General features: G+C 46.3%; 7 protein-coding genes and 1 long non-coding RNA gene across 30 annotated transcripts in view; 5 read left to right on the forward strand and 3 right to left on the reverse strand.

Moving 5' to 3' along the window:
• Positions 1–7,041, forward strand: part of LOC146355147 (uncharacterized) — a 22,214-nt gene extending 15,173 nt beyond the window's left edge. For all 10 annotated transcript variants that reach the window (XM_084840714.1, XM_084840712.1, XM_084840713.1 and 7 more), the window contains 2 exons: positions 1–241; positions 2,489–7,041. The exon at positions 1–241 is cut by the window's left edge. In XM_084840714.1, the coding sequence (XP_084696840.1) occupies positions 1–241; positions 2,489–3,441 (1,194 nt within the window). In that variant the 3' untranslated portion in view covers positions 3,442–7,041. The remainder of the gene's footprint in view (positions 242–2,488) is intronic.
• Positions 7,042–20,838: 13,797 nt separating this feature from the next.
• Positions 20,839–29,813, reverse strand: LOC146355148 (uncharacterized). Of its 7 annotated transcripts, none has more exons than XR_014788602.1 (3): positions 29,632–29,723; positions 21,064–22,481; positions 20,839–20,934 (listed from the first exon to the last, which is right to left on the reverse strand). XR_014788602.1 is itself a non-coding variant. In XM_084840744.1 (2 exons), the coding sequence occupies exon 2, from the start codon at positions 22,468–22,470 to the stop codon at positions 21,304–21,306; it is 1,167 nt and encodes a 388-aa protein (XP_084696870.1). In that variant the 5' UTR covers positions 22,471–22,481; positions 29,632–29,813; the 3' UTR covers positions 20,839–21,303. The 7 variants fall into 7 exon arrangements, 4 of the variants coding, with proteins under 4 accessions (XP_084696870.1, XP_084696867.1, XP_084696868.1 ...); XR_014788601.1 differs by lacking the exon at positions 29,632–29,723 and adding an exon at positions 24,324–24,785; XR_014788600.1 differs by lacking the exon at positions 29,632–29,723 and having other exon boundaries at positions 21,064–24,785.
• On the forward strand, positions 29,799–37,231 carry LOC146355149 (uncharacterized). 6 transcript variants are annotated; one of them, XM_084840760.1, is made up of 3 exons: positions 29,816–29,875; positions 31,166–31,258; positions 32,109–37,231. In XM_084840760.1, exon 3 carries the CDS (start codon positions 32,459–32,461, stop codon positions 33,317–33,319), a length of 861 nt encoding a protein of 286 aa, XP_084696886.1. In that variant the 5' UTR covers positions 29,816–29,875; positions 31,166–31,258; positions 32,109–32,458; the 3' UTR covers positions 33,320–37,231. The 6 variants fall into 6 exon arrangements, with proteins under 6 accessions (XP_084696890.1, XP_084696886.1, XP_084696887.1 ...); XM_084840761.1 differs by having other exon boundaries at positions 29,852–30,143; XM_084840758.1 differs by having other exon boundaries at positions 29,852–30,098.
• A 5,266-nt stretch (positions 37,232–42,497) lies between these two features.
• LOC146355150 (uncharacterized) lies at positions 42,498–59,554 on the forward strand. 2 transcript variants are annotated; one of them, XR_014788598.1, is made up of 7 exons: positions 42,498–42,692; positions 44,863–46,202; positions 47,645–47,758; positions 48,666–49,279; positions 50,219–50,287; positions 54,530–55,766; positions 59,543–59,554. XR_014788598.1 is itself a non-coding variant. In XM_084840735.1 (6 exons), exons 2-5 carry the CDS (start codon positions 45,668–45,670, stop codon positions 50,282–50,284), a joined length of 1,329 nt encoding a protein of 442 aa, XP_084696861.1. In that variant the 5' UTR covers positions 42,498–42,692; positions 44,863–45,667; the 3' UTR covers positions 50,285–50,287; positions 54,530–59,487. The 2 variants fall into 2 exon arrangements, 1 of the variants encoding a protein (XP_084696861.1); XM_084840735.1 differs by lacking the exon at positions 59,543–59,554 and having other exon boundaries at positions 54,530–59,487.
• On the reverse strand, positions 54,284–64,552 carry LOC146355151 (uncharacterized). Its single transcript, XR_014788604.1, has 3 exons — positions 64,476–64,552; positions 62,215–62,360; positions 54,284–55,412 (listed from the first exon to the last, which is right to left on the reverse strand). It is a non-coding gene; the product is annotated as an uncharacterized LOC146355151 (long non-coding RNA).
• On the forward strand, positions 64,010–72,423 carry LOC146355152 (uncharacterized). Of its 2 annotated transcripts, XM_084840756.1 has the most exons (3): positions 64,010–64,207; positions 66,953–67,050; positions 68,535–72,423. In XM_084840756.1, exon 3 carries the CDS (start codon positions 68,549–68,551, stop codon positions 69,464–69,466), a length of 918 nt encoding a protein of 305 aa, XP_084696882.1. In that variant the 5' UTR covers positions 64,010–64,207; positions 66,953–67,050; positions 68,535–68,548; the 3' UTR covers positions 69,467–72,423. The 2 variants fall into 2 exon arrangements, with proteins under 2 accessions (XP_084696882.1, XP_084696881.1); XM_084840755.1 differs by lacking the exon at positions 66,953–67,050.
• A 1,613-nt stretch (positions 72,424–74,036) lies between these two features.
• Positions 74,037–101,227, forward strand: LOC146355153 (uncharacterized). Its single transcript, XM_084840774.1, has 4 exons — positions 74,037–74,185; positions 76,015–77,109; positions 92,168–92,176; positions 97,286–101,227. Exons 2-4 carry the CDS (start codon positions 76,045–76,047, stop codon positions 97,946–97,948), a joined length of 1,737 nt encoding a protein of 578 aa, XP_084696900.1. The 5' UTR covers positions 74,037–74,185; positions 76,015–76,044; the 3' UTR covers positions 97,949–101,227.
• A 1,526-nt stretch (positions 101,228–102,753) lies between these two features.
• LOC146355154 (uncharacterized) lies at positions 102,754–116,675 on the reverse strand. Its single transcript, XM_084840745.1, has 2 exons — positions 115,358–116,675; positions 102,754–110,117 (listed from the first exon to the last, which is right to left on the reverse strand). The coding sequence occupies exons 1-2, from the start codon at positions 116,001–116,003 to the stop codon at positions 109,606–109,608; spliced, it is 1,158 nt and encodes a 385-aa protein (XP_084696871.1). The 5' UTR covers positions 116,004–116,675; the 3' UTR covers positions 102,754–109,605.
• Between the last annotated feature and the right edge of the window lie 1,831 nt (positions 116,676–118,506).

Genomic DNA, 118,506 nt, shown 5'->3' on the forward strand with positions numbered 1-118,506 from the left:
TATGTCTGCCTCAGTTGTGAGAAAAGGTTCAGTCAAAGTTCAGCGCTTACTCAGCATCAGAGAATCCATACCGGGGAGAGGGCTTACGCGTGCCTTGACTGTGGGAAAAGCTTCATCTACCAGTCGGCTCTGATTCGGCACCGGAGAATCCACAGTGGAGAGAAATGCTATAAGTGCCCTGACTGTGGGAAAGGCTTCAACCAAAGCTCCAACCTTATTACGCACCGGAAAATTCATAGCGGTAAGGAAGCGTCATTAACTGTCCTGGTTAGGTCTGTTCTTTGACCTTTGGTTATAAGAAGTTAAATTAACGGACGGGCACTTGATAGATTGCTTTAGAGCAGCCTTCCCCTGCCTGGTGCCCTTCAGATGTGTTGGATGGAACTCCCATCATCCCCAACTGCTCTGGCCATAGTGGCTGGGAATGATGGGTCTTGTAGTCCAACACATTTGGGAGGCGGAGGGTTGGGGAAGCCTGCTTTAGTATACTCATATTGCAGATGAGAGACTGTGATTGAGAAGATCGTTCATAGCTTGTGGGCTCTCCTGGAGCCATCCTTGCCGCTTGAGACTCAGGTGGCCTCAGAAGCACAGAGTCCCTTCTACCAACTTTGGCTGGTGCCCCAGCTATGCCCCTATCTGGACAGGGATACCCTGGCTTCAGTTACCTATGTTCTGGTCACCTCCAAGTTAGATTAGTGCAATGTGCTCTGCGAGGGACTGCCTTTGAAGACAGTCAGAAGCTGCAGCTTGTGCAAAATGCGGCAACCAGATTGATAACAGGAACAAGAAGGTCTGAACACACAACACTGATTCTGGCCCGCTTGCACTGGCTGCCTCTGTGTTTCTGATCCTGATTCAAGGTGCTGGTTTTGACCTATTAAGCCTTACATGGCTCAGGATTGCAATACCTGCTGGAGCGCCTTTCCCAGCAGGAACCTACCTGCACACTACATTAATCATCTAAGACCCTCCTCCTAGATGCTTGGAAAGAGGCAACAAGGGAGAGGGCCTTCTTGGTGGTGGCCCCACAATTACGGAATGATCTCCCTGATGAGGCCCACCTTGCACCAACATTGTTATCTTTTCAGCACCAGGTTAAGATCTTCCTCTTCTCTCAGGCATTTGGCAGCATATGATGAAATTTTAATCAGGTCCTGGCTTTTTCTTATTGTTTGTTTAAAATTGTTTAGATGTGTGTCTCTGCATGTGCTGTCTGTTTATATGTTTGTATGTAAATGGTTTTTATACTATGTATAATGTATTTTTAATGTTTTTAATCTTTGTAAACCACCCAGAGAGCTTTGGCTATGGGGGGGATAGAAATGTAATAAAGGAAATGAAGGAAATGAAATAGTGGTTTGCCTAAGACCATCCATTGAGTTCATGGCTGCATAGAGATTTTGAACCAGCTCACATTCTACATACCCTCTTTTATTGACATCTGATTGTTCAGTAATTTTCCACTTTCACTCTAGTGTTGAAGGCTCTGGCTAACTCCTCGTTGATCAACGGATCTGCAGAATTTGATTCATTTGCTTCTTACTGTAGCAAATAATAATTTACAAGCCAATAAATAATAATAATAATAATAATAATGGGGGGGAAGGAGGGAGGAGGAAGGAAGAAATAATCGGCATTTACATACAGTGCTTTCAGGTATTCAGAGCACTATTATCTCATTTTTTTTCTTTGCTTGCCAGTCTTATAAGGTGGTTGTATTATTTGTAGCAAGTGCTTAGGTCCCCTAAGGCTATGCAGTGGGTTTACTTTAGTGGTGAGATTTGCAGTGGGGATTTCCTGGCTCATATACTTGGCTACACTGTTCTGTCTATCTGTCAAGTACTCCAGAGCAGAGCTGGGCAGAAAGTAGATCTCCAGATGTCTTGGACGTCAACTCCTAGCATTCCTGACTATTGGCTATGCTGGCAGGGGCTTCTGGGAGCTGAAGTCCAAAACATCTGGAGATCTATCTTCTGCCCATCCCTGCTCCTGAAGAATGTGGAAGGTCCCCTCTCACATGACTAATCTTTTCCCAGTGGTTGCATGTTAGTGTAAAATAACCATGGTCAGGTCCTATGGAACTATAGATATTTGCTCATTGGAAGGTATGTACGAAGCTGCCTTATACCAGTCTAGGCTATTTGTCTATTCATCCCAGTATCATCTACTCCAGAAACACTCCAGGGTTTCAGGCAGAGGCCTTTGTCACCACCTAGCTCAGTTCCCTTAACTGGAGGTGCCGGGGATTGAACCTGGGGCCTTCTGCATGCAAAGCAGGGGCTCTACCACTGAGCTATGGCCCCTCCTGTAGTTGATCAGTGGACCAAGTGGTGATTCTCCACAGGCTGTATTTGGCACACAGATCGCTAGATGCCTACCATTAGTTTAGGGATCTGTGGTTTCTAGTTTCTACATTTTACATTCTCTCCCTTCCCTTTTCTCTCTTTGTCTCTGTCTCTCTGTCTCTCTCTCTCTCATCCTGCAGGTAATGGGACAGTTTGTGGGAGTGAGAAGAAGAATCTACAGCAAGAAGCTCATGAGCAATCAAAACCCCATGGAATAGTTTGCAGGACATTTCAACAAATTTGTCCTCGCAATCCTCAACTGGAAAAAGATCTTCAGAATGGGGGACAGTTGGAGAGAAATCCTTCAGAAAAGGCTCAGGATCAAACTGTTGCTAGCATAGGAAGTTTCATATCTCAGAAGGACACTGCAATAAAGATAGGAGTCCGTAGGCTTAAAAGACCACTCATCTGTGATGACTGTGGAAAGAACTTCAGATACAGCTCCCATCTGGTTAACCACCGGAGGATCCACACAGGAGAGAAACCCTATAACTGCACTGACTGTGGGAAAAGCTTCATCCAGAGCTCGGCCCTCAAGAGGCACCAGAGGAGCCACAGTGGTGACAGGCCCTATCAGTGTGCAGATTGTGGGAAAAGCTTTAGTCGGAACTCGCACCTAGCCAAACACCGGGGGATTCACACGGGGGAAAAACCTTATGAGTGCCTTGACTGTGGGAAAAAATTCAGTGTTAAAATGACCCTGGTGATTCACCAGCGTATCCACTCGGGAGAGAAGCCGTATGCATGCTTGGAGTGTGGGAAATGCTTCAGTCAGCGGCCCCACTTTATTATCCACCGGAGAATTCACACAGGTGAGAAACCTTATCAATGCCCTGACTGTGGAAAAAGCTTTCGTGTGAGCTCACACCTTGTGTCACATCAGAGAATCCACATGGGGAAGACTTCCTTCATATGTCCTGATTGTGGGAAAAGCTTTAATGGTAACGAACAGTTTATTCAACATAAGAGGTTCCATACCACTCGAGAGAGCTGTCAGCTGCCCAGTGCAGGAATACCTATTAAGACTGAACCATCTGCTTCTGCTTCTATCGGTCCAGAAGGCAGTAACTACAGCCCTGAAATGAATAAGTGAACTTCTGGCTGCATCTGGCTAAGGCAGGCATCCCCCACCTTTTTGGGTCAATAGGCACATGTAGAGTTTTGAGAGGGTGCTGTGGATGCTCTCACAAAATGGTTGCCATGGTGGGCATGGCCAGTCACAAAACACCTAGCAGGCAAACTAGTGTGACTAAATGAAAAATAACTAGCTTGAGAACCTAACTATAAGGCAGAGGTTGGGGCTGCACTCCAAAACACAAAAACACTCTTTTGAGCCTACAGTTTTCTGCTCCAGCACCCATTTCTTAGAAGGCAAACTGATGAGGCTTAGAAACAAGTAATTTGGCCAAAAATGGAATACAAGACAGAGGTGGGGTCTGGGCCCCAAATGCCAAATCACATATCTGCCCCATCAAAAGATAATAAAGTATCAATTTCACAGAAGGCAAACTGATGATACTCAGAGAAACACACACACACACTTAAAACACTCACCTACACCAAAAAAACACCAACCCAGGCAAAACACATCACATACAAAGTCCAGACAAAACACACACCACACCAAAACAAACCCTCACTCACTCACATGCATGCATGCACGCAAACCACCTCTCTTGCTTCCCACCCCATCTAGTCCTCCACAACACACTCTATAACCCCCAGCTTCCCCTTTTCTTTTTTCTGGCCAGCTGGGCATGGTAGGCTGCAGTCTAGATTTTAAAGGTTAATGTCTCCAGAATTAATTTGGCCAGTGGGAGAGCTGTTGTTTTAAGCCTCCATCACCATCCGGTGATGTCACACCTCCCCCACCCTACCCCCCACCCCAGATTTTTTCCTTTTCCAAGAATGTCCCTGGGGCCCGTTCTTCGAAAGAAAGGTGGTGGTGGAAGCCAGCATATCATTTTGCAGTGTGCCAGCCTCCCAGTCTTTAAAAAGTAATTTAAAAATCAAAAATAAACAGGAGGGGAAGGGGCCTGATGGGTGCCAAGAGAGGTGTCCATGGGCACATTGGTGCCCACAGGCACCATGTTGGAGACCCCAGGGCTAAGGCAAAGAAGCCTTTACCAGCTCTCTGTTGTTATTGGAGGCACAGTTGTGCCTCCATTAGATAAGGTGATCAGTCAAAAAAGGATTCCGCCATGTTAAATGAAAATCAGGGGGGGTGGGTTATTCTAACCTTAATAAAATTGAAAGAGTTTCACCAATCTTCCTGAAAATCGCATGTGCCAGACAGAAAAGTCTATTTTACATAACCTGGAAATTTCAGGAAGATTGGTTAAAGACTGAGGGAGAAAGGAAAGTTAACAGAAAAAATAAATACTTGGTCATGCAGTTTTGGCACTGAAAACGTGTTGGTGACTGTTCGTGACCATCATTTGCCAAAAAGCTGGCAACAATATATGAAAACCATTTATGTTTTCCTATTCTATTTCTATTGTAGTTGGTGGAATGGAATTTATTTATTTTTTATTCAATTTACTTATTTTTTAAATAATTTTTATTGGTATCATGAGTCCCTGTGAAATTCATAAGCCATCACTTGGAATGTTGAGGTGGGGGAGGGGGAATAGCTGCGGTGTAGAGAAAAGGCAGCAGCAACAGCAGCTGAGTTTCTGAGTCCTCTGTGTGTATGTATGCAGACAAGCAATCCCCTGAGCGTGACCAGACCCCACTGCTCTGTTTACTGGTCTGCACTCCCAGCTGTTCCCATTCTTTCTCTCCTCCCCCTTTTCCCTTAATCATGTGTGTTACTAAGGTCCCTTTCTGGATTAAGTGCTGCAAACAAAGGGGCTTAGAAGGGAGCTATGGCATGGAATGGGAGTGAAGCTTTGCTTCATAAGCAGGCCTGGCTTTCCTTGAGGTCAGAAAGTTTTGCTGTCTGGAGTATGAGAAGCAGGCAATTGTGCTGACAAAGCTGTGGTCAAGCCATTGAATAATTGTGCAGAATGAGAAAAGGTTACGTTTGTTACTCCCTACAGCTAGCAGCTCCATGAATCTGGAGTTTTCCCATGTACCCTGATAAGGCCTAGAGTAACATCTGCTGCCTAAAACAATGACAAACTGCCCCTGCAGGTTTCTGCCCCCACCCCCCACCTCTATATGTCATTCAGAACCAAAATTGTCCAGTTGGCAACTACAGAAAAGAGCCAATCAAAGGCAGAAAATTGAGGACTGTCAGGGGATTTTAAAAAGCAACAGCGCCCTGTGAAAAAGACAAGAACCACGTTTGTTCCAATCTGGCTTTCTTGATTTTTACCTTTTGCTTAACTCTGAACTTTATTAGCAGATTTTGATTTGTTTTGAGAGATTCTTTGGTGCTTGCTTCCCTTTTGGGAGAAGAGTCCTCTTTTCTTTTTTTGAACATGTTTTCTCTTGGCTTTGAGACTGTTTGGGGCTGTCTTTCCCCAAGCCAGTTTCTCTGAGCAAGGCACCTGATGCCTGAACAGCTTGGTGTAGTTTTTGCCCGCTATTTTATTTCGTCACTGGTGAAGCATGGGCTTCACAACACTTTTCAATTTAAAATATTGTGTTCGCTCTCTACCTGGATTAATTTTCCCTACCTGGACTTTGCTGAGTTCTACACTGTAGATTCTAGGAGAGGTCTCTTTCAACCTTCCTCTGGGTCCACAAAAGCCTGGTCTTCAGATCTCTGCTTTGGATATACATTCCTTTTAATTCCCCCCCGCCTCCTTTTCTCTAAAAGTTTGGACCATACTGCTATATAGCTGAAAGCTTCAAACACTGCATTTAATTACTTTGGATTGGTGGAAGTTTAAGTACAGCTAAGTACAATTGAAATTGCTGCTAGGCTTACTTGGGCCTAACTAACCTTGTTTTGGGCCTAATAACATTGGGCCTACTGGGCCTACTAACATTGTTTAAAAAAAAAAAAAAAAGGCCTTAGCAAGAGTTAAACTGTAGTGTATTTTGCATACTGTACACATGTATTTTCTTTGTAATCATTGCATGTTTCATATTTTACTTCCATATATTATGTTCTGCATTTAATTTTCTTTATAAACCATTCATATCTTAAGAATTCTTGTGTGGCATGATGTCATTTGTTTAATAACTTAAAAGCGCATTCACTGTTTTCCTGCTTAAGTTTTAAAATATATTTTCAAACATATTGAACTTTTAGAAAGCTTTTTAGACAGCAGGGATCTGTATTGGGACCAATGCTTTTCAGCTTGTTCATAAAGACAGTGTGGTGTAGTAGAGTGTTGGACTGGAACCTGGGAGATCTGGGTTCTAGTCCCCACTCAGCCATGAAGCTCACCAGATGGCTTTGGGCCACAAACTTGACTCCGAACCTAACCTACCTCACACAATTGTTGTGAGGATGAAATGGAGGAGGAAGGTGCCCATGGAAGCTGCCTTGGGTTATTTGCAAGAGCAAAAAGGGCAGGAGATAAATGTAATAATAACAAATGTAATAATAGTAGTAATAGTAATAATGATAGTAATAATAATAAATGATCTGGAACTAGGACTAAGCAGCGAGGTGGCCATGTTTGCTGATTACACCAAATTATTTAGGGGACTTCATGGATCACTGCCTTGTTGTGGCGAAGGGGCTTGCGTAACTCAGTGAAGCCATAAGCTATGCCGTGCAGGGCCACCCAAGATGGACAGGTCATGGCGGAGAGTTCTGACAAAATGTGGTCCACTGGAGAAGGAAATGGCAACCCACTCCAGTATTCTTGCCAAGAAAACCCCATGGAACGTATCACAAGGCTAAAAGAGATGACGCCGGAAGATGAGCCCCTCAGGTCGGAAGGTGTCCAATATACTACTGGGGAAGAGCAGAGGGAATTTCTAAGTAGCGCCACAAAGAGTGAAGTGGCTGGGCCAAAGCCGAAAGGACAGTCAGCTGTGGATGTGTCTGGTGGTGAAAAGAAAGTCCGATGCTGTAAAGAACAATATTGTTTAGGAACCTGGAATGTAAGATCAATGAATCAAGGTAAGCTGGAGGTGGTCAAACATGAGATGGCAAGATTGAACATCGACATCTTGGGAATCAGCGAACTAAAATGGACAAGCATGGGCGAATTTAATTCAGGTGACCATTATATCTACTACTGTGGGCAAGAATCCCTTAGAAGAAATGCAGTAGCACTCATAGTCAACAAAAGGGTGGGAAAAGCAGTACTGGGGTACAATCTCAAAAACGATAGAATGATCTCAGTATGAATCCAAGGCAAACCATTCAACCTCACAGTAATTCAAGTCTATGCCCCAACCACTGAGGCCGAAGAAGCTGAGGTTGATCGGTTCTATGAAGACCTACAACACCTTCTAGAACTAACACCAAAAAAAGATGTCCTCTTCATCATAGGGGATTGGAATGCTAAAGTAGGAAGTCAAGAAATCACCGGGATAACAGGCAAGCATGGCCTTGGTGTACAAAATGAAGCAGGACAAAGGCTAATAGAGTTTTGCCAAGAGAACACGCTGATCATAGCAAACACTCTTTTCCAACAGCACAAGAGGCGACTCTACACATGGACATCACCAGATGGTCAACATCGAAATCAGATTGATTACGTCCTTTGCAGCCAAAGATGGAGAAGCTCTATACAGTCAGTAAAAACAAGACCTGAGCTGACTGTGGCTCAGATCATGAGCTGCTTCTTGCAAAATTTCGGCTGAAATTGAAGAACGTAGGGAAAGCCACTAAACCATTCAGGTATGACCTAAATCATATCCCTTATGAATATACAGTGGAGATGAGGAATAGATTTAAGGGATTAGACCTGATAGAGTGCCTGAGGAACTATGGATAGAGGTCTGTAACATTGTTCAGGAGGCAGCAACGAAATCCATCCCAAAGAAAAAGAAATGCAAGAAAGCCAAGTGGCTGTCTGAGGAGGCTTTACAAGTAGCTGAGGAAAGAAGGGAAGCGAAAAGCAAGGGAGAAAGAGGAAGATATATCCAACTGAATGCAGAATTCCAGAGAATAGCAAGGAGAGACAAGAAGGCCATCTTAAATGAACAATGCAATGAAATTGAAGAAAACAATAGAATGGGAAAGACTAGAGATCTTTTCAAGAAAATCGGAGATCTCAAGGGAATGTTTTGTGCAAAGACGGGCATGATAAAGGACAAAGAAGGCAGGGACCTAACAGAAGCAGATGAGATTAAGAAGAGGTGGCAAGAATACACAGAAGAACTATACAGGAAAGATCTTAATGTCCCTGATAGCCATGATAGTGCGGTCACTGAACTTGAGCCGGACATCCTCGAGAGTGAAGTCAAGTGGGCCTTAGGAAGCATTACTAACAACAAAGCTAGCGGAGATGACAGTATTCCAGCTGAGCTATTTAAAATCCTACAAGATGATGCTGGTAAAGTGCTGCACTCAATTTGCCAACAAATTTGGAACACTTAACGGTGGCCACAAGACTGGAAAGGTCAGTTTACATTCCAATTCCAAAGAAGGGCAATGCCAAAGAGTGTTCAAATTACCGTACAGTTGCGCTCATTTCACATGCCAGCAAGGTTATGCTCAAAATCCTACAAGCTAGGCTTCAGCAGTATGTGAACCGAGAACTACCGGAAGTCCAAGCTGAGTTTTGAAGAGGCAGAGGAACTAGAGATCAAATTGGCAACATTCGCTGGATCATGGAGAAAGCAAGAGAATTCCAGAAAAACATCTATTTCTGCTTCATTGACTATGCTAAAGCCTTTGATTGTGTGGATCACAACAAACTGTGGCAAATTCTTAAAGAGATGGGAGTACCAGACCACCTTACCTGTCTCCTGAGAAACCTGTACGAGGGTCAAGAAGCAACAGTAAGAACCAGACATGGAACAACCGATTGGTTCAAAATTGGGAAAGGAGTACAACAAGGCTGCATATTGTCACCCTGCTTATTTAACTTATATGCAGAGTACATCATGAGAAATGCAGGGTTGGATGAATCAGAGGTCGGAATTAAGATTGCAGGGAGAATTATCAACAACCTCCGATATGCAGACGATACCACCCTAATGGCAGAAAGCGAAGAGGATCTAAAGAGCCTCTTGTTGAGGGTGAAAGAGGAGAGTGCAAAAGCTGGTTTGAAACTCAACATTAAAAAAACGAAGATCATGGCATCTGGCCCCATCACTTCCTGGCATATAGAAGGGGAAGAAATGGAAGCTGTGACAAATTTTATTTTCTTGGGCTCCAAGATCACCGCAGACGGTGACTGTAGCCATGAAATTAAAAGACGCTTGCTCCTTGGGAGGAAAGCTATGGCAAACCTAGACAGCATAGTAAGAAGCAGAGACATCACCTTGCCAACAAAGGTCCGTCTAATCAAAGCTATGGTTTTCCCAGTAGTAATGTATGGCTGTGAGAGCTGGACTATAAGGAAGGCTGAGTGCCAAAGAATTGATGCTTTCGAACTGTGGTGCTGGAGAAGACTCTTACGAGTCCCCTGGACTGCAAGGAGGTCAAATCAGTCAACCCTAAAGGAAATCAACCCTGAGTGCTCATTGGAAGGACAGATACTGAAGCTGAAGCTCAAATATTTTGGCCACCTAATGCGAAGAGAAAACTCCCTGGAAAAGACCCTGATGCTGGGAAAGATTGAAGGCAAAAGGAGAAGGGGACGGCAGAGGATGAGATGGCTAGATAGCATCACCGACACAATGAATATGGACTTGAGCACACTCCGGGAGAGAGCGCAGGACAGGAAGGCCTGGCATGCTATGGTCCATGGGGTCATGAAGAGTCGGACACGACTTAACGACTGAACAACAACAACAAAACAGAGGGATTGTGAAGTGCTCCAAAAGGATCACTCCATGGTGGGAAAATGGACATCAAAATGGCAAATGCAATTCTATGTAGGCGAGTATAAAGTGATGCACATTGCGGGGCGGGGGGGAATCCCAACTTCACTTGTATGCTCGTGACTGACTAAGACGGAGATCTTGGGCTTATGATTGACAGTTTGATGACAATGTCAACCCAGTGTGCAGCTTCTGTGAAAAAAGGCACATTCCATGTATTCCACAGCATAATTAGGAAAGGAATCAACTTGGCTGAGGGTATGGGAAAATGCTGCAAGGCAGTGATATTTCAACATGCTCTTAAAGTCTCCCCACCCCCTGATTCATGACTTTTTGGTTCAAGTCAGGCAAATACTGTATAAGGACAGTAATGTCACATCTTCTCAGGGCAATATCTGCAGATTCAAACAAAAATAAAAGTGCAGACTTCCCAGTTACACAGGATTCTTTGTACAACAGAATCAGAAGTATGCCATATCATGGGCTCAGATATTTGCATTAATTTTTATCATAGAAGCTTCCACACTGCCAGTCACTTTTGCAAAACCATTTGTGGGTGAGAGATAGAGATTGAAATTGTATGCAAGCCTATTTATTTATTTATTGCATTTTATTCTTCCTTTTAGCTCAAATGTCTCCCAAGGTGACTTACAAAGATAGGAAATAAGACAGCCCCTGTCCACAGGCTTACATTCTAAAAGACATAATACAAAAGGAACTGGGACTGGGAGGGAGGAGGAAACACAGAGCCAAGATGGAGAAGCCATGTGGCATAGCTGTTTCTCATTACACATTGCACAGTGCGAACAAGAACACAATGCAAAAGGAGGATTATCAAATCAAACATTCTATAAAGGCTTTGGACAAGTCAAGTTTACAACCCAACAAACCACATGCATGCTGAACTCAAACAGTAAGTGAAGACAATTCCTGCCTGCAGGCTTACAAACTAAAAAGACATGACACACAAGGAAAAAAGAATAGGGAGGGATGGGGGGGGGGAAATAGGATGCAGTCCTAGGCATGTTTAGGCACAAATAAGTTCTGCAACTCCCAGCATTCCCCAGCCAGCCTTTCAGCAGGAATGGTGCTGCTGCTCACTCTCATCAACCTCAGCACAGCCTGCTGGAATAGAATGTTTAGGCTGCCTTTAAGGGTAGACCTTATAAGGGTAGAACTTGCAGGATAAAAAAAATTACAAAACTATAAAAATGGACAATTAAAAAAAATACTATTTTTGAAATAGATTATCTTTTTCTACAAGAAAATGGTGCTGATACTGAAGTAAATATGTTCAGCATCAGGATATCAGAAGCAAGCTCCATTTTATTTCTGCAGTCATAGTTAAAATATAAAACTACACATGATCAGAGTACTATTATTTGTTCATCAGGGTTGGCAAACAATTGTACACCATGGATTGTTGAGGCAGGGGTGTGAACTTGTTTCTGTATTCCAAAGGCTGCTTTCCTGTGTGATTTTGAGAATATCACGTGTTATTTTAATTATGATCATTACCATTAATGTTATGGTTGGGGTGTTTTTGTATATGTGTGAAAGGTGGTGGGGGGTTGCAAAGGGTTCCTGCTGGTTCCAAGGGATATAATCATTATCATCATTACATACAGAGGGATGTTTATATTTTCTCCTGAACAGTCCAGGCCTTACTTCTTACAAGTAAGATATGCATAACCTGGAGAGCTTCGGCTATTGGGCGGTACAGAAATAAATACATACATTTGTACTGTGCTGCTTCTGAGAAGGCCTCCTCTGTTGGATGCTTTGTGATGGATTTTTGGATGCCTTCAGAACAAAAGTATGGATGTTGGGAGGCTTTCAGAACTTGTTCCTATGTTCCAAAGGCTGCTTTTCTGTGTGGCTCTGAGAGTATCACATCTTATTTAATTATTATCATTTTTATTATGGCCTCTCATGACCCCTTGGGTATGCCTCTGCTGACTTGCCCTCCGTCCCACTATTCAGACTGGCCACTGGCCTCCACTGTATGATAGTGGTGTCTAAAATTATGCATGGTTACAGAAAGTGGATAGGGAGACATTTTTCTCCCTTTCTCATAATACTAGAACCCAGGGTTATCCCATGAAGCTGATTGGTGGAGACTTCACACAGCGTGTAGTTAAACTATGGAATTCGCTGCCACAAGATGTAGTGATGGCCACTAATTTGGATGGCTTTAAAGGGGCATTGGACAAATTAATGGAGGATAAGGATATCAAGGGCTACTAGTCATGATGGCTATAGCTATCTCCAGGCAGTATCAGAGTCAGTATGCCTATTTACACCAGTTGCTGGGGAACATGGGCAGGAGGGTACTGTTGCACTCATGTCCCGCTTGTGAGTTCGTCGTGGGCAGCTGGTTGGCCACCATGTGAACACAATGCTAGATCCATGGTCTTATCCAGCATGCTCTTCTTATATTCATATTAGAGATAGGACCTCAGTGTTCAGAAGCGCTGTACCTCTGATTGCAAAGACAGAAAGAAAAACAGAGACAGAGTGGTGTGTGTGTGTGTGTGTGTATGTGTGTGTACACATATATATGTATATGCGCTCTTGCATGCACGCACACATGCACGCACACACCCACACACACACATACACCTTGGGGAGACATTTGCTTTTCAAAAATCAAGGAAATTCAATCATCAAAAAACCTGCTGGTTTTAAAGATGAGATGATAAGGCTATCTCACGTTGGTCCAAACTCCACAAAGCCAGGAAATTAGAAGCTAAGGCTGATGCCTTATCTGACATGCCCTGTGATCAATCATGATGTGCAATGTCACATTGTGCTTGCTTACACCTTACCCTCCATGCACCCACACTTTTCCTGGGTCTTTGTCTCAAATCCAGATTTGGGAGGATGGAGTGCCTGGATCCAGCAAAGATGCTCCACATTGTCCTGGTCCAGTATTGCCTTACGAAGCATCTGAGCCTTACTATATTGCTAGAGGAATCCTACTGTGAAATGATTCATACCTTTATTCTGTGAGTCGACCAATGTGGGTGGCTTTATAGTGAGAGATCGGTGTCTCCTTTAACATAGCTGGGCTGAGAGCAGTACTACTGCTAATAATGCTGTGTGCTACATGTAGTTGTATTTCCTTGCAGCAGTATGACTGATGTTTCCAGGAATGGTGAGAAATATCAAAGCAGGTTGGGATGTGGGGTAGGGGAAATTGTTTCAAAGCTTATTAGGAGGCGCCAAGAAAAAGTGGAACTTGGTAGTGTGGGGGTGGGGAACATAATTTTGAGCATAAATCGGTTGCTATATTTATTAAATTGAAGTATGTTTGTAGAACGGGGCTTTCTCTGTACTAAAAGGTATGCACAGAGACTTAATAGAATGTGAAGTTAAGACAATTGAACTCACAAACCTGAACCCATACATCTTTCCTGGGTTGAAGTGATACTGGGAAGATGTTGTCTGAAACAAATCACTAGTGTGCTCGAAGAGGGTGTTTAAGCCTTCCACTAATCTATTGTTTTAATCTACAACACCATACCACCACATTGTTTTATCTTCACCAAGCATCTCAAGATCCAAAGAAAGCATGGGTAGGTCCTGCAGTATGCGTGCTAGTGGAAATCTCAATATAGTAGAGAATGAATATTTTCCTTTCAGACTCCAAACATATTCTGTCGCAACCAAACATCTCATATTAGAAAGCAACCCCCAAAATCTTGCAGCATGCTTGCTGATGAAAATCTTGGTGTGGTGTTGAATGATTTTTTGTCTCATCCCTGTTGGTGCAATAGAAAAAACAGAATAAAAATCTTGAATTACAATGTAATACAGGTTTATGTTGTAGTGACACACAAAAATAATATAGGGATGGTGAAGGGTGCAAGAAGAGGGCTCCCTTTCACTGCTCAACCCATCTTGCAAGCTACTGGTGTAAGCAACAAACACGCATGGGTCACCTCACAGTAGGATTCCTCTAGCAATACAGCGAGGCTCAGATGCTTCATAAGGCAATGCAGGACCAGGACAACATGGCACATCTTTGCTGTTCCCAGGCACTCCATCCTCCCAATCTGGATTTGGGACTGAAATACCCAGGAAAAGTGTGGGTGCATGGAGGGTAATGTGCAAGCAAGCACAATTTGTGACATTGCACACTATCATGACTAATCACAGGGCACGTCAGATAAGGCATCAGCCTTAGCTTCTAATTTCCTGGCTTTGTGGAGTTTGGACCAACGTGAGATAGCCTTATCATCTCATCTTTTAAACCGGCAGGTTTTTTGATGATTGAATTTCCTTGGTTTTTGAAAAGCAAATGTCTCCCCAAGGAGTGTGTGTGTGTGTGTATATATATATATGTGTGTACACCCCCCACACACACTCTGTCTATCTCTGTCTTTCTGTTTTGGCAATCAGAGGTACAGTGCTTCTGAACATTGAGGTCCTATCTCTAATATGAATATAAGAAGAGCCATGCTGGATAAGAGCATGGTTTTTTTATGATTGAACCAAGCATAACTGCCAATTGTGAGATCCTTTCTGTGCTTACAGCTGAAATTTTACTCCTATTTCAAATCTTTGTGGCACAGTTGAGAGCCAAATGTAGTAGGTTGGGTGCTCAGTAGACGAGCTAGTTTCATATTCTGCTCTGCTCTCGCTGGTGACTTTGGGCCAATCACGTCAGCCTAACCTACCTCACAGGGTTGTATTTGTTAGGATGAAATCAAGAAAAAACTGTTATATACCACCCTGAATTCCTTGGAGGAAGGATGCAATAGCAACAAACTAGATGCTGTACTATTCCCCGAGGCACACTGTCAGGCGGAATCATCCGATGATCCCTCCCCGACCTGTGAGTGCCATCTAGAGAGGTGACAAAAGCAAATGGGAACCACTAAACCAGAAGCTGGCTTCCTCAGTGGGCGATCGTGACTGCTGCTCTCTCTGCAAGAGGCAGAGAGTATAAGGATGACGGCGGCGGCGACCAAAGGCAGTGCTGGTAGCGCATGCAAAAGAGCCCTTCGAATGGGATTGAAGGAGGTGGTAGGTAGACTTGTGGGGTTTTCCCTGAGAACAGTGCGAGGGCTGACACAAGACATTTTGCTGCCTAACAAGATCGTCTTTGCTTCCTTCCATGTACACAATCCAACTGGATTGACAGTTGAATCTTCCTTAGGGCAGCAGCTCCCACCACAGCTGAGGGTGTCGGACTAAGGGGCTCGAGGGAGAGGCGGGGGCGAGAGGAGGCTGCCTGAGGTGGCGCTCTCACTCTGCCTAATGGTAGGGCTGGCCTTGCCTAGTAGTGAACTTTTTCCCCTTCTTTTTTGATTGGCTACCTTTTGTGTTTGCTCCCTGCTATTGAAACAATAAATCAAGTTACCTTCTCTCACTCATAAATTGGATTCAGAAACTATTCATTTAATACTCCAGAAAGGAGCTATGTTATCTCTCTCTCTCCTTAATCTGAGTTTACACTTTGTGTTTGGTCTCTGCCATCGCAACAAGATGGAAGTAATAATTCTAAAACTGTGGAAAAACAATTAGTTTCGTGGTCCTGTTTAGTTTGATTCAGGGATTTTGTATTCTCTCAGTAATCTAGAGAATGCAATTTTAGCAGAAGAGGTTTTGAGAGACGAAGGTTCAGAAGGAGATTCTGTTTAGATTCTAATAAGTTAGTTCTGGTTCTCTTGGCTTTTTTAGGGTGCAATCCTACTGGGATAGGCGGCTGCCTCCGAACTCAGAGGCAACCACCTATCCAATGCAGCGCAGGAGAAGCGCAGAGGGGATCGTCCCCTCCGCACTTCAGCCGCCCTGCATTCGCGGCTAGACAGCCGATTTCGGCTGTCTAGCTGCAGGAAGTCGGAGTGGGGCGGGTGGACGCCAGATGACACATAGGAAGCATTGGAACAACACTTCCGCCTGGCCCAGCATACCCCCAGGAATGCCCCGTTTTCACCGCTCTGCGCTCCTCTTCCGAGTGTGGAGCATGGGGCTGTTCCACGCTGCTGAGGCGGTGCAGGAGGGGGTGGAGGTCGGTTCTCAGGGAACCGACCTCGGAGCGCGGGCTCTGAGGTCGGTTCCCGGGAACTGACCTATCCTATAGCTGTCTAGCCGAGAAGAAGAGGATCATGTAAGCTGCCTTGGGTTCCTTGCAAGAGGAAAAAAGGTGGGCTATAAACCTAATAATAAAATAGAAGTTATGAATAAATGTGACCCTTGGCTGCTCCCTATATGGCCTGCGGAGCCCCAGGGTGTCCCACCCACTTTTCCCCACCTCTCAAATGATCAGGCATCAACTGGGCAGTGGGGAACAGATCAGACTGGCTTTAGGTTGGGATGGAAATTTTCAAACAATATTCACAGAATGCTGAACTCAACAAATGGGGTGGTAGGCCTGTACTTACTTACAGACAGACGCCCAACCTAAAAGGGTATCTGACCAGCAACAACAGACCTTGCAGCCGAAGTACAGACAAAGGAACCACACCCTGTGGCAGACACAGGTGCTTGCCAACTCTGGGCCCATATCTACACTGGCAACACGATTGCAGAACCTAATAACACCATCCACAACATCCGGGGTTCATACACCTGCTCATCCTCCAATGTGATATGGGCCACCATTTGCCAGCAGTGCCCTACTGCAGGGGCACAGAACCTCTTTGGCCCCGAGGGCTGCATCCGGTGTCGGCAGGAGGGCTGGAGGTTGCCCAAGCGCATGCACACACACATTCAGGGCAGCATCCCATGCTGCCGCAGCACCTCTGCAGGTTGCGTTTTTTTGCGGAACGGGCTGCTAGCGCAACAGGAACCTAAAAGAAGCACGGAAATGAGCGGAAGGTTTGGTTTCCAGAATGGGGCAAGTCCCTTCTGGTGAGCTCCTGAGCTGCCCTTTTCTGGAAACGACCACTGCAGCTTGCTTCTGTTTTCTCCAGGAACTGCTCATCCCTGTTGCGCAAAAACTCCGTTCCGCCCGCTTGGGGGCAGTGTAGGACATTGCCCATATACATGAAATTGCTGGAGTGGCGGAGGGTGGGGTGGGAGGGCTGTTTCAGACTAGCTGGAAAGGTTCTTCCTGTGCAAGCACCGGGTCATTACTGACTCCTAGAGGGAGGCTGCGTTCGCTGGCGTTTTCACAGCAGACTATATAGCGGGGTGGTTTGCCATTGCCTTCCCCAGTTGTGACTACCTTTCCCCCAGCAAGCTGGGTCCTCATTTTACCAACCTTGGGAAGATGGAAGGCTGAGTCGACCTGAGCCGGCTACCCAAAACCCGGCTTCCACTGGGATCGAACTCAGGTCGTGGGGAGAGTTTCGGTTGCAATACTGCCGCCTACCACCCTGCGCCACATGAAGCTCTCAGACTAGCTGAGGAAGGTGCTAAAGCATCCCCTTTTCACAGCACCCCCAATGGGCACTGGTGCCTTGGTGGCACCATGACCAGCACGGGGGCAGAAATGCTGGTGGCGGCAAAGGGGCTGGAGCTCAGCAGCAGAGTCTCTGCTTTGCATGCAGAAGGCCCCGGTTCCATCTCCAGGTAGGGCAGGAAGAACTCCTGTCTGAAACCCTGGACAGCCACTGCCAGTCAGTGCTGAAAATACTGGGCTGGATGGACCAGTGGACTGATGCAAGTATAAGGCAGCGTCCTGCTCTCCTAATCCTGGCTGCTTCTCGGTTGCTGCAGGGAGGCGGTGGCTAAGCTCCCAGTGAACCAGACCATCACTGCTGCTGCGAGCAGCGTGGAGGCAGCAATGCTGATCGGGGGAGGGAGGGGCGCGAGGGCAATTCGGTGGCGTTGGGGTGCTGGGGGCCGCACAAGGCACATCCAGGTGCTGGATGTGGTCTGTGGATCATGCACCCCCAGCCTGCTGTATTCTACATAGGAGAAACTGGCCAGTCTCTGTGAAAAGTAATAAATGGACACAAATCAGAAATGGTGATGTTCAAAAACCAGTGCGGGAACACGAGACACTCTGTCAGCGATGCTGAGATGGCCATTCCTGAGCAAAGGAACTTCAAAGATACATGATACCAATGTAAAACTGCCAAAGTCCTGCTTGTGGGTTTCCTGTGGGCAGCTGGTTGGCCACTATGGGGCTGCTCACACATCACGCAACCCATGGTAGGTGACTGGCCACACAGGGTGGGTTGCTTTGCGAACAACCCGCCACGGGTGGCCAGCGCACCCACATGATCGTGCAAACAACCTACCATGGATCAGTTGTTTGCCTGATTGTTCCCCTCTGCCCCTCATCCTCCAGCACGCATCCCAGGCACTCGGCGGCAGACCTGTCTTGTCTGCTGCAAGTCTCCCTTTTCTTCCCCGCCACTTTCATTTATTTATTGCATTTATATCCCGCCTTTTTTCCTCTTGCAAGGAACCCAAGGCGGCTTACACCATCCTCCTCTCCATTTTATCCTCACAACAACCCTATGAGGTAGGTTGGGCTGAGGGTCTGTGACTGGCCCAAAGTCACCCCAGTGAGCTTCCATGGCCAAGTGGCGACTAGAACCTGGATCGCCCAGCTCTCAGTCCAACACTCTCATCACTACACCACACTGGCTCACACAGACTTTCATGGGGATTTAAAGCAACCTGTGGGCAAAAGACAAACCTCTTTTTTATGGCAAGGAGGGTGTGCCAAGGGGAGTGGAGGGGCTATGTGGGGGGACCCCCGAAGACCCCCCGATCACGAATGGGAAATACATGGAGAAGTGGGTAACTGTAACCCTCCCCCCCACCCACACACCCTTTAAAATCACCCACTTCCCTGTGGGTTTCCCAGCTGTGCTGTGGGGGGGGACATGGACGACTACTCCCTGCCCTGGCACCCCCCTCCTTGCCTTTTGTGTGCAGGACTTTAAATCCCACTGCCTTGCATGGGGATTTAAAGGTGCCCCATGCAGAAAATCAGGTGTGGGGTGGGGGAAAATCCAACCCCCCCCCGAACTGCATTGCCCCCATAGTCCTTTGGGGGGGTTGGATTCCCAATTTTCGCCTTTATTTCTGTAGCCCCGTTTTGCGCAAAATGGAATGGGGGGGAATTTAAGTGCCCATCATCAGGGGGGGGGGGAATGTCACACCCACATGGGTCCTGTTGCCCCAAGGACCCATGGCGGGGGGTTGGGTTTCCCCCATCCGATTTTTGCGAGGGACACCTTGAAAATCCAATGGAAGCCTATGAGCAACGATCTCCATAGGCTTCCATTGGCTTCTCAAAGTGCCCATGTGGAAAAATGGGGGTGGGCCCCCCAAATCCAAGCCCCCCCAGGACTGTTGGGGCAACACAGTCCTTGGGAGGGCTTCGATTCCCCTCACCCCATTTTCTGCATGGGGCATCTTTAAAAAATAAAAAGAACGTCCATTTGCACACATTCCTGGTTATGGGGAAACAAGGGAAATGTTTCCTGGTCCCGTTTTTGCGCAAAAACAAGACTGGGAAAATGAGTGGATGGATAACCCAGAACATCCCTGACTTCTTAACTCTCCGAAATGGCTAGCACCTGAGTGAGGGACTGCCTACGCCCATGTACAGGATATTTAATCTGATGCCTTCAGAAATGCCCCATTTCCCCTTCTGTGTTCCTCTCAACGTTTTTTCCACCACTGTGTATTCGTGGGGCCAAGAATGCTGAAAACTCTGCTACTGAACAAAGAAGGGTGGGGCTGCGGGGGCGGTCCAAGCAAACAGAGAAGCAGCGCTCTGCTCCAGGACAGGGAGGTGCATCACCTCCAGTCTGCTCTGACTCAAAGATTCAGGGAAGAAGGCAGAGGCACGTGGAGCCTGGTTGTCAATCATCCCTCAAAAGGCTTCTGAGCACCGAAACAGCATTGCTTTTCCAGGTGTACAAACACCTCCAGTTTCCTTGCCACAGCACTGTTACACCTGGCAAGTTTCTGCAAGGCCTTGAGAAGGTAAGTGTCATCATTAGCAGCATACTGTTTGCTTTATTCTTCCTAGGCCAATGAAAAAAATGAGCAAGTCCCTCCCTAGTCACAGGACATTCTATGCGAGACTGAATATTCCGCACATCCCCAAATGGGCCGCACAAGTGCAAAATGAGATATCTAGCGCCAAAATCAGCATCCTGAAAAGCTCCTATTAAAGACTGATTCAAATTTGTAGTCCTCAAGACTGCAGAGAAGGAAACAAAACCTGATCATGTTGGCTGCATCTGCTGAAGGAACAGAAATTAAACCAAGATGTTCAGGGGGTGGGTGGTGATGGGGACGGTGTTGCTGTTTTAGCTTTGCACACTTCCATCCCCCTCAATTACCCAGAGACAAAAAAACATCTTAAGAGTCACATACCATCATGCGCTTCTGGTTATCAACTGAAACCTGCCACATGAGGGAGGCAGGAGCACAACATAAATAGAAAGAGTTGTTCTACTCTTTTATCTCTGCCCCATTTGCCTGACATGGATTGCCCCATACATGGGTGTATTCAATTGATGACCAGCCTAGAGCACTGGAATCCCACTGTGTGACTTTAGCTTTGGGGTGTGGGAGACACACAAAATCTCTGTGTATTACCTCTCCTGCTGCCAGTCTCCATGCCTTTTTCTATCATCGCCTTTCTTTTTTTGCCCTCTGCTGCCGCAATATTTTGAAGATGTTAACCCTGGATGTTAAAAAAGCAGGCAATACAAAGGAAGCATATGCAAATATATTTTATTTGTATAACTTCTTTTAAGAAGGAAAAAACAGCTAGATTTCCTTGGTGTAGAGCAGGGGTGGGCAATTTGTGGCCCTCCAAATGTTTTGGCGTACAACTCTCATGGTTCCTCACCACTGGGTATGCTGGGTAGGGCTGATGGGAGCTGGAGACCAAAACAGCTGGAAGGCCACAAGTTGCCCACCCCTGGTGCAGAATTTGAACTCGCTGTGTATTTCCAACCCCATCCTACCCCTTACAGAAAAAAAAATTAATTGGGATTTCCCACAACTAAATTCTTCTACACTAGACATGGTATACATTTCTTGCTACTCTAAGTCCACTTCAATTTGGCAGCCCTGAACTGCAAAAAAATGTTTTGATGTTCTACCACAGCTTTCACAGTGCAACTCCTCTTTATGAACTTTTCTGGAAGCTCATCAGAACTTCATCAGTGACCATTTCCTACTCAGAACATTTTAAAGATGGCTCTCTTTCATGGATTTTCCGATGTTTTCTAAGATTGGAACTTACACTAAAACCCCTCCCACACTCAGGGCATTCATAAGGTTTCTCTCCTGAGTGCACTCTCTGGTGGGTGATTAGGTGTGAATTGTTACGGAAGGTTTTCCCACACTCAAGACACACATAAGGTTTTTCTCCAGTGTGAACTCTCTGGTGGCCAACAAGTACTGAGCTATAAGAGAAGCTTTTCCCACACTCAGGACATTTGTACGGTTTTTCTCCTGTGTGAATCCTCTGATGTGTAACAAGGTGTGAGTTTGTATTGAATTTCTTGCCGCAGTCATTGCACTGATATGGTTTTTCTCCCGTGTGAATCCTCTGGTGAATAATGAGGTCTGCACTTCGACAGAAGTTTTTGCCACATTCTAGGCATAGATAGGGTTTCTCTGTCATGTGGATTCGCTGATGACTTAGAAGGCCAGATTTAACAGTAAACGTTTCTGGGCAGTCGGGACATTTATAAGGCTTCTCCCCTGTGTGAGTTCTCTGGTGCATCACAAGGGTTGAGCGCCTCCCAAAGCTTTTCCAGCAGTCCTGGCATTTATATGGTTTCTCACCGGTGTGAGTTCTCTGATGTGTAATGAGAGTTGAACTCCTACTGAAGCTATTTCCACAGTCAAAACATTTATAGGGCCGCTCCCCTGTGTGTGTCCTTTGGTGCATAATAAGGTTAGAGCTGCGGCTGAAGGTTTTGCCGCAGTCGCAACATTTGAAAGGCGGTTCCTTAGAGTGGGTTCTCTGATGTCTATTGAAGTTTAAGATCTGGTTGAAGCTCCTCCCACAGTGAGGACAGAAGTAGGGCTTCTCTCTTGTATGGCTTTTCTGATGTGCAATGAGGTGGGTGCTCTGAACAAAGCCTTTCCCGCACTTAGTACAGGTGTACGGTCTGTCTCCCGAATGGAGTTTCTGGTGTCGAACAAGGTCAGAACGGCGGCAAAACTTTTTCGCACAATCAGGGCACGTGTGTTTCTTCTTTAGTATACGTTCCCCTGGCATCACCGTTTTATCTACTTCTACAGTGTCCTTCAAACGGGGAGCCTGCCGAGCCCCATCCTCCTCCAAGAGGCTTTCCTGGTTAATGTTCACCCCTTTGGCCTTGGTCAACATTTCATCAGCAGCTGAAGAAAAAGAAGAAAGAGAAAGAGAATACAGATACAACAGTGGAGACTGTTGGTTCCGATGTCACTGGGGCAGTGGATCCACTCCGGGTTTCAGTCAGAACACTAAAGAAGCTATCCGCATCTTGGATAGCTCATTTAGAGTTCTGCCTGAAACCCAGACTGCCCCACTGACATCGGCACCACTAGCCTCCACTGAAATACAAGACATTATTTAGTGCTGGGAACACAAAAATGTTATGTGGCCAATCCCCAAAGTGAGCGTGGTGGTCACAAGCCCATCTCCACATTTTCTGATTGCACAGGCCAGTCTTGCAGGTACCTTATTTATACGAATGTTTCAGGGTGCGATCCTATGCAAGTTTAGACAGGAAAAAGTCCTACAACCCCCAGCATGCTGGCTGGGAAATGCTGGGAATTGTAGGACTTTTTCTGTCTGAACATGCATAGGATTGCACCCTTGGTGTTCTTGCTTTTTGATGGTGCTTTTAGTCTGGTAACTGTGTTTTCAGCTGCTTTGAGCAACTCCTTTTTGGAAGGGAAAAGTAGGGCATAACGTTTTGTATTCTTAAAAAAGAGGTAAATTCTACTTGGCCAGAAAATTCATGGGGCGGCCCTCTGACCAGATATGGGGCATCTGGAGACTCCACGGTAGCTGATGCAGCTCAACTGGGAGATGATGTGTAGTGGCTGGAATAGAAATGAATAAATACTGCCCTGTTAATGACACCAGCCTCACTCACAACATGTGTATGCCTTGGGGCAGGGCTCATGTCCATAACAGGGCACCACCAGCCAGTAGTGGGGAGCCTCAGGCCCAAGTGCCAAATCCAGCCCTCCTGGGGGCCAAATGTGGCTGTCCTGTGTTCCCCAGAAAGCTCCACCCCCTTTCCCCTGAACACCATTTGTTTGGAGATTTCCCAGCTTTTGTGCAGCTTTTCCCTCATTCTAAAAGGTTGCAACACCTCTCCTAAGGCTTATTTACTGGCAGGAAGAGCTTTAAGCCAAAATATGCTGATAGTTTTTTCCTTGCAAGAGGAAAAAAGGCAGGATATAAATGCAATAAATAAATAAATAGATAGTTTTTTTAAAAACTCTGCCCCCACCCCTTTTGCCTTTAGCCCCACCCACCACTGAAATGTGGCCCCAGAGAGCTTCTCTGAAATGGAATTCAGCCCTCGGCCTGAAAGACTGCAGTACCCGAAAGCCAAGTGGGCCTGGAACTCTGCTCACTGCTCAGTTACCTCATCCACGATTAAGCGGTTGTGGGTGACTGCAAGCCATTTGCTCAGGCCTCCTCTAAACCTGGAATTGGGCCTACCTGTGACAGACACTATATCTCAGCCCACCTAACCTCCTGGAGCTGTTCTGAAAATAAAATGGGCTAGTTTCAATGTATGCCACTCCAAGCTCCTTGAAGAAAGAGTGAATGGGGCACATCGTCCTAATTGTCAGCTGCCCCTATTTTCACATATACCAGCCTTCCCCAACCTGGTGCTCTCCAGATGTTTTGGGCTGCAGCTCCCAGTATTCCTGACAAGTGGCTGATGGGAGTTCAAGTCCAAAATATCTGGAGGGCACCAGGTTGGGGAAGGCTCACACACACACGGGCATCTCTCTTGTTAGTGAGTGGAGCAGCCAGATCCCAGGCTGGGCGAGGGCGGTAAATCTTGCTGTCCAAAATACTTCGCCGCCCCCTGGCTTCCCCCCACCTTCTCATCCAACCCCCGTGGCTGCACGGCACAGCGGCCTCCTCACCAGTCCTACGCGCTTCAACGCCCACGCGTCTACAGCTGCCCGGGAGGAGTCTAATGGCTGCTGCGGCCAGGATCCGGTTCTCACCTCGGTCGGGCACAGGCTATGCAACTGGGATCCGGTTCCTCTCTGCTTCGCTTGCGCGGGCAGCAGCTCGGACAGCTCCCGCTTCGTGTCCCTCCCAAAGCCTCTTCCGTGCAGCGTCCCCAAATCCCTCCCTGCAAGGAAGCTCAGCTCCCGATTATCTGGGAGGGAGGGAGGGAGGGAAGGGGCTGGTCGGCGGGTGCGTCCCCCACCCCACTTCCTTTGGATAGAGCCGGATCCCTCTGCTGGCCACTGGCTGGCTGCAAAACTTGTCACTCAAGGCGGACTTTCGGGGGGGGGGCGAGCAGACCACCCCGTCAGCTGAAGCGAGCGCGGGCAGGGCGCTCGCTCGGGGGACAGTCGTGTGCAGAAGGCGGACTTTCTGCAGCACTGCGGCACGGAGAGCGGGGAGAGCCGCAGCGTCCTGCGTGGGGAGGACGGCTCAAGTTCCTCCTCCCACCCCGCCCTGCTCGCTGCGCCGCTTACAACATGGCAGCCTCGCGTGCGGCTCCAGCAGGGCCGGCCCGGGACGCCGCGCTGCCCGAGGCGCAGCAGCAAACCCGCCCCAGCCGAGGCGCGCGGTGCCCAAGGCCGCTCCGGGCGCGTCATTTCGGCGCTGAGGCAAAAAAAACATCCCACCGGCACCTCTTCCCGTCGGCAGCTGGTTGGCCGCTGTGTGAACAGAGTGATGGACTGGATGGGCCCCTGGCCTGATCCAGCGCGGCGCTTATGTGCTCCCTAGGAGCAAAATAAAACGACTCTAAGCAATACAGAGCGTCGGCTATTGGGCGGCATAGAAATGAAAATTTACTGCCTCCCCCCCGCCCCCATCAGCTGCCAGGGTAGGGACTGGCTGCCTCGCTTTGCCTAACGGTGAAGCTAGCACTCTGTTACCCCTCCCACCAAAAAGTTGCCCGCAGCTGCGTTGTCAGGTGTAGTTTGGCCCTCTGCAGGCATAGGAAATCAGGCAGTCTGTCTACCAATCCCCAACGCACTTTTGCAGTGTATTAAGCATCATGTATTGCACTGTACATTTTCTTTTTTAAATAACCCTACCTTCCCAGTCTAAGGTCTTCAAGGCAGCTTATAATACAGTTAAAAACGGCGTATCACCACCACCAAATCCTTATTAACTAAAACACCATCAACATAAGAGGCCTGCTGGATCAGACCAAAGGGCTAAGGCCTATCTAGTCCAGCATTCTGCTCACACAGCGGCCAAGCAGATGCCTGTGGGAAGGCCACAAATGGGATACTTCTGCAACAGCACCCTCCCGCTCACGTTCCCCAGCAACTGGTGTGCGTAGGCATACTGCCTTTGATACTGGAGATAATCTAAAGCCATCGTGACTAGGAGCCAATGATAGCCATATCCTCCATTAATTTACTAACCCTTTTCAAGCCAAGTAAGTTGGTGGCGATATCACATCTTGTGGCAGTGTATTCTATATAACTATGCGCAGTGTGATGATATACTTCATTTTATCTGTCCCAAATCGCCCACCATTCAACTTCATTGGCTGACCCTGGGTTCTGGTATGATGACAGGGGGAGAAAAAACTTCCAGAGGCTTCAAGCCAATTGAGGAAATCATCTAGGCCAAGGGAGACACGTTACTTACCCCTGTGCCCCTCTTTTTCCTGGGTGCAATGAAAACCTTTCCCTCATTCTATCGCCAATAGTCTGACCACAGCCACTAGTAATATATACATAAAGAGAGGAGGGATAGCTTTGCTGCAGATGAACCAGATGTTTAAAAGGAAGAGGGTGATGTTCAATAACAGAGAAATGAAATGCAGTGCCTGAAAATATTTTTGTTTAAATAATGAAAAAAATAGCACAGTCAGAGAGAGAATCATCTTACAGGTGGAATTGTTTCTACAAATCTATCAGGAACCCTCCTCCATTCAGGTGGTACAGTGCTTGTGTGTGTGTGTGTGTGTGTGTGTGTGTGGATGCTCAGCTCTTTTTAGACCACCTCACCTGGAGTACTGGATCCAGTTCTGGATGCTGTAGTTTAAGAGTGGCCTAGAACATGAACATGTCCAGAGGAGGGTGACAAAGATGACGAGTCTCTTCCAACTCTATGATGATGTTTTCAATGGGATGTACTCCCATGTAAGTGTGTAATCATCAGTTTTAAAGCTTTATATATTTGAATTATGTTAGGGAATGAACCCCATTCATGGATCACTGTCTTGTTGTGGCGAAGGGGCTTGCGTAACTCAGTGAAGCCATAAGCTATGCCGTGCAGGGTCACCCAAGACTGTCAGGTCATGGCAGAGAGTTCTGACAAAATGTGGTCCGCTGGAGAAGGAAATGGCAACCCACTCCAGTATTCTTGCCAAGAAAACCCCATGGAACGTATCACAAGGCTAAAAGAGATGACGCCGGAAAATGAGCCCCTCAGGTCGGAAGGTGTCCAATATACTACTGGGAAAGAGCAGAGGGTATTTCCAAGTAGCGCCAGAAAGAGTGAAGCAGCTGGGCCAAAGCCGAAAGGACACTCAGCTGTGGAGGTGTCTGGTGGTGAAAAGAAAATCTGATGCTGTAAAGAACAATATTGTTTAGGAACCTGGAATCAAGGTAAGCTGGAGGTGGTCAAACATGAGATGGCAAGATTGAACATTGACATCTTGGGAATCAGCGAACTAAAATGGACAAGCATGGGCGAATTTAATTCAGGTGACCATCATATCTACTACTGTGGGCAAGAATCCCTTAGAAGAAATGGAGTAGCACTCATAGTCAATATAAGGGTGGGAAAAGCAGTACTGGGGTACAATCTTAAAAACGATAGAATGATTTCAGTACAAATCCAAGGCAAACCATTCAACATCTCAGTAATTCAAGTCTATGCCCCAAACACTGATGCCAAAGAAGCTGAGATTGATCGGTGCTATGAAGACCTACAACACCTTCTAGAACTAACACCAAAAAAAGATGTCCTCTTCATCATAGGGGATTGGAATGCTAAAGTAGGAAGTCAAGAAATCACTGGGATAACAGGCAGGCATGGCCTTGGTGTACAAAATGAAGCGGACAAAGGCTAATAGAGTTTTGCCAAGATAACACGCTGATCATAGCAAACACTCTTTTCCAACAGCACAAGAGGCGACTCTGCACATGGACATCACCAGATGGTCAATATCGAAATCAGATGGATTATGTCCTTTGCAGCCAAAGATGGAGAAGCTCTATACAGTCAGTAAAAACAAGACCTGAGCTGACTGTGGCTCAGATCATGAGCTGCTTCTTGCAAAATTTCGGCTGAAATTGAAGAACGTAGGGAAAGCCACTAAACCATTCAGGTATGACCTAAATCATATCCCTTATGAATATACAGTGGAGATGAGGAATAGATTTAAGGGATTAGACCTGAGGAACTATGGACGGAGGTCCGTAACATTGTTCAGGAGGCAGCAACTCAATCCATCCCAAAGAAAAAGAAATGCAAGAAAGCAAAGTGGCTGTCTGAGGAGGGTTTACAAGTAGCTGAGGAAAGAAGGGAAGTGAAAAGCAAGGGAGAAAGTTATATCCAACTGAATGCAGATTTCCAGAGAATAGCAAGGAGAGACAAGAAGACCTTCTTAAATGAACAATGCAAAGAAATCAAGGAAAACAACAGAATGGGAAAGACTAGAGATCTCTTCAAGAAAATCGGAGATCTCAAGGGAACGTTTTGTGTAAAGACGGGCATGATAAAGGACAAAGAAGGCAGGGACCTAACAGAAGCAGATGCGATTAAGAAGAGGTGGCAAGAATACACAGAAGAACTATACAGGAAAGTTCTTAATGTCCCTGATAGCCATGATAGTGCAGTCACTGAACTTGAGCCGGACATCCTAGAGAGTGACGTCAAGTGGGCCTTAGGAAGCATTACTAACAACAAAGCTAGCGGAGATGACAGTATTCCAGCTGAGCTATTTAAAATCCGAAAAGATGATGCTGTTAAAGTGCTGCACTCAATATGCCAACAAATTTGGAACACTCAACAGTGGCCACAAGACTGGAAAAGGTCTGTTTACATTCCAATTCCAAAGAAGGGCAACGCCAAAGAGTGTTCAAACTACCGCACAATTGCGCTCATTTCACATGCCAGCAAGGTGATGCTCGAAATCCTACAAGCTAGGCTTCAGCAGTATGCGAACCGAGAGCTACCGGAAGTACAAGCTGGGTTTCAAAGAGGCAGAGGAACTAGAGATCAAATCGCCAGCTTTCGCTGGATCAATGAATATGGACTTGAGCGCGCTCCGGGAGAGAGCGCAGGACAGGAAGGCCTGGCGTGCTGTGGTCCATGGGGTCACGAAGAGTCGGACACGACTGAACGACTGAACAACAACAACGGAATGAAGAGAATGAGCACACATCATTAACTGAGTTCACTGAAACGGCTTTGTGAGATATTTGTTGATAAACGGTCCAGTCTACTGTTCAGTGTGGATTCAATCTTTTAAAGATATTGACATAATATGCTTTCTCATTGTTTAACTACTCATTACTGAATGACTGTCATCTGATCTGTCAGGGAAAGCAGTGTGGTTGAGGTGTTGTGAAATAATAGGAAAGTTGTGCCCATGATGCCATGGATGGAGGATTTAAAGCATTTGGGACTTTTTAGTTCAGAAAAAGGATAACAAAGTGGAGACATTATAGAAGTTTATAAATGATGAAGTGGGGTGGGGGCATTTCCCCCTTCCCTCTCTGAGAATATCAGAACTTGAGTCACCCAATACAATTGATTGGGATTACATTCAGGGCAAACAAAATAAAGTACTTCTTCACACAACACAATGGAGTTTTGGAATTTGCTGCCACAAGATGTGATGATGGATCATGGCCATTAGCTAGATGGCTTAAAAAAAAAAAAGCTAGGCAAATTCATGGAGGATGGATCCCTTTGGTCTGACCCAGCAAGCCAATTCTTACCTGCTTGTGGCCCGCTTCACACATTACATTTTTAAATGTACACCTAAGATGTTTTAAGTGTTCCCCACCTAAAATGTATGAATGCAACAACCCCATATTTGCAAATAAGCGTAACATACAAGTACACTTTATTTTATTTTTTAAGGGAGCTGCGATGGACAGCTTCCTTTGAATGTCAACTGGTTTTCTAAACTAATGTTTGCCTCTGAGTAATGCGTGAAATTGTCATTGATCTTTGGATGGCTAATTCATTCACGCATGCAACCCAGAACAAGAACAGCTATTAATAATATCCTGTTTCCTGGCCAAAAGTACCCCCCAACAATTAATTATATCCTGTTCCCAGGCCAAAAATACCCACCCACCCCCGAAAAATACCCACCTGCAGTAGTCCCGGGATCAAGAAGGCTGAGTGAACAGGCCCCGCACCGCTCCGTCCTAGTCTAGCAGCCACCCTTTCAATAGTATATGGATGGTTGTGGCCACAAGAGGGCACTGTGAGGTCGCTTTGACTCCTGGCTTGCAGGGCGGGGAACGCGCGGAACCTCTTCCGCTTCCGAATGGCAGAGCGCCGCGTGACGTATTTCCTCCGTGCGAGCGCTGAGAAGGGGGCGCCTCCTGCCAGGGTGAGGCGGGGTTTGGTGAGGCTGTGCGCGTCGCTGCCAGGGCAGTTGGAATAAAGGGGAGCGGGCGGCTGTCGCGTCCTGCCTGACGCCTCCGAAAGAGGAGAAGCACGGCGCCCTTTAACCTGAGCGCTTCCGGGGCCGGGTGGGCAGGGCAGCTCTCCGAAGGAAAGGGCCGGTCGGGGACATCAGACTGCCTAGGCGCAAGGGCGCCTCAAGGAAACGCGTGAGTCGGTGAAATCGGGCCCGTCCTTGGAAGAACTGGGGGCGTGTAAGAGCCAGAGTCGAGTCTGCTGCATGAGAGGCAGTGTGGTGTAGTGGTTAGGGCGCTGGACTAGGGCCAGGGCCAGTCTCGTCCCCAGCCCATCTGCCATGAAGCTCGCTGGGTGGCCTTGGGCCACTCGCTCTAAGGCTGGAGAGGGGGCATGTGTGCTGCCTTGAGCTCCTTGGAGAAAAGGCAAGATATAAATATAGTTTTAAAAATGTAAATTTTCTGGAATAGACATGCTCTTCGAAATAAAATGACATAAACCTGTATTCCTTAGAAAGGCTATTCATAAAATTATGATAATTGTTATTAATAACAGAAACTATACAGGTTTTTAGGGGTCTGGAGATAATGCCTGCTTCCCAGTGCTTCATGTTCTAAAAGTAAGTTGCAGAATTGTTATTTGGTAAAGGCCCAGGCACACTGAAGGCACTATGTTCTATTAGGCATGAGAAGTGGTGAGGGTTGAAGTCAGTGCAATGGGGAAGCTGCAGTCTCTTATCTTGAATATACATTTATAAATTGAGTATGCATGTCTACTCAAAAGGCAGTGCAATTTAGTTCAGCAGGGCTTACTTCCAGGTAAGAGGGTTGCAGTGTAAACCTGGAAGCCCTGCTTCCTAATCCTAGACATGTGGTGGCTGGCTCATATTATACTCCAGTCCATTTGGATGAGAGCACTGGAGATTACAGTGTAGATGGGGTAAAGCCTACATATTTATACATTTGCAGGATGAGGAGGGATGGTGGTCTCCATAACCTTATGTCGCAGTACTTCTCCTAACTTCTCAAAGAACTTCAACTACAGCATCTCAGGCTTGGTCTCCACACGGAGCTAAATGAGTTGGTGTAATCCTTGGGTGGTAGAATGGATGGTACCACTTCACACTGCAGGCTGGAATGCTATTTTGGAAAAGCTGCTTTTCCAAAACATAATTGCCATGAGGGTGGGGATGGGCTGGGGGCTGGGGAGGGAAAGCCATGGGCTAGATCCAAAGGTGCCATGTGTTGTATTTGGCTTGCAGGCCAGAGGTTCCCCGCTCCTCCTGTAAATGCTGGTGCATACAATCTCCCCTATCTGAAGACGCTACAAAGAGAACAGTGTCCTAGATATAGAGGTAATTAAAAATAGAGCTGTGCATTCATTTCTGTAGGCTGGTCACCAATTGAATTCAGCCCTTTGTAGGGCAACCAGTGCCAGGCAAATGGCACAGAGCACCAGAAAAATGCAGACCAGTAGAGCAGCTCCTCCTGTTTGCATTGTTTCTGCGTGCATAAAATGGCTTTGAATCTGGAACCAATATTACATGACTCGAGCCTTTTCCTAATTCTATGGTTCTGGGTGAGCCAGTGACTACAGCACAGAGAACCATTTTAGCAATTACTTCAGAGGAGAAAGAACTTGGCAATGTTAAAGAGAGAGAAATGGCAGGATGTGGCAAATGTCTGGCTGTCAAAGGAGAAGAGAAAAAGTCCAAGACTGATTGCAGGGTTGTTTGCATGAGTGAGGGGTGATAACAGTGATGGAGAAGTGAGGGAGGCTGGTCTGCTGCCATGTGAAGGGGTCTGAAATCTAGTATCATAATCTCATCAGTGTTCATGGTGTTTCACAAAGTACAAGAGGGCAGTTCTCTGACCTGAGGAGATTACAGTTCAACAAAAAGAACTAACAGAGGAAGGGCAGGGCAATGCATGCAAATGTAAATGGATGAACAGGCATTTATTTCAGCTACGTATACATAGGGGTCACGAAGAGTCGGACACAACTGAACGACTGAACAACAAAATACATAGGCTTAGGCTGCAATGCTATTCACCCTTACTAGGGAGTAAGTACCACTGAACTCAGTGGGGCTTACTTCTAAGTAGACATATAGGATTGCACTGTTAGTTTCAGTAGGGTATGGGGCCTAAGGGATTGTGCTAGGGTCTTTCTCTCAGTCTCATTGACTTTCTGTATTTTTGCAGACTGGCTTGTGTCTGAACTCTGTCTTGGCAGAACGGCAAGTAGGAAGTGATGTCTTTTTTCTCTCTCTTGTTCTGGCAACCAGCACATCCACTTTGAGAGAGGGAGAAAAAATGAGTTCTAATGGCCTAGAAGGAGTAACTTCAGCTGAGTAAATGGACAACAAAGGGATACTCCAATTACAGAATATTAGTAGCCAGAGCACCATCTAATTTGACTGAGGGGGAACACTTTAGCATGAAGCTTGAACTTTAATTCCACATCAAAGAAGCTGCTAGGGAGTGCATCTTAACTCGTTTTTGGTGATTGGAACAAGTGAATAATTGGAGAGGAGACTCGCGAGGGACATTCCATGGGAGGAAAACATTTGAAATGCCCCAGTCTTGGGGAAAGCTTTCTGGGCAGCTCAAATCTCTTTGACCATCAGCAAGTCCATGCAACAGACAAGCTGTATAAATGCCTGGAGTGTGGGAAATGTTTCACTCATAGTAAGAACTTCAGCACTCACCAGCGAATCCACACTGGAGAAAAACCGTACAAATGTCCCGAATGCGGGAAAAGGTATGGTGCCAGCTCAACCTTGAGTAGGCATCGAAAAATCCACATGGATGAAAAGCCTTATACGTGCCCGGAGTGTGAGAAGAGTTTCAGTTACAAAGCAGACCTCATTAAACACCATCGAGTTCACACAGGGGAAAAGCCTTATGTATGCGGCGAGTGTGGAAAAAGCTTTAGTCAAAGCTCAAACTTCGTTACACATCAGAGAAGCCACACGGGAGAGAAACCGTATGAATGCCCTGACTGCGGAAAAAGCTTCACTGTGAGTTCAAGCCTGATTGAACATCAGCGAGTCCACACAGCTGAGAAGCCCTTCTTGTGCACAGAATGTGGGAAGAGCTTCAATCGGAACTCGCACCTCAGCGTGCACCAGCGAATTCACACAGGAGAGAGGCCATTTCAGTGTCCTGATTGTGGAAAAGGCTTTACAATACTTTCCACCCTTAGTAAACATCAAAGAATCCACACGGGAGAAAAACCTTATAAATGCCCCAAATGTGAGCGAAGCTTTAGGGTGAGCTCAATTCTTACACAGCATATTAGAATCCACACAGGAGAGAAGCCATACATTTGCACTGATTGTGGGAGAAGCTTCAGCCAAAAATCGCCCCTCATTGCTCACCAGAAACTTCATGCTCGTCAGAAAACCCTGTAGGTAATTGGTCTGAGACACAATAGTGTAATTAAGAACGAGTAGTAATATTGATCATAGTTTGTTATATGGGGATAAGAGAATGGGCAGGGATAGAAGATGAGCAGACTTGCTGTCCTTCCTGTATAGAAGTTTGTTTGCTTTTTAAAAAATTACGACCTTCTCTTTTTTTCTTATTTCCTTAAAGCCTACTTCCTTTGGTTGAGAGGCTTTAGGAAAGCATCTTTAAAATGCAATTGCTTTTGCTGAGCCCTCCAAATGGGAGGTTATAAATCGAAATATATTTATGCTATATGTTGGGTTGTCATGAGGATGATGGGAACTAGGACTTGCAAAATACTTTGTACATGAAAAATACTGTAGAACTGATAATAAAATACTGTTTCCGGCTGATCAGAAGTAAATGGTTACCTTGTACTGACATACGCTACTTGCCCCTTCTTCCTTCCTTCCTTGTCCTTCATGGCCCCATTCCTTTCTTTCCCACATTTCCTCATTCCCTTTAATTGGCCAACTGGCCATTCTTTTCATAGCTGAGCCCTTTATAGGAGAGGAAAATTTTCCAAGGAGACCTATCAGACTCGTACCTATACACAGATAGATCTGTACCAGTTTACCGAGTGTTCGCAGCCCCTTCCCTACCTTAATGTAACATTGTTCGGGTGACAAGCTTCCTTCCCTATCTAGAAAGAATGTTGGCTCCTCTTTCTAAGATTCCTTTAAAAAAGGAACATATTTCAAGCAGACAGGAGATATTTCAAATGGATGGAACATATTTTTAAAATGATGAAAAATAAACATGTCCTTAAATCATTATGAAAGTTTTCCATAACAGCAAATCAAAGTTTGTTAGTGTCCTTTAAACAAGTACAAATATTCCAAAGGGGTAGTCATGTTGGTCTGCCACAGCAAATACAACAGAAGCTCTTGTAGCACCTTAAACTGACAGATCTATTCTAGCAAAAGTCTGTTTGTTTGTTTATGTATTTATTTCATTTCATTTCATTTCTATACCGCTCAATAGCCGAAGCTCTCTGGGCAGTTCACAAAAATTAAAACCAAACAACACACAATAAAACAATTTAAAATATATAGAACATTAAAACCACAATATAACAAAAGTTTTCATGGACTAGAGTCCACTTCATTAAAAAAAAAAAATCAGTACATTTTTCTACAGTGGAGGAATATATCCTTGTGTGGGTTGCCCCTCCCATTTGCTCCAGAAGGCAGGGCTATGCTAAACAGACTTGCGTATAATACCCCTCCCAGTTCTGGTCCTGCCTAGCTCCAGTCAGTGGGGTACTGGTGCCAATCTTTCACCTAGCTCTGCCAATTTTTCACCCTTTTTCTCAATCCTTCCTTTTTTCCATTTTTCACAAGGAAAGCAGAGGAAGGCAGCTTAGGTGAGAAGAGCTGGGAAGCCCATGCTGAGTGAGACATCCTTTTGGACTGTTAAGGATCATGTTAACCCTAACACGTAGTCTGGTAGTTACACAGCAGCACTACATTTTATTTATTTCATTTCATTTCTATACCACCCAATAGCTGAAGCTCTCTGGGTGATTCACAAAAATTAAAACCAAAAAGCCCGCAGTGAAACACTATAAAATATAAAAGCATTTAAACCACAATATAACAATACATGTGCCAGAAACATAGGATACTGCCTTATACCAGCCTTCCTCAGCCTCCAGATGTGTTGGACTGCAACTCCCATCATTCCCAGCTGATGAAAACAAAGCATGTCTTTAAAATATTAAAGCATTAGTCTATCTAACCCAGTTGCTGGCAATATCCCTTCAAGGCCCCTGGCAGGGATTTTTCCCCGTGTGCGACTTGCAATCCTTTTAGCTGGAGATACCAAGGACCGATAATAAAGTCTGTTATATCTACAGTAAAGTCTGTTCCTAACCCACCACTCAAGTTTGATTTGCCTACATCCATGGCTATTGACCGGGGGGGGGGGGGGGGAGTGATTCGAACTTTACAACAAAGAGTCTTGTGTCGCCTTGAAGTCTGACAAATGTTGTTATGGCATAAGTATTCATGGACTAGAGAAGCCCACTTTGTCACATGCAAGAGGGCTATAATCCATGAAATGTTATGCCTTAATAATATTTGTTAGCCTTTAAGGTGCCCCAAGACTATGCTGTTTTGGCTGTAATTCATTAACAAGACTACCCCTCTGGAAATTGTCCTCTCAGGAAAGGTACACTCTGGCTAACTTTTAGAAAATTGATGAAACTGGCCGAGTTACAGCAGTTTAAAAAGTTGGCTTTCAAGCTTTGTGTTCTTTGTAACCCTGTTTCTGCCCACCTAAAACATTTCTGCCCTCCTTTTACCAATTTAGATTATGTCAATAATTCAAGTACATTGCAAGGATCTTTGGCCTCTGTGGGGTCAAGAGCTACTGTTCATGTTGGGAACCAGTCAGGGGCCAAATATCCGAAGGGGCCAAAGCAAAACCTGGGTGTATTTTCATTTTCTTCATTCTCTGCTTTGAGTGAAGTTGTTCAACTGCTTCTGCTGTTGAAGATTTCTGGAGGCAAGTCCAGAATTTCCAATTCTGTTTGGCTCTTTTTCTGGAAAAAAAACAGACAGAACAATATGCATCCCCCCCTGTAACTCAGACAACATTGTTCTGAGTTTGGCTGTCCTGGATTAACGTGAATGGGCCTAGGATCTATTGCTATGGTTTTGCTTGGCAAAATTGTGGGTTGCCAGGGACTTAACAAAAGAATATTACATCTTCCTTGATGGCTAGTAATCTCTCTCCTGCCTTTGGAATGCGACACCCATCAGAATTTTGGGGAAACAGAAGGCATGTTTGCACATTACGCTACGCCAGCCTGAGAATAAGCCACTGCGGGTTGGTTATTCACTGAACAACCCACGTTACTCCTGACGGACTATCGGGCTTGGTGTGGCTTTCCCGCTCAGTCCTCCCACTTGCGCCTAGCATGTATCCCTGCTGCCTTTGTGATACATCCCCTCTCAGATCCTCGTATTTCTGACAGCCAAAAGCTCCCCCCTCCAATAGCTACATACTGGTCAGATTTACAAATTGCAAAGCACGCAGTCTTGGAGTCTTGTATTCCCCACGGAGGGAAACTACCCCGCCTTTCGATCGCTACCCCTTTTCTGAGTAGTTTTAATATTAGCAACCCCGTTTTTAAATCTTCAAATTTGTGCAAATGGGATCTGTATTTTATTTTTATTTTTCGGTCCTTCAAATTTGCGCAAATGGGTTCGGGTTCCCCCCACTTCACAAGTGCATGTGTGTGCACATTTGCAGGACTGCAGTTTGCATTCTTAAGATATACCGCTATGACAGCAGCTAGTACAGTACCTAAGCACATTGATATAACATGTTGAAATGCCAGCTGTCAATCCTCTATTTTGGCACTTGCCTTGACAGCAAACTCCAAATGGGGCGGCTGAACCAGACGGGAACTTTTGCTGCAGGTGTAATTATTGCGGGAGTATGTAGAGCTTATTTCTGCTTGGCCAATTTAACCAGCAATGAAGCATGTAATAAAATAGGAAAATATGTCTTGCTGTGGTCCTGCAAAAGTGTGCACTTCTGCAGGATCAAAAGGGGGGGGCTGACCCATTTGAGCAATTTTTAAAGACAACTTTGTCCTAATATGGATTTTGGAATACATTCAACTGACATCCAAAATCCAGAGTCAGGCAATGCTTTTATTAAGACTAACCAAAATACCATGCGAGATTGTGCAAGCTTTTGAGAACTCCAGAACTCTTAGTCAGGTGGTACAAAACATGGGATGGAGTAATAACAGAAAAGTCCCCAAATTAGGCCAGATGTTGTAGCCATGAGGTCTGCATAGAATCATAGAATCATAGAATAGTAGGATTGGAAGGGGCCTACAAGGCCATCGAGTCCAACCCCCTGCTCAATGCAGGAATCCAAGTCAGAGCATCCCTGACAAATGGCTGTCCAGCCTCGTCTTGAAGGCCTCCAGTGTGGGAGAGCCCACCACCTCCCCAGGTAATTGGTTCCATTGCCGTATTGCTCTGACACTCAGGAAGTTTTTCCTGATGTTCAGTCGGAATCTGGCTTCCTGTAACTTGAGCCCATTATTCCGTGTCCTGCACTCTGGGATGATCAAGAAGAGATCCTGGCCTTCTTCTCTGTGACAACCTTTCAAGTACTTGAAGAGTGCTATCATATCTCCCCTCAGTCTTCTCTTCTCAAGGCTAAACATGCCCAGTTCTTTCAGTCTCTCTTCATAGGGCTTTGTTTCCAGTCCCCTGATCATCTTTGTTGCCCTCCTTTGAACCCTCTCCAGCTTGTCTGCATCCTTCTTAAAGTGTGGTGCCCAGAACTGGACACAGTACTCCAGATGAGGCCTAACCAGTGCTGAGTAGAGGGGAACTAGTACTTCCCGGGATTTGGAAGCGATGCTTCTATGAATGCAGCCCAAAAGAGCATTTGCCTTTTTTGCAGCCACATCACATTGTTGGCTCATATTCAGCTTGTGATCGACAACAATTCCAAGATCCTTCTCGCTCGTAGTGTGGTTGAGCCACGTATCCCCCATCTTGTAACTGTGCATTTGGTTTCTTTTTCCTAGGTGCAGAACTTGGCATTTGTCCCTATTAAATGTCATTCTGTTGTTTTCTGCCCAGCACTCCAGTCTATCCAGATCACTTTGAATTTTGTTTCTGTCTTCCAAAGTATTAGCTATCCCTCCCAATTTTGTGTCATCTGCAAATTTGATCAGCATTCCCTGCACCTCCTCCTCCAAGTCATTAATAAAAATGTTGAAGAGCACTGGGCCCAGGACTGAGCCCTGCGGTACCCCACTCGTTACCTCTCCCCAGCTTGAGAAGGTCCCATTGATAAGCACTCTTTGAGTCCGATTCTGTAGCCAACTGTGGATCCACCGGATCGTTGTTTCATCTAGCCCACTTCGAGCAAGTTTGCTCATCAGGATATCATGGGGCACTTTGTCGAAAGCTTTGCTGAAGTCGAGGTATATGATGTCTACAGCATTCCCACGGTCTACAAGGGAGGTGACTTGATCAAAAAATGAGATCAGATTTGTCTGGCAGGACTTGTTTTTGACAAATCCATGTTGGCTTCGAGTAATCACGGCATTGTTGTCAAGGTGCTTCCAGATGGATTGCTTTATGATCTGCTCCAGAATTTTCCCAGGGATTGATGTCAGACTGACTGGTCTGTAGTTCCCAGGTTCCTCCTTTTTACCCTTTTTGAAGATAGGGACAACGTTAGCCCTCCTCCAGTCATCTGGCACTTCCCCGGTCCTCCATGATTTCTCAAAGAGAATAGACAGCGGTTCTGAGAGTTCTTCTGCCAGTTCCTTTATGACTCTAGGATGCAGTTCATCTGGCCCTGGAGATTTGAACTCATTCAAAGTAATGAGGTGTTCCTTGACCATATGCCTGTCGATCTCAAGCTGCAATCCTGCCCCTTCAGCCTGTACTTCGCCTTTGCCAGGGGGGTCATAGACCCTCTTTTGGGAGAAGACTGAGCCAAAGTAGGAATTGAGCACCTCTGCCTTTTCTTTGTCCTCTGTTATCATTTTGCCATCCTTATTTAATAGCTGAACAACCATTTCTTTCCTCTGCCTTTTACTATGCACGTAGCTGAAGAAAGCCTTTTTGTTGTTTTTAGCATCCCTCGCTAACCTCACCTCGTTCTCCGCTTTAGCCTTCCTGACGCCATCCCTGCAATTCTGTGCTACCTGCCTGTACTCTTCCTTTGTTACTTGGCCTTCTTTCCACTTCCTATATGTGTCCTTTCCACTTCCTATATGCTTCCCTTAGAACCAAGAACTCAAGTACAACATGGTCGCTTTCCCCCAGAGTTCCTGTAACTGCTACTTTCTCCACTAAGTCATCTCTGTTGGTTAGGATCAAGTCAAGGATAGCCGATCCTCTAGTTCCTTCCTCTACTTTCTGTAGGAGGAAGTTATCCGCCACACAAGTCAGGAATTTCCTGGAGGGGCCATGTTTTGCAGAATTTGTCTCCCAACAAATATCGGGGAAATTGAAGTCCCCCATTACTACTACATCATGCTTCCTTAAAACATTGGCTATTTGCTTTTCAAAAGTTTCATCCTTGTCTTCTCCTTGATTGGGTGGCCGGTAGTAGACTCCGACCACCAGGTTCCTTTTATTCTTTGCTCCATTTATTTCAACCCAGATGCTCTCGATGGGGCTACCAAGCTCCTCCTCCTGTATTTCTGTGCAGAGATATGTATTTTTCACATACAGTGCAACCCCGCCTCCCTTTCTGTTCCTCCTGTTCTTTTTGAACAAGTTATATCCTTCAATTGCTGTATTCCAGTCATGAGAGTCATCCCACCAAGTCTCAGTTATACCTATCAAGTCATAATTTCCCTCCTGTATTAAGAGTTCAAGTTCGTTCTGTTTGTTTCCCATACTCTGGGCATTAGTATATAGACATCGAAGACCATGTGCTTCATAGTCTGGCTTTCTTCCTACCTGTGTCTGAAGACTATTATTGGACGCTATCAGAGCTGTTCTCTCCATTGCAGTGCATGCGCCTACATCCATTGTTACCCCCAACATTACATCTCCCTTCCCCGTAGGATTCAGTTTAAAGCCCTCCTGATGAAGTTCTTCATGCTGTGGCCAAACACATTCTTCCCAGCCTTTGTGAGGTGCAACCCATCCCTAGCCAACAGCCCATCTTCCAGGAAGTATAGCCCGTGGTCCCAGAATCCAAATCTCTCTCGTCGGCACCACCTTCGTAGCCAGTCATTCACCTGGAGTATTTTTCGTTCCCTTTCTATCCCTCTTCTAACTACTGGAAGGATGGATGAGAAAACTATCTGGGCCCCAAAGTTCTTGAGTTTCCTTCCCAAAGCTTCAAAGTCTGACGTGATCTCTTCGTAGCTCCGCTTGGCGGTATCATTTGTTCCCACATGGATGAGAAGAAAGGGATACCTGTCAGTGGGCTTTATGAGTGCAGGCAACCTTTCAGTCACGTCTCTAATCTGTCCTCCCGGGAGACAACATACCTGGCGAGTCCACGGGTCTTCGCGACATACTTGGGTCTTGATCCCACGCAGCAAGGAGTCTCCCACTACTACCACTCTTCTCTTCTTCTTCTTGTAGGCCTGGGTTTCATCGCCTCTGTTTGACTGACCTTTAGCCTCTTGCTCACTCTCATGCAGGTTCCCCTGTGATTCTTCCTCTGCAGGCTGTCCTCCAGTCTCATCTGCAAGTACCTGGAATCGGTTCCACAGCTCCACCGCTTCCACTGGTGCAGAGTGTCGTCTAGTTCTTCTTCTCCTAACTGTCACCGTTTTCCAAGGAGTATCCTCTACTCCATTTTTCTTCACCTCAGCATTTCCCACTGCCTCATCTTGCTGTTGCTCTTCAAGCTTCTGGTCTGCCCTTTGCTGCTGTAGTTCCCCCATTCTGTCCAAGAACTCTTCGTGTTCTCTTATTCCCCGGAGGGTTGACAGTCGCCGCTCCAGTCCACTTACTTTTTCCTCCAGCAGCGTGATCAACTTGCACTTGTTGCAGGTGTAGGCCATGTTGTTCTCAGGCAAGAAAACAAACATTGCACACACCTTGCAGGTCACCACCACTGGAGAGTCTTGTCCTTCCATAGCCTCTTTTCCCTTTTTGTGTCTAGCTTTGTGATTGTTCTAGACTAGCCTGTGCCTGCTGCTCTATTCAGTAGAGGTTAAAAGCAGAGTCCCACTGGTGTGGAAGTGTGTGTTACAAGACAAATAAATGAAAAAAAGTTAGTAAAAATAAAATAAAATAAAATAAAAAATGTTAGGGGCCTCCCCCTTGACCTCCCCTGCCGAACTCCCCTGGCCAACTCCTGTTTGCTCCCCCTGTCCGCTCGCTCTGTCCGCTCGCTCTCTGGGAGCTTGCCTGCTTCTGTAGTCCCTGGACCAGCTGGAGCAGCTTGCTCTGCTCTGCTCTGCTCAGCTGGGAGGCGGGAAACAGACTCAGTTTCCCGCAGTTTAGATCCAGTTTCAAAACAGAGATTGCAGAATGAATACGAGTCCAGGACAGGCTTGGGGGGGGGGGGGTGTTAAACCCTGCCCTCCTGGGCTTCCTCGTGTAGCCAGGCCCCCTTGCCCTGGCCCCACCCCCTTTCCATCAACAACCATTAGGTGGCTTCCCAGCTTTGTGCAGTTTTTCCTCCCATCCTAAAAGGCTGAAATGCCTCTCCTGAGGCTTCCGTTCCTGGCAGGAAGCGCTTTAAGATACAATATGCTGGTGTTTGGGCCTTGGCCCTTTTGCCTTTGGCTCTGCCCACCACAGGAATGGGGCCCCCAAGAGCCTCTCAGAATGGAATTTGGCCCTCGAGCTGAAAGAAGTTGCCCACCCCTGAATGAGTCACCTGTCAGTGTTGCAATGGTCAGACTACACGTAGCATTCTGGGCCAAAAAAGCAATGGCTAGCACACACACACCCCATTTCTGAAAACAGCTCCATTGACAGGCACGCATAGGCTGGCAAGCAGCACTCACTTTCTCTGGCAACCCTTTTAGCCTCATATTAAGTTCACTCACCAGATCCTTCTCTGCAGCCCCAGATCGAAAGGAAAAGGAACAGCAAGCAACATCCAGGTCTGGGGTGGGGGTGATTGGTGACAGACACCAATTTGGATGGCTTCAAAAGGGGATTGGACTAAGTCATGGAGGAAAAAGGCTATCAGGGGCTACTAATCCTGATGGCAATGTGTTGCTTCCAGTACCACAGGCAGTGAGCCTAGGTACACCAGCTGCCGGGGAACATGGGCGGGAGGGTGCTCTTGCACTCGCGCCCTGCTTGTGGGTTTCCTGCGGGCAGCTGGCTGGCCACTGTGTGCACAGAATGCTGGACTAGGTGGGCCCTGGGTCTGATCCAGCGCGGCTCTTCTTTCGCCCGTGTGACCAAGCGCCCCTGCCGGCGCAGACGCATCCTAGAAGCCGGCGCGCACCGAAGCAGACAGAGCTCGCGCCTGGCTCTTTTTCCTCAGGGGCAGCGTTCGAGCGCAGCGCGCCCGGCTCGTTCCTGGCGCCGCGCGCGCTGAGCGTTTGCATCCCGTTGCTGGAGCCGCTAGAGGAGGCCGCGCCAACTGCTGCAGGAGGCAGCCCGCTCCCGCCTCTCTTTCCCTCGCGCGTCCCCCCGTCAGCATGGAAGGGGCGGCGCTTCCCCGCGAGACAATGCCAGCTGAGCGGCTGCGGCTCCCCCGGCCGCCGCCGCCACCACGTGGTGCGGCGCTGGCGAGAGACCTTGAGCCTCGCTTCCTGTGTGCCCGACCTGAGTGGGGACTGTCTTTCTTTCTCCGGCTGGGACCGAGCCCGGCGGGATTGGGGGAGGATCCACTCCCGGCCGAAGACTGGATCGGGTGAGGCTGCGGGGCTTCGAAGCGGAGAGAGGGGGTTCGATCGGCAGCCAGGAGTAGGAAGGCGAAAACTCTGCCAAGAAGTGCAAAGTCTCCCCCCCCCCCCCGCCAGCGTCTCAGTTCTGTTCCTGGGCGGGGCGTGATCAGGAACGGGAGTCAAGGGCTCTTTTCAGACGATTGCATGCGTGTTCCTCGGATATCGCGGGGCTCCCAACAGTCTCTGTTCACACACACACACCCTCCAGTTAGCGTGCCTGTGTTGCCAGCCAGGACATCGCATGTTCCCCATCGAAAAGCGGCTGTCTTGCCGTTACTGGGAAAATGCGATTTCCCCCCGCCGCCGGTGTGCCACGCACACGCTAGCGCACACATTGGCTTTGCGAGGGGGTCGGGGGCGGTGTGCCCTGGGGCTGCTCAAGGTGTCGGGATGCCTGTTCGCTAGAGCCTGCTGCCACCCGCGACACTCTTCCCCCAGCACCGGTACCCTGTCGAAAACTTCGTAAAAACTTTTTTCGCCCATGTTTTATCTTCTCCAACTGTTTTCAGGTTCTCCCTGATGTACTATCCTGGCAGAAGCCCTCCTATCACTTCTTAAAGTTGAAAAGCAAAAGTGGTGCTGAGCACCTGCTCTGCAGCAATTTCCCATCATTTCATGATCTGACTTTCCCCCTTTTGTTTAGTTGTGTCATTAAAAAATAAACTAGTTTTAATTAAGTGTTCAAAAAGGTACTGGTGTTGGGGGAAGAGTATCGCTCATAGAGCAAGCTCCAGCGAACAGACATCCTGACACCTTGAACAACCCCAGGGCACAAAGCCCCCCACCTTACCACCCCCGGAGCAAGGCAATGTGTGTGCCAATATGTGTGTAGAGTCATGGTTTTAGAGTCTTGATGTTAATGTGGTGTACTGTCTTTTATATAGGTTGTTAGCTGCCCTGGGCTCTTTATGAGGAAGGCTAGGATATAAATAAAATAAATAATAGGAAGCCAGAAGAGTAATAATTCCCATAGTACTTCTAGTATGTCCAGTGCTCTTACAGACCTTGGCCTTTCAATAAGTCACTGATGCCCCCATTTTACAGATGGGGAAGTAAGGTGGACAAGTGGTGATACTCAAAACAGCCTAGCCAGCTAACAGCTGGATGTGGGTCTGAACAAAGGGCTCCTTCACACAGAGCTTTTTATCCTGCGATTGAGATTGCTCCTTCATGGAAGTTTGCAGGCTCTTGATCATTCAAGGCCTCTCCTGCACTAAATGCCCTTTGTTCCATTTTTAAATAGATTGCAGATAATGAGCTATCAAATTACCCCGTTGTGTTCCGCTTCAGTTTCCTCTGTGAAAAGAGTAAAAGCGGCAAGAAGAGGAGTGAGAACAATGAGAGATAATGGAAGACTCAGATACGGGGAGAAGGAGGGGGAAGGGGTGGAGGGAAAGGAAGCAAGTGAAAAGAGGACTCGTCGTGATCCTGTATTTAAAACGGAAGCAGAATGCCCCATTTTAAATGCAGGATTTTAGGTTGGTGTAGAGATGTCCAAAGACTATATGTGCTTAAACAAACCTGTTCCAAGGAAAGCTGATGTGAAGGTGGTCCAGTGCCTGACCCCAAAATGGGGGCCAATCAGGCTTTGGGTGATACTGGCCTATCATATTTGGTTACCCAGTTTGAACAGAGAGGATGAGATAGAGGAGACCAAGGTTTACTTGAGAGCTTGCACAATCTTTTACAGCATTTTGGTTGGTACTAATAAGGGTATTGCCCAACTGTGGGCTTTGGATGTTTTTTTTGTCATGGACCAGCATGGCTATGTTTGCCTTTTAAGGATTTATTTCTATAAATAGTAAAAAGCAACTTACAGTAGTACTTTCATGCTTCTTTACAGCACCTCTATGAAGCAGTTTGCAAGTGGTGATTCCCATTTTTTAAGTATTCCTTTGCAATTGTGAACTCAAATGAGAAGAAAGCAACTTGCTTAAACCACCCAACAACTTAGTAGTTGAGCAAGGACTTGAATCCAAGTCTCTCCCCACCCCAACACCAATTCCAGTACCATTTCTGCTACACACTGGCTCTCTTTCCTTTAAGAAGAGAACTTTAAAGAGTTTGCCCCTTTGACCCTGTGATTGGACAGGGCATAATAATTCATGGCTTGGTGCTGTTTTTTTTTTTTTCCAGTTCCAAGTGGAGGCTGAAGAAGAATTCTCAGCAGCAAGTGCACATCCACGTGGAATAGCCCAGGGAAGGATCATTCCTGACTCCTGCTGCAAAAGAGAATGTTGAACAACAGCCCAGATTAGAGGTGGTGGTGCTGAGGGAACCGGGAAACTGCAGGGAAATGAACAGGCAGGAACAGCGGCCGAGTGGAAGCTAGTTTGAAAGACATGGTTCCAGAAGCAAGCAAGCAAAAACAAACATGTCTGAAGTACAAAAATGCCTCTATACCTTTCCTCATCATGAAAATTCCTAATGGAGCTTGTGTGAGTTGAATAGTGTTGGGGTTTCTTCTTGAACCAAAACAACGGCAAGGGGTCCTCCTGTGGCACCTTAAAGACTAACAAATATATTGCAATGGCAGAAGCTTCTGTGGGCTGGAGACCACTTGGTTGGATGCAAGTACCGAGCGATCCTTTGTGAGCGCAAATCCGTGAACTGCAACCTGCAAACTGTACCTGGCTATCCAATTTTAGCCCCTGGTGAAAGGGATCTGGAAATGGTCTGGAAATGGATGGTCTGCCTTCCACTGCATCTCTTGCAGTTTCCCACTCCAGTTCCTGCTTTGCAGTGTCTGCATTTTGTATCATCAGGTTTTATACAGAAAGTTTTCATATCATGAGGTTTTCAGTAGAGTAGTATAGAAAGTCATTTTTAAAAATACATTTTGCAGGCAGATTTTTGGTGGCTTTTTTTCATTTCACAGAGAAAGCTGGACAGTTCATAGAAGATAAATAAGGACTATTGCTGCTGGGGAGGAAAGTTTTTCATGGAAGTCCTGCCACAGCCAAGAATCCCTGGCAAAAGGAAGCAGTACCCGTGCCCTGACTGTGGGAGGAATTTCAAGCGGAACTCACACCTTGTTCGGCATAAGAGGCTCCACACAGGAGAAAAACCCTACAAATGTCCTGACTGTGGGAAAAGCTTCAGGCAGAGCACCGACGTGAATACACATCGAAGGATCCACACAGGGGAAACGCCCTATCACTGCAACCAGTGTGGGAAAAGCTTCCGCTACAGGACGGGTCTTGTGAAGCATTTGCGGTGCCACGAAGAAGAGAAACCCCATAGTTGCCTGGAATGTGGGAAAAGCTTCAGCCGCAGTTTGGTTTCAAGCACCCGCCAAAGATGTCTTGTGGGGGGGAAATCCTACAAGTGCCCTGATTGTGACAGAAAATTTGAGAGCTCAAATCTTGTTGTACATCTATCCGTCCCCACAGCAAAGGAACCATATAGATGCCCTGACTGTGGAAAAGGCTTCAGCTGCAGCTTTCACATTATTAGACATAGAAGTCTCCATACCAGTGAGCATGTTTTGTATTTCCCCCCTTACTAGCTTAACAGGAGGGATTGTCACACATGCTGTTGCGAGGGGCCGCTGTCATAAACGCTGAACTCAGCTTTGCGTAGGGTGGGAAAACGCTTTTCCTGTCATGGCCAGTATTCCAAAAGTAGGCGGGGTATTGCCAGAAGTGGGTGGAGTTATGGATGTGACTGTTGTCTTTGTTCAGTATGCAGTGAAAAGAAAAGACATTTGCATCCATCCAGGCAGTGCCCTCTGTCAGCACTGTTGTTGTGGGATAGAGTAAATAGTAGTAACCAGGGGTGGGACTGGTGAGGGGGCCACTGCCATCCCCCCAAATGGCTGGTTTGCCACCAAAATTCAGCCACAAAATGCAGTGGAGGCTTAAAAGGGGGAAATTAAGCTTGAAAACAAGCTAGATTTGTCCCTGTTTAGCCTCTGTCACAGTTTGATGATGAAATGCAGCAACAAATTGCTGGGCGTGGGGGGGGCGGTTTTGCCACCGCGATGCTGCCAAATTTCAGCAGTGCAGTGGCGGGAGTGCGCATGGGAGGTCCGGCAGTGAAGAGTGCCTCTCAGATCCTCTGAAGTTGCCCACCCTGGCCTAGGGAGAATCTGGACTGAGCGGCCCGGAGGTCCATATTTGGCCAACGGCCTGGAAGTCCCCCAATGGTGTACGTGTGGTGTGTGTGCGTAGGGTGGGCTGTTGAGTGGATGACAATTACTTAATTTTGAAAGCACCGGCATTGTATCTCATGCTGTACAAATATAGAATATGAAATGGGCGCCTTCCTGAAAGGGTGGTGGTAGTAGATCCTGCAGTAGGCACCATTTTATAACCTTGTTTGTTTACTTTCAACCATCTTTTAATTAGTGCTAAAACACTTTTCTGACTATCCTTTAAAAAAAAAAATGAGTGAAATACTGTTTAACTGAAAGAGGTTATAGCACTATAACTCTATAATACTAAATTTAAAAAGAGAGGAAAAAAACATTTTAGCAACATTGTTTCCTGATTAAACACTTACAGTCTACACTTCTGATCCAAATTAAACATGTTGTTTTTTGACATTTCATGGGTAGGAATGGGCAGTCATGCTTAAATGAATCAGTGCTTAGCAGTAAATAAATCATTGATCCCCCCAAGGATTGCTCAGAACTTATTTTTTGTCAAGTGGCTGTTCAGGTGTGTTCCTTCTCCTTCCCCACCCACAGCACCTATGTCATGCCCACTGGTGTGGACAGAACATAGTGTGATGAACATATAGCAAAACTGCAATACCCCTGATAGAGTGGAAAGTCAGTTGCAATTTTGCTTGTAGCTTACAGTGAGAAAGCAATCATCCGTTAGTGCCAGGAGCACTAGGAATCTATCAGAAATCCAGCCAATCTGGAAATGCTCATCTGATCTTGGCTGTTTTTTTCCCCTCCTGTTTGAACCAGGATTTCTGCTTCCTAACCCCAATGCTCTCTGCAGCCTGGACCCGGGGGTGGAGCCTTTGCTGTCAGATCATCAGGATGCAGAGAAAAGGGAGAGTCCAGGAAGCCTCTGTGAAGGTGAGGGAGTGGCTGAAGGAAGACTGCGAGAAAAGCAGTGGCCAAAAAGAAAGGGAAGGCACCAAATGGAGAAGTGAACGGGGAGACCTTGAGGATGCACAGGAGACTGAAGTCTCCTTCCCTTTTGTTCCTGGTAGAAAAGCAGTGATCAAGAGAGCCATAGAGGCCTCGACTGGCTTCAAAAGTTTGGGGAATTTGGGGCTGTCACCACTGTCCTGTATAACTCCCCATCTTTTTTGTCTTAGCTCCTCCCCCGTTTCTTCCCAGTGCAGGCTTAACCACGCATTCCTAATTTTATAGAAAAATAGCAATATCGCATTTGGAATGTATGCAGATTCGGGTATTTTTCATGGTTTATTCAGAGTGTATCATTTAGCTTTCTTTGGTGCAGAATTGGGGCAGGGAGCATGTTGTTTTTGTCTTTCTTCACAGACTAAAAGACTTTTGTCGGTTGTGAATTTAAAAATAATCTTTACCCCAAAAGAGAGGACTTGTTTAAGTGCTTCCTTTTTTAACAACATAATTGACTGACTCCCTTCATATAGAAAATGAGGACATGCTAAACCTTCATCCTTGACAAGCTAATTGTCTTTGTGCAGGGAGTTTGTCTATGGGGGGTTATTCGGATATGCAAGTGCCCCCATCTCTATCCTGCAACCCAAACTGGTACAGTCCAGGAAAAGCTTTGCCACTGGATCCTTCCAGATTTTATCAGCTGAAACCACTGATGGATTCTGGGTGGGAACAGAATTGTTTCTTATTCTGGGTGGGTACCACAAACAGTTATGACCAGAAATTTGCTCTGTAGACTCAGCCTGTCCCTATGGTCCAGCTTCCATTGCCTGTTGCCTCATTAAAACTTGCCTTCTCTTGACCCCCTGACATGTGGCTTGTGCTTCTGTTCCAGCCTGTGGCGACAGCTTTGTGGCAAAGAAGCATGACGAGGAGGAGGACTTTACTCCGGCAAAATCTTATAGGACATTACTGGGAAGACTCCAAGGACTTGATTCCCAAAGCCACGAGGCCTACAAGGAGAGGCCGAATTTTGAAAGGTGGCAGTGGAAACAGCCAGGGATAACTGGAGGCGAATCCCCCACGAATGAGAGAGACGGCCCTCTCGTGTGTGAAAGGCTGTTCCGCTCGGAGAGGAGGCACCTGTGCTTTATGTGTGGGAAAAGGTTCCGATTTGAATCCCACCTCATCACGCACGAAAGGATCCACACAGGAGAGAAACCTTTTCAGTGCAGCACGTGCGAGAAGAGCTTTCGGGACAGGTCGGACCTGAGCAAACACCAGAAAGTTCACTCTGGGGAGAAGCCGTACAAGTGTCTTGACTGTGGCAAAAGCTTTCACCATCAGTTGACCTTCATTAGGCATCAGAGGCTGCATCCCAGGGAGAGCGCCTGCGAACAGGGCAACGTCTATTTAGCAATCCTGCCATCGTACCACACAGGTGCAGAAATTAGCATTGGGGATGGAACAAAGCCTCCAGAGATGCTGGGCTATAATTTCAAACAAAAAGTAAGTTTCTAGTCTTTAAGATGGTCAGGGTGAGCCTGAAAATTACTGGGTGAAAGCCATGGATGGGGATAGGGTCTGACAGGTTTAGGGGGGCTGCTTGAGTGCCCTGCACAGTGCTTTGCCTCCTTCACTAACTAACAAAAGCAGGATTTATTTACATTTGCATGTCACCTGACTTAACCTTCCTTGGTACAGAATTATTTTTTTTAATGCAAGGTATGCATGTACCTGCCTATAAACGTATCAGCTGTAGGGGAAGATTTAGACAAATTAGCATCAGAGCGAATATTAGATACTTTCTGCAGCTGAATATGGTGGAGTTTGAGCGTGCCCCCACCTCCATCCCATTTCTCTTCCAAGCATCTGAGATACCCCTGGGAGCCAAGTCTGGCAGATCACTGCGATGTTCCTGGGGAAGAATGATTAGAACATGACTAATTAGACAACTAATTTGGGGACAGTGCTGAGATCCTCCCTGTGCTGGACCTATAAAAAGAAAATGGGCAAGGCAGGAAGATGGGGTAGATCAGGGATGCAGAAACTTTTTCAGCCTAAAGGTCAAACTCCATTCTGGAGAAGCTCTCAGGGGCCACACTCCAGTGGTGGGTGGCGCCAAAGGCAAAAGGGGCGGGGCCAAAAACACCAGCATTTTTTTAGGTTAAAACTTTTGCTTCCAGTGACTGAGCCTTAGGAGAGGCATTTCAACATTTTAGAGTGGGGAAATAACTGCACAAAAGGTGGGAGATCACCAAATGATTGGTATTTGGGGGAAAGGGGGTGGGGCCAGGGGAAGGGAGCAGGGCCTTCTGGGGAAATCCAAAGGGCTGGATTTGGCCTCCCAGCCTGACATTCTGCACCCCTGAGGTAGATAAAGACAAAGACTGGATACAGTGTCCTTACTTGGGTTGCAGCAGCACTAAACATATTTTCACCCTGCAGGAGCCTAGTTCTCTGTGGACTCTGGAACTGGCAGAAGGGACGAAGGTATATTTGGCTCCCACATAGAAGGTAAGTGATGGACAGGTGAATCTGAAAGGTGATTTGTCAGACAGGCTCATCAATGGTCCAAGAAGGGGTTGAACCCCCTTTCCCTTCGTTTACGTATGAGAATGCGCTGCTGGGTTTTTTTTGTCAGAGGTTGGTCTGACAGGGTTTGTGGAGGAGACATCACGCTCTTGCTTATGTCATTTGGAGAGACTTACTCTGAAGTCAAGGCTCCACGTTTCGATTGGTAGATTGAACAGCCAAGTAGATTTTTTTTTTTTTAGGCCATTTTGGTTTGGGTCTTTTTGTAAAAAAGGGAATGAAGAATAAAATATTAAGGATGGCCTTGCCTGAGTGGTAACTGAGCATAATTATGCACCTCTTTCAGTATCACCAAAAGGTATTTACACTGAGGTTTTTGGTAATATGCAAATTGATCTCGGTGGGTTGCATCCAATGTTAGTCCTACTCAGAGTATTGAAATGAATGGCACTTAAGTCAGACTAATACTGGATACAACCCACAGTAGTCAGTTTCAGGTATGTGTGTGTAAGGGAGTGAGAGCAGATATATTTAAAGCAAATTCCAAACCCACAAGGCTCAGAGGATAGGACTGAAGTTACAGGGCTAAAGATAGAACAGACAGTATTTATTCATCATAGGGAGAGTGTTTGGTGTTAGCTCTTTTGCTTGTCTGGGGCTAGCAAAAGCAGACCAACAGTGCAATCCTGTATATGTCTACCCAGAAGTAAGTTCCTCTGAATTCAATGGGGCTTACGCCTGGGTAAGTGGGTATAGGATTGCAGCTTAAATTGTGCAAGATAAGCCAAAGTGTGTTAATCAATGACATGTACTCAGATCACAGGATTCAGCTTTTCCAGGTACAGAATTCATTTTGTGTGTGTGTTTTGCACCAGATATTTACTCTTCTGCATAAAGTGAGCAAAAGGTGGTGCGTGGAGCAAGAACCATTTTGATTCACCTGTGTACTTTGTTGAGACTTCAGGAAAACGTCACATAATTTCATTTAAATTTGGATTTCATTTGAATTTTTCAGTCTAAGGGTCATACAGTTCCAGGTACAAAGGTGACAGCGACCTTCCAAGCAGTCCACTTCATACATCCTTTCCGAAGTCGATCCCCAGTATGCTAGGGTTGTCACATGATTAAAACAATCTTGGCCAATAAGGGAGCAATCCTAACTAGATAGGTGGCCGCCTCCGAACTCAGAGGCAACCTCCTATCCCAGGCAAGGCAGGAGAGGCACGGGGGGGATTGTTCCCTCCGTGCCTCTCCTGCCTTGCTCTTTTTCACTAGGCAGCCGTTTTCTGGCACAACCAGAAGAGGAACCTGCCGTACGACACATAGGATGCACAGGATGCACAGCTCCCCTCTCCCTGCCCCAGAACGCCCCCCAGCCCTGCCCCTTTTCAATTGCTCCGCGCTTGTCTTCTGAGCATGGAGGACAGGGTTTCTCTGTGCTGCCTCCGAGGTAGCGTGGACCGGGGTGGGGGTGTCAAATTTTTGGGAACCGACCTCGGAGCACGGCCTCCGAGGTCAGTTCCCAGAAAGGAGCATATCCTATGGCCCTCTAGACAGTGTCTAGTAGCCATAGGATTGCTCTCTAAATCACATGAGATCTAACTGGTTGAAGCTGCATAAATTTGCAGATGAATAAAATCATTTTGAAGAATGTGTTCTCTTTGTATTTAGATCAGTGATGGGGAGCACGTGACCCTCCGGATGTTGTTGGACTGCAACTCTCACCAACCTTCACCATTGGTTATGCTGCCTAGGGCTGATGGGAATTGAAGTCCAACACTCCACTTTCTCTTTTTGTGAGTGGGCAGTATCCAACGCTGCCTGTCTGTGCACGGTGCCCCCTGCAGGTTTGCTCTGCGAGTGGGCCATCCCTGCTGGTTCTGTTGTGCGAGCAGCCCTTGCTGCTTACAGAACAAAGAGCACTTCCGGGAGCAAGCCCCGACATGAGCAGAAATGCTCATTTCTGGAACAGGGCAGGTTGGCAGAGCTCCCTTGTGTGAGCTCCGCCAGCCTGCCCTGTTCCAGAAACAAGCATTTCAGCTCGTTTCAAGTTGCTCCCGGAAGCGCTAAATCTCCGCTCTGCAAGCGATAGGTGCTGCTTGTGGAACAGAATTGGCAGGGCTGACGACGCGCAGGAGGTAACCGTTGGTTTCTGCCTGGTATTTATATTAAAAATAATTAACTTTTAAAAAATCTACTTCCCAATCAATCAGGGAAAATCAGGGTTTTTATTTAATCAGAGCTTTTTAATGGCAATAAATTATAAATGGATAAAAAGAACATAGGAAGCTGCCTTATACCGAGTCAGACCCTGGGTCCATCTAGCCCAGTATTGTCAGCACTGACTGGCAGCAGCTCTCCAGGGTTTCAGGCGGGATTCCTTCCTATCCCTACCTGGAGATGCCAGGGATCAAACCTCGGACCTTCTGCATGCAAAGCAGGTGCTCCGCCACTGAGCTATGGCCCCCTCCAAATGCTACGGCCCCGTCCAAAAAAAAAAATCCTCTATCTATGATGGAGTGATTATTAAGGTGTGACAGACTGGGATGTGGTGTCCATGATGAGCAGTGCACTTATGTACATCATGGGCGAGGAATCCATGTCTCTCCAAATGTTGTTGGACTCTATCTCCCATCATCCCTGATCATTGACCATGCTGGCTGGAGCTGATGGAAGTTAGACTCCAACAACGTCTGGAGGGCCATAGCCTGGTTCCTCACCCCTGCTATACATGTCTACTCAGAAGTATGTCTTGGACTCCAATGAGACTTACTCCTAGGTAAGCGTGTATGGGTTTGCAGCCTAAATGACCTGCTGCTGTTGTTGTTGTTATTATATTTATTTATACGCCACCTTTTTCCCAGTACTGGGACACAAGGCGGCTTACAAAAATTAAAACATATACAATTAAAACATATGAAAATATACAAAAGTTAAAATATAATTAAACAGCAATACAATTAAAATTATATTAAAACATTAAAACAGCATTTTAAAACAGCATTTTAGCAGCTTGCCTCCAGGTTCCAACTATGTCCCGAAGGCCTGCTGCAACTAGGGTTGGTGGAGAATTCCGCCACGGATTTCAAGTGAGGCCCTGGCCGCCCCGAAACCCATGGCAGAACGGCCTCCCACCCCCCGCCACCCCGCGGAATCCCCCCGGGACGAAGCTTACCGGAGGTGGAGGCGGCTCCGGCGGCGGCAGCTCCGGCTGGTCTCTCGGCCGGCTGCTGCGGACGCCATTTGCATCCTGCCAGGTTGCCGTGATAGGCTACGTAAGTATTTACATAGCCTATCATGGCAAAGAGCAGGGACACAAACGGCGGCCACTACACCCATTTGCGTGGCTGCCTTTACTGTGATAGGCTACGTAAATACTTATGTAGCCTATCACGGAAAGAGCAGCAGCGCAAACGGCATAGCGGCCGCCGTTTGCATCCCTGCTCTTTGCCGTGATAGGCTACGTAAATACTTACGTAGCTTATCACGGCAGCCTGGCAGGACACAAATGGCGGCCGCTACGACGGCTGCCATTTGCGGCCGCAGCAGCCCAGCTGTGGCCGGAACTCCAGTTGCGGACAGCCTTGGCTGGCAGCTCTACAGAGCTGCCGCGGAGTGGAGCCGGCCAGGGAGGATTCCGGGGGGAGGGACAGAGCGCCTCCCCCCCACCGTGGATTCCCCACTGCAGAGCCAGGTAAGGGATTCGTGCATCCCTAGCTGCAACAAGAATGTTTTAGCCTGCCTCCGGGGAAACACATCAAGGAGGGAGCCATCCTAGCCTTCCTGGGAAGGGTGTTCCACAGCCGTGGGGCAGCCACTGAGAAGGCCCTCTCCCGGGTTCCCACCAAACGTGCCAGTGACAGTGGTGGGACTGAGAGAAGGGCCTCGCAGAAGATCTCAGAACATGGGCAGGTTCATAAGGGAGGATATGGTCTTTCTGTTAGAAGTTGGAGAAGGAAGAAAAGCAGGCAGATTATTCATTTAAATATTTTTATTATGTTCTGGAATGATAAAGTTCAATCATATTCATTACTGAAATGAGGAAGACACCTTGTATTTTGGATTTGAACCTGAAATATATAATATCAAAGTACATCTTTTTCTAGAAGATTTTTACTGATTACTTGGCTACCATTATACCCATTCTCAGTTCTCAGTACTAATGCTTTTTCTATGTATTAACGGCTTGAATCATTTGTGGGTGTTCTTATTTTGCCCTTACAGGTGACAGAGCAGTGATTTTTTTTGGCACAAATATCCCACGCCTTCAGAACTGAATGCTGTTCAAGAGACCCCAAGAAACCACGTTCCAAGATCTGCAACTGGAAAAAATAGGAGAAAAAATGCAGGCGACCACGTAAGCCACATAATTTTTTATAGAGTGGGCAGCCTTGCAGAGGAGGAGTATATCACTGCCAGTGCTTTGATCAAAAATCATGTGGCAAATTGGAAGCCCCACAGTCAAGGAACAACACCCAGGCTCCAAATTGTTGGGAAAGCTTCGTGTGATGCTCTCGCTTTGTTACACATTGAAGATTCCATGGGAAGTCCAACCAAAGCACTAATATTAGAGACCACTTTACACCAGGCTCAGATGCTAAGCAACAAAAGAACCCTTAAGCATGGCCAGATCCAAACATCTTCATTGCCTCTCTGAAGATATGCTGTGGAAGAGCACCTGTTCTGATGAGACCCCCGCCTGCTCTTGTTGCTGGGTTGCCTTCTTCCCATGTGCAAGCCTTAGTTTGTGTCAGAGAAGCCATGCCATAGGGGGCATCCTGAAATAGAAGAAGCTTCACATATACTGGGAGAGAGCTTATGAGCGCTCTGAGTAGGAAAGCATTGTCTCATGAAATCCTCCCAACACTATCAAGTCCATGGAGGTGCGAAACCACAGAAATTCACTCTGTGTGTAAAAGGTACACTAAAAGGAGCTTGCCTCTTGCTGAACATCAGAGCGATAGGGTGCACACAATGGCTTCCTCTGGAGGACCCTGCAGAAGCCAAGGATTAGCGCTTGTATAAATGGACAAATCGCCCCTGCTTTTTCAATGGAAAAGTCATCATGGAAAAACATCTGTTTACCCAGAGTGAGTCATGTAGAATCCTGTACAAAAAAACAAACAAAAACAGCTCAATGACACAATTGGAGTAACGGCAAATTATGCAGATAACAACATGTTGCCCACACTGAAATTGCATAGGATCTTCAAGAGGAAAAGCACCTTGTAGGGCATCTAACCTGATTTCCTGCAATCGCAATACAGCTTTGACTTAAGAACATGATATAAGAGTAGCCGTGCTGGATCAGACCAAAGGTCCATCTGGTTCAGCAACTTTTTTCCCCGACAGGGGCCAGTCCGATATCTTTCGGCGCTCACAAGCAGGGTATGAAGGCAACAACCCCTGCCCCCAGTTCTTTTCCCCTGCATCTGGTAGATCCCATCCTCCACGGATTTGGGTAATCTTTTTGTTTTCTTCTTTTAAAAAAAAGCAATTTCATGGGAATGGCCATCACCATTTAAGATAGCCTTCCCCAAACTGGTGCCCTCCAGGTGGGCAAGGCTGGGGGGTGATGGGAATTGTAATCCAAAACATCTGGAGGACATTAGATTGGGGAAGAGTGATTTAAAGCATGCAGAGTACCTACCCATCTAGTGTCTTCTATAGCTGAGATACCCGTTAAGGGAGGAAAAGCCTTGAATCAGTTCTCTGAATTTCAATTCGTTTGCAAAAGATATTGACATTATATTTGAACAAACCACTTTAATTTTATTTTTTAATTTTGCAGCATTCTAACAGTTTGATTGCTGTTAGATTGAGGAGTTTGGGGCAGGGGACATGGTGCAAATTATTGAATTCGGCAAGTTAAAACATGATGTTGCTTTTGAAAAGGCCATGGACGTTCTTTGCTGTATCTACCTAACTCTACATACACACACACACACCTACCTGTGCCAGCTTGGGTGCCTGAATCCCAGCAACCCTCAAGCATATCTGGGGTTAGGAGATCATACAGCCCACCTGTCATAGGAAATCTAGGAAGCTGCCTTATACCAGGTCAAACAGTGGCTCCCCAGGGTCCCATTCAGAGATCTTTTCCGCTACGTGATCCTTTGAACTGGAAAAGCCAGGGTCGGAACCTGGGACCTTGTGCATGCAAAGCATGGGCTCTGCCACAGCGCTGTGGCTGCTCCTGCACCGCACACTTCAACATGCCGACAAACCCCACTGAGCGATGGTTTCTCTTCCGTACGACGGCTCTGAGCGGCCGAAGGAGCTGCAAACATTCCTAGCCAGGGGATGAGGTGCCTTGTGCTTGCGGCTTCTCAGTGGCTGCGAGGCTGTCTGGAGCCTACAGATGCTTAAGAGGTTCTAGGATGGATTGAACAGGCTACCTTTCATTGTAGCACTCCACAGTACTGTAGCCAAGTTGTGGATCAGGCCCCTAGTTTTCTATGGGTGCAATCTGATGCGCACGTTTAGACAGAAAAAAGTCCTACGAGTCCTAGCATGCCTGGGGGATGCTGAGAGTTGTAGGACTTTCTGTCTAAACGTGCATCAGATTGTTCCCCAGGAGACTTAACACATTTATTATGGCATACATTTTCATGGATCTTTAATATCAACAGAAAAGATGTCAGTCTTTCATTCTATCAACTGATTAATAGATTGCGCCCTAAAAGGACAGGATTGTGCCCTAAAAGTGTCTCTGAAAAAAACATTGTAGAAAACAATTTCTCTTTGCTGTGGTGGTATTTAATGTAGCTTTAATTGAATTGTACAGGTGGGGTTTTTAACTGTAATATGTATGTCTTTAGCGCTGTCAAATGTTGTTACTTTGTATTGCTAAATAATGTATTCTTTTTGCAAGCAGCCCTGAGCCTCAAAGCATTGGGGTGGACTATAAATGATGATATCAAATTATTACTATTTTTTAATTAAAAATCTTTTTTCAAGAATTCCAGAGTCAAACTTTCAACATTTCCAAAATATCTCATTGCATACAAATGTTCATTTTGGGCCAGTCGTTTCTGTGTTCCGCTTAGACTGCTGTCCAGTCATTCTTGCACTTTAGAAGCTAATAGGTCAGAGCTGAAAACATTCAAATATCCATCAATTACAATAGATTGTGTTTTTAAGGATATAGCCTCACATTTTTAAGTACCGGTCTTGCACAGAGCTAAAAAAGAAATCAAGGAGCTAGGTGGCTGCATCACATTTCTATGCATGCTGACAACTGGATGCTTGAGGTTTTCTCCCCTGCCCTCTGTCCACATCACACTAGAACTCCCCTGCCAAGTCACCCCTGTGTGCACCTGTGCTAGAAGAAGAAACAGAAGTGAAGAGGGAAAGAGCACCGTGAACAATGGTGAAGAAGGGGGAGACAAGCCCTGGTGCTTGAGAAAACAACATGTATTGCGCTCGACGTGTTTCAGGATGCTTCCTTCCTCAGCTTATACGAGCCGTTTGATCTCTTGCTCTGAAATACACGAATGTTCTTCTGGATATTTGCAAACGCTATAGTTGAAGTCTGTTGCTCTCAGAAGCATTCCAAAATGCGTCAAGCGCAGTAAGTTTTGTTTTCTCGAGCACCAGAGCTTGTCTCCCCCTTCACCTGCACCTGTGCTGGGCCAGGTACATGGCGATACACCTGGGCATTCATCTATGGGACGGACTGTAACTTCCCAACAGAGCACATGCTTTGCATATGGAAGATCCCAGGTTCAGTCTGTTGACATTTTCAGGTGGCTGGGAATGGCCTTGGAGAGCCACCGCTTCCCATCAGAGTCGACAAAAGAAGGGCTGTGCTGGATCAGACCAAAGGCCTATTTAGTCCAGCATTCTGTTCAGGGTGGCCAACCGAATGCCTCTGGGAAGCCCACAAGCAGGATGTGAATGCATTGAGCACCATCCTGTTCATGGTCCCCACCAACTGGTATTGAGAATCCAACTACCAACGAGGGTGTTGCCAGACAAGGTTTTTATCCTGCAACCTCCCTACCTCAACATGGCATTTTGTGGGTGGAAGATGATGTTCTCTTCTGTTTGTAACCTTCCAGTGTTTTCCCACTGGTGGAGACATTTTTCTCCCTCTCTTATCACACTAGAACCTGGGGTTATCTCATGAGGCTGGTTGGTGAGAGATTCAGGACAGACAAAAGGAAGTAATTTTTCACATAGTGCATAGCCAAACTATGGAATTTGCTTCCACGAGATGCAGTGATGGCCACCCATTTGGATGGCTTCAAAAGAGGATTGGACAAATTCGTGGAGGAGAAGGCTATCAATGGCTACTAGTCCTGGTGGCTACATGTTACCTCCGGTATCGGAGGCAGTATGCCTATGTACACCAGTTGCTGGGGAACACGACCAGGATGGTGGCATTGCACTCATGTCCTTCTTGGGGTTTCCCATGGGCAGTTGGTTGGCCATTATGTGAACAGAATGCTGGATGAGATGGACCCTGGGTCTGATCCAGCAGGGCTCTTCTTAGATTCTTCCTTCTCTTTCTGACGAGAAAAAAATCAAGGATTACTGCACAATGCCTTTTGATTGGCAGTGCTAGGAGCTGTCCATCTGTTAGCACTAGGAGCTGTCTGCCTGGCAGCACCTTAGTACTGGGAACACATACCCATCAAGACCAAGAGCCATTGTTAGGCCTATCCTCTGTGAACAATAGACAGTACTGAACTGATGGACCAATGGTTTGACTTGGTACATTCTATGTTCAGAGGAACGGAGGCCTTCGTATACTCTCCTCCAGCAGCCTGTTCTTCTCCAGGCCCATGCCATGCACCATGGATGTGCTGCATGAGATTAACCTGGGTGGAGAGAAGTGGACTGCTGGAGGCATGTCAGTGAGGAGTGGGAGGGCTACTTGTTGGGTTTGGCCAAGCATGTTGCTGTGTGTCCAGCACTGCATCCTAGAAGGAGTGGAAGTGAGTCGGGAGGAGAGGGCATATCGGAACTCCTACAGGGATACAGTCAGTGTGTGTGGAGACTACAAATGTACTGCTTTAAAAAATAAAATTCTGGAGTTGCAAGGAAGCTGCTGGGTTTTGCAGTTGGGAATGTATTTTGTGTCCCAAGGATGATCAGAGAGAGTTAAGGCTTCTGCCGTTACTATTTTATGCAAATCAATAAAACGGTACAAAACTACTTATTCTGCTTATGTTCTATTTGCATGCTTTATTTGTTTAATTGCACCTGTGTTTTACAAAATGTGGTTTTCAGACAAGGAGACGGCAGAAGGACATGTGGAAGGGAACGTGGCTGCTGACAAGGAAGGTAGGTCAGGAAGCTTTGCAAGGCACAAATGTGCTATTTGAACAGTGGAAGAAGTGCAGATGCTGCCTTCATGTTTCCAATTATCCATAATTATCTAAAAACTAATGTAAGTGCAGCCTGTATCACAAATCCAAATTCTGCAGTGGATACTGGACTTGCAGATGAAACGGTGCTTGTTGACTTCCTGGGACAGAAAGTTTGCTAAAATGAAGCATCCGTTCAGTCACTTCTATGATTATCGAGGGCAAACTAAAATAGAAATGAGAGTATTGCTATGAGGTACATTTTTTTCTTGGTTCTTTAGCTGCTTTTCTCCCAGCCTTTTAGTCCTGCAGACTAAGGATTGCTCGGCTCTCAAAACCATGAATTAACATTTGATGATCATAATGTTTTGCTAGTTTGCCAGTTATTTCAAGATTAGGAGCCTTAGCAATGCCAAGCTCGGTCATAGCAATGCCCCATATGACTCGTTTGCCTACAGTGGCTGGGCCACTGTTCAGGAGGTTCAGAACCAGGGCTTAAATGATGCCACCCATGGCCTGTAGTTAATCCCCAGGAGGTAGTAGGCAAAAACTGTAGTCTCCAAAACTGTATGGAACACCTAAGTGGTGTTCCATGGCTACCTAAGACCATTTTATTTATTTTAGTTCACTTACCCTACGTTTCTTCCATGGAAATCAAGGCAGCACACAGAGGATGGCCAAGCGGTCTCCCATTGAGGCACTGACCAAAGCCACATAGCTTTGCAAGGTAGTTGCATCATGTTGTGCATTTAGCTCATTTCCTGGGTTCTCTTTTATTTGGCTTGTGGTATCCCAGTTTTAATCAAGTTATGGTAAAAAGCCAGCTTATCTTTTTGCTTGTAAGGGGGTGGTGTGGGTGGTCTCCAAGTGGCACTAAAAAAAGGGTTCACTTTTTCATGTTACACCTTTTGTAATGTACACCTTTTGTCATGTAATGTGTGTGTGTGAGCATGCAATGCTATACCTAAGGAAGGTGCTCAATAACCGAGAAACGGGGTTGGACTTGATGGTCTTATAGGCCCCATCCAACCCTGCTATTATATGATTCCATGAAACCCTAGTATTTATTTTCTTATTTAAAATGTTATTTATCCCACTTCTCAGCCAAAAGCCAGAGCAGCTTACATGCGTTCATGTCACCCTTGAGTGCCATTTTTTGGTAGAAAGGCAGGGTACAAATCAAATCAAAAAATAAATTAATGCAGGAGCAATCCTATGGCTGCTAGTTAGCGGCTAGATGGCCATAGGATATCTGGTTTTTTGGGAACCGACCTTGGAGCCCGCACTCCAAGATCAGTTCCTGGACAACCAACCTTTTCCCCCTTCCACGCTGCCTGCAAGGCAGCGTGGAAAAGCCCCGTGCTCCGCACTCACAAGAGGAGCGTGGAGTGGCCAAAATGGGGCGTTCTCGGGGGGCGTTCTGGAGCGGGGAGGGCAGAAATGCCAGTACAACACATCCAATGTGTCCTACGGCAGCCTCCTCCCCCGCTCGGCCCTCCCGCAGCTAGACAGCTGCAATCGGCTGTCTAGCCGAAAATGCAGGGCAGGAGAAGCACGGAGGGAATGATCCCCTCCGTGCTTCTCCTGCCCTGCTTTGGATAGGTAGCCGCCTCCGAGTTCGGAGGCGGCCGTCTATCTGCATAGGATTGCATCCTAAATCAGTAAAACAAGGCAGTTCCTGCCTGCAGGCTTACAATCTAAAAAGGAAAAAGGGATGAGAAGGGAAGAAGAAAAAAAGCTGTGTTTCAGCAGGGCTGCTGGAATGGCCCCACTTCCCTTCTTATTTCCCTACAGCAGCCAGGTAGTGCCAATTTCTTTATAGGGACTGGTCATCTGGAAGGAGGTCAGTTGTGGCAAAATATAATTTCTCTGTCCTGGGCTACCGATTAGGGAATATTGCAGTCCCCAAGAATACTGAAATTAGCTACCCTTGCCCTTGAATTGGTGCAAAGGCTGACCAGTTGAAGAAATAATATATAAAAACAAGGAATGTATGGATCTCACAGAAATACCACGGAAAAACGCAGTGAAGTAAGGAGGATCCACACTGGAAACTCAGGTAATGTGCTTCTATAGGGCAAAGCTAGATTGTAGGAGGCCTTGGGACATACGGTAGCCATCTTTTGAATGGGCAAAGGCCCTGTGCCACATTACAGCCAGGAATCTAACAGGTGAAGGTATTCAAAGCATGGGTCTGTGTTTTCTTTGTGTGTGTGTGGAAGCTGCATCTGTTAGTTTCTGCCTGTGGGGTAGTTCAAACACTGCCCCATACAAGCACTGTAGTGGTGCTTCATGTGAAGGCAGAACCACCTAAAAATGCTTTAAAGCCCAAACTGGTGCAGCATCTACACGCCAACACCGAAGATCCCCCAGGGAAGTGTAGTGTTTTTCAAACTCTGGCAATATAAAATCAAGCCCCCTGCATGATGGTGAGGTGTGTGAGCTGTAGAGCTGCTCAGAGAGAAATGTCTGGCAGCAATAACCTTGTTGTTTGGGACAGGGAAATGCAGGTAACACTTCGGGCACAGAACAGCAATGGACAGCTATTGCATGGTTGGGCAGCATAGTAGTTTATAATGGCAACATCAGACTTACTTGTCTGACTCCGAAGAGAAAGATCGTCGCTTTTTCTGGTAGGATTCTAGTGTCTTTAACTCCTGTGTGGCAAGTACAGATTCAACAGCTGAAGCTTTCTCCAGCACTGCATGATGATCTCCAGGCTTCCTCGGTAATGGTTATACCTGTTGAATTTCTAAATGTCATTGAGAATGTAAAGGCGCCAGAACCTACTGCATGGAGGAGTGAGGAGAGGAAGCAAATCTATGGGTAAAATCCAACCTAAGTGCTACTTAGAGTAGATTCATGGAAATGAATGAAGCTTAAGTTAGTTGTGACTAACTTAAGTTTTATTTATTTCAATGCATCTACTCTAAGAAGCACTTAGGTTGGATTTTACCCTATATGCTACAAATAAACCTAATTTGGATTAGTTTTTTGGGAGCTAGCCAATGCTTCAGAACAATCCTATAAGGGTCTATAAGAAGTAAGTCCTAATGGCTCTGTTCAGATGCACATTGGGGAAGGGTGGTTAGGTTAACCGTGGAGCGTGGTGGTTACCACTAACCACTGCGAGTCCTACTGCCACACATGCAGGTAACCATGTTCTGCAATGTGGTTAGACTAACCATTCTCTAACCACCCTCCCTCCTGCAGGAACCCATAGTCCTCCAGATGGGCGGCCATGCATCCCAGTGGCCTTCGTGCTGTTAGCCATTTTGGTGCTTGGTGCTGTTGGCCATTTTGGTGCTCAGTGGCTACTCCTTCTTTGGACATTCATGCCACAGAGCTCTATGGTGGCTGTCAGTTAACCACGGAGGTTGTTCAAACGTCATGCTAAGCCATGGTAGAGCCCACTAACCATCTTGCAGCTAGTGTTTGGTGAATGTGGTTAGTCTGTGGTTAATAAACCACCATGGTTTATTAACAGATGCCTGTGCAGACATCCTGCTAAGCTGACATGGTTAGCTCAAAATTCCTAACCATCATGGCTTAGCGTGCTATCTGAACAGGGCCATTTGAGTTCAATGGGGTTTACTCTCAGGTAAGTGGTAGTGCACCTCGGTGTTCAGTCATGCCGGCCACATGACCACGGAAGCGTCTTCGGACAGCGCTGGCTCTTCGGCTTAGAAACGGGGATGAGCACCGCACCCTAGAATCGGACACGACTGGTTGGGGACACCTTTACCTTTACTTTTTTTTAAGTGGTAGTGCAGCATTAAGGCGTAATGCTATGCATGTTTAGTCAGAAAAAAGTCCCACAACTCCCAGCATTCCCCAGCCAGCCATGCTGGGAATTGCAGGACTTCTTTCTGTCTAAACATGCATAGGATTGTGGCCTTAATCAATCAATTATCTACTAAGTTTTAGCGTGCGCTTGATTCAGCCTCATTTTAAATGTGGATGTTTTACCTTTTATTTCTTTTACATCTGACCAAGCAGGCTTTGACCCAGGAACGGGTGTGCCACAATTCAATGTACTGCAGCACAATCCTACTATATATGTCTACTCAGAAGTAAGCTCCACTGCGTTCAACGGGATTCATTCCCAGGTGAGTGTGTACAGGATTACAGCCTTGGACTTTTAACGTGCCACAAGACTCTCTCTCTCTCTCTCTCCTATAACGGTACCCGCCCCAAGCCCTGGAAACAGGGAAACAGACGCCCAAAGCGCGGGAAATAAAGAAATAAACCCCAGTGTTGAAAGTTGCGGTGACCAGCAGAGGCCTCTCGATTTTGCTAGCGGAGCAAAGAGGAAGCTGCTTGCTCCCTCTTCCTCCTCTACTCAGGAAGATCCTGGCTGGGACTCAGCCACGCCAGCGACGTCTCGCCTGGAGCGCGAGGGCGGCGTCCTCCGGGGCCGCTTGGAGCCCAGGGGCAGAGGCTGATGAGGCGCCGAAGCCCCTCTTTGCCCGGCCCAAGGGGGATCTGAGCCGCGCTGCCTTTGTGCCGCGCTCGGGGCGTCCCCGTGACGCAGGGAGGGCGCTCCGGCTGGGGAGCGAGCGCCCCGCGCCCGGCCCCCCTACCCTGGGTGAGTGCAGGAGGCGGGGAGGCGGGTCCGGGAGCCAAACAGTCGCGAGTTGCGGTGATCGTGCGTGTTTGGAGCGCAGCCTGGCGAGGAGGAAAGGCGGACGAGGCGGGCGGGAGCTGCTTTCGTGGAGCTCGTGGAGCAGGCGGAGGTGGTCTGTGGACGGACAACTCTGTCCGCAGCGGGGCGAATGGGAGAATGCGTGGCGGGTTTGATACAGCTAATGCACCTGGATCAACGAAGGGGGGTGGAACCGCGGTCGGTGCATCACCTCATTCGGGGCTGGGCCACGTGCCCTCCGGATGTGCTCGGACTGCAATTCCCATTGTCCCCCTCGCCGCTGGCTCTGCTCGCTAGGGCTGCTGGGAGTTGCAGCCCAACACCTGGAGGGCCCCGATTTGGCCACCCCTGCATCCGCCAAGGTGCCAACGGCTTGAAGAGGGTGGCTGTGGGAAGGAGGCGGAGGATGGTGGTTATGATTCAGTTAGGGTGCATTCCTATGCATGTTTGGACTGAAAAAAAGTCCTACAACTCCCAGCATTCCCCAGCCAGCTCTGCTGGCTGGGGAATGCTGGGAGTTGTAGGACTTTTTTTCAGTCTAAACGTGCATAGGATTGTGCCTTTAGTGTGCACTGCCAGGAGGGTGGGAGATGTAGATCAACTACTCCATTTCCTCTGTAAAATCATGCTTCTTTTTTAATGCTGACTGATCATATGAATGAAATGTTACCCTAAATACTAGCCTGCAGTTAGGGAGATGTGTTTCCTGAGGCCCTGCTGCTCATGCCTCCTCATTGTGAAAATAGTCTATTTATTCCATAAATAAATAGCCCAGAATGGACCTGTCCCCCTTCTCTCTTAGCCTTTTTTTTTAGTTCATAAAGGTGAATCCAGAATATTCACGGGTGGGTGGTGGGGTTAGGACTGGTCTGGCGGAAGCACAGCAGTAATCGACTACATGTTTTATATGCAGAAGGTGCTGGGTTCGATCCCTGGCGTCCCCAATTAAAAGGGGTCTCTCTCAGGTAGCAGGGAAAGGAAGAAACTCTATCTGTCTTCGCAGACGCACATGGCTGTACATAATAAAATCCTGTAATTCTATGATCTTACATAGAAGATCTCCTGCTTAGTGCCCCATTTCTGGGCTTTCTTGCTCACTCAGCATACACTGCAGCTGTCCCCAACCTGGGGCCCTCCAGATGTGTTGGACTACAACTCCCATCATCCCTGGCCAGCCTGGCCCTTTGGTATTATGGGAGTTGTAGACCAACACAACTAGAGGGTGCCAGGTTGGGGAAGGCTGGTGGACTGATTCAGTATGCCTGACACCTGCAAGTCAGTTGGGAACTGTATCAGTCTCTATGCAGAACCCTGTTAGCCGAAAATGACAAGCTATGGGCTAGCAGGATCAGTGCAAGTGGCCCAGTCCAAAACTGCACCTGTGGCACAAAATCACAAATTGCGCCACGCAGGCAAATGGCAGCACCAGAGTTACAAGTAAGCACTTCCTCAGCCCACCATGACAAGTGGCAGATTTGGTGGTGCACGCTCACAAATAGACCCACCCATTGGATCCACCTTCTGCTTGAAAGAATAGGCTAGATCCATTCCCAGCAGATCTCCCCCTCCCCGCTGCAAGACATTGCATTTTTAATGTTTTTAATCTTTGTAAACCGCCCAGAGAGCTCTGGCTATTGGGTGGTATGGAAATGTAATAACAATAACAACAACAGCATCTGAAGCTCTTCTGTGGAGACTGCAACAGGTAGCCCAGCTTTAATGAGGATACGACTCAGGATGTGGCATTACTGTGGGTTGCATCAGCTCATTACAGGACATGCACTTGGGAAAATAGCTGGTGTAGACACAGAGAAGGAAAGGAGTTGGCAGAAGGTAGATTGGAAGCTATTGATAGATCTCTGGGTAATCTGAAGTAGATTGGCTAGGATTTCTGACTCCCAATCGTTTACCAAAAGCAGCAACAAAAGGATCCCCCCCACCCCGCGCATCCTGCCCTAGATTATCCTACTGAAATGAAGAAAGATTGGGGTAAAACAGAAGTAAATTTTTGTGTAGAAGAACACAAATTCTTCCCAGTATTCTAGTATTCAGAACAAATTCCTGGGCTCGGAATTCTTTATTTCTAACTGTATGTCTTTTGGACCTGACGCCAATTGGTAGATCGCAAAGTTGTAATAAAAAAATGAAGCAGATCTTGCAAGCCTGAAGTCTGCGCAGTCTTGCTGTTGGAGCTGTTGGTGAGGGTCTTGGTCAAAGCTTTTTGAGGACACAGTTGCAACGCTGACAAGAACAACTGTTTTCTGTTTAAGAAAGAACTTTTAATATTTATTTGTTTGACCCGCTTGCTTTTCTACCCATACTGATCTCTAAGACAGCTAGCAAAATGATTAAAACAGTCACCGCAAATTAGCCCTCCTTCTCACTGAAGGCTCCTCCAGACATGACTATCAGCCTCTCATTCAGTGTTATCCTACTGCAAAATGGCTGCCACAAAAACCTGGCAAGAGCTATAACTACGATCGGGGTGGGTCTTCTCAGATCTCAGTATGGTTTCCAGCAGCTTCCTCTTCATTTCCACAGCAGCCCTAAGGGGCAGAAAGGGCTGGAGGGTGGGAGAATGGAAGGAGATGGCAACTGTTGCCCCAGTCTAGGCATTCTAGCTTAACATTCACTCCTGTCCTGTTTATCTCCCTGCAAAATCATTTCTGCTCCTGTCACTGACATTAGTGCTGACTGTATTCATGATCGCAGACCAACTACTGCAGACAACTTTCATATCAACTCTCATATCAAACACAAGCCTTTCCAGTGGAGCCTGTTCAACTGTGAGTGTAAATGGGGGCTGAGAATTTGATAGACCTGACTAAAGCTTTTGATTCAAGCCAGGGGGGGGCAAAACCTTTGGGCCACAGGCCAAATCTGATCTACCCAGGGCCCCAGTCTGGACCTCCAGGTTTCCCCAGAGAGTCACGCCCCCCCTCCCCAAGCCCAACCCCCTTTCCCCCAACCACCAGTCATTTGGTGGTTTCCTGGCTTTTGTCTTCAGTGCATTCTTTTCCCCATTCGAAAAGGCTGAAATGCCTCTCCCAAGGCTTCGTTCCTAGTAGGAAGAGCTTCAAGCTAAAATAGGCTGGTGTTTTGGCCCTGCTCTTTTGCCTTTGACCCCGCCCACCACTGGAGTGCAGCCCCCAAGAGCTTCTCCAAAATGGAATTTAGCCCTTGGGCTGAAAGTTTTAACACCCTGATTTAAGCCTTGTTCACACCCATATGTCTAGGGCACAATCCTATACACCTTTAGAAAGAAAAAAACTACAACTCCAAGCATTCCCCAACCAGCATGGCTGGCTAGGGAATGCTGGGAGTTGTAGGACTTTTTTCTGTCTAAATGTGCATAGGATTGCACCCTAGGTATATTATAGCGATCTCATTCTGCTGGTCTACTATACTGATTTCTTTATCAAAGTAGCCTTCCTGCCTGTGCCCTCCCCCACAAATGCTTGGCTTCTGGTTCTGGTTAGAATTAAATAGTGGTAGGCAACCAGGCACCTTCCAGATGTTTTAGACTACAACTCCTGTAAGCCCCAGCTAGCATGGCCAATGATCAGGGATTATGGGAGTTGTACTCTAAAACAACTGGAGAGTACCAGGTTGCTTGCCCTGAGTTAGACTATCTGGAAGTATTTTTTTAAATTTATGAATCATAAATGTTATTTGCCCACACTCTTCCATTCATACTTTTGCTATCATAGTTCCTGTGCTACAACTGAGCTAACATAGGGTATGGCAGCGGAGGCTGGTGGCTCCAGTTTCGGTGGGGCTGTGAATCCATTCTGGGCTTCAGTCAAAACCAGCCAGAACTCTAAGGGAGCTATCCAAGGTGCTGATCCTATTTTGGGGGTAGGGTTCAGCACCTTGGATAGCTTCTTTAGATTCTGGCTGGTTTTGACTGAAGCCCAGAATGGATTCACAGTCCCACCGAAATTAGAGCCACCAGCCTCCACTGGTGTATGGTTAAGACAATGGGCAATGAGCTGCAAGTCCCTAGTTCAAATCTTGGCTCAGCTATGAGCCCTGCAGTTGGTCTTAAGCAAGGCACTATGTTTCAGCCTCAGCACCCTCATCTGTAATGAGGGGGCAGGGATAATAACACTGGCCCACCTTACAAAGTTGTTGTGAGAATTGCGGAGAGAATGCGTGATAGTTGCCTTTGAGTACTCAGGAGAATCTGCTTTCTAAATGCTGCTTATCATGTCCTCTTTTATCTGGTTGGTGATAATGATCTCATTCTGGATTCTGTGTTTCCTTTCAGCCACTGAACAGAAAATGGAGGAGATTCCCCAGAGGGAAAGTCCTAAACTGGTGGAATTGTATAGCGCAACAGCAGGAGCATCCCGAAGGAACAGTGCCCAAGTAGAAGAAGCATCTGAAAACCAGCAGGGCCCAGAAACACAAAAGAACAAACACTCTGAATTCAGAAAACAGAAGTGTGTCCCTTCCCCAGGGAGCTCCAAGGAAGCCACAATACGGCCCGTTTGGCAAAGAAAGCGGATGTCAAAGAAACACCATCCATGCCCTGACTGTGGGAAGGTGTTCAACAGAACCTCAGCCCTCAATGCCCACCGGAGAGTCCACACAGGTGAGAAGCCATACAAGTGTGCAGAGTGCGGGAAGAACTTCAGCAAGAGTTCGCACCTCATTGCTCATCGGAGAATCCACACGGGTGAAAGACCGTACACCTGCTTGACTTGTGGGAAAAGCTTCAATCACTCTTCCCATGTCATTACCCACCAGAGAACCCATACCGGGGAGAAACTCTATAAGTGTCTAGAGTGTGGGAAAAACTTCCGCTACAGCTCCGATCTCATCAGGCACCAGATCGAGCATGCCGGAGAGAAGCCCTACCAGTGCTCTGACTGTGGGAAATGCTTCAATCGGAGCTCCAACCTCCTCATACACCAGAGAATACACACAGGGGAGAAACCCTATAAGTGCCTTGAGTGTGGGAGAAGCTTCAGCTACAGCTCAGTCCTTATAAGGCACCAAAGAGTGCACACATCCGAGAAGCCTTATAAGTGCCCTGACTGTGGGGAAGGTTTCCACGTGAATGCAAGCCTTCTTACACACCAGAGAATACACACGGGAGAGAAACACTATTCATGCCCACAGTGTGGGAAAAGTTTCAGATGGATCTCTCATCTTAATAGGCATCAGAAGATCCACACAGCAGAGAAAGCTGTGTAAAAACTCTATAAATACTGGGAAAGTGTCTATGGTGCTCAGATCTTAAGCTGAAGTATACTTTTTACTACTCTTGTTCAGTATTCCTCTCTTATTATCCATTCCTCTTATCTCTTTTGCCTAATTTTATATTGTAAGCCACTTTTGGGCAGGGGTCTATTCATTTTGTTCTTTTATAAAGCAATATATAAAAGAATATATGAAAGCCGCCATGTGCACCCTTTTTTGGAGGAAATATGGGATATAAATTAAATCAGTCAAATAAATAAGCATTAGGCATTCTTTCAACAATTTCCAGAGGTGTAGCCATGTTACTCTGTACTGAAGAAAAATCATCGAAGAACCTTGCACCTTAAAGACTAACAAAGGAATTTCAAAGGGAAGTTCCAAGAACAAACTGCTGGACTACAATTCGTCAAGAAGTTCAATTCTATTCATTTAGGTCTGAATAGAGACAATGGCTTTCTGTCCCACCACAGATGTTAATTAACTCGGCATTGCTAATTTGATTGTGTTATCAGCTATCACTGCTGTTGTGAAGCATCACTGTCCTTATTTTGCATACATTCAAGCTCTAATTGAATTGTCAGTGTACATTTTGCATTGCATTTCCCTCTGATCTCAGAGTTTACAATTCTGCGTTATATATGCCTGCAATTCTGGATAACACTTCATGCATTTGATGAAGTGGACTCTAGCACACAAAAGCTTATTAACTGATCTTTCAGGTGGCACAATACTTTTTGTTGTTTTTATATCAGTAATAACACCCTTACGGTGCAACCCTATCGGGGAGGTCGGCCGCCTTTGAACTTGGAGGCGGCCAACTACCCAGTGCAGGGGGAGCACAGCCCAGAGGGAATCCTCTCCTTTGTGCTCTGGCCGCCCTGTATTTGCGGCTAGACAGCCAATTTTGGCTGTCTAGATGGGGACTTCAGAGCGAGAGTGGGGAGGCCACACGACGCATAGCAAGTGTTGTAACGACACTTCCGCCATCTCCTCCCCACCCCTGGGAGTGCTCCCTTTTTGCCCGCTCTGTGCTGCGTTTAGGAACGTGGAGACAGGGAAGAACTGCGCCATCTACAAGGTGGTGGGGGAAGGGGCAAGGAGGGCAGTTTCTGGGAATCGAACTCAAGCTTGGTTCCCAGAAACCAAAAAATCCTATGGCCATTCCATCAGCTGGCTTTTAATGGCTCAGGACAGGATTGGGAGATATATATTTGTATTTATTTGTTTGCGTTTTTCAGTTTTGTCTTTTATATTGGTTACCTTTCTGAGCCTAAGAGGTGGGGCATGATAGAAATTCAAATAAATACCTTAGGTGCTACCTTCTCCTGTGTGTGTCATCATGGTGCCTTGTGCTCATCAGATAGGAACTGCACAGTATGCAGCAACTGTGGAATTCCCTTTGTAAGCCTCCCTTTTTAAGACCTCTTCCCAAGATTTTTGGAGCATTTTTACTGACCAGAGTAGACAGGCCTTGGGAAGAGGTCTTTCCCAGCCCCAGTGACTTAAGATCCTTTACCTGGAGATGCCAGAGTCTAGATGTGGGTCATTAAAATGTGCATTGTACCATTCAAGTAGGGGTATTCTGTGCATGGTCTAGATATCTGCAACTATTTCATCAGATCCTGACTTATCCTTCAGTTTTGTATTTTTTTGTGTTGCTAAATCCATAAGTCACTTACCATATTGGTTCATTGCACTCTATAAGGCAGGAGTGTCAAACCTCTTTCCACCCAAGGGCCAAGTTCAATTTTAGAGCTCTCAGGGGGCTGCATTCCAGTGGTGGGTGGGGGTGTAGTCAAAGACAAAAGTGAAAGACAAGACCAAAATACCAACAGCCCAGCATATTCTGGTTTAAAGCTCTTACTGCCTTAGAAGAGGCAGCCCAACCTTTTCGAAAGGGGAAAACCATGCAAAAGCTGGAAAACCACCAAACAAGTGGGGTGGGGTGGGGAAGCAGGAACCACCTGGTGATGTGGGGAAAGGTGCATGGCTATCTGGGGAACCCAGGAGGGCTGGATTTTCACCCCAGAAGGGCTGGATTTGGCCCCTGGGACTGAGGTTCAACACCCCTGCTAGAAGGTTTAGCAGATTGTTGGTCCTAAATCTGTAAAGTGACATTAATTAAACAGAACCTCAGTTTAGGAGTGGAGATCCATTGTACTGAGAAATCTCATATACTAGTGGGTTTAGGAAATCTCCTTGGGCTATTATCTGACTGTCTAGTTAGGACATACTGTTTGTATGTCCTAACTTCAGTCCCTGAAAACTCCCATAGAAAGGTAGCAAGGCTGGGAAAGACCCCTGCCTGAATTGCTGCAGGCTGGAGAGCCACTCCCAGACCTCTATACTGAACTAGATGGCTGTGTGGTTCTCACTCAGCATAGCACATCTCTCTCTCTCTTCCGTATGTCTGCAGAGGAAGAATTCTGATTCTAACCTGCATCTCTATGGTCTTCCATAGATATATCTTTCATGATCTGCAAAACCAAAAGGCAGTTGTGATACCCAAGTTGTCAAGAAACAATGTCTCTGTGTACACGTTAGTCAAAGGCTGTGTCTTTTGTACCTCTCCCTCCCACATCTATCCTTTATTAGTATTGCTTACATTGATATCCCAGCTTTCCTCAAGGATTGAATTTAAGATGGCATTCTTTGGATTTCTAGGTGGTCTCCTGTCCAGGCACTGACTGGACCCAAACCTGCTTAGTTTCAGCAAGGCTGCTATGTGCTAATGTGCCTTTAGACCATGCTCAGGACATGTCTTTACAAACAATCAAAGAGCATCATAGTCACTGCTGCAACAGTGTAGCACAATTCTGTGAGATTTAGGCTAGCTGTGATGTACACATGCAGCAGAATAAAATGGTAGAATGGATTGCATCTCTTGTAACTTCATGCACATGTGTGTCTGTGTATGGATTTTTCAGTGCTCCAATAAAAAACCTCCCTGCAAGTGGAAAATCAGCACCACTGGCAAGTGAGTCTTTTTACCTGATATGCTAGTTTTTTGCTTGCAGTTGAGGTCGGTGTTTTGGTTTTAAATGGGTAGCATTAAAAAATGGCATCTTCTGCATGCAGTCTGAAGAATCATAGAATCATAGAACAGTAGGGTTGGAAGGAGCCTACAAGGCCATTGAGTCCAACCTCCTGCTCAGTGCAGGAATCCAAGTCAGAGCATCCCTGACAGATGGCTGTCCAGCCTTGACTTGAATGCCTCCAGTGTGGGAGAGCCCACCACCCCCCTAGGGAATTGGTTCCATTGTTGTATTGCTCTAACAGTCAGGAAGGTTTTCCTGATGTTCAGCCAGAATCTGGCTTCCTGTCACTTGAGCCCATTCTTCCGTGTCCTGCACTCTGGGATGATCAAGAAGAGATGCTGGCCTTCCTCTCTGTGACAACCTTTCAAGTACTTGAAGAGCGCTATCATATCTCCCCTCAGTCTTCTCTTCTCAAGGCTAAACATGCCCAGTCCTTTCAGTCTCTCTTCATAGGGCTTTGTTTCCAGTCCCCTGATCATCTTTGTTGCCCTCCTCTGTACCGTCTCCAGCTTGTCTGCATCCTTCTTAAAGTGTGGTGCCCAGAACTGGACACAGTACTCCAGATGAGGCCTAACCAGTGCTGAGTAGAGGGGAACTAGTACTTCCCAGGATTCGGAAGCGATACTTCTATTAATGCAGCCCAAAATAGCATTTGCCTTTTTTGCAGCCACATCACATTGTTGGCTCATATTCAGCTTGTGATCTACAACAGAGACAGAGCCCACATGACCATCTTAGGATTTGACCGCCACATGCTGCTGCTTGTATTGCCCAAGAGTCTAGCTGTGGCTATACCATCAGCACAACAGGATGATATAATGCCAAGGTGGTTGAAGGGACTACATAATTTCAGAATGTAGGTGGGGGAACTGTGTTTTGAATGGTCCCCCACATTTTCTTTAAAATAAAACTAACACCACAAGCAAGGGGGTGGCAAGAGCAATTTCTCCTCATGTCCTAGCTTTTTACCTGCAGGCATGCTTTCAACATTCAGAAAAGTGATTCTTAGACCTGAAATCACAAATGTCCCTGCCTAAACTCCCTGGAAAAGACCCTGATGCTGGGAAAGACTGAAGGCAAAAGGAGAAGGGGACGGCAGAGGATGAGATGGCTAGATAGCATCACGGATGCAATGAATATGAACTTGAGCACGCTCCGGGAGAGAGCGCAGGACAGGAAGGCCTGGCGTGCTATGGTCCATGGGGTCACGAAGAGTCGGACATGACTGAACGACTGAACAACAAATGGTACCACCTCATTCTGCTGAATGTGTGCAGACCAAGCTTAATATCATACCGTCCCCTTCCTGTTGCTGTTTAGAGGCTACGAAGAACAGGGCCAGTTAAATTTTTAAAAAGAAAAGAAAAAGCTGGCATTCCTTTAAAGTTTAAAGAGCCCTTTCGTAGGCCCGCCTAAATCGGAAGCTTTCCTCGTCGTGCCAGCAGAGGGCCCTGCTCGTTGCTCCCAGGGAAGTCGATGCGCTTTCCCACTTTGCTCCATTAGGTTAACAGGATGAGCTTCCTGTAGTAAACAGAACTGCTGCCGCGGGCGCCGCCGCCATCGTGAGCACGGCTGTTACACGTCCAGCTGGTCTCCTTACCCGACCGGAATGAAAACTACCGCAGACTGAACGCCAGATTTAGTGAAAACTCCTAAGAAGCGGGAAGCTGCCCAGGTAACCGAGGGGCTCTGCGGGCGGAAGACAGGGAAGTAGCTTCTTGCAGCCTAGCCAGGAAACGTTTTAACTAGTCGCCGCCGCCGCCCCACTACTCAGGGTGGACTTCTGTCCGATATTGACCAGGCTAGTACTGTAGCTGTGCTGTGCTTATATGGAATCTGCACTCTGTTAAAATGAGTATTTCCAACATGAAGTATAGAGTTCTGTGTTTTTACTGACACGAATACGATGAAGTAGCATACTTTTGTTGATATTACTCAGGGGATATTTTGGAATGAGAGCAGAAGAAGAAGAGCCCTGCTGGAGATCTGACCAAGGCCTTTGTAGTGCGGCAGTCTGCTCGTACAGTGGCCAGGAAGATGCCCTTTGGGAAGCCCACGAGCAGGACATGAGAGCAACAGCAAACTCTTGCCCATGTTCCTCAGCAACTGGTGCACGTAGGCATACTGATACTGGAGGTAACATATAGCCATCAGGACTAGTAGCCATTAATAGCCTTCTCCACGAATTTGTCCAATTCCCTTTTGAAGCCATCCAAATTGATAGCCATCACTACATCGTATGGTAGTGAATTCCATAGTTTAACTATGCACTGTATGAAGAAGTACTTCCTAATCTCCCACCATTCAGCTTCAGGGGATAATCCTGATTTCTAGCACTATGAGAGAGGAAGGAAAACTTCCCCCTATCATGTTCCCCACCTTACTTGCCTTTCCCCGCCTCTAAACTAACACACACACACACAATGCTGTCCCCTTTCTTCATAGGAGAGCTCCTCCAGCGCTTTGATCATTTTGGTTGTCTTTTTCCATCTCTACAATATCCTTTTAGAGGTGAATGTTCTTTCAACTCAAATTAAATTGCATGGTAGCGAGTTCTGGAAGACTTATAATTGGTTATGCTATATTGCCATGGATTTAAGTTTCCCAACTTATATTTGTGTTATTTGGCATTCTAAATAACTGATGTTATGCATCGGAGTAATGAATTTTTGACGACAATCTGGGATGGGTTCAAGTAGAAGTGTCGTTTGGAACATTTAATGGGGTTGGCAGCTTTCACATCTGGATACTCCAATAAATGATTTATATGCATGAGTATTGCAGCCAGGCAAAGCTGACAGGTTATAGTTAGAGTGTGAGTGTGCATGCATGTGTGTGTGTGTGTAATCAATCATGCACACTTTCTCTCCACTATCTGGTGTAATCTATTATATTTGCTATGCACTTTCTCCACACCATTCATTCACACTGATTTATTAACCGCCTATATTACTTATTACTACTGAATGGACAGGTTAGAATAGCCCTTAGTTTTATACAGCAAAGCCTTCAAGCAAACTTAGGCAGCTATCAGAGTTGGACATGTTGTGCTCACCCTGTTTGAGTGACATTGGCACCCCTAGGCATGGCCTCTACCGTAGTATACCCCATAGCCCCCTGAAAGAGCGGTCTTTCCACTATTACTCTGGGGGCACAGCACCACAGCAGAGGAGAGTGGGCAGATGTATAACTCTGTCTTTTGGCCTACTGATCTCCCCTAACTGTAAACCACATGAACTACAAAGCTTTGTACTGGTTAGGGAAGTCTGCCTGCCCCTAGTGGCTTAAGCTGTTACTGCAGGCTTCAACCACATACACACATTAAAATTAAATAAAATTAATGCATTATAAAAACAAAATAATCATAAGATCACCTGTAAGGCCCTGTTAGTATGCATGCCAAGTTTCAGGTGTCCAGGTTTCACGGTGCTATGGCACTGATGGATGGACAGTCTGACAAACACGCATGCTATTATTATTATTATTATTATTATTGATTTTTAGGAGCTCAGGGGGAGGAATGAAACATACAGAATGTTCCTGGTTGTGAATTCTGATTTCCCCGGCACCTCAACAGGTGATGGGATGGCGACAGAGGAACAGACCTGTGTAAAAGCAGAGCCAGACCGTATGGAAATGAACATGGTGTTAACAGGAGGCTCTGAAGAGATAGTCACTGAAAGCCGCAAACTGGAACGAGAGAACCAGAGTCGGGATGTGCCAGAGAAGCGAGAAAAAAACACCTCTGAAAAAATACAAGGCAGAGCTGCTCAACACGAGGGGAAAAGCTTAAAGAATCTTGACCAAATTGTTATCCAGCAGCTGATCCACATTGGAGAAAGTAAGATCACCCGTAGCAAGCGGGAGGATAGCTTCCGCCAGTGCGTGGGCCTCAGCAAACATCAGATTGTCCACTTGGGAGAGAAACCATATCTGTGCATTATCTGTGAGAAAACCTTCCGCAACCACTCAGGCCTTATGGTACATCAGAGAATACACACGGGAGAGAAGCCCTATAAATGCCCCGATTGTGAGAAGAGCTTCAACCAGCGGTCGCACCTGACCTCTCACCGTGGGACCCACACAGGAGACAAGCCCTTTAAATGCTTTGACTGTGGGAAAAGTTTCAGCTACAACTCTGGGCTCATAATACACCAGCGGATTCACACTGGGGAGAAGCCGTACAAATGCTCCGACTGTGAGAAAAGTTTCAGTCAAAAATCACACCTGCTCTCACATCAGAGGACCCACGTGGGAGAGAAATCTTTCAAATGCCCTGACTGTGGGAAGAGTTTCAGTTATAACTCTGGTCTTGTTATACACCAAAGAATCCACACAGGGGAAAAGCCCTATAAATGCTCTGACTGCGGGAAGAGCTTCAATCAGCGGTCACATCTCGTTTCGCACCAAGGCATTCACACGGGGCAGAAGCCATATACATGCAAGGACTGTGGGAAGAGCTTTAGCTTCAATTCCGGTCTTGTTATACATCAACGGCTTCATACAGGGGAGAAACCTTATAAATGTTCCAACTGTGGGAAAAGTTTCAGTCAGAAATCACACCTTATTTCACACCAGAGAGTCCATACTGGGCAAAAATCTTGACTCATTGGAGACAATTATATAGGAGACTAATTACTATTAATGTAATTCCACTTCCAAAGGATATAGAACATTGCTCTCTAACCAGTAGCTTGCAGGTAACAACACATCACCAGTATTTCCCAAGCAGTGTGTCTCAAAGTAGTCAGCTTGTTTTTAGAATTTTAAAGGTGAGTTCATACATGTGTGTGCAACACTTGACGAGTTGTAGCAAAAAGAAGGGCAACCATGGACAGAAAAGGAGAACTGGGAATAATCAAAATATATAAAATGCTTATTGCAAAAAATAAAATAAAACCAGACACTAAGGGCGCAATCCTAAGTAGATAGGTGGCCGCGTCCAACCTCGGAGGCAACTGCCTATCCAAAGCAAGGCAGGAGAGGCATGAGGGGATCGTTCCCTTTGCGCCTCTCCTGCCTTGCTCTTTTTTGCTAGACAGCTGTTTTCAGCTGTCTAGCGGCGGGGGGGCCGGTCGGGAGAGGAAGCTGCAGTACAAAACATAGGATGTGTCATACACACAGCTCTGCTCTCCCTGCCCTGGAACACCCCCTGCCCCTTTTCAGTCGCTCCATGCTCGTCTTCCGAGTGCAGAGGATGGGGCTTCTCCACACTGCTTCTGAGGCAGTGCGGATAAGGGGGGAGGTCGGATTTCCAGGAACCGACCTTGGAGCGCGGGGTCCGAGGTCGGTTCCCGGAATAGAGCATATCCTATGGCCTGCTAGACAGCGTCTAGTGGCCATAAGATTGCTCTCTCCGGTACTTTAATATTCATTTTCGTTTTTAGGATGAAACAGATCTTCAGACTTTAAAACTTAAAAGCTAAAGGATTTGTTGATGAACGGGTATAGGAAGTATTAAAGCTCCCATTAAAACTTTTGTATTGATCCTTCAGAGTATACGTCTTAGTTTGTGCAGAATCTATAGCCCTCTTCATAGAGTTGTCTCCATGTGTTGGCTAAATGTGTGGATGGGGAGGGGGACCACATCTCTTGGCCCTGCTTCTGATGTTGCACGGCCCAAGGGAAGCCTACTTTTATATATGTATAACATAAGAAGAGCCCTGCTGGTTCAGACCCAGACCCAGCATTCTGTTCACACAGTGGCCAACCAGCTGCCCACAGGAAACCCACAAGCAGAACATGAAAGCAACAGCACCCTCCCGCCCATATTCCCCAGCAACCGGTATATATAGATATACTGCCTCTGATACTGGAGGTAGCATATAGCCATCAGAAGTGAATTCCATAGTTTAACTATGCACTGTGTGAAGAAGTGCTTCCTTTTATCGGTCCTGAATCTCCCACCAATCAGCTTCAAGGGATGATCTCAGGTTCTAGTATTATGAGAGAGGGAGAAAAATATCTCACTATCCACTTTCTCCACACCATGCATAATTTTAAACACCTTCATCGTGTCCCCCCCTTACTCACCGTTTTTCTAAGTGAAACAATCCCAGCGGTTGTAATCTTTCCTCATAGTGGAGTTGCTCCAGCTCCTTGATAATTTTAGTTGCCCTTTTCTGCACTTTTTCTGACTCTACAATATCCTTTTTTTAGGTGTGGTGACCAGAACTGTACACTGTATAACAAATGTGGTCACGCCATAGATCTGTATAGGGGCAGTCGGATATTGGCAGTTCTCAATTTCTTTTCTAATTATGCCTGAAATGAGTTTGCCTTTTTTTACAGCGGCCACACACTGGGTTGACATTTTCATTGACCTGTCCACCACATCCCAAAGATCTCTTTCCTGGTTGGTCACCGTTACCTCAGATCGCATCAGGTTATAGCTGAAGTTGGGGTTTTTTGCCCCAATGTGCATCAGTTTACACTTGCTTTCACTGAACCACATTTGCCATTTTGATGCCCATTTCTATGTCTTTTTGGCCCGTTCCCGGAAAGGCTCCTAGAGTGGCTGACATGGAATCAGTAAATCAAGACAGACCCTGCCCACAGGCTTACAATCTAAAAAGACATGACACACAAGAAAAAAGTGATCAGAAGGGAAGAGGAAAAAATTAAATATTATTTCAGCAGGGCTGGCGGAATGACCCTGCTTCTTCTCCCATCTCCCTCTGTACAGCCTGCTGGAATGGCTCCTGGTGGTGAAAAGACAAGACAGGACAGGACAGTTCAGCGGCTAGTGTGAGCAGGCTCATCTCAGATGTCATACTGAATGCAGGGTTGGGGGTGAGCAGGCCAGTGGGGTTTGTGATGTTGGGGCAGAACCACAAGGCACCATCCCACTCTCTCTCCATATTTAGTTTATGCACAGAGGCAACTTTGTAAAGAGTGCTCATTTAATTCAAGACTATTATAAGCAGAATATATCCTAGTGTTAATGTATATCACCCAGGTTAGATTACTGCAATGTGCTCTACATGGGTCTGCCTCTGACAAGCGTTTGGAAACTCCAGCTGGCACGAAATGCGGCAGCTAGGGTTGTTATGCCTGAGCCTGCTTTTCAGAGTACATAACTCCAATTTTGTTCAAACTACATTGGCTACCCAGTTTGTTTCTGAGCATAATTGAAAGTGCTGTTTTTACCTGCAAAGTGTGACTGGAATATATGAAGGACTGCCTTCTCCCCCGTGAGAATTGCCCATCCACTGTGGTAATCATCAGAGGCTCTGCTTTACATCCTGTTGTCATTGGAGGGCCAATTGGCTGGGATCTGGGATACAGCACCCAGGTTGTGGAAGTCCCTGTACTAAGACGCCGCTTGGCCCCCTCTTTATTGGCCTTTTGGCAAAAACATTTTGTTCCACCACATCTTTGGTTTGGTTTAATCTCCCTCCCTCTTCTTGATTTTTGTAAAAAAATAAGTCTAGCTTCTGGTTCATACCTTGGTTTTTCTTGATTTGTGGAATGTATATTGTTTTAACTGATACTGTGAACTGTTCTGGGACCCCTGTAAGGGGCTGACAGGCAGGATATGTTTTAATAAGTTAACTCAATATTATTATCATCACCACCACCACCACCACAACCCATTACAACTTAATTGAAAACACCATATACAAAATAATGTTCTACATCAGGGATGGGGGACCTTTGGCCTTCAGGCCTAATCCAGTTCATGGAGATTCTCCACCTGGCCTGGGGAAGCTTGAGCTCTCTCCCTTGGCCTGGAGGCTACTGGGGACTTGGGGAGGAGAGATCAGTCATAATAAGGGGATACACCTATGTGCTGCTCCCCCCATATATACAGTCTATATATCAGTGTATATTAAAGTACTGTACTCTCTACATTGGATCATTATAATATGTAGATGGTTGCATTACAGTACCTCAATTATAGTCACAGCCTGTAATGGCCATGCCTGCTTGCAATAAGTGTGCAATGACCAATGAGGACATTATTACTTTTACAGTAGATATTCCGATATTGGTTGTATCCCTAGATTTTTACCTCACCGCCCCTCAAGCAAAACTTCATGACTACAACATCAAGTGGGGAAATCTGTGTGTGTGAATGAACCTTCACAGATCCAACAATGCAAGTAGAAGGGGGGCGGGTTTGCATTACTTCACATCAAATATTAAGCTTTTCCGAGAGGTAGCTTATACATTAAGATTTGAGATATTACATGATGTATGAATCTGCTTTAAATCTCGAGTTCCTTTTGTGTGACTGATAAAACAAACTATATTATTGCCTGTTCAGCATTCACCTAGTCAATATTCTTGCCTGCTGGGTGTTAACCGGATCAATGTTATTGCCTGCTGGCCTAAGAGGATTTTAACGGTTCAGTATTAATGGTGACCATTATATGTTAAGGGATGCCCATATAAACACTCATATCTGGGGGCAAATTATGGTTATTTTCAGGTGGGAAAAGACTGAATTCCTAGGCACAAGCATGCCATTTTTAGGAGCCAACCCTTTGCATGGATGAAGAAAAAAAAAAAAAAAGCCAAACACTTGGATGTTATCACATTTTTTAGTCATCTGGGTGATAGTGTGCCTGGTATTATTCAATTCATGGTCATTACCATTATTATTGAGGAAGGTAAAGATTGAGATGAAGTCATATGTAGACATTTTTAAAAGATGTAAAAACTATTCACTTTGGGAGGATGTTAAAATAAACCATCTCAATGGCTACTCTGCCCTTACAATTTAAGCCCTGGAAAATAAACAGTTTTAAACTGACCTGTTCTATAGAGGTCTTGTCAAATGCACAAGCAAGGACCTTGGTTATCTTGATCAATACATATTTTTTATTCCACCTATTTTGTCCATTTGGCTCTTACTATAGTTAATTGTGCTCCAAGCAGGGAATTTAGTATTGGATACCATAGAACATTCTCAGAAATTACTGAAACCAAGTGTTATTGATTTCTATAGCACTTTGTAGTACTTAAAAATACTCCATCTTGTTTATCTTCACTATAAATATAAATCCAAGAGGCATATCATTACTATTCCTAATCTGTAATTTGAGACTGATTTGCTGATGGCCAGTTCCAAAAGGTCAAATGCTTTAGAATTAGAACTCTCCCTGTTCTAAGTCCAGCATTTTAGCCACTAAATTAGAGACTTAGGACACATTCCTATGCATGTTTAGACACAAAAAAACACCTACAGGTTCCGGCATTCCCCAGGCAACCATAGCTGGCTTGGGAATGCTGGGAGCTGTAGGACCTTTTTCTGTCTAAACGAATTTAGGATTGTGCCCTTAAAGCAATTTTCATAGCATCCAGTTCCATTAGTGGGTATTTTTGTTACTCGTGGAGAACCTAGCCTTTGTGGACTCTTGTTGTTGTTGTTCAGTCGTGTCCAACTCTTCGCGACCCCATGGACCATAGCACGCCAGGCCTTCCTGTCCTGCGCTCTCTCCCGGAGCGTGCTCAAGTCCATATTCATTGCATCGGTGATGCTATCCAGCCATCTCATCCTCTGCCGTCCCCTTCTCCTTTTGCCTTCAGTCTTTCCCAGCATCAGCGTCTTTTCCAGGGAGTTTTCTCTTCGCATTAGGTGGCCAAAATATTTGAGCTTCAGCTTCAAACCCACCACTAACACCAAATGTTAAGGATCACCACAAGGCAATCCCTCCCTTCACTTCTGCTGCCATCATTAAACCACAAACCCTTTTCCTTAAGGTACCTGGTCATTAGGTGTGAGACAAAACAGATCAGAGATATCAGGAAAGTAAAATATAGAATTTTACTAAAGAAGAAATAAAACCAAGATTTAAGATTTCTATTACTTAAAAATAGTTTCTGAATGGTTGGTTTTACCACCCATCCGGTGTTAGAAGCCCCAGGTCCTAACCCTACCCAAACTTATGCCAATTCCCCTATCAAGCTCCACTCCAGTTAACTCACAGGCCTAACAATGTGGGCTTGAAAGGCAGTTTTCATTGGTAGGATTTGACTTCTGCCTGGAACTTTTAAGGCTGTTCACTTGGCTTCCCCTTAAGTCTTCACTTTGGTCTAGCAGCTACTCTGTCTTCAGGCTATTGCCACCACCTGACACCAGGCTTCAGCTCATTCCTCCAAAGGCTGTTCCAATTCTTTCTCTCCTCACTTCAGCCTCTGCCCTACATGCTCTCAGCTTGGCTTTTTAGTCTTGTGCCTGCTCATCTCCCTGGCTGATGCCTTCCTCAGGCTCCCAGCCTCTCATAAAGATACCTCCTGACATCTTTTCCTCTGGTAAAACCCCCAAGGCAAACTCTTCTGAAAGACTTTTTCAGATGACTCGCAACAGCTCCTTATATTTGCTCCAGTCAGCACCCTCCAACCAATCAGCTTTGGTGTGGCCAACATTCCATCACACTTGTTGTTGTTCAGTCGTTCAGTCGTGTCCAACTCTTCGTGACCCCATGGACCATAGCACGCCAGTCCTTCCTGTCCTGCGCTCTCTCCCGGAGCGTGCTCAAGTTCATATTCATTGCATCGGTGATGCTATCTAGCCATCTCATCCTCTGCCGTCCCCTTCTCCTTTTGCCTTCAATCTTTCCCAGCATCAGTGACTTTTCTCTTCGCATTAGGTGGCCAAAATATTTGAGCTTCAGCTTCAGTATCTGTCCTTCCAATGAGCACTCAGGGTTGATTTCCTTTAGGATGGACTGATTTGACCTCCTTGCAGTCCAGGGGACTCGTAAGAGTCTTCTCCAGCACCACAGTTCGAAAGCATCAATTCTTCGGTGCTCAGCCTTCCTTATAGTCCAGCTCTTACAGCCATACATTACTACTGGGAAAACCATAGCTTTGATTAGACGGACCTTTGTCGACAAGGTGATGTCTCTGCTTCTTACTATGCTGTCTAGGTTTGCCATAGCTTTCCTCCCAAGGAGCAAGCGTCTTTTAATTTCATGGCTACAGTCACCATCTGTGGTGATCTTGGAGCCCAAGAAAGTAAAATCTGTCACTGCTTCCATTTCTTCCCCTTCTATATGCCAGGAAGTGATAGGGCCAGATGCCATGATCTTAGTTTTTTTAATGTTGAGTTTCAAACCAGCTTTTGCACTCTCCTCTTTCACCCTCAACAAGAGGCTCTTGAGATCCTTTTCGCTTTCTGCCATTAGGGTGGTATCGTCTGCATATCGGAGGTTGTTGATAATTCTCCCAGCAATCTTAATTCCAATCTCTGATTCATCCAACCCTGCATTTCTCATGATGTACTCTGCATTTAAGTTAAATAAGCAGGGTGACAATATGCAGCCTTGTCGTACTCCTTTCCCAATTTTGAACCAATCGGTTGTTCCATGTCTGGTTCTTACTGTTGCTTCTTGACCCTCGTACAGGTTTCTCAGGAGACAGGTAAGGTGGTCTGGTACTCCCATCACTTTAAGAAGTTGCCACAGTTTGTTGTGATCCACACAATCAAAGGCTTTAGCATAGTCAATGAAGCAGAAATAGACATTTTTCTGGCATTCTCTTGCTTTCTCCATGATGCAGCGAATGTTGGCGATTTGATCTTTAGTTTCTCTGCCTCTTCGAAACCCAGCTTGTACTTCCGGTAGTTCTCGATTCGCATACTGCTGAACCCTAGCTTGTAGGATTTTGAGCATCACCTTGCTGGCATGTGAAATGAGCGCAATTGTGCGGTAGTTTGAACACTCTTTGGCATTGCCCTTCTTTGGAATTGGAATGTAAACTGACCTTTTCCAGTCTTGCGGCCACTGTTGAGTGTTCCAAATTTGTTGGCATATTGAATGCAGCACTTTAACAGCATCATCTTTTAGGATTTTAAATAGCTCAGCTGGAATACTGTCATCTCCGCTAGCTTTGTTGTTACTAATGCTTCCTAAGGCCCACTTGACTTCACTCTCAAGGATGTCCGGCTCAAGTTCAGTGACCGCACTCTCATGGCTATCAGGGACATTCAGATCTTTCCTGTATAGTTCTTCTGTGTATTCTTGCCACCTCTTCTTAATCTCATCTGCTTCTGTTAGGTCCCTGCCTTCTTTGTCCTTTATCATGCCCGTCTTTGCACAAAACGTTCCCTTGAGATCTCCAATTTTCTTGAAGAGATCTCTAGTCTTTCCCATTCTGTTGTTTTCCTCGATTTCTTTGCATTGTTCATTTAAGAAGGCCTTCTTGTCTCTCCTTGCTATTCTCTGGAACTCTGCATTCAGTTGGGTATATCTTCCCCTTTCTCCCTTGCTTTTCGCTTCCCTTCTTTCCTCAGCTACTTGTAAAGCCTCCTCAGACAGCCACTTGGCTTTCTTGCATTTCTTTTTCTTTGGGATGGATTTCGTTGCTGCCTCCTGAACAATGTTACGGACCTCTATCCATAGTTCCTCAGGCACTCTGTCTATCAGGTCTAATCCCTGAAATCTATTCCTCACCTCCACTGTATATTCATCAGGGATATGATTTAGGTCATATCTGAATGGTTTAGTGGTTTTCCCTACATTCTTCAATTTAAGCCGAAATTTTGCAAGAAGCAGCTCATGATCTGAGCCACAGTCAGCTCCAGGTCTTGTTTTTACTTACTGTATGGAGCTTCTCCATCTTTGGCTGCAAAGGACATAACCAATCTGATTTCGATATTGACCATCTGGTGATGTCCATGTGTAGAGTCGTCTCTTGTGCTGTTGGAAAAGAGTGTTTGCTATGATCAGCGTGTTCTCTTGGCAAAACTCTATTAGCCTTTGTCCGCTTCATTTTGTACACCAAGGCCATGCCTGCCTGTTATCCCGGTGATTTCTTGACTTCCTACTTTAGCATTCCAATCCCCTATGATGAAGAGGACATCTTTTTTTGGTGTTAGTTCTAGAAGGTGTTGTAGGTCTTCATAGAACCGATCAGCCTCAGCTTCTTCGGCCTCAGTGGTTGGGGCATAGACTTGAATTACTGTGATGTTGAATGGTTTGCCTTAGATTCGTACTGAGATCATTCTATCATTTTTAAGATTGTACCCCAGTACTGCTTTTCTCACTCTTTTGTTGACTATGAGTGCTACTCCATTTCTTCTAAGGGATTCTTGCCCACAATAGTAGATATGATGGTCACCTGAATTAAATTCGCCCATGCCTGTCCATTTTAGTTCGCTGATTCCCAAGATGTCGATGTTCAATCTTGCCATCTCATGTTTGACCACCTGCAGCTTACCTTGATTAATTGATCTGACATTCCAGGTTCCTAAACAATATTGTTCTTTACAGCATCGGATTTTCTTTTCACCACCAGACACCTCCACAGCTGAGTGTCCTTTCGGCTTTGGCCCAGCCGCTTCACTCTTTCTGGCGCTACTTGGAAATACCCTCTGCTCTTCCCCAGTAGTATATTGGACACCTTCTGACCTGAGGGGCTCATCTTCCGGCGTCATCTCTTTTAGCCTTGTGATACGTTCCATGGGGTTTTCTTGGCAAGAATACTGGAGTGGGTTGCCATTTCCTTCTCCAGTGGACCACATTTTGTCAGAACTCTCCACCATGACCTGTCCGTCTTGGGTGGCCCTGCACGGCATAGCTTATGGCTTCACTGAGTTACGCAAGCCCCTTCGCCACAACAAGGCAGTGATCCATGAAGGGGTCCATCACACTACTTTAGTTTAAACTTAGGACCAATGGGCATGTTTAGACTATTCAGTTATTCTCCAATCACATGGTACCAATTTCGATCCTACCATCCCATATATAAAGACAGAAACCTGGCTTCATTTTCCTCTCAGTGGTAGAAGTAATTGCCATTTTACCAGCACGCATTTAGAATGTAACTCTCCTCAAGTACAAGCCTAAAGTAAAGGACACAGATTTTTCTTCTACTGAATGTTTACCCATTCAGTCCTTCAGTCACTGAAACAAAACATAAAAGCTAAACTTTTACCTCAGTTTTTCCTGTTTTATCACAGTACCTAAAGCAAAATACTAGAAACTCATTTTTACTGCACTTGATTCTGGAGCTGTTGGGCTCTTTGGTCTCTCATTCCTGACCATTCACCATGTTGGCTGGGGCTGATGGGAGCTGAAGTCCAAAAGATCTGGAGGGCACCAAATCAGGGAAGGCTGCCCATGGCTCTGTTAGAAGGACAGGAGCTCCCCTAGGAGAAAAGTGGCACTCTCTCTCATATATGAAATCAGGGCTGGCTCCAGGTGTTTGAGGGCCCTTAGGCAAGGCCTCTTCAATGGGCCCCCTCCCTCAGTGAGTCTACTCACCCCTGTTGTCACCAGCTGCCAGCTGCTCCTCCCCTTGCTCCTCATCATTGCTACCATCAGCTTGCTCGGCTGGCAGAGAGCCAGCGAGTGAGCAGGCAGGGGCATCTCCTGCTCCTTCTTCTCAGCACCACCATTGTCAGGGTACAGAGGCAGGTGAAAAAACCGTTTGCAATGGTGAAAAGATGGAGCAACTCCGGGGGCTCTTATCAGTGGGCCACCTGCTGGGATGTGGGCCCTTGGCACGTACCCGACCATGCCTACCCTTGATGTCAGCCCTGTATAAAATACACCCAACAGACATGCACACCTTCTATCTGTCTGCCACTCCTTTCTGGATTCCCAGTGCCACTCCTGCTACACCTGTGAATTATGGTTTCTGGATACTGATGTACTGCTGCTGCTACCCTAGTCATGGACCCAGGTATATTGGACTCCTCCCCTACCGCTTCTGTTGCTGGAGTCTCTCTCCTGTTTTCTAAGCCTTATTTCTATTGCATACTTTGTATTATGTGAATCAAATCTCCCCCACCCCATAGCTCCATGGAGGCATGAGGCCTAATTCATGGTGTGTAGGCCTTAGCAGGTGCAGAAGTATCTAGACCCCAGCACATGGCAGCAATATTATTGGCATAATGCCAGTAGTATCCTACTTCAGCCAGAGGTTGCCAGGGCTCCCAAATTCCATGGTGGAGTTCCATGGTGGAATCCATCCCCAAAATCCAGTGGTGGAAATTTTCATGGATTTCTCTCTGAATTTGTGTATCTCAAGCTAGGCTTCAGCAGTATGTGAACCGAGAACTACCGGAAGTACAAGCGGGGTTTCGAAGAGGCAGAGCAACTAGAGATCAAATCGCCAACATTCGCTGCATCATGGAGAAAGCAAGAGAATTCCAGAAAAACGTCTATTTCTGCTTCATTGACTACGCTAAAGCCTTGGATTGTGTGGATCACAACAAACTGTGGCAAATTCTTAAAGTGATGGGAGTACCAGACCACCTTACCTGTCTCCTGAGAAACCTGTACAAGGGTCAAGAAGCAACAGTAAGAACCGGACATGGAACAACCGAGTGGTTCAAAATTGGGAAAGGAGTATGACAAGGCTGCATATTGTCACCCTGCTTATTTAACTTATATGCAGAGTACATCATGAGAAATGCAGGGTTGGATGAATCAGAGGTCGGAATTAAGATTGCTGGGAGAATTATCAACAACCTCCGATATGCAGACGATACCACCCTAATGGCAGAAAGTGAAGAGGATCTCAAGAGCCTCTTGTTGAGGGTGAAAGAGGAGAGTGCAAAAGCTGGTTTGAAACTCAACATTAAAAAAACGAAGATCATGGCATCTGGCCCTATCACTTCCTGGCATATAGAAGGGGAAGAAATGGAAGCAGTGACAGATTTTACTTTCTTGGGCTCCAAGATCACCGCAGACGGTGACTGTAGCCATGAAATTAAAAGACGCTTGCTCCTTGGGAGGAAAGCTATGGCAAACCTAGACAGCATAGTAAGAAGCAGAGACATCACCTTGCCAACAAAGGTCCGTCTAATCAAAGCTATGGTTTTCCCAGTAGTAATGTATGGCTGTGAGAGCTGGACTATATGGAAGGCTGAGTGCCGAAGAATTGATGCTTTCGAACTGTGGTGCTGGAGAAGACTCTTATGAGTCCCCTGGACTGCAAGGAGGTCAAATCAGTCAATCCTAAAGGAAATCAACCCTGAGTGCTCATTGGAAGGACAGATACTGAAGCTGAAGCTCAAATATTTTGGCCACCTAATGCGAAGAGAAAACTCTCTGGAAAAGACCCTGATGCTGGGAAAGACTGAAGGCAAAAGGAGAAGGGGACGGCAGAGGATGAGATGGCTAGATAGCATCACCGATGCAATGAATATGAACCTGAGCACACTCTGGGAGAGTGCGCAGGACAGGAAGGCCTGGCGTGCTATGGTCCATGGGGTCACAAAGAGTCGAACACGACTGAACGACTGAACAACAACAACAACAAAATTCAAATTAGTGCCCCTAGCTCACCCCCTTCTCTCCTGCACCACTCCAGCTCTCTAGCCTAGCATCAAACCATTTTCTTGGTAACTTTAAATCTGCCCATTTGTAAGCAATTCCAGAAAGGGACCATTGTTTACATGCCATAAATGACAAAAGTAAAGGTACGTATGAATAGGATCAAGAGAGCATCCGCCACAGATGTCATTTGGTTATACCATCTGAATAAAGTTACTTCACTATCCAAATTGCTCATGTATTAATTTTTAATGATGAGATGGGGCTACTATGAAATACCTCAAATGTCCAAAGAGCTGTACCTCTGCCATTCAATGGCTTGGATACAGACTTTATCATATTTAGAGTAGATGCATTAGAACCGATGGGACTTAAATTAGTCATGACTAATTTAAATCCCATTGTTTTCAATGGGTATAGTTTAAATATGAGTAAGTCTGGATCCAACCAACTGTCAGAACTGTGAGGCATATCACCATTTTACCCATGGAAACCATGTGTACCTTACCTAAGGGAAACTATTGCTGAGTCTGGGTTCATGTTCAACAGTAGCCACTGGATCATAGTGGTTCCCTGGGCTGTATACTCAAGATTACTTAGGGCGAAATCCGATGCATGAGGCCGACAGCCCCCAGCGTGTGGGGAGTTGTAAGCATTTTTTTCTGTCTAAACATGCATAATAGTGCACCTTTAAACCCTCTTCTCATATTACAGTGGTGGTATGGGAGCTGTTTCAGTATTACTTCTGTGTCCAGATGCTGGTGTGGGGAGAAGCTACAGTGTGGGCTGCTAAGGGGCCTGATGCTTCACACGCTACCCTGGAGGCATGGGAGAGTGTGGTGTTGCAACAGTTGGAGGGGAACCTGAATGGCTTAGTTACATTCTTTTGCATCTCCCTGGTACTCCAGGCTTGTGAAAGGGTGTACTTTCCCACCCTCTCAATATGTATTACTGATAGGTGGTGTGGAGATTCTAGTCCACTTTAGTGACAGACACAGGCCTATTCCATACAGGCAGCAGAATGAGGCGGTACAATCCTGAGATGATAGAATGAATTGCACCACTTCAGACTGCAGGTTGGGTGGAAACCAACTCTGAACACTCCCCCATGTTAAAAAAAAAAAAAATCCCTGCAACTAAAAGAGTTAGCATATCAAGAAAGACATTTCTAGGCCAGTTCACTCCCTAATGGGCTAGTTTTCTGCTTGTGAGCAGTGGTGTACACAGGAACATTGAAACAAGTGATTCCCACCCTGAATTGTGAAGTGGTATATCCATCCTACCACTTCATTCTGCTCCATGCATAATGTATCCAGCTCACAGTCAGGCAACCATATAGCCAATGGTGAGGGATGGTGGGAGTTGTAGGCCAAAACAGTGGGAGAGCCACAAGTTGCCCACTCCTGCTGTAAGGTAAGTAAGTAATGTTAACCCCGTATTGCTGTTGGAGTGACTGAGGCTGAGAGAGAGTGGGTTGCCTAAGGCCACCTAGTGAGTTCATGGCAGAGGCGAGATTTGAATCAAGGGCTTCCTGATTCAAAGCTCAGTCTCTTAACCACAGCACAAAGATACATGAGCAGGCCAGGCCAGTCCCCGGCACCCCCCCCCCCCCGCCAGTTGTTGGGTGAATTCTGGATTGGCAGATTACTCTAGCAAGCTTTACTTCTCTGCACAGGATTAGGCAAGAGTTAGCTCTGGAACCTATTTTGAGTGTCCAGGCATGTGAACGAGTAACAAGAGTAGTGTATCTGGTATGGCTGCCAACTGAAAATAAAAAAATAAATAAGCCTGACCTGCTCTTGTGCTTGATATGCTGAAATCAGGTCATGTCTTTTTTCACAGCATGAGGGTAAAACTATAGCATCTGCTATTCATCTGCACAATATCAAGCTGCTATTAAAGGCACAGCTACTATAGTTGCTGAAAAAGTAGCAGCCATAACATCTGAGCATGTGAAAAGTGATTTGCAGCACCACTGAATGACTACAGGCAATCTTACTGAGGGATTAGAGCAGCCTTCCCCCTAACCTGGTACCCTCCAGAGGTGTTGGATGACAGTTCCCATCAACCACAGCCAGCAGTTCTAGACCCTGAACCTGATGGTCTTATAGGGTTCGTGCTTTAGACAGCCATGGGGTTGTGAATTCCATAATTATCAATGTGAAGAAGTCCTTCCTTTTATCTGTCCGGAATCTCCCACCAATCAGCTTCATGGGATGACCCCATTGGGTTTTAGTATTATGAGAGAGGGAGAAAAATGGCTCCCTATCCATTTCTCTCCTCTCTCCACCTCCATGCTATGTCATACATGCCTAGCTGGCTAATCCCACCCCCTTCAACTATAAAACGTTTTTAAAAATAGGAAGAAAGGATGCTGTGGCAAGCAATGTCATTTCTGGTGGGCCTGTTTGCCATTGCCCCATGCTGCTATTTGGATGGTAATCTGGGGGGGCTCTACCTTTGGCCCTGAGCAGGGCTGGCATCAAGGGTAGGCAGGGCCAGGCACCTGCCGAGGGCCCACACCCCAGCAGAGGCCCCCTGACAAGAGACCCCTGGAGTCCCTCCTCCGCCTCACCATTAGAACCTGCTTGCTCCTCTGCCTCTCCCTCTGGACCAGACAATGGTGGAGAAGGAGGAGCAGGAGATGCCCCTGCCTACTTGTTCCCCGGATCTCTGCCTCCTCACGGCCATCGTTGCCACCTGCTATCACTCCTAGAATCCTAGAATCATAGAATAGTAGGGTTGGAAGGGGCCTACAAGGCCATCGAGTCCAACCCCCTGCTCAATGCAGGAATCCAAGTCAGAGCATCCCTGACAGATGGCTGTCCAGCCTCGTCTTGAAGGCCTCCAGTGTGGGAGAGCCCACCACCTCCCCAGGTAATTGGTTCCATTGTCGTATTGCTCTAACAGTCAGGAAGTTTTTCCTGATGTTCAGCCAGAATCTGGCTTCCTGTAACTTGAGCCCATTATTCCGTGTCCTGCACTCCGGGATGACCGAGAAGAGATCCTGGCCTTCCTCTCTGTGACAACCTTTCAAGTACTTGAAGAGCGCTATCCTATCTCCCCTCAGTCTTCTCTTCCCAAGGCTAAACATGCCCAGTTCTTTCAGTCTCCCTTCACAGGGCTTTGTTTCCAGTCCCCTGATCATCTTCGTTGCCTTCCTCGGAACCCTCTCCAGTTTGTCTGCATCCTTCTTAAAGTGTGGTGTCCAGAACTGGACACAGTACTCCAGGTGAGGCCTAACCAGTGCTGAGTAGAGGGGAACTGGTACTTCCCGGGATATGGAAGCGATACTTCTATTAATGCAGCTCAAAATAGCATTGGCCATTTTTTGCAGCTACATCACATTGTTGGCTCATATTCAGCTTGTGATCGACAACAATTCCAAGATCCTTCTTGCTTGTAGTGTGGTTGAGCCACGTATCCCCCATCTTGTAACTGTGCATTTGGTTTCTTTTTCCTAGGTGCAGAACTTGGCATTTATCCCTATTAAATGTCATTCTGTTGTTTTCTGTCCAGTGTTCCAGTCTATCCAGATCACTTTGAATGTTGTTTCTGTCTTCCAAAGTATTAGCTATCCCGCCCAATTTGGTGTCATCTGTAAATTTGATCAGCATTCCCTGCACCTCCTCCTCCAAGTCATTCATAAAAATGTTGAAGAGTACTGGGCCCAGGACTGAGCCCTGCGGTACCCCACTCGTTACCTCTCCCCAGTTTGAGAAGGTCCCATTGATAAGCACTCTTTGAGTCCGATTCTGTAGCCAACTGTGGATCCACCGGATCGTTGTTTCATCTAGCCCAGTTTGAGCTAGTTTGCTCATCAGGATATCATGGGACACTTTGTCAAAAGCTTTGCTGAAGTCGAGGTATATGATGTCTACAGCATTCCCACGGTCCACAAGGGAGGTTACTTGATCAAAAAATGAGATCAGATTCGTCTGGCAGGATTTGTTCTTGACAAATCCATGTTGGCTTCGAGTAATCACGGCATTGTTTTCAAGGTGCTTACAGATGGATTGCTTTATCATCTGCTCCAGAATTTTCCCAGGGATTGATGTCAGAATGACTGGTCTGTAGTTTCCAGGTTCCTCCTTTTTACCCTTTTTGAAGATAGGGACAGCATTAGCCCTCCTCCAGTTATCTGGCACGTCACCCGTCCTCCATGATTTCTCAAAGAGAATAGACAGTGGTTCTGAGAGTTCTTCTGCCAGTTCCTTTATGACTCTAGGATGCATTTCATCTGGCCCTGGAGATTTGAACTCATTCAAAGGAATTAGGTGTTCCTTGACCATCTGCCTATCGATCTCAAGCTGCAATCCTGCCCCTTCAGCCTGTACTTCGCCTTTGTCATAGACCCTCTTTTGGGAGAAGACTGAGCCAAAGTAGGAATTGAGCACCTCTGCCTTTTCTTTGTCATCTGTTATCATTTTGCCATCCTTATTTAATAGCTGAACCATTTCTTTCCTCTGTCTTTTACTATGCATGTAGCTGAAGAAAGCCTTTTTGTTGCTTTTAACATCCCTCGCTAACCTCACCTCGTTCAGAGCTTTAGCCTTCCTGACGCCATCCCTGCAATTCTGTGCTACCTGCCTGTACTCTTCCTTTGTTACTTGGCCTTCTTTCCACTTCCTAGATGTGTGCTTTTTTGTTTTCAGGTCATCTCTAAGCTTTTTGTGAAGCCACGTTGGCTTCTTCTGTTGTCTTCCACCTTTTCTTCTTGCTGGAATTGTTTGTAATTGTGCCTTGAGAATTTCCTTTTTTAAAAGCTCCCACCCAGCTTGGACTCCTTTTCTCGTTAGTGTCGCTTGCCATGGGACCTTACTGATCATTGTTCTGAGTTTATTAAAATCAGCTTTCCTAAAATCCAGGGTACATGTTTGACTACACTCGGCTTTTGCTTCCCTTAGAACCAAGAACTGAAGTACAACATGGTCGCTTTTCCCCAGAGTTCCTGTAACTGCTACTTGATCCACTAAGTCATCTCTGTTGGTTAGGATCAAGTCAAGCATAGCCGATCCTCTAGTTCCTTCCTCTACTTTCTGTAGGAGGAAGTTATCCGCCACACAAGTCAGGAATTTCCTGGAGGGGCCATGTTTTGCAGAATTTGTCTCCCAGCAAGTATCGGGGAAATTGAAGTCCCCCATTACTACTACATCATGCTTCCTTCAAACATTGGCTATTTGCTTTTAAAAAGTTTCATCCTCGTCTTCTCCTTGATTGGGTGGCCGGTAGTAGACTCTGACCACCAGGTTCCTTTTATTCTTTGCTCCATTTATTTTGATCCAGATGCTCTCGATGGGGCTACCAAGCTCATCCTCCTGTATTTCTGTGCAGAGATATGTATTTTCACATACAGTGCAACCCCACCTCCCCAGTGCAACCCCACCTCCTCATCCTCTTCCTCATCATTGCTACCACTTGCTTGCTTGATAGGCAGATTCACTGAAGGAGGGGGCCCATTGGAGCTGTCTTTCCCAAGGGCCCTTCAAAACCTTGAGGCAGCTCTACCCGCACCACTGGCTGAGCCCCCTGGGCTCGCAAATAAAACCTGCAGAGTTTGCCAGGCTGCGGCCACCAGAGGGCTCCGGCAGCCAAGGAGGAAAGTGAGGCTGGTCTTGGGTTTCTCTCTCTGCTTCTGCAGGTATGGTGTGCTTCCTGGGTCAAATGCTGTTGCATAGTGTACAGCTGCTCTGATGTCTTCCAACCTGTGATAGGATCATTGTTCTCAGCATACCTGATCAAAGGAGGAACTGGCACCCAATGGACCGAACGTCATAGAGCAGCCCCTGGTTTGCAGTCATTAACTCCTGAAGCGATGGGAACGGCAGGAGGTTGAAGTGAGTGAGATCTCAAAGAGACGATGCAGTCAGGAAAACCCCAAGAACTGAGCAGTGGCTGACCGGCAGAAATCCAACATCTGAAGCTTCCACCCCCCACCCCGGGTCTCCACCTCTATTCCATTCCAGTGTAGGCTTGCTCATTCAGCTTGTTTAAAAACATGCATTTACTACCTTTTTCTGACAGGCTCCTGTGGCTTTTAACAGTTGCACAACATGTGGAAATTTGATAGCTGAAAGCTTTACCCTTGGTCCATCCCCATGCTGGAAGACAGCTGCACCTGTTGAATATCTGCTGGTCAAATTGTTAAAAGTGCAGGCATGTATGAATTAGGTTTCTTGAAAAGCATTGTACCAAATCCAGATCCAAGTTAGATGGGGCCTATTTTATCATCCCATCTGCATTTACAAATGGAAAAATGGCTCCCTACTGAAAGTTATTTCAGCAGGGGTTGCCTTAACTGTGTATCCACATATGCTTTCTTCTGTCCCAAAGTGCAGTTCTCACAAGAAGATTCTGTTCAGTGAACAGATGTGGGGCTACTCCTAGAATTCACCCCGGTTTGCTTTCTAGAATGGAGCTAGGTCTTTTTCCCCCTGTGGTGGAGTGAGGCACTCTGAGAAGGTATGGAGTAGGCCTAACCCATAAAAACACACAAGTAGGGGAATGGCCACAGCTCAATAGCAGAGCACATGTTTTGCAAGCCAAAAGTCCTGGCTTTCCTTTGCCTCTGCAGGTAAGGCTGGGAAAGATCCCTGTCTGAATCTCTGGAGAGCTGCTGCCAGTCAGAGTAGACTGGCAGTGGGGAAACATATGCTGCCCTCAGGCAGATCCTATGCGGTCCCTGGTCCAGTCCTGCCAATTTGCTGATTGGCAGGGAACAGCTGAGCGGGGGGGGGGGGGTGAGTGTGGGCAGTGGTGTACTCTCTGTGTGTGAGCATGGGTGGAGGAGGATACCAGCCCAGGCCCCACCCTGCCTACTTCCAGCCCCACCTATGCAGCCCCCAACAGATTACTCCTGAGGGAATGTGTCCCAAATGGAGAAAAATGTTCCCCATCCCTGATGTAGGATATATTGAGCAAGACGGACCAATGCTCTGACTTGGGATAAGCCCACTTCCTATCTAGCGTTGCTGTTATCACACCAAAGGACCATCTAGTTTAGTGTCCTGTTTCCCACAGTGGCCAACCAGATGCTTCTGGGACACTCAGAAGTAGGGCATGAATGCAACAGCCCTTGCCTGCTGTTGTCTCCCAGCAACTGGCAGTCAGCGCAGCATCTGGCCCCTAGTAGCATATAGCCATTGATAGTGCCATCCTCCATGAATCTGTCTAATTCCCCTTTAATGTATCTAAGCTAACAGCCATCCTCAGATCTCGTGGCTGCAAATTATATAAACTAATTTTGCGTTGTATGAATAAGTACTTTATTTTTTTTGTCCTGAATCTACTGCTAGTTAGAAGAATTGGGGCAGGGCTTCCTTTTTTATGTTGCTCACTTAATTTAACATCTCCAGATGATGCTTAATTCACACGCATTCATTACATGAGAGTTGCTATAAATAGCATCCCATGGGGGCTGCCTCTTCATGACAAGCCTTTTTTAAAAAGTAGGCTCCAGTTAAAGACCTACCTTTCCACCCAGGCCTTCCCTGACTAATTGTGCTGTCCACTTGGCTGATAGTAGGTTTTTTTTTCATTTTAATGTTTTAATTGAGGATGTTTCTCTTTTAATTTTAAATATTTTTAACTGAGACGTTTTGCATTTATAGTTTTTAAGGGCACAATCCTATGGAGATAGTCGGCAGCCTCTGAAGTCAGAGGCTGCCAGGTTTCCAATGCAGGGCAGCCAGAGCACAGAGGCGATCCTCACCTCTGTGCTCCGGCCACTCTGCATTTTTGCTAGACAGGTGATTTCACCGGTTTAGCTGCAGCACTTCTGAGTGGGAGGGAAGGAGGCTGGGGTGAGCATAGGAAGCTGTGTAATGCAGCTTCCCTGGTCTCCTCCCCTTCCCTTCCCTCCCCATGCCCTTTTCCCCAGCTTCATGGTCTATTTCTGAGTGTGGAGACATAGCCAGAACTGCACTGGCTGTGAGGCAGAGGGAGGAGCGCAGTTTCTGGGCTCCAAGGTAAGAGCCTTGTTTCCAACCTCAGATCCCAGAAACCGAACGATCCTGTGTCCCCCCAGAAGCGGTGTAGGGGGCATAAGATTGCTCTCTAAACATTTTAACTGAGATTGTTTTGTATTTTAAATGTTTATGTTATCAATTGCTTCAAGATGTATTTTTAGATGTAGTCAAATGATCTATAAATCGATTAAATGAAAAGAAATGAATTAAAAATGGCCTTATCTAAAGCCACATCTTACCTAAAGCTCAAGCCTTTTTTCTTTTTTTCCTAGCAGTCATAAGCACGCTGAGTAAGAACAGTGTAAGAATTCTTATTAAAAAGGTCCTGGGATGGCAACATCTCAGAATCCTAAGGTAGGAAAGACTGTTCAGAACTGCACACCCTGCAGATCAATGAGGCGAGCAAAAGTGGTGGAGGGACTCCCACAACATTGCAAAGGTTTAACGGCTTGCAAAGAACCTGGAGTCCATCAGGACCAAGGTGGAAACAAAAATGCACACACTGTTTGCAAGGAAAGCCGCCAGCGGAGTCCTAAAGCACATGATGGTATTGGTGGGGCCCAGCAGCTTTTAAAGTGCCCAGATTGCGGGAAAGGACTTGCCAATCCATCAGCCTTCAAAAGACATTGGAAATTCCACACGGGTGAGAAGCCCTTTAAATGCTCCGAATGTGGGAAAAGCTTTATGGAGAGCAGCCACCTCACTCAGCATCAGAGAATCCACACAGGAGAGAAACCCTACATGTGCTCAGACTGTGGGAAAGGTTTTGCTCAGATCTCACACTTCATTCATCACCAGAGAAGCCACACAGGAGAGAAGCCCTATGGCTGCCCCGAGTGTGGGAAAAGCTTCAATTTCAAGTCAGCTCTAATAAGGCATCACCGGATCCACACAGGAGAGAAGCCCTACGAATGCCCTGAGTGCGGGAAGAGCTTCAACGTTAGTTCCCATCTGGCTAGGCACCAAAGGATGCACCTCAAAGAAGCAACGCTTGAAGCTGCAGAAGGCTACGGCAGTAGTACGGCCTTTATTAGACACCACCGCAGAGCACCACGGCCGTACAATTGCATAGACTGTGGGAAAGGGTTTTTCCGGAGTGGAGATCTTGTGACACATGAGAGAATCCACACAGGAGAGAGACCCTATCTGTGTAGTGAGTGCGGAAAGAGCTTCAGCCACAAATCCAGCCACGTGAGGCACCAGGCAGGACACAGTAGTGGAATTGCCCTGAAGTGCTAAACCCTTGGAGTTGAGAGAAGCTTTCTGTTGGCTCTTGGAATGAATTCCCAAGTATGCTGCATGCTGAGACAAAGTGGTCATTTATGCACTTTATTTCTCTCTCTGTCTCTGAAGCTAGAAACCCTACATTGTTCGCACATAACAATAAGCCACGGTGTGGTTTGTTGCAATGTGGCTTGTCACTGTGTCTGAACCCATCCCTTCAAGCAAACTATGGTTTGTTAACCGGCTACAAACCACACATAGAAGCCATGGCTTGTTGTTGGCTTAAGACGGCTGGCTTGTTTAAACTATGGCTCGTTGTGATATCTGAACCCAGAACTGTGGCTTATCCTTGACTTTTTTGTGCAGCTGTCCACCCTGAAACAGAGGCACCTAGCAAGAACAGCCTGAAAATGAAACAGCTCTGAAGGGAGGCTGAGTGGGAGAGAAACAAACCTGAAATAGGGAAAACAAGCCATGGTTTATATGCTCGTTTACGACACAATTCATGACTGATACAACAAATCATGGTTAACCTAAAGCAGGGCATAGCGTTATGTGCAAATGCAGTTATTGTGTAGTCAGGATAAATGACAATGTTTGTGGCTGATATTTTTCTAGAGAATTTGTCTCTTTACCTAACTTCTTTTTGTTTTGTTTTTCAAATTAAGCTTGAGGAGATAAGCCTGGGAAGTTGGTGGGGATGCTTACAGGTATGAAGACCCTACCCTGAACCCTGATTTTTTAAAAAATAAGTCCAGGATTGACAGCTGTTGACTTGGAGACAGCCCCTATTTCTTGGAAGGTCACGTTGAGGCTTCCCACAACCAGGGAGGGCTATGCAGTGTTCCCAACAGGTCAGCCTCTTCTTTCGCATATTGTGACACCTCACAGTAATCCAGTTACCCCAGCTAGAAACGTGGGTGTAGAAGGGGTTCAGGTGAAGCAAGGTGCTGATCTGGGTTAAGGATGCTCAGATTTTCTCCCTGCGAGAGCCCCCTTGATATGAGAAAGGGGTCTGCCTAGTTCTGCTCAAGAGTCTAGGCAACAGAGATGGCCAGGTTAACTGGCCTTGCTCGTTCTTATCCTAAGCCTGGTGCACAGGCACACTAGTACTGGGGTCTCCGATGTGGTGCCCATGGGCATCAATGTGTCCCACAGACACTTCTCTTGGCACCTGCCAGGCTCCCTTGTCCTCTTTTTATTTTATTTCTTAATATTTTAAATGTATTATTAACTGGGATGCTGGCTTGTTGAAAAGCAAGTGCTGCCCTCCAGCACATCTTTATTTGGGTTCAAAAGCGTGGTTTTGAGTTTTGGAGCTCAGACTCTCCAACTCTGCCTTGTACTTAGGTTCTTGGGCAAGTTACTTTTCTTGTAGTCTCACCAGTTTGCTGTCTGGGAAAAGAGTGTTTTGTGACCAGCTATGCCCACTAGGGCAGCCATTTAATGAATGGGCAAAGCCCACCCCTGCCATGGCAGCCATTTTGTGAGAGTGCCCATGACACTCAAAATTCTAAATATTCTAAATAAATAAAGTTTGAGGAATCCCTGCACTAGACTGTAATGGGGGTGAGAACTGCATAGGTCTGAAGGAGGGGATGTAGGAAGGCAAAAAGCCTCTCCTCTTTGAGCTCTGCCCTGTCCATTAACTCTGCAAACAATGAGGGGACTATACAGCACACACCAGTGGCAACTTCCTGGACAAATCAGTGCATGAAATGGACTTGTGGGGAGGATGCAGGATTCTCGCCCCTTAATCGATGATTCTGGTTTACCTTCCCAGCGTTCCAGTTCCAATGGGTGCCATCTTTCCCCCTCCTGCGTGTTGTGGCACAAGCCGCAAGGGTATTGTTGTTCTCTCTATCATCACCTTATTAAAACTTTAATCTTTTAGTTCAGGGGAAAATATTGACAATTACACTAATGTAGCTTGCACTCAAGCCCTGTTAGACCTGAACAGACTCCAGCGCTGCCAGTGCAGAAGCTACTGTTGGCACTCTTGCAGCAGCGAGTGGCTGGTGGAGAGACAGGGCCTACACTTCTTAGGCCACTTCATCAGCCTGACCTGGTGATGATGTAAAGTTTCCACGTTAAGGTTGCCTTCTTTGCCAGGATTAGGATGCCAGAGTTAGTGCGGCTGCTGTTTTTTCATTGCGACTTAAAAATGGTGTGTGTGTGTGTGTCATTTTCAAACAAACTTTACAGCTCATTACAACTAAGTACATTGTCGTCATTGTATTTTTCCCTTGCATCTGGAGGCAGTGCCCCTCACTGCCATTTCTTGACCTGGAGAGAACGCCGCTTGTGTTAGCAGCAAGCCAGCAAATTCAGGAGCTGCTGCCCCAGGACTCTAATGATCTAGTCCAGGGGTGCAGAACCTCTTTCAGCTGGAGAGCCGAATTCAGTTTCGGAGAAGCTTTTGGGGGCCATAGTCCAGTGAGTGGGCTGAAGGCAAACCAGGCGGGGCCAAAGGCAAAAGGGGTGGGGCCAAAGGCAAAAGGGGTGGGGCCAAAGGCAAAAGGGGTGGGGCCAAAAATATCAGCCAATTTTAGTTTCAAGCTCTTACTGCCAGTAACTCAGCCCTTTAATTGGTTTTGATTTGCTTTTATTATGCTGTAATTTTTTTTTTATGTTTGCGTGTGCTGCTGGATGGTTTTATCCTACACAGTTTTTATTGCTTGTACACATCTCATGGAACTTTGGTTACTGGAAGGTTTAAAAGTACAGTAAATAAATACAATAAATAAATACAATAAATAAGAAAGGCATTTCAGTCTTTTAGAACTGGGGAGGGGGAAACTAAACAGAAGCTGGAAACCACCAAACGATCCATGGTTGGGGGCAAGGAAGTGGAGCCAGGGGAGGAGAGTGTGGTCAGCCGGGGAACCCCAGATGGCTAGATTCTGAGATTCTGCACCGCTGATCTAGAGCCCCACTTGCTATGAAGCAGATGTAGAGCCCCATCATGCTATAGTAGATAGCGGGAGGAAAGTAAAGGTCTGCAGCCTTGCGATGAGAGATACTGCTGTATCTTTGGGCCAGAGATGTCAAAGCAACAGACATGGCATGTTAAACCTACTGAAATTCCCTCTTTTGCAGAACTATTAAAGGTGCAGGAGCCCCTGTCCCGTTTTGAATCTGGCCAACTGAAGTGTGATCTCTCACTTCACTTGCATGAATCTACATGCATTCAGTTTGTTCTCCACATGAAGTCTAAGCATGTACAGTCAGGGACAGAAATATTGGAACAAGGATAACTGTTTTGCCAGTTGGCCTCTGTACACCACCACATTGAAGTTGAAAGGAAACACACCCAGATGGGAGCGAAGTCAAGACTTTCAGCTGTAATTCAAGGGGGTTGACAAAAGTGGGGCACTAACCATTCAGGAAGGACAGCCAGTGGCAAACACACACCCCCATCGTTGGTAGCTCATAAGTAATGGAACGAATGGCTGACAAGCAGCTGCATGGCCAAGTGTGGCTTGTTTCCTGGGTACCCCATGACCAATCAAGCCGATAGAAGGCCTGGAGGTGGTTCTGAGTGTTACATTTGCATTTGGTAGCTGTTCACTGGAACCCCCAACATGAGGTCCAAAGAGGTATCCATGGGAGTGAAGGAGGCCATCATTAGGCTGAGGAAAAAACATAAATCCACCAGAGAGATAGCAAAAACAGTCGGAGTGGCCAATACAACAGTTTGGAACATCCTGAAAAAGAAGGAATTAACTGGCAAGCTCAGCAACAGCAAAAGGCCTGGCAGACCACGGAAGACAACTAAAGTGGATGACCACAAAATTCTGCTCATGGTGAAGAGGAAGCCCTTTCACAACATCTAGCCAGGTCAAGAACGCTCTTGAGGAGGTAGGCATGTCACTGTCAACATCTACAGTCAAGAGACGGCTTTATTAATGTAAATACAGAGGCTTCACAACAAGGTGCGAACCACTGGTAACGCTCAAGAACAGAAAGGCCAGATTAGCCTTTGCCAGCAAACATCTAAAAAAGCCTGCCCAGTTCTGGAATAAGATTCTTTGGACTGATGAAACCAAGATTAACTTGCACCAGAATGATGGGAAAAGTATGGAGAAGGAAAGGATCAGCTCATGATCCAAAGCATACCACATCATCTGTCAAACATGGTGGAGGCAGTGTTATGGCATGGGCATGTATGGCTGTCAATGGAGCTGGGTCACTGGTGTTTATTGATGACCTGACTGCTGATAAAAGCAGCAGGATGAATTCTGAAGTGTACAGGGCTATACTTTCTGCTCAGATTCAGCCGAATGCTGCCAAACTGATAGGACGCCAATTCATATTGCAGATGGATAATGACCCAAAACATACAGCGAAAGCTACCCAAGGGTTTCTCCAGGCAAAGAAGTGGGATGTTCTTCAATGGCCAAGTCAGTCACCTGATCTCAACCCAATAGAGCATGCTTTTCACTTACTGAAGACAAGACTGAAGGCAGAACGACCCACAAACAAGCAGCAGCTGAAAGCAGCTGCAGTAAAGGCTGGCAAAGCATCTCGAGGGAGGAAACTCAGCATTTGGTTATGTCCATGGGTTCCGGACTTCAGGCAGTCGTTGACTGCAAAGGATTTTCATCCAGGTATTAAAAGTGATCCTTAAGTTTGAAATGATGTTAGTTTGTTCCATTACTTATGAGCCACCAATGATGTGTGTGTGTGTATGCCACTGGCTGCACTTCCTGAATGGTTAGTGCCCCACTTTTTTCAACCCCCTTGAATTACAGCTGAAAGTCCTGACTTCGCTCCCATCTGGGTGTGTTTCCTTTCAGCTTCAATGTGGCGGCGTACAGAGGCCAATTGCCAAAACAGTTATCCTAGTTCCAATATTTCTGGCCCTGACTGTACTTTCCTGTTGTGCTTGGGCTTGTCTGGGGACCTCTCAGATCTAAAGTGAGAATAATGCCCCCCTAGACCTCCAGGAAGGAGATGAGAGACCACTTAGGATTGGGGAAGGCAGCCCACATCTAGGTGACTTGGGCATTCCTGTGTGAAGGGAAATCAGGCCAAATGGTAAAGCGTTCACTTCATGCTAGAGGTAGTGGCAGGTTTCACCCCCCCCCCCTGCATTCTCCAGCCCACCCTGCTATTTTTTTCCTGGACAGAGAGCAGGGCCAATGCCTGTCTTTACCCCGGACCTTTTGGGAGGAAGTGGGGTGAGATTGGCCTGCAGTAGGGGAATTACCTCATGTTTTGTTTTGCCAGTGCAAGACTACAGCAGTGAGGCCTGTATTTGCCAAGGCAAGCCGTTGGTTTGACTCAGCATAAAGGAGAACCTGCCATCTACCTCATATGTGTAGGGCTCAAGCCCTCGGCCTTATTAGCACCACACTGGGATATATTTTGGCCTAAGGCTGTAATAGAATTTTTGTGGTGGCGAGGGCTACTTCCTCTGTTCGTAACACTTGCCTTATGAAAGCTTGCCAGGTCAGTCTGGCTGGGAGGACCAAAGAAACTATTAACTGGGTTCATTTGGGCAGCTTTCCCCTCCAATGACAAGTGCTGGGTATGGGGCTCAGATAAGCGGCTTTCCATTTTTTCCACACCACACTTGGTGAGGCTGCTGGGCCTTCTTTCTGCTTCTGGCCCCTCATTCTCAGAAGGCTGGGATCTCCTCTCCATTCAGAGACTGTGCTGATGTTACTTTTGGAAATATCTTCTATTTGTTTTTCTGTGTCTAAAGTGGGGATACATGGAAGTGTGGAGTGGCTACTTTATTAGGAAAGTCCCAAGATGCATTTCTTTTCCTAACCATAAAAGTAGCTGTGGTGATCTTCCATGGGTCCTCCCATATGGGAGCTGGTCTTGCAGCTGCAGAACACTTGAGGAACAAAGTTTTTATTTAGATTAATTAGTAGTGAAACTGAACATTTTGTCTTCTTCTTTAACATGTGGATTGACTCACTTGCTTGAGTCATATGCTTCAAAAAACCACATCCTACACCCTAAATTAGAGCTGTCTGGATATAACCATAGGCTTGGTCTGTGCTAAGACTCACAGGTAGGGATGTACAAAAGTCACTTACCTTTTTGCAGATTCTGTTCACGGAATCCTCAACGGGGGGGGAGGCGATTCGGTCCTCCCCCCCGGAATCCTCGACGGCCTGCTGTGCTCCGCGGCAGCTCCACAGAGCAGCTGGCCAGGCCCAGGCCAGGGCTGTCCGCAGCCGGATTTCCGGCCGCGGAGGGCTCTGGGTAAAAAACAAAAAAACAAAACCACGTATGCAAATGGCGGCGGCTACGGCTGCCACCATTTGCGTTCCTTATTTTTCGCCGTCTTAGTCTACATAAATATTGACGTAGACTAAGACGGCAAAAAATAAGGAATGCAAATGGTGGCGGCTGTAGCCACTGCCATATGTATACATGGGGTTTTTTTAAAAACCCAGACGTGATAGGCTACGTAAGTCTTTACATAGCCTATCATGTCTATGGGGAAAAAAAAGAAAAAGACCAGACTGCGAATGGCGGCGGCGGCAGCCAGTTGGAAGACCAGCCACCACCGCCGAAGCCGCCACTGGAGCCGCCGCCGTCCGGAACATCCGCCCCAGGTAAGTCTCGTTCCGGGGTGGATCTGCGGGGGGCGGGTGGCAGGCCATTCTGCGATGGATTTCGGGGGGCTGAATGTACTGGCATTCAGCCTCACTGAGATTCGTCACGGAATTCTCTGACATCCCTACTCACAGGTATTAGTAACTATACTGTTAACTGTTATACTGTTGCAGAAAAAAAACACCATCCTTTACACAAATGTTTTCTGATAAAACAGTTTATTCACATTAAAAAAAACCCATTATATAGGTAAGTCCCATTCTGAACCTGGATTAAACCTAAACCTAAACTGGTTTAATATCTTTGTTAGAGCTAAGGTTTGGGGCTGTGTTGCCAGTGCCACTGGGTTTGGAGGGGCAGTTCTATAGCTGCAAACAACCTTTTTCAGAAAAAGGGGTCTATATTCCTGCACCCCTAACTGACCCCCCCTCCTTCCCATTCGTTATCCTTTGCTATTCACAGTGACGGGACAAATAGTGAAGCACTGATTCAACTTATGTTATGATTCCACCCTAAGAAATCCTTAGGAGCATGCATGATGTGTCCTGATAGGATATAGAAAGCTAAAATAATGTTGGTTGGATATCACTTGATAGCATCTCCAACCTAGCCACTGGTTGAACTGCTGTGATGTCATAGAATCTTTGCAAACATTCTAACTGCTCGGAGTGAAGATATCCGCAACAAAACCAACCAAGCCAGTACAGGTAGTAAAAGGTCAGTTGAAAAGGTCATGTAGAGCCAAAGGGAAAAAAGGGGAGGCAGAAGCAAAACTGCTGAGTAGACGGGGAGACAGCAGACTGAGAGGCCAAGCGGAAGACAGTCTATAGCCAGGGCTCAAAAGGGGGAAATTAGGAAGTGGAGTAAGAAGAAGCAATTGGAGGAAAGGATGGATGGTGGAGGGAGAGGCCTGAAAGAAGGGGTTGTAGGATGCAGGGAGGGATGTAGAAGGAAGAGGTTGGGGTAAACAATGTGATACCAATCCTTGGGGGAGTGTTCTGTTGACCAGAAAGGAGTGGATAGGCAAGAGACCCTGGCTGGCTGGCTGGCTGCCTGGCTGGGGGCAGTAAGCAACATGGGGAGATATATATATATATATATATATATAGAGAGAGAGAGAGAGAGAGAGAGAGAGAGAGAGAGAGAGAATCACCTAGGGTTGGAAGGGGCCTACAAGACCATCGTGTCCATTGCCAGGTGGTCTCCCACTGAAGTACTAAGCAGGGCTAACCCTGCTTGGCTTACGAGATCAGACGAGATCGGGTGCATCCAGCCCTTTGGAAGAGTCAGAATATGTTTTATATACTGAACTAGCCAGCCATGAAGGTGGCTGCACCTCTCTCATATTCCAGACAGAAAAAAACAAAGCAGATTGCATTAAAAAAAGACAGATGCTCTCTCCCCTGCCTATTCCCCACAACCACATGAGCCAAAACAAACAGCAGCACAAACAATATGCATGAAGGGCCATGCTGTAAGCATTCCACATGAATGGCCGACTGGAATGTTGCTATCTTAAGGCGGAATAACATATTGAGAAGGATGCACAGGGTGGCTGCTGCTGAAAAAGGCATCTCTATGTTGCTGAGTCAATCTCTCTCCTCCACGCCTCATGTCTACTTACCCTGTGTCCTGATGCCATAATTACATGTAGTGATGGGCAAACTTATCCCAAATAAATTATCTCCTTGAAAAGTAACAAATTCATCCATGTAATCTTGGCTGAGCGTTCTCCTTTAATTTGAGATCTTGTTCTGTGTAATTATGAAATTTGGTGGCATCACTAATTATGTGCATTTCCACAGCCTGCAAATGTACGTTGAGAGGGAAGAGTGGTGAAATGCACATTGTAACACCAGGACATGGGGGCAAGAGTGGGCTGACCATACGTACCATTTTAAACGGGACAGTACCGTTTTTTTCATATTTCCCAACTGTCCCGTCGTTTTAATATGTCAATTTTGTCCCGTTTTTAACTTTTTGGAAAAAACGGAACGCGTTTATCATAAGGCTCTATGCTAATCAACGCGTGCAGTAAAACTACTAGTGTGACGAAAGAGGAAGTCCTATTTACTGTATCCAGTTGGGGACAGACTTCTTGAGCTAGCGACGATCAGACGCCACCCCCTGGCTTGTCTGCAGTGGCGGGAAATTCAAGACGCGGTCGCTAAGCCCCATTCAGCGTGTGGAAGCCAGGAGGGTGAGTCTTACTGTTATTTCTACCATCATTCCGCCCATAGGGATTCTTTCTGCCCTACGTTCAGTTTGATTCGGACTTTTCAGACTCATATTTCGGTTCAACAGGCTGTTAGCTATTTTTTTATTACAGCGGAACTCTCCAGTGGGACATTAGCATATCCTGGCTTGTGATAGCAGTCGGGGGGTTCATTCCTTTTTTTTTTCTTTTTGGTGTATGTTTATGATTTTTTTGCAGTCTGGCCACTGAAGTCCAGCCACTGCAGTCCTGCATTAGAGTGTTCAGTGTGGTATGCCATACAGATTAGTTTACTGCTCATGTGATATTTTATGAGTATTTTATATATGTATATTTGAGTGTTTTTTGTGTGTATATGCAATAAATTAGTGTTATTCATTTGCACCCCTTTCTATGTTCTTTTGCAGTGAGTTTAGGTTGTTTTTTAGGTCTCTTATAGCCTGAGAGACCACAAAGGGAGCTGCAGTTGTTCTGTTATATTGTGTTTTTCATGAATACAGAATATTACATAACCCCGTCCCGTTTTTATCATCCCAATATCCTGTTTTTGTCTCAAGGAAATATGGTCAGCCTAGGTAACAGCCAGTGTGGTGTAGTGGTCAGCGTGTGGGACGGGGACTTAAGAGACCCAGGTTCTAGTCCCCAGTTGGCCATGAAGATCACTGGATAGCTTTGGGCCAGTCACTGACTCAGTCTAACCTACATCACAGGGTAAAATGTTGTTGTGAGGATAAAGTAGAGAGGAGGCGGAGGAGAATGTACACTGCCTTGGGCTCCTTGGAGGAGAGGTGGGATAATAATAAGTTGAACTAGATATTACAGAAGGGGAGGGTGGAACTTGACACAGGGATGCCAATGTGCAGCTCCACCCTTAAACGGATATACAACTAATGCTGCTTGGTGCACGTTACAGCAAGGGTCCATCCTTGGATGAGTGCTTTTCTGGAGGAAATATTCAAAATTGTGAGTATTCTGCACGTACACCTGCAAAAGGAGAACTCCTAATTTGAACCCATAGGAAATGTGAGTTTTGGTGGGTAAGGAATTGGAGATGAGTCGAATGACAGACATAAAGAGGGAGAGAGAGGGAATGGCATGGGGGAAAGGAACTGGAAAGCTACTGAGGGAAGGGGGGAAAATCACAAGAAGGGAGCTTCACACAGGAAAGGGAGCTTCACATAGCATTAAAATCATGTCCCCTTGATCAAGGAAAGCTCCAGCAAGTGCCCCCTACTCCCACCTGCCCCACTCCCAACTTCTGGCTTCTGTGTCTTAACAAATACTGCCCACATGCTTCTGTGTCTCTCTAGGCAACGACCATTAGAACCAGGCATTTGGTTTACTGGCTATTTGGCTTTTAAAATACATAGTTTAAAGCTGAAACTTAGGATTACCAATTTCTTACTTGTACCAAATGCTGCGAATGCCTTACAAATAATTACTCTAATTGGACCTACAACTGCTGCCTGCCTCTTGCTTTTTAACTGCTCCTCTCTCTGCATCTGAAGCATTTATCCAGTCCACTTGGAGGCAAAATGCACACAGCCCTGCCTAAAAATAAATCAAATTTCTGGGCCAAGAAAAGCGGATTTCTGCTGCCTTTGCTTGATGTACATGGATTTGATCACTATGCATAATTATGTTTCAGCTAGTCACGGAGAGGAGCAAAGAACTATGCATGGAACTGAAGTCCTGCTAACTCATCCCTTGGAATCCTGCCCACTCCCTCTGAGATTCCACTAGGCGGGAACAGCATGCACTGTCCAGTCCATCTCCACAGCATTACAGGATAGAAATGGGGGCGGGGGGGCAGGAGACAATCCAGCCAAAGTTAATTACTTCCCAAACCCCATTGACCTTGATATGAAAGATAAGAATCTGTCTCCACTATCCCCCACTGCAATTAGTGGGACTTAAAAGTGCTTTTACTTTGGCTGGATTTCTGCCCTTTAAAAAAAGGAGAAAATCATGAGATTCATAGGATACTGAGTGCAGTAACTGCTACCAGTTCCTGCAGCTTCAGGGTGTATCATGCAGTCCTGCTTTTAAGCCACTTTTCTATGAGACACTGAGAAGTCCCCCCACCTCCTTTGGGCCCACACTTCCCACATCTGTACGTCATACCAACCCAAGCTTTCAAACAGTTCTTTGCTCCTGAAAAGTTGGGCCCGCTGCTGATGTGTGTGAAAGGCCATGACCCTATAAGCCAGGGGTGCAGAACCTCAAATCTGGCCTGCCCAAGCCTAATCCAGCCCTCCAGGATTACCCAGATGACCACACCCCTCCCCCCCGTTTGTTATAAGAGATCAGACCAAGGGTCCATCCAGTCCAGCATATGGTCAGCCATATGCCTCTGGAAAGTCCACAATCTGGTAAATGAATGAGCACCTGCTCATGAGTATTTGGAAAAGAAAAGCTGTGAACAATACACACGTTCACACACACGTACACAAAACTCCCATTTGAGGATATCCAAATGTATTTTGTACTCCAAGATATGTTCTTGGTACAGTCACTCAAGAAAGAGCCCCCAGATACCCAAATCGCTCAGACCCTGGCACTGGACCTGGCTGTAGGAAAAGTGAAGATTTAGAGCAACAAGCCAACGTTCTTTTTAGGTTTCTTTCCTTTTCCAAACCCACATGGAATTATATTATTTCTCTAAACTCACAGAGTTGCACCAACCGGAGGGCAGGGGAAGGCAAGCGAATTCAGCTGAGCTGTTTACCAGACAAGAGAAAATGTCTTCCAGAAGAAACTAACAACTGTAGTGTTTAGAACTCCTGAGGAAGCCATTTTCTTTTCACCCCTCCCCCCTTTACTACCCCTCCTTTTTGTCCAATACAGTATCTATATACTATTGCCCCTGCAAAGGAAATTATTTGCTATCTTCCAATTCCAAAAAGGGACGCCTTCCGCTTTGCTGTGGCTGGCGAGACTGTTGTAGTGCACTGCCTGTCGTACGCAAGGCCTCGGCCACAGACACCATGGCATTGACCATGGGATGGAGGATATCCCTGGTGCGCTGGAGCTCGGCCTCAATCATGTTGAGCTCCTTGATCCTAATCTCCCTTTCCAGCTGGCTGTCCCTGGCTCTTGCTTCTCTATCCAACTGGGCCTCTCTAGCCCGGGATTCACGGTCTAGCTGGGCTTCCCGGGTCCGGGCCTCCCTGTCCAAAAGCATTTCCCTCAACATGGCCTCGCGAAACTCCCCTGCACTGATTTCTCCCCTCTCGTGAAGGGCCTCCATGGTCTCCCAGGTCCTCCGGTAGTCGGTCATGATCTCGTGCATCATTTCTTCGTGAGACCGCCTCTTCCTCTCCCGCATGGATGCCATTCTCTCTGCTGTTGTCAGTGGGCGCCCTAGAGGATTATCTCGCCTGCCTCGGCCTGCAAGGGGAAAGAACAGATCTGGTCAGGCGCTGAAGGATAGCTCTGTTTACTGCTCTATTTTGACACATCACTCAGCTCAGAGCTCTGACCGCTGGCACAGATACAGAGGACAGCACCAAGGAGTGGCTAAGACTGTGCTGCATTCTCTATTTTTGTTTGGGTGGGGTCCAAACGGATGTTGGCCCACAGAATTACATGTTAAATCTTTGCAACACCTGTGTGGATCTGAAGGTCTCAGGTCAATAAATAAGCACACAACACACAATAATGTTGCTAGCAAGGGTTTTGGGGTGGTGGTGGAGGGAAGTGATCTACCGTAGCTCACAGCCTTACATAGCTTTACTAAGCCATTGTGGTGTAGTGGTAAGAGCAGGGTCTCTAATCTTTTTGGATCAGTGGGCACTCTCACATCACCATCATCATCATTTATATCCCGCCTTTCCCCCAATACTGGGACTGAAGGCGGCTTTACAACGTTAACACTTATACAGTTAAAACATATAAATAGAATATACAAAAGTTAAGAATATAATTAAATTATCAATAATATTAAAATTGTATAAAATATCAGAATTTAAACAACAACAACAATATAAGCAATGGTACCAATCTATCATATTCTCACAGGTGCAAACTATCTATCCCCAAAGGCCTGCTGGAACAAAAAAGTGTTTGTCTGCCTATAGAAGCATACCAAGGAAGGTGCCACTCTTGCCTCCCTAGGAAGGGAATTCCAGAGCCTTAGGGCAGCCACCGAGAAGGCCTTCTCCCGTGTTCCCACCAGGCGAGCCTTTGATAGTGGCGGGGCCGCGAGAAGGGCCTCCCCTGAAGATCTCAGGGCACAAGCAGGCTCATAGGGGAGAATACGGTCTTTCAGATAACCTGGACTCGAGCTGTACAGGGCTTTATAGGTCATGACCAGCACTTTGAATTGTGCTTGGAAACAGACTGGAAGCGAGTGAAGCTGTTTTAGCAGGGGAGTTGTATGCTCCCTGTAGCCAGTCCCAGTCAACAGTCTGGCAGCAGCTCTTTGAACCAGTTGAAGTTTCCAGACACTCTTCAGAGGCAGCCCCACGTAGAGCACGTTGCAGTAATCCAAACGGGATGTAACTAAGACATGTGTCATTGTGGCCCAGTCAGACATCTCAAGGAACAGGCGCAGCTGGCGCACTAGTCTTAACTGTGCGAAAGTACTCCTGGCCACCGCTGAAACCCGGGCATCCAGGCTCAGGGCTGAATCCAGAAGTACACCCAAGCTGTGAACCTGTGTCTTCAGGGGGAGTGTAACCTCATCCAGCACAAGCTGAATCCCTATTCCCTGATCTACCTTTCAACTGAACAGGAGCACCTCTGTCTTGTCTGGATTAAGCTTCAATTTGTTTGCCTCACCCAGTCCATTACTGCCGACAGACAGCAGTTTAGCACAGCAACAGATTCCTTGGAATTAGATGGAAATGAAAAGTAGAGTTGGGCGTCATCAGCATACTGGTGACACCAAACCCCCAAACTCCGGACCTCTCCCAGTGGTTTCATGTATATGTTAAATAGCATGGGGGACAAAACGGATCCCTGAGGAACTCCACAGGCCACTGGCCAGGGAGTCGAACAAAAGTGCCCCAGCACCACCTTCTGGGTCTGCTCCTCCAAGAAGGAATGGAGCCAAAATGGCTGCCGGGGGAGGGGCTTGCCCATTCATAAAGTGGCTGCCATGGGGAGCATAGCTGGTCACAAAACACTTGTTTCCCAGAAGGCAAACTGGTGAGACTAAAAGAAAAGTAACATGCTCAAGTACGTAAGTACAAGGCAGAGGTGGGGTCTGAGCTCCAAAGCACAAAACTACCCCTTTGAACTCAAAGATGGCACTGGAGGGCAGTACTTTGCTTTGCAGCATGCAAGTATTCCAGTAAAAAAAATCTTAAGAAATAAAATAAAAATCAGGAGGCAGGAAGCCTGGCAGGCACCAAAAGAGGGGTCTGTGGGCATACTGGTGCCCACGGGCACAATACTGGTGACCCAAGGGTTAGAATGTTGAACTAGGTCTAGGGAGACCTAGATTCAAATCTTTACCCAGCCACGAAGCTCACTGGGTAACCTTGGGCTACTCACTCCCTCTCATTCTAAGCTGTCTCACAGGACTGTTGTGAGGATAACACGGTGTGGGGGAGAGAACACTGTATGCCACCCCGAACTCCCTGGAGGAAGGGTGGCATAACAGTGTAATAAATGGCCAGTCTCCGCTTTGCTGATCTTTAATATGGCTGGAGGATCCTGCATTTTGCCCATTCCACTCTATAATCCTTGGATGCTGGAGTCCAAACTGATGTTGGCCCACAGAATAACATGTTAAATCTTTGCAGTACCTGTGTGGATCTGAAGGCCTCAGAGGATCCATACTCAAGCACATGACACACAATAATTTTGCTAGCAGAGGGGTTTGTGGAGGTGGAGGGAACTGACACTATTGTACTGATTTGTCAGTCACTTGATTTTCAAAGGAAGGGGACGAAAAAGATAAATAATTTTAGCTTAAGAAATAAAGGCCAAGTGGCAGGGGGTGGAGAAAAAATGCTTTCCACCCCCAGTCTCTGAGGCCTGACATGGAAAAATTGGAAATTTGGCAAAAAACTGAAGGGGGAAAAATACTCTTACAAAAATATCATTTTAGAAACGATCATCAGTGAAGTATTAATTGCATTAAAAGGATGCACCTTTGTGAGCTTTTCCTTTAGAAATGCAAGGCTCTATCAACAGAAAGTTCCATAAGCATATCCATTATAGACTACGATTTATAATTAGTGAATTCCTTTGTTTCTTGAGTGATTTTGATTTATGATTATGAATGTTCTTTTTGTTGTCTTTATTTTGTTAACCTTATTTTGAAATAAAATCAAATGTCATGAGAGAGAAAGAAAGTTACAGAGCAATCCTACAGTTGTCTACTCAGAAGTAAGCCCCAGTTAGTTCAATGGGACTTAATCCCAGATAAGTATATATAGGATTGCAGCCTGTGTCATGCTGAAGTCCCATTCATTTCAATGGACCTTAAATCCTACTAACTCTCAGTGGATCATGGTCACATTCCTTCTGTTTCTGTACAGTACTGCTGAGGTTTTTAAGCAGGAATGGTATAGGAAATTGGATTGTCCCATTCTGCCTAATCACTTGTCACTTTGGTGTCTATACCAATATTGTCACTTTGGTGTCTATACCTATATTGTCTATGGATCTTAGGCTACGTCTTATTCAGCAAAAATGTTTGTTTTGTGGCTATTAGACAGTTCAATGCCTCTTTAATAAGGGATTGTCTAATTTGGCTAATGCTTCTTTTAAATATATGTTTTAGGAATATTCAGTAGCTGCTTCTTTTTGAGAGAAGGTTATTATATGGATAAATTTTGTGCTGGAACAGTCTTTAATACTCGCTGATGTGCATGCTTTTTTAAATTATTTACCTGCTTCATGGAAATTAATGAATGGTCAGTGTAAATAGATTCTCCGTGCCTACTTGACAGCTAAAAATCTGATATTGCAACATTGGAAGGATAAACATTTGCCTCCTATAATGCAATGAATTGAGGTCCTTACCATTATTTCAGTATTTGAATGGGTGGCATATAGATGCCACCTTCAAATGGATCCTTATTTGGATATCTGGTCCACTTTTGTTGAAGCCTATGCATAATTGCTAGTAAGGTGTATTTTCATATATATGCATTTCATATGCATCCATTGCTATGGATATATAGAAATGTATGTACAGATGTATATTTTAAAAACGCCAAAAAAGAAAAGATAAAAACAATACCTTTGATGTCTACATAACGTTGTTTCCTGAGGATTCTTATTTTCTTATACACAATCCTATACATGTTTACTCAGAAGGAAGTCCCACAGAGTTCACTGGGGCTTACTCCCAGGAGATGGGTACAGGAACGCAACTTTAAAGTGGTAAATAAAATTTAGGTTCGATAATTCAGCACTGCATATATTTCAGGTTTCCCCAACACTTCTGGGTTTTATTTTTCAGGGTGTGGGGTGGCAGAATGGTGAAAAAAGTCCCCCCCCCTCACAAAGGGGCCTGAGGTATAAACCCATCTTTTATCACATAATTGCATCTGACATACGAGTCTGTGTGAAACTGCTGTTTCTGTGAAAGAATGATCTGCTATCACAGACACCAACAAGCCCAAGTATGCAACATATGTAGCATATGGATATAACATTAGTAGCATATTACCAATCTTGTTTTCTCTGTTTGGAAGAATGTACATGGCCAAGCCTCATAATAACTCTATTAGCAATAATTAATGTCCCCAGTGGTATAGGAACAGCACAGTAGGTACAAATGCTTATTGCTGATATATGAGCTGTGATATTAACCAATATAAGCAGGAAATGTCTAAAACCAGTGGCTGTGATTACCAAGGGTAGTAATTTTAACTCCTACATGTCAGATGGTTTCATAATAGTTTTGTAACTCCCTACTCCTCTGGAAGTGTGCATCTGTCGCAGAAGATCCCAAGAATGTGAACAAATTTAGAATGTATATACCTTGGTAACACTCCTGTGTCTACATTATATTTATTATTTCTGCTTTCATCCCTTGAGTTTCTCCCTCTCCAATATCCTTTTCTTCCTCCAACCAGCCAAATCCTCCCCATTTACACTTTTCCACACTCCTACATTTCCTCTCTCCTCAGCCCCTTCCTCCTCCTCCTTCCTATTTCCTGCCTGCTTGCCTGCCTCTGTATCCCTCAGCCCAATTAGTTTGCTAGGGTGGAGCCAAGACTGCTGGGAACCAATGCTGATTGGCTGCTGGGATGAAAATCTAAGTGGCCTCCTCACCAAACACCTCCAGACCCTCCCAATCCCCGCTAAAAGACCCCCTTCCCTCCCTCCCACTTTTTGACTAAAATTGGCTGAATCTGGATATGTAGCACCGTATGTTTCTCCTGGCAAAGTGAGATAACGTGCATAGCATCCACAGCATCCAGCCTTAGCCAGGTTCCTCTTTTAAAACCAATTTCAGGTCTTCATCTTTCTCCCAAGGCACATCTAATTTGGCCCTCTAAACAGGAGAAAATTCAGGTCATGCCCCTGCCCCTCCATGACCCAAGAGCCAATCCCTACAGAGTGAGACTCTAGATGGGTTCTTATGGGTTCCTACAGCTGGCTTAGAATTGTCTGAACTGAGAAGGTTCACAGAAAGCCACTGCAGTAACAGGGTACTTGCTCACCAGTAACAGTGTGGTGTCCACCTTTGCTGGGGCCAGCCATTGGTTGTCCACATAAACGCACTGTTTTGTCTTTGGAACATTCCTCCCCTATTGTGGTTTCAATCACATCTGGGTCTGCTGCCACCAGCTCTCGCGAGATCCCCAAGTTGGGTTCCGTTTCCGTGTCTGTGTCAGCATCCATGCTCGAGAGGGTGTTCGGTGGCGTCATTTGGTTGCCCTCTTCTTCTGAGACTGGGGCCTCCATGTCTTCTGGAGCTTCGGTTTTCACAACGACCCGCATGGACCCATCCATACCACCCAGGCTTCGATTCGCTACACCGTCCATTTCACCACCAAACATCTGATCCAACTCTCGAAAGTAGCGGCAGGAAACCGGCTCAGCTCCGGCACAGACTTGCGCATCCTTGGCCCTCCGATAACTCCGCTTGAGGTCCCGGCCCCTGTTCCTACACTGCGAAGCATTGCGCTCGTGACCCCTGGCGATCATTTGTGCCGAAAGGTCCTCATAGATGTCGCTGTTTGCCGGGCGGTTTTCAATCCACCTTAAAATCAGCAGTTCACCCCAGAGGGCAAGAAAATCTCGAGTTTCTGTCTCTGACCACACAGGAGCTCGAGGCTGCAAGCGCTGACGAGGAGTATGAGGCATTTCTGTTTTCAAGTAGTCCACACAGATCAGGACCAAACTCCACACAGCTCCAGATCCTTAAATGCCTTAAAAGTGACAAACTTTCCTCCAAAGACCTAGAAGCCACCCCTGGAGGAAAATAACACAGAGGTTGCATGGAACACAAAGGCACAAGAAGAAAGCCAAGATGGAACCTTTTGCACAACCGAGTGTTCACATGAACAGTTGTTAGTCAGTAGTAACGTCGTGGGTGGAGCTTCGATCGGGACTTGGAAGGGTCTCTTTCAGACACTTGAACTGGCCAACCCCCACTCACAACGTCACATCCATCAACCCACCGAATGGCTTCTTTCAGGGAAGGGTGGCATCAGCAGAGCAGCGGCCCAATAGGCAAGGCTGGGAGGCGGAGGCGGCTCCAGCAAGACCGCTCCTTTGCAGACAGGAAAAGGAAGGCATCCGAGCCTGGCTTCGCACACCCTGCTTTGCCTGTCTGCAGCTGCTCGTCCGTCGCATGCTGCAAACGGAGAGGGCTCTAGGACGAGCAGCAGTTTGTTGCTTTATCAGAGGGACTAGTTGCATCAGGGAGTCTTTCTCTCTGTGTAACGCTTTGTGTGTTTGTTCCCCCCCAACCTCCTGCGTCCCCGTCTCTGCTCGTCTCCCCTCCAAGCCCCTGGATCTCTGTAGTGTTTCGGGTCTACTGACCTCTCTCCAGCGGGGAAGAAGCCAACTCATTGTGTGTGTATGTGTTTTAATCGGATGCTGTTGACCTTGGAGAACTGCTTGCAGTTCAGCAGGCACGGTCGTCGATCTCCCCCTGCTGGTTCCATCAGATACCAGCAGTGACGTAAAATGAGTTTAACACCTGCGCTTTTTCCCGCATGGCATAGCCAAAGGGCGCTCCAGAAGCTTGCATAGTTTTGCAGTTGGGGTCCAGGAATTAGCATAGTTTTTTTTTTTTAATTACAATAAAAAATCTCACCCCGATGCTGTTCAATATCTGCTTAAAACCACTGGGAGAGATCATCAGGAGGTTTGGGGCCGAGTGTTATCGGTATGCTGATGACACCCAAATCTATTTCTCCTTAACATTTTTATCCAAGGAAGGTATGACTCCTCTGAATGACTGCCTGAAGTCAGTAATGGGCTGGATGAGGGAGAACAAGTTGAAGTTGAATCCAGGCAAGACAGAGGTGCTGATTGTGAAGGGTCCTAATTCAGGTTTTTAGGTATGTCAACCAATTCTGGATGGGGTTGGACTCCCCCTGAAGGAGCAAGTTTGTAGCTTGGGAGTGCTTCTTGACCCAACCCTTCTCTTGGCACCCCAGGTGGAGGCAACGGTGAGAAGTGCCTGTTATCAACTTGGGCTGATATGCCCGGTACGCCCATTCCTAGAACATACGGATCTTGTAACAGAGGTGCACGCGCTGGTAACCTCTAGGCTTGATTTCCGCAATGCGCTGTACTTGGGGCTGCCTGTATATTTAGTTTGGAAACTTCAACTGGTTCAAAATATGGCAGCCAGGTTGGTCTCTGGGACATCCTGTGGAGACCATATTACACTGGTTTTAAAATCTTTACACTAGCTGCCAATTTGTTTCTGAGCAAAATATAAAGTGCTGGTTCTGACCTTTAAAGCCTTACATGGTCTAGGTCCAAGGTACCTCAGGGAGGTCCTTCTCCCCTACATCCCAGTCCGCCACCTAAGGTCCTCTGCTCTGCTGCGGCTGCCTAATGTGAGACTGGCAGCCACACGCAAGAGGGCCTTCTCCTTTGCCGCCCCTCAATTGTGGAATGACCTGTCGGTTGAAATGCGCCTGCTGACCTCGTTGAAGGTTTTTAAGCAGGCATTAAAAGAAGTTATTCTGGCAGGCCTTCCCTTTTTATAACTTTTGTTCCTTTTGCTGACTTTTGTATATTATTGTTAAGCAATGCTATTTTAAGCTGTGTTTTATTGTATTTTTTTAAACAAATTGTTTTTAGTTCAAAGTTGTTTTTAGTTATATGTTGTTTGTATGTTTTACTTAAATGGTTTTTAAACTTTATATGTTGTATTTTAATGTTTTAACTTTTGTAAACCACCCAGAGAGCTTCAGCTATGGGGTGGTTTAGAACTATAATAAATAAATAAAATAAAATAAAAATCTGGCAAAGGATAGAGAGAAGGGGGGCTAAATGTGTTATGCATGTTTAGACAGAAAAAAAAAGATCCTATAACTCGCAGCCTGCCCCAGCCTGCCATGCTGGCTAGGAATGCTGGCAGTTGTAGGACTTTTATTCTTTCTAAACATAGGATTGCACAGGGAGGGAGGGATCCTATTGGGCGGTATAGAAATGAAATAAATAAATAAATAAATAAATCCTATGCCTCCAGGTAGCGTCTGGGGGCAGGCATAGGATAGTCCAGTTTCCTGGCTCTGAGGTCAAACAGGGCTCCAAGGGCAGAGCCAGGAAACCCTGCTCCCTGTCCCCTCCTCCTTGTAACTGGTGTGGAGAGAACCGCGCCATCTACCTCCCATGATCGGAA

This window comes from Heloderma suspectum, chromosome 2 (genome assembly GCF_057233095.1).
Source record: "Heloderma suspectum isolate Gila_16-S chromosome 2, 16-S_ref, whole genome shotgun sequence".
In the NCBI taxonomy this organism is placed as follows: Eukaryota; Metazoa; Chordata; class Lepidosauria; order Squamata; family Helodermatidae; genus Heloderma; species Heloderma suspectum.

Bases quoted from the DNA above. Each gene is read 5' to 3' on its own strand.
- LOC146355148 (XM_084840744.1), bottom strand. From the start codon at position 22,470: ATGTTGACCAAGGCCAAAGGGGTGAACATTAACCAGGAAAGCCTCTTG.
- LOC146355149 (XM_084840764.1), top strand. From the start codon at position 32,459: ATGGGAGGAAAACATTTGAAATGCCCCAGTCTTGGGGAAAGCTTTCTG.
- LOC146355150 (XM_084840735.1), top strand. From the start codon at position 45,668: ATGGAAGTCCTGCCACAGCCAAGAATCCCTGGCAAAAGGAAGCAGTAC. The intron at 46,203-47,644 runs GTGAGCATGTTT...TGTTTGAACCAG, and splicing joins ACATAGAAGTCTCCATACCA to GATTTCTGCTTCCTAACCCC. The intron at 47,759-48,665 runs GTGAGGGAGTGG...CTTCTGTTCCAG, and splicing joins TCCAGGAAGCCTCTGTGAAG to CCTGTGGCGACAGCTTTGTG.
- LOC146355152 (XM_084840756.1), top strand. From the start codon at position 68,549: ATGGAGGAGATTCCCCAGAGGGAAAGTCCTAAACTGGTGGAATTGTAT.
- LOC146355153 (XM_084840774.1), top strand. From the start codon at position 76,045: ATGTTCCTGGTTGTGAATTCTGATTTCCCCGGCACCTCAACAGGTGAT.
- LOC146355154 (XM_084840745.1), bottom strand. From the start codon at position 116,003: ATGCCTCATACTCCTCGTCAGCGCTTGCAGCCTCGAGCTCCTGTGTGG. The intron at 110,118-115,357 runs GTGAGCAAGTAC...TTCCCCTTGCAG, and splicing joins TGGACACCACACTGTTACTG to GCCGAGGCAGGCGAGATAAT.